Here is a 144,179-nt window from a genome sequence, read left to right on the forward strand (position 1 = left end):
TCCCCCACTCTTGACCCTGTTTCTGACTCTATCCACCGTCCTCTATCTAATAAAGGCCCAAAAATAAATCTTTAAAAAATTATATATTTGGATAAAATAATCATTTTTACAGATGGTTCAAAAGACCCAGAAACAGGACGTACAGGATCAGCAGTGTTCAGCCCAAAATATGAAATAGCCATAAAAAGAGGACATCAGATCATCTATCAGTGTATACAGCAGACACGATGAGGATAGTATTGGCTTTACAGTGGGTGGAGGACAATAGTCAACACAATGTAACAATAGCAACAGATAGTATCTCAGCACTTGCAAGTATTCAGTCAGGAAAGTCATGTAGACAAGATCTTCTCTTGGAAATATCTCATCAAGTATACAGACTACATAACAAAGGAGTGGATATTTCTTTCCTCTGGGTTCCTGCTCATGAAGGAATTGAAGGAAATGAAGGAGCAGACATATTGGCCAAACAATCATTAAAATCAAACACAATACATATTGAAATACCACTTAGCAAGGATGAAGTTAAATCTATTATTAAGAAACACATGTTCAGAATCTGGCAGGAAAATTGGGACAACAAGAACACAGGAAGACATTTATACAGCATACAACCTCAAATCAAAAATAGTGCAATACGGGGCAGGAACAGGAGGAAAGAAATTATCATAACACGACTCAGGATAGGACATACAGGACTCAATCAGATATTAAATAAAATAGGGAAACATCCGGCAGGTATTTGTTCACAATGTACACAACCAGAAACAGTTCATCATGTATTGCTGGAGTGTAGTAAGCATAGGGAGGAGCGGTTGGAGTTGATCCAAATGCTGGAGAAAGAAAAACAGGAATTATCAGTGGGGAATCTGTAAGGGAGTACATCACAAAAAGGATTAGGTGTTTTCATGAAATATTTGAAGGACACGGGTTTAGGAAATAGGATATAGTTTTTTTGTTTGTTTGTTTGTTATGTTTTTCCAATTTACTTTTTTTCTGTGCAATCTGACCATCTCATGTTCCATACTCCAGTCCAGTAGGTGGCGGTAAATGCACCTAAAAGTTGATTGCCAGTCTCCATTAAAAAGAAAGAAAGAAAGAAAGAAAGAAAGAAAGAAAGAAGCCCTGAGAATCTGTAGTGGAGCATTTAAAACATCTCCAGTGTCAGCGATGCAGGTGGAAATGGGAGAGTTGCCTCTGCGAATTAGGAGAGTAAAGCTAATGTTGGCATATTGGGTCAATCTCCAGGGTCATTGTGATAATCATCCTGCCAAGAGTGTCTTAACAGACTGCTGGGAACACAATGAAACAAATTTCAAGAGTTTTGGTTGGATTGGTGACGTGAAAGCAAGAAACATAGGATTAAGTAAATTACAGTACAGCCCTACAGTCCCAATTTCTTCCATTCCTCCCTGGTTATTCCCTTTGCCAAATGTAGACCTCAATATTCATCAAGAACTGAAGGAAAAGTCAGAAAAACCACCTGTACGGTGCATAGTCCAGAATTATTTTGATCAACATTTCTCAGATTCAGTGTTTAATTTTACAGATGGATCCAAAGATCCAGATACAGGGTGTGCAGGTGCAGCAGTATATATCCCAGTGAGATACATGTATTAAGAAAAGAGTATCAGACCATCTATCAGCATACACCACAGAGCTGCTGGCAATATTACTGGCATTACAATGGATAGAGGAGAAGGAAGTACAACACAGTTATTGCATCTGACAGTTTCTCAGCAATATCAAGCATAAGATCAGGCAAATCAGCATTCAGAATGGATATAATCAATGAAATATTCCTATTGATGTACAGAATGCAAGTCAAGGGCGGGCATCTTTACACAGTTCGTCTGGGTCCCTGCTCATGTGGGTGTGGAAGGAAATGAGCACGTGGATATTCTGGCCAAGCAAACACTCCAAATTACACAGGTAGACATACAAGTTCCACTAAGCAAAACTGAAGTTAAATCATCCATTAGGAAGTATACACAATCTACATGGCAGGAATACTGGGACATCAGCGAAACTGGAAGGCATCTGTATCAAATACAAAAGCACGTGGATGATGGGAGGAAGGTGGGCTTGAAATGTAGAGAGGAAAACATTATAACACGTCTGAGAATAGGTCATACAGGTCTCAATCACACATTACACAAAATAGGCAAGCACCCAACTGGAAACTGCACACACTGTAACCAGCCAGAAACAGTTGAGCATGTAGTACTTCACTGCAAGAAATACGACAACCAGAGGAAGAATCTTGTACAGTCACTAACGAAGGCAAAACACCACAACTTTACATTAACAGGGCTTTTGGGGAAATTAGCAGAAAAAGCAAAGTATGACATTATTAAGTTCTTGAGAGAAACTGAGCCAGATAAAAGAATCTAGTTGTTTTTTCTCTCTCTCTCTCTTTTTCTTTTCTTTACTGCCTAGCCTCTTGTTCCACACTCCAGTCCAGTTGGTGGCGGTAATGCACCGATAAGTTGGTTTGCCAACCGCCAATAAACTCCAAAGAAGAAGAAAAAGCAGAAGAAAGGAAGAAAGAAAGAAAGGGAACGCGCCAAACAGTCGTCGGAAAACACCGAGGACCTTCACAGCTGAGTAAAGGACAAAAATGTTTTCAGTCGAGAAGTTTAGAGATGTCGACGAGCGGCCAACTGCTGCAGCCGAGGAAATCTGTGACGATGCTACAAGAGCTGCCGACGAGGACGAGGCAGAGATCAACCGTCAGCGCAGAATGCTGGTTATCTTTCTGAAACCTCACATCCGCTTACACAGAATAGGTGAGAACATACGGTTTAAGATTTGTTTTGTTTTTTTTTTATCAGAGATGCTGTTATCAACCCTCTATTGAATGACTTATTTTTTTTTCGAGAAAAATATTTTACCCTTCTTTTTGGTAGCTTGGGGGTCCTTATTTGAGAGATCAACCAAAAAAAATTGCCCCCCACAACCCACACTCCAGATTTTGTTTTGCTGCCTCAGGGCAACGATGTGCAATAAGGGTACCAAAACGCCATGGTTTACAATATATACTAAACAAATAAGCAATTTATTTTAAGAAAAGAAATTATATTTTAACAAGCAGCACATAAAAAACAACTTTATAATCATATATTCTATAATCGAGGATTTATTCCATTCCATTTACTATTTTTAGTGATAAACTACCGTATACTACTCATATGATAGTAGTAGTACTGTGGTCAGCTATTTCAGTATACTACTACTGTAGGGAATAAATATTTATCATCTAACTGACCCTCTACATATGTGATGGCAATAGAAAAGACAGTCTGAACCTAACTGTAAACCTTCTTGCTTTGTGGAGCTTAAACTGCATTATCCTCATGTTCTGCACTTTCCCCTATAAAGATGGAGTCAGATCTATCACTGAAGGACAGAATGGTTCCCCCCATGAAGACTTCCTGTTCTTAACCCTGCTGTACTCCTGTATGAGACTACATCTTTTATAAGTATAGGCAAAGCCTAGTGTGAGGACACAAATGTACTTTTCTATGTCTTTGTAGGTCTGAATGCATGTTTGCATGCAGGAGTTAGTCTGCTCATGTCAGTAGAAGTGATTCTGTGAGTCTGAATAACGTGTTAGTTGAACATATTTAAGTCCCAGTGTTTCTCTGCAATATTATTTGGTGTTGAACCAAGTAAAGATGTTGCTGTGGATGCAGTGCAGTTGCAGTGGTGGATGTAAACTGACCATCTCCAATAAAAGACAGGCAGACATACAAATTTATAATATGACTTCTCCAGCCTCCCATAAAAGGACTCACAAAACACTGACACACCATAGCAAACTCATTTACATCAAAGATGATATCTAACTGGCTAATCACCAATTCAAAATACTCATTATATTACTAATCACTAATGATAGTGTTCTGAAAACTGTAACATAGTGCCTCTCAGTCCTGGTCTGGGGGGACCCTTTTTCGCTTCTTTTTGATTGATTTATTTGATCAACTGGATTTACAACAAGATGATCATTTGGTGCAGATGTAATGAAGCCGACAAGCATGCTCCACCCCCCTATAAAACATGACAACAACTGCTAACCATTTTATTATTGCTAACAATTAGTTCTTGTGATGTATCAAAAAAAGAACACCAAGAAACTATAAGGGGAAGTGTAATTATAACAATACTGATTCGTTGTTATGCAATAGTGGGCTAAGACGAAACATAGGCTAGGTCTTATATGTTAACTGATTTTTCTAGATTGAGTTGTAATGGGCTATGGTTAGCTTACATTTTCTGGTGAAAGGGAATGGAACCAACCACCAGATGCTCTAAACTGTGGTCAAGCCAGCCTCTGAAACTTTTTCTGGTGCATATGTAGAAAGACATTACGGCAAAGGACGCGAAAGAACTGAAATCAAAAAAGCCAATGGCTGGGCCCTTTCGAAAAGTCCAGAAAAATAATGTGTCACGTCCTTTCCTGTCCACTTTTCCTTAACCCTGGTGAAAAACACCACAGGGTCAAGGAAAGGTGGGAGTAAGAGGTTAGGAAAAGAGAACAGCGGTGATTATGAAATCTGACTGCACTTTCCCTAGGCGGATGTTACGGACGTGACGTGTGTTATTTGTGTAAAAACTACAATTTAATATTGATGGACTACAAAATTTGCATCTATCACTCGGTGGGTTCCCTGTGTTGTTATGAGCAGCGAATGAAACGTGATAAACCTCTGTGATAAATATGAGCTCATTAAGATTTTTATTTCCTAAAGCACTGATCATCAACTGGTGGCCCGGGGGCCAAATCAGGCCTCCCAAAGCTTCCTGTCTGGCCCCCAGAGGATCATTTAATTCAGAAAACCAGGGAAAGAAGATGTTGTGGTTTTAAGAGTATCTTTTGGCTTTAAATGCCTGCAGCTGTTAAATCCACCCCAAAAGCAATTAATATCCAAATAGTTTTAGAATGACTTCACATTTGATCTGTTTTTACAGAAATTCACTTGTCAGCCATTATTAGTAAATATTTAAAAAATGTGTTAAAACTGGCAAAAATGGCCAGATAAAGTGGTGAAAAGGGGTTAGAGAGTGGCAAAAATGGGCGATGAGATCCAAATGGGTTGTTGAGTGGAACAAAGGGACAAAAACTTGCAGGAAAAGTGGTGAGAAGAGGTTAAATGTGCCAAACCATTAGTATTAAAGGATAAAAGGAGTATATCAAAATTGGGTGAAAAGTGTCAAAAATGGTGACAAAAGCCTTCAGTGCTGCAGCTCCCACCCTCTGGAACACTCTTCCTGCAGACATCTGTAGCGCTCCATCTCTGGACATTTTCAAAAAACATCTCAAGCACCACCTGTTCACCACAGCCTACAGTCTTCACTAAACCACCCCTTACACTCATCCTACCCCTCACATAGTTTGTCCATGTCTATGTGTTCCTGTAAAGCGTCCTTGGGTTTCTTGAAAGACGCTATATAAATTCAAGATACTATTATTATTATTAAAAGTCATGAAAAGTGGCAAAAATGGAAAAAGGAGGGATAAGACAGGCAAGAAAAGTGGTTTAACCTTTTACCTACTGAGTCTAAAAATGGCAGTTTGGACATATTTTGTTTTTATGGCTGTAAAATAGTCAGGAAATGCCCTAAGTCTGAGAGCTTTGGACCCTTTTCCCAGGAGTACTTGAACTTAACTTTTCAACATCTGGTTAATGATTATTGCACATTATATAGAATTGTCAGCAGTTTAAAAGAAGAAAAACACAAAAACAGATTTGTTTTTCATGGCTTTTATGTGAAGAAATTTTGTTATTGCTCATGACGTTTTGACATTTGAAATTTGAACCTAAACATGTTAAGAACAATCACCAGTCATTTTTTGAGTCAAGGACTCTGGGTGTGCAAAACACAGTGCAAAAGATAACTAGAATGGCCGTCTGAGGTGGCAGACCCACGCCTAAGCAGCGCCACCGCTATATTGCAAAACGCTCCCATTGATTACTATGGTGTTCAAAATGTCGAAGTCCGAGAAAAACCGAACGGGTGCGTGGATCATCACCAAAATCTAATCGATTCTTCCCTGTCACTATCCCAATATTCCCTGAAAGTTTGGTGGAGATCTCACTTTCTGTTCTCGAGTTATCTTGTACAGAAACAAACAGATACGGAACCCTCTACATAACCCCCTGCCGATTTCATCGGCGTGGGTAACTATATACATAGGTGACAATTAGTGCAAATAAAGGTGGAAAATGCATTCTTAAGTAACATATTGTTATTGCACATGACAGCAACACACAAATGCCACTATCTAACGCTATTTTTTGAAAAAAAAAAAAAACACCACTCTTGCTCGCCCTCCTTTTTTACTCTCTTTCTTAACTCTCCTTTTCTCACTTGTCTTCTGCTAAAGCTGCTGTTTTCGCGGTGCTGTTCGACATTACTGTAATATATATATATACCACACATCATATATTGCCGGAAAGCACAGATTCTCAGCTCTCTGTCAGCATTGGAACTTTTTAGATTGAGCAAACTTTTGAGGTGTTACAGTGTTGAGAATCTGTGTAGCGGTTTCCTGATACTTGTGGTGTTTTGCTATGGTGTTTTGCTATGAATGCCCACATCATATGGTTGTGAGTACCGTAATGAACCATATATGTGCACACGCCCAAAATTCTCAGCTTTCCAACGCCGTTGGAATTTTTTCTGATTGGACAAACTTTGACAGAGTTATGGTAATAATACTCCGGGCACATAAAACACAGCGCTGGCTCAGTAGGTTAAGGGTTAAAGGAGTTAAAGAATGGCAAAAATTTGTGTTAAGAGCAAAAATGGTCAAAAAGTATCAAAAATGGGTCAGGTGGCAAAATGGTGCAAAAAAAGTGGCAAAATGGTGCAAAAATAGCCAATGACAAAGTAGTGAAAAGGCAGGAAAGTGGGTTAAAGAGTGATAAAATAGTGATAAAAGTGCCAAAAATTGGTTAAAAGTGTCAAAAAGGTGAAAAAATGCCAATGGCAAAGTAGTGAAACTGCAGGAAAGTGGGTTAAAGAGTTATAAAATAGCAAAAATGGGTTCAACATGGCACAAAATGTTGCAGAAATGGCAGAATGAAGCAGTGAAGTAGTGAAAAGTGTTAAACGTGATAAATCAAAATTGTTTAGAGCCAATTCTCTGGGATTTTCAGGAGCCCAGCCAATTCTGTGGGCATGCCTGTCTCCTTGTGGTCTACAGCATTAGTCTATATATTGGGATATATCTCACTGGTAATGCCTTAAAACGTCCTGCGATTTGAAAGAAAATACAAATAATAATTAAAGCTGCAAGCAGCGATGACGGGCCCTCGCAACCCGTTGCACGTCGGGATGTACAGCGACTGTGGGTGTGTGGCAACCGTCGAGCGCCAGCAACAAGGCGCGCTGCTCCCGTGGGGTTTGTGGGTTGTGCAATGCTCACAGTTTCACAGAAACAGAGGGTGATACCCCTTATTAATTTCCAGAGCTTGCCATTACTTTGGCAGTAAAACCAAAGTAGAGCATGAGGCATGAGCTCTGAAAATCTTGAATACAACTCCAAAAAAATGAACAAATCACTGGATTGTCAGCTTCAGAGCTCCACTGTCTGCTCTGCTTAGCTCAGTTGCTCACTCTCTCTTCCTGTTTTGCATGCTTGCAGCCTCACTCCCTCTTCCTCTTGTTCACGCTCGCTCCACAGGAGAAAAATGACTGAGTGGCTGAAAGCGTTAACTGTTCTCAGATTGTTGCAATCATCAGTGTGGAAGATAGAGGAGAAAATACAGAAACAGATGTGTAAAAGTTTGTTTCATCATTATCTTCAATGCTTTGACATCTCCTCTCTGTTTTTTTTCTTACCATGTATTTATGGATAAACAGACAGATACAAACAGTACTTGACTGCAAACCAAGCGCCCTCAGTGTTTTATATTTTGTGTCTGCGACACAAGCCAAGACTCCTCAGATTCCAACAGTATCCTTTTTGTCATTCTGGAATCAAAACTCAAGGAGTATACAACAGCAGACAAACAGACCAAGCAAAAATCCCATTCCCCAATCAGGACAGTAAATTTCATCCTAAGTGTAAAGGTGTTTTTTGTTGTTAAAGGTTGTCCCAGTCAAATAAAACCACTTGTAAGTGATACTACAATGTCTTCCCATCATATTGACACAGCACCAGGCACAGCTACAAAAAGTGGTCTTTGCTGCCATCTAGTGGGTTGTCTTAAGCAAGTTGCTCTAAATCATTCATTTTTTAAGATAATTTTTCTATTCTTTTAGTTACCCCCACCTTTTTTTGCATGAATTTTAATGTTTGGCCATGGCAACAGATATGTAAAATAAACAGATATAGATGCATAAAATACAGAGGTACAGATGTGTACAAGTTTGTTATTATTTTATCATTCTGTGCTTTTACATCTCATCTCAATTTGACAATTTACCTTATATTCATGGATAAATAGACAGAAGTATACTTGGTAATGTGTTGTTTGCGGTTTGGACCCTGTCCTTAATTGTGTTGCAATACTGTGCATCATGAAAAGATGGCAGAATAGCCTTAATTTCATTTCCATCAAGAGAGGACCAAGATCGGAACATTTCAACATTAGAAATGAAAAAAATAGACTTGCTTTTGATTTACAATTTGGGTCCAAGAGGCTTCTTAAAGGTCCTGAGATGACAGATATGCTGAAGCATTTTCAAATGCCCAGGTAATATGCACTGCTGGGGCTGATTTTTTTTTAAAATTGTAGGGGACACCAATGAGCGAATACTCCATGCCCACCTAAAACACAAAAGGCAGTCATCAGACCTTCCCACTGTGAATTATTGTGCCAGGTTTCAGTCCACAAGTTTTCTAAGCCCAGGATAATTCTACTTCCTTTTCATGGCAAAGAAAAATTCACCATGGCCATGCCATGCCATGCCAACTACCTGTTTGTTTTGCGGCATGGGTATAAGAGGCTTTTTTGTAGAACTTAAAATGATGTATAAGCTCAAGAATTGTAAAAATCCTAGGTTAAACAAGCTGCAGGGGCTGAATTTTCAAAAAATTGTAGGGGGCACCACTGAGCATAAAAGCCACGCCCAGCAACAATTATATTATCAATCATCTTGTGTTGCTACTGAGTGTTTTCCTGCCAAATTTCATGGCTTTACAAGTTTTGTAAGCACTAGATAGTTCTACTTCCTATTACATGGTGAAAGAAAAATTGTCACCGTCACACCATTTTAGGTAAGGACTCTTGACCTTCAAATTTGAGTAAAAACAACCTTGAGGGATGTCCCTGGGCTAATTTCAGCAGGATTTGGCCAATCTTGTAATAAATGGAAATTTTTTAGTGAGCACCAGCCACTTTTATCACATGATGAAGCACTTCAATTTGAGGGGCCGCCATGGCCACGCCTTTGGACTTATGAGAAAACCCCTAATAACTTTTGACCTAAGACATCTCTTCTTGCTCTCCACCAAAGATGAAGTAGTTTGGATGAACGCCCTTGGACAAGTTCAGTCAAATACGACTCCTAAAATATGGCTCGTTTGACCAAAAAATTCAAAATGGCTGACTTCCTGTTTGACTTACGATATGGCTCCAAGAGGTTTTTTTTTTTTGTGCGTCCTGACATGACGCATCTGCCCACACATGTTTCGAAATCCTAGGTCAAACCAGCTGGGGGGCTGCATTTTTGAAAGGTTCTAGGGAGCGCCATTGAGCCAATAGGCCACGCCCACCTAAAAACATCACTTCAATTATCTCAGCATGCTAATGAGAATGTTATTGCCAAGTTTTATTGCTCTACACATATCACAAGCCTCTGAGAATTCTACTTCCTGTTTCGTCCAATGAAGCTAGTGGACTTCCTGTTGAGATTTTGGCATGGGTCCAAATAGCTTTTTTGTAGGACTGATGATGACATATGCACACTAAAATTCCAAGGCCTGGGTTAAACCAGCTGGGGTGGCTGAATTTTTGAAAATTTGTAGGGGGTGCCATTGAGCCAATAGGCCACGCCCACCTACAAAATGAATATCAATCTTCTTAGCAATCCAGTGAGATTTTTTTTGGCCAGTTTCATTGCTCTAGGTGTCTTATAACCATTTGAAAAATCTACTTCCTCTTTCATGGCGAACAAAAAATCGCCATGGCCCCGCCCTTTAACGTAGATCTTTGACCATTGTATATGTGTATGGCCAACTCCTTGGGAACAGCCTAAGTGAATTTTCAGAATGATCTGCCCAACCATGTAGGTTCTGCAATGTTAAATTCAGGAGTAGTGACTTTCTGTTGCCAGAGGGTGGCGCTGTACAATTTTTCAAAATTTCATGGATGGATGTGTTCTGGCCTGGACTGTTGCCAAGCACATGAAATCTGTCTAAATATGATTATGTATACTAGAGTTATAACTGTTTAGATATTTTTGATGAGACAAAATGGCGACTCTTGACTTTGTTGGCCCATAGAGGCCACGCCCTCTGACGAAAAGTCAATTTTATTTTTCACAAAGCTAAATGCACTTCTTCAGTCCTTCCTGACACAAATTTGAAGTGGATATCTTAGATAGTTTTTTTTTAACTGTAGCTTGCACCATAAACCTTGACATTTCCTGTCACCATTAGGTGGCGCTTTGATCTGTATAAAGTCTGACCATATGAATGGGTGCAGGCCATGACTGTCAATATACCTGAGCAATATGAGTCCAATCGGGCAATGCACGGCTGAGTAATAAACTACTTCCTGTTTACCAGAATCTTATGCAAATTTGAGGGCTCGCCATGGCCACACCTTTCGACTAATGAGAAAAACCCGAATAACTTTTCATCAGCCATGTCTCATGTAGCTCTGTGCCGAAGTACAAGTGGATCTGATGAAATCCCTCGAACGAGTTCGTTCAGTTATGACCCCTGGAAAAGACCAAAAATAGCCCCTTTTTTGCTTATTTATTCAAAATGGCGGAATTCCTGTTGGAGATAGAGTGTCGGCCCAAGAGGCTTTTTTGTAGATCTCCTCAAGCCGCACCTGCACACAAAATTTGATGAATCTACGACAAAGTCAGAGGAGGGGGCTTTAACTTTGAAAACTGTTAGGGGGCGCTATTTTTGGAATTCTGAATTTTCATGTTTGAGACCCAAAAAATATCGACATTTTCGCAAGACCGGATGTACGTGCAGAGTTTCCTGCGAATTCATAAATGTTAAGGGCCTCAAAATGCCATGCAATGACGCAAATGCAATGTTGAATAATCGTAGCAGATACAATTAGGTCCTTGCACCACTCGGTGCTTGGGCCCTAATAATCTGAGCAATTACAATCAGGTCCTCGCACCACTCGGTGCTCGGGCCCTAATAAAATATGTTAATCAGAACAAAATATGGATTTAATTTTTCTTCATTTGGAAGTCTGCTCCCCAGAGACTTTGTCAAGAATAAATCTGGCCCTTCTGCAAATATACATGATGACCCCTGTCCTAAAGTCTCTTCAGGATGAGGATTGTGAAGATCTAGAACAGCAGAAAATTTTATCTTAATCTTAACTGTCTGCAAAGTAAATACAACTGGATGAATAATAGTCAAGTCCTTTTTTTTTTGGCAATGATATTAAACTGTTTTGCTTTAGTCCCTACCTATCCATTTTCTTTAATTCTGTCATCTCTGTTAATTTTATCAGTCTACTCTGGTTTTGTCTTTATTTCAGCTCGATATGTGAAAAGCTCTATAAACCACATCGTAATTATGATGATAAATATGATAATCACAATATGGCAAAATGTAAACTTTATCGCTTCAATTAGTTGTGATTTATGTATGGGTTAATGCCTGGTGAGGTGTCCTACCTCGAAGGGCATTAACCCGCTTATGCCATGGTCACTTGCCAACGAACAATAATTAATAAAACTACTAATTTATAATTTATAATTTCATAAAATAGAAAGTTTTACTAAAACAACAATTTCTTTCCCCTAGCAACATCTCAGGACTTGACTAATAACTGGGATAGCCATTCCAATCCCGTAACGTTCTTAGGGAATGTAAACATAGTTCAGTACTCCAGTAAACAGGGTGGGCCATAGATATGAAGTCACAATGGAACAAAAAACTAGTCAGCTCAGCACACTTTCGAAACGGATTTATCAATGAAAAGACATGAAGATGAGGGAGACTGAGAGTCATCTGTGATCAGGCTATAAACCTGTACGTTAACATGAACAGTCATCCGATAGACAGCTTAGTTTTATCAGACCATCTTTTTGAATAAACAGAATAATTCCTCTATCTGTATTACGAGGTCACAGACGTGAAATGGAGCTGTCCACGCCCTGCAGGTGCTGATTGTCCATCAGACACGCCAAGATTTATTCGATATTATCATGCCAGGTTATCAGAAGCGTTTCCTTTGGCTCTACAAAAAATAATGGCTTCTTTTCTTTTGTTATTTGAATCTTCTGACAATATTTTATAGCAGTTAGAATGGGAGGGAAGTGAGTTTTTTGTGACACTCACCTCTCAGAGTTAAGGTGAGCCTGGCAACAAAACATACATTGGATATAGAAGATAAGACCTCCTCCTGCAAGTCGTCTGAGGTCATTTTTCAGTTTTTTACACATTATGAAAGTGTAGATTCCAAGCTTTCAAATGGTGTATCATACACCTTAATCTAAGCATATTTTACAAAGATATGCTCCTTTGAATGTTAACTTCTACTTTCTGTTTGTTCTGAGAAAACCAGGCTCAAAGTTTCAGGACTTTTCCTACCTTCAGGCAGGCCAGGAAATGGCTGTGAACAATAGGGCCACATTTACACAAAATCCACCCAAACCAAGCTTCTGAATCGGACTGGTGACACTCATCAAAATATTCCCATAGGAAACCCGCCTTCATCAAACTTTCACTAACGAGTGATCCTGAAGTCGTCCCAAGTCTGTGGATAATTCTTGCTGTTTCTTCATCATCTCTTCTACTTTTCTTCACTGCAGGGTGCATCTTGAGGCTTGTTGATAAAGGTGATAACTAGAAACAGCTGTATTTATGTGCCGGGGAGGGGTGATGTTTGAGCCATGTGGTGTTTGTTATTGTCCATCTCAATGGGCGTAACTGGGAACAATGGCAGGCTGAGTGGCCAATTATCACCAAGCAGTTTTGTTTTCCCCTCCCCTCAATCTCTCGCAGCAACTCCGATAACAGGGTATTTTAAAACACAAAATTGACACTTTTAGATATCACATTTGTGTTACTTTTTTCATCGAATGAGTAGTTTGGACTTGCACAAAATGAGGAAAAAAAAAAAAAAGATCATTTTGCAGAAAACGACTTTGTATCCATTTTTCTCAACCAGCGGAATGCCAACTTGCAGGAACTTTATCTGGCTTCGGTCACATATCGTATCGTGGGGCCACAAGTGATTCCCACCCCTAGTATTCACCAAGGCCATTGTGTTAATACCTTTATCATATTTACTTCAATATTTCAAAATAGAGAAACAAATGCAGTTTAATATACTGACTGATTGGTTTACTATTTTGATAAAAATGGAAATGAAAAAAAATGAAATCGTCATTAATGGTGGAATGATATAGTTTTCATGTCTGTAATATTTCTCTGTTCATCCCTATTTCCTTCCATTTATCACATGAATTCTAAGTTTGACAATAAATTTTACTGTTTAAATCAGGGTTAGTAAAGTTAGTGTCAGTATCAGTATCAGTGTTTGGTGTCAGTGTGGGATCACAAACACCTGCATGAAGAGAAACCTGCAGTATATTAAAAATTAGAAAAGCACTTTGAGAGCGAAGACCTCCCAATAGTAACGAATCCTTTAAAAAATTCCTGGATCCAGATGGTGATCCGAATCACTCCCAAAATCTAATCAGTTCTTCCTTATGCCATTACTGACATCGCCTGAAAATTTAATCAAAATCCATCCATAACTTTTTGAATAATGTTGCTAACAAATTAACAAACTAACTAACTAACAAACCCTGCCGATCACATAACCTCCCTGGAGGAGGTAACAACATGCAGAGTCCTTCTACCAGCAGATGCTTTATTATGAAATAATTTATTAGCTTAATTATTCAGTGCTGCTGCTCATCCTGTTTCACTCTTTGATATTTATTTTATTATATTTATCATCAATATTTCACTTTAAATACTTATTTCAAACACTTTTAAATCCCAGCCCATCAGTTATTGAGTCTTTTAAAACTGCTAGAGTTTATATTCTGTTTAGAGACCATTTGTCGTCCATTATAAACTCTGTTTCTCTTCTATTATTTATCTCTGCTGGTGTTGTGAAGTTGCGTTGACAACTGTGCAGCAGCGTCCAATCAGAGAGTGACATCCAGTAAGAGGGTGTGTCGTTAAAAAGAGTTCCGGGAAGCCTGCTCTCATGTCTCTCTGCTTATTGGTCTTCAAATCTCATTCTTCGGTCTTCAGACCAGCTAAGAGTCTTTGGAACAGTCTTTAAGATGGTGGAACAGAAACTGCTTCCAGTTCGATCGAGGACTGATAAATAACTGACATGGGATACGGCTAAAATAGACAATGTCATAGATATCGATACATAGATGCTGCCTGGACTGTTGGCCTTTATTGGGGAGGTTGCGCCATGCAACCACCTTATGCAAGAAGGGGAGTCACAGCTGATGATGAATGTAAGTCAATGATGGCAGGAGGTCTATTGTACCTCACAGAAGAATTAATCCATTTTCAAGCATTTTATTTGATGATCCAAGATAACTGATCCAATGAAAAACCCAGGTTCTCATACCAAATTCTTGACCTAATATAAGGTTGCAGTGATTCTCTATGGAACAAACAGCAACATGTGTACTCACATTTTAACTTTGTCATATTTTCATGATCAGTCTTTAAAATAACAAAGAATGTGTCATTGATATCATGTGGTATTGAGTAAGTATAAAACATTTTGGCTGAACTAACAGTTGTATACTGGCACTACTGACATGTTTCCTCCCCCTGACTTTGTTTTGTTTTTGTATCTCCAGACGTCACACAGCATCATGTGTGTAAGGAGGAGGAGGCAGAGCAGGAGCTCTGTCACCAGGAGAGGAAGTCCAGTCTGGACCAGGAGGAACCAGAGCCTCCACAGATTAAAGAGGAGCAGGAGGGAGAACAGCTCAAACAGGAGGAAACTGACATGTTGATAATGACTCCTACTAAGGAGGAAAGTGAAAACAGAGAAACAGATGGACAACATGAACACCAGATCCTTTCTCACAACTCTCATGTTTCTAAGAATCAAGATCCCAAAGAGAACGAGCAAAAAGACTCAGAGATAACTGTAAAACCAAAACAAAGACAAAAGAGAGACAGAGAACACACAGGTGAGAAGCCTTACTCCTGCAGCACCTGTGGAAAAAGATTTGGTCAGAAGTCACATTTGAATCTGCACATTCTTGTTCACACAGATACAAAGCCATACACCTGTGGTGACTGTGAGAAATCATTCAAACATAAATTTAGTTTGGACCAGCACTTAAAAATCCATACAGGTGAAAAACCACACACCTGCACAATGTGCAGCAAATCTTTTAGACTAAAACATGAGTTGACAGTCCACATGAGAAGACACACAGATGAAAGGCCTTACTCCTGCACCATCTGTGGAAAAAGATTTGGTCAGAAATCACATTTGAATCTGCACATTCTTATTCACACAGGTACAAAGCCGTACACCTGTGGTGACTGTGAGAAATCATTCAAACATAAATTTAGTTTGGACCGGCACTTAATAATCCATACAGGTGACAAACCACACACCTGCACAATGTGCAACAAATCTTTTAGACTAAAACATGATTTGACAGTCCACATGAGAAGACATACAGATGAAAGGCCTTACTCCTGCAGCACCTGTGGAAAAAGATTCTGTGAGAAATCAAATTTTAATAATCACATTCGCACTCACAGAGTTAAAAAGCCATACACCTGTGGTACCTGTGAGAAATCCTTCTCACAAAAATCTACTTTAGACCAGCATTTAAAAATCCACTCAGGTGAAAAACCACACACCTGTACAAAATGTAACACATCTTTTAGACAAAAATGTGAGTTGACAGACCACATGAGAACACACATAGGTGAGAAGACTCACTCCTGCAGCACCTGTGGAAAAAGATTCTTTACGAAATCACATTTGAATCAGCACATTCATACTCACACAGGTACAAAGTCGTACACCTGTAGTACCTGTGGAAGATCATTCACAACTAAATTTACTTTAGCCCAGCATTTAAAAATCCATACAGGTGAAAAACCACACACCTGTACAATGTGCAACAAATCTTTTAGACTAAAAAATGATTTGACAGTCCACATGAGAACACACACAGGTGAGAAGCCTTACTCCTGCAGCACCTGTGGAAGAAGATTCAGTAAGAAATCACATTTGAATAAGCACATTCTTACACACACAAATACAAATCTCTACACCTGTGGTGACTGTGGAAGATCATTCACAAAAAAAAATAACTTTAAAAGCCACATTAAAATCCATACAGATGAAAAACCACAATGTGCAGCAAATCTTTCAGAAATAAAAGTCATTTGACATTCCACATGAGAACACACAGGTGAGAAGCCTTACTCCTGCAGCACCTGTGGAAAAAGATTTGGTGAGAAATCAAATTTCGATAAGCACATTTGTTCTCACACTGGTATAAAGCCGTACACCTGTGGTACCTGTGGAAGATCATTCACACAGAAATGTTTTCTAGTGATCCACGTAAAGATCCATTCAGACAATAATGGTTAAACTTCATTAACATGTGACAGATCTCTCAGAATTGGTGCTGGCTGATGGTTGATGAGAGAAGAACTGACACTGCTGAGAAGCTGTAGCTTTGATATCTGAGATCTGTTAAAAAAGCGACTTTGACTCCTCTACTTTTTCATGACTAATGCTAGGTCACGTTACTGTTTAAGTTACCTGTTACTTGTATTGACGTCCCCCATCACAAACAGCTCTCTACTATCATTACCAACATCTTTGCACATAGCACCCCTGTCGGCCACCTTCTACTCTTACAATCTCAAGCATCTTCAGCTGAATTCCTCACTGCCCCGCTGTGCCATCAAGAGACAACAAGGAAAGCATAATCCCACTGTGTCCTCTCCCAGACACGAGGGCTGAAAGATATATTGTTATCATATCTATATCAGGATATAAACATTCAAGATTTTAATATCGCAAAAAAAATTAATGATATCGGGATATATTTTCCCTGCTCGCCCATATCGTTCAACCCTACCGGACACCCACCCGTCCTGCCATGATTCCAGTCAGAATCAGTGACAGGAGGATTGTGAAATCTAGATGGGCTGTGAGCAATCTTGGTAATCATGTTAAATATCAAATTCAAATGAAAACTGCAGCAAATCAGACTCCACCACCCCCACCTGCTGCTTGGAATTGGCCGTCCTTGATGTTAGATCCTTGGTTATCAGCATTTCTGCTTAATGACATCATTCATGAAAATAATGCGGACTGCATCATTCTTACAGAAACATGGCTTCATGCAACAGATAACAACGAGCTGATTGAACCACCACCTACTGACTTTAAATAGGGGGGTAACTTTGCTTGAATTGTTGATTGTGTAGTGTAATCAAGGCCTAAATCTGCTGCTGCCCTACAACCCTGTCTTAATGTCAGCAGGGTTTCTAAAAGGGGGAAGGACTTTTCACCCATGTCTACCAACTACTAGGGGTGTGACGAGACACTTATCTCATGAGACCAGACAAGATTTTGCCCCACGAGACGAGACTAAATTTTACACTTTTTTTTTATTTTGGAAAAAAAAAATACATGGGTGGATAATATGTCCTTTATACAACTGAAAGTCATAATTGCAACGCATTCAGGTCTATTAAAAAATGTTTGAATTAAGTACTGAATAGGCTATTAATGCTTCCACAGAGTATGTTTTGTCTAAATTTGACTTAAACTACATTTTAATGCTCTTCAAATCAAACCTTTCATTTTAACAGTCACCAAAAGCTTTAATTTACTACACTATGCTCTCAGCGCTACAATTACAATAACTATTTTTTAATATTATACTTAATTATGTATAATATATGCATTTAGATTATTTTTAAAGTACTTTATGCAATGTTAACAAAAGAAATATAAGGAGCTGCATCAGTAAAATCAAACTATTTTTCATCCTCTTTAAGGACATCCATATTTTAAACACTCAAAATAAATCTTTAAGTCAATAACACGTAATTTAAAGAAATAGAATATTGTGTCATTTTGTGGTATTTGTTCTCATATGAGCTGTAACAGTGTTGAACATGATGCACAGATGAGCGTGTGTGTTAATGTGTGTACGTTGGTGAGTGAGTGTGTGTCTCTGTCTGCTGTCATACAACAAACAGGGCATGTTTACCGCTGCAGTATGCAGACCCGTTGCGCTACATATGTTAAGCTTCTGACTGATCATACGCACAGCCAACAGCTGATGGTGGTGTGACTGACAGACGGTGAGGTGGGTAGGAGAAATGACAAAGCCACGACTCAAAGTTACAAAGTCACAAATAGCGGCATTACAAGCGAGTCTGTGCACATACACAAACTAAATAAATGCTGTATTCTCCTCATGGAGATTGCACAGGCTATCAGTTCACACCGTTAATGATGATGCATAGGCAGATCATGTGCAGCCCAAGTAGCGCACGCGAAGGGGTGGTTGGAGCAGTCATCTTAATGGATACTGGATTTCCTCGTTTGCTCTCTCACCAAGTTTCATAGTGTCCAGGGCATGTTTGTGATCTTTTATAACGTCCAGTTCGGTAGTTTTCTGTAAGGAGAGCTGCTGCTCCAAGTGTAGGCGCAATATTGATCTTGCGAGATTGATTTTTCCACGACGAGAAATCTCGTGGCATTTTGATCTCGCGCCACGAGATCTCGTCACACCCCTACCAACTACCCATCCTTGTTTATGAACCTTTCACACCTAAAAAGCTTCTTAGACAGGAAGACGCTGGACCTGACACTTTGAATAAATGACAGATCCCCAAGAGAGATCAACACCATTGAGTTGGAGATATCTGATTGGATGGCTGAATCAAAGCCATCTCACCTAGGTCTGTGTCTTAGCAGAGCCATAAAACTTTGACCTTCTTGAACTGACGAATCGTAAAACGAAACTTTTGTACTTCTAAACAATAAAACCAGATGATGATTGTAACTTACTCTTGTTTTCTCTGCAAGACTCAAACTGTGTGAGCTGGAAGTCCCATAACTACTGTAAACATATTTTTCAACAAGAAATATTTATATTCATTTGAAGTAATTTAGTTTAGTTAGTTTATTCAACTATGACACAACACCAAACATTTGCACAGTATTGACATTTCAAACAAAATCAATAGTCATGTGTTGAATAATGACTGAAAAGGCATAGGCAGAAGCAAACTGCTTATAAAAGCTTATCCTACATTTTCAACTATTTTAGCTACCAACTTCCAGAAAAGCAAAGAAACAACAACAGATAATCAGTAACACTTATGAAAGCTTCAAAAATAGCTTTACAAACCATTTTCTTGAAAACCAAAAGACAATGACATATTTTTGAATTTATATTGGCATCATTCCAGAATTTAACTCCAACTATGGAAACACATCTCCTTTTCATACCTTTTTTAGCTTTTTGTACAATAAATTTACAAACACCTCTGAGATTATACGGACTCTCCTGAATTGAAAAGAACCTCTGTACTGAGTCAGGGAGCATTTTTGACTTGGCTCTGAACATATTTTGCATTATTTTATAATAAATCATAAAATTTCACAACATGAGAATTTAGAAAAAGTGGATCCCTGTGAGCATAATAGTCGGCCTTATTCATGATACGTATGGCTCGTTTCTGCAGTTTGATTATTAAATTTATGGTAGTTTTAAAGGTGGATCCCACAATTCCACACAATAAGATATATAGAGAACAATTAATGAGCAGTAGATTAAATGCAAGGCCTTAGAATTTAATACATTTTTGGTTTTATACAGGATTGCAAGTGACTTTGAAATTTTCCCTTTAATGTATTCAGTATGTTGTTTCCATGTTAACTTTTGGTCGATGACAACCCCAAGGAATTTGGTCTCAAAAACTCTTTCAATGTCAACATTACAGATTTTTAATTTAATATTACAATCACTTTCCTTTAAATTCACGAAAAACCATAAATTTCGTTTTCTTAATATTTAAAGATAATTTATTGACGTCAGACCAAGTTTTGAGATTCTCCAGCTCCCTTTTTACACCACACAAAAGGTCTTTTAAATTCTTACCAGAGCAAAACGAATATGTATAACCTGCAAATATTACGTATCTAAAAAAATCAGTCACATTGCAAATGTCATTGATATAAAGAATAAACAGTATTTGACCAATCACCGATCCTTGTGGTACACCACAGGCAATCTTTCTAAATGCTGACACAGGGTCATTAATTTGTACACACTGGTGTCTATTATCTAAATAACTTTCCAGCCAAGAATGAACAACCCCCTCGTATCCCATACATCTTTAATTTTTTTAATAACTGTCTGTGATCTATGGTATCAAAAGCCTTCTGCAGATCAATATACAGACCAATAGAACACTCATCATTTTCATATGCATTTGCTATTTCTTCAACCATTTACATTACTGCAAAAGCAGTAGTTCTGCTTTCTCTGAATCCGTACTGATTTTCACTTAATTTATTTTTACAAATAAACAAATTTAGTTGTGTCACAAACAATTTCTCTAGAATTTTAGAAAATTGTGGCAGAAGTGATATTGGTCTGTAATTTCCAAATGGTATTTATCTCCTTTTTTTAAATTGGGATCACCTTTGCTAACTTCATCTTGTTAGGAAAGATTCCTTTTTGGAAAGACAGATTACATACATAGGTCAAAAGTCTGACAATATAATCAATAACATCTTTAATAATTACTGTATCAATAGAATGTATGTTGACTGATCTCTTATTTTTCAATTTTCTTACAATTTCAATAATATCAGTTTCATGTACCCCACTTAGAAACAGAGAACCAACATTAGTGTTTATCAAATTATTAAACATATTTTTGTTGTCATCAGATACAGTAATCTGTCTCGCCAAAGAAGCTCCAACATCTACAAAGTAGTCGATTAGCTCGTCAACAATATTTTTCAAATCGTCCACTCTATTATTAGTTTTATTTGTAAAATAATCTGGAAGTTATGATGTATTACTTTTATTCTGAATAATATGATTGATTACCTTCCAAGTTTTTTGTATGTTATTTTTACTGTCCTCCAGTATTTTACTGTAGTATTCCTTTTTTTTGAGTCCTCATAATGGTAGTTAGTTTGTTCTTATAGTAGCTTACATGGAACACCACAATATGTTGCATATTCCTCTAGCATGTAATATGACAGAGAAATTCATTTGTGATTTTAATTCAGATGTCTTCCATGGACCAACAGTGCCATCTACTGTCCAGAATCGGTCACACATACATCAACACGTGACAAATTCCCTTTGTGTCTTCACACTTAAATGTTGCATAGCTGGCCAGCTATGTTGTTTCATGTTTAACTGTGTGACAGTTTAATTGATGATTCATTGATGCTTAATAGATGAATTTTATAACCATTTATGCTATTCCTACATGATCTTATTGAATTACTAATTTGTTGACGAGTGGGTCACAAGGTGACATTTGATCTCCCAGAGGAGGGAAAACCCAGTTGGAGTTTGCCCCAATTTTTTAGACTTCTCTGATCCAACTCATTTGGGTTGACAGTGTCTCCAATAGTTCCATTAAAACAATTAATTAGTTCAGATCTTTTTTTTTTTTTTTTTTTTTTAAAATTTACATCCCAAATTCTGGGCTGTTAATTATTTTTGCTTTATTTTCAAATCATCCACTCTCCATCAAACTAGAGTAGCATCATTCCTTTATTATCACATTTAGTCATTTTCTGTTTATTCACTCATGTGGCTAATATTCATATTGGCCACATGATATACATGCATTGTGCTCTGTGATTAAATAATAAATCTTCAGAACATCAATTGTTGTCCAAAAATCATTATTAAGTTGGGAAGTGGAGTCACTGTTAAGATGAGTTATTACTTAAAATATGAGATTGATTAATAATTAATAATTAATTAATTAAAATTTGTATTGGTAATTATAATTTTTAATTGGTTTTGAAATAACCAATCCACATAAGTGGTGGTGCCCTGTTATTATTGATAGTATTCTAGGTTTACTGATAATATTTATTATCACTTTGTATCGCTACAATTGCTTTTGTTTGTTTTTTAATCTTCTGTAAAGCACATTGAGTTTCCACAACTCTATGTAATGTGCTTTACAAATAAAGTTGAATTGAAGTTATGTTACCAGAGTACTGCCATTTAGGGATGGGCAATATGGACTAAAAAATGTATCATGATATTTTGCTGTATTTATTGCGATAACGATATAAATCCCAATAAAAAGATAGCACCATTCAACACAACCTTTTTGACTGAATGCAGCTTAATGCAGCCTTGACGTTACAATTATTTTAAGCAGAACAAAGGTACATGAGTGAGACCTCGAACTAGAGCTGGGCGATTATGGCAAAAATCAAAATCATGATTATTTGAACTTTTTACCTCGATTATCATTAATGAATGATTATTTCAACCCCAACCTCTGACTCTGTTTGTTCTGCAAATATTTGTATAATTTTAAAACAAACAACTGAAAGGAACAGGCACAGATGAACAATTTTATGTGTATTTATTGAAACATTTGAAATCAAAACACATCAGCTAAAATGACAGTATTTTTCATACAAAGTCAAAGTTTTCAAAGAAAAAGGGAAACAATTGAAAAATTGACATGGCAGATTTTCATTGGTTAGAGGCTCTAAATGTTGGTTTTGATTACTTTTTTTTATTAATTGCCAAGCTCTACCCCGAACCTCTCTGATCGTAGGCTTTCATACCTCTCAGTCCACGTGTGCACGTAATATGTGTCTGTGCATCTAACTAAACACTTTTGAATGTTCACCATCTATTTGTGAAGTGCACCAGTCCCTCCTGCAGTAAAACATCCCCACAACATGATGCTACCACCCCTGTACATCACAGCTGGGCTGGTGTTGTCGGGCTTGCAAGCCCCCCCAAATGTAAATGATGGTCATTATGGACAGACAGTTTAATTCTAGTTTCATCAGACCATAGCACACTTCTCCAAAAGTTAAGCTCTTGGTCCCTGTGTGCATTTGCAAACTGTTATCTGGCTTTTTTGGTTGCTTTTGGAGTAATGGCTTCTTCCTCACTGAGTGGCCTTTTAGCCCATGTTTGTACAGGACTCCAGTGGTGTTTATACTTGCATATTAATTTGGAACAGGATTGTCTGTGGCATAAAGGATGATCAAGTGAGAGCAAGGCTATTGAGAGAGGTGGATCTTTGCTTGGAAAATCAATTAATTGCAGCCGTGCCAGTGAGATCACATCAAGTCAAGTAAAAGTGCTCAATGAAGAAATTAAATAAGATAGAGACTGTAAAACCTACTAAAAAAGAAAGATGAAAAACACAAAACAAAGCAATTTCCACAGAGGGATCAAATGGAAGTTGACTGTAACAGATGTGGTTACAATCACGCCCAAAGAAAATGTCCAGCCTTTGGCCAAATGTGCAAAATATGCCAGAAAACAAATCATTTTGCAAAGATTTACGAAAAGAAAAGTGCACCCTGTGGAACAGAGTGAAGGTCACAATGCTGTTTATTGGCACGGTTGAAATGCAACAAGAAAAGTACATGCAAATGTTATTTCTGCAGAAACAGATGATGAAGATCACTGGACTTAAGATCTGTCAGTAATCAAAAGGCGTGTGACATTTAAACTAGACACTGGTTCCAGATGCATCGTCATGTCAGTGGAAACATTCAAGACAGGACATCAGAAGAAAACAACAGAAACCCACCTGCAACTTGTTGCCTATTTGGGCCACAAGATGGCGCCATGGGGCAAAAAGTCACTCACCTGTGTGCACAAAAGGCAGTACTTAAAAACTCTCATTATTCTGGCATTTAGCAAACACAGATAATTTTGGTATTTCTAACCAACCCAAAACATGGAAAGTTTAGTCTGATTTAATGTCAGACAGTGAGAAAAAAGGTCATGATTTTTTATATAAAGTCTATGTAAAATTCTGTTTTCAACTTGTGACAGCCTTCTGCCGAGTGCATGGATTTGTTGTATTGGATTATTACCGCCTGGGATATGTCATTGATTAGCAGCAACAATGATTTTCATGTACTATTATGGAATTTTCCGTGCAGTGAAAAATATACTGAGGACATTAAGCTCACAATATGCGCTCCTAATATTGTAGCTATAAAAAAGTATTATACATTTTAATACTTTCATGGAGCTCCATTTTTCAGCTAATTTCAATATTCTTTAATAACTTTAAAGTTGAATTTGAAATTGAACTTTAAACGTATGCACTAAAAACACATGAAACAGTATGAATGAAAAACAGTGCCACCTGAAAGCCTTTGCTCATAATGTGGAATAAAAATATAAATGCACAATATTTTTAATAGCGACAATGTGAGGAGTGCATATTATGCGCATAAGGTCCCAAGTGTAACACTTTCCTTTTATGTTAAGTAGTTTTTTAATCAGGATTTGTCAGCAGTTGTTGGAATAATGTGCGGCGTAATTTGTTATTGACGCGCCAAGATTGTGTACCATAAATCCTAGTGTAGAGGCGCGTCATTTTTAAGTGGCGGCTGGCTTGACTGCTGTTTTTGGGGATGACAACCCACTTGACTGCAGTCCAGTACTGGGGCAACACACACACAACCATAACAGCAGGCCCTAAAAACAGAATGCCGTCACAAGGTGACAACACAATTTTACATAAACTGTATTGTCAGAGTAGATGGGTACTCCACATGTTCTTCCTGGTGTTGTTTACATTCTTGTTTAAAATAAAGTTACATATGAAGTCATGTAATAGTGGAAATTTTTCTGTCAGATTTCATCCATACTTATAATACCACAGTTATGGCAGCATCTCAACTCAATGATCTTGCACAACTTCCCTAAATTTTTTTGGTAAATATATATACAGTTATAATATAGAACTTACAGCACTAGGTAGAATAGTCCCTGGTCAGATTTACATTCCCAAGTTTTAAAATGTGCTCACTATTTCAATTCTCATGCCTGTTTTTTTTTTTTTTATGAAAGCTCCTAAATAAATTCATTAAATTTCAGTTTTACATGATGTATTGACATTTGTTTATCTCCCAGTCATTTGAAACTAGCCCTCGTCTTCCTTTGAGAAACCTCCTTAGAACATCTGGAGACCAATGGACCGATGATCTTGTGTTATTTGCTTGTTAAAAAAGGGCCAACAATTTTAAAGCATTGAGAAATGTGTTGCAGTTGAATATACATGTGAAATGGTTAGAGCAATGCCCCCTATTTCAAACTCAAATGGTTAATACACACTCTAAATGGTCAAAGCATAATTGGCTTGGCAAGCAGCACATAACTCCAATTGGTAACAACACTTTAATCCTCAACCCTGAACCTATTTCATTGCACATGGGAGTGTCCACTGATCTACTTTTGGGAAAAGTTATTTGATCTGTGGAGTGCACCTTTCTGGAGTGCACTCTCACGCTAAAATTATATTCTTAATATCTATCCAATTTCTATTTAATTTCAAACAAAGTAAATTCTTTGCTGTTTCCGGGAGACTGACTAATGCATGAACCGTTTGGGCGGTAGTAAAAAAGTATTTCAGGTGAACATTTCATCCTGCTCTGGGCAAATGCTTTCCCATGACATGAGAGCTTGTTTGGTGCAGCACTGATAGGCATCCAAAATTACAGAGAGAGATGGCACAGTTCATGACACATTAAGGAATGCCAGAGAGATTCATATAGTATAGAGACACGCAGAGGAATGACTGCAGGGGCTCATACAGGTTCAAAAGTCGGGGTTTCATCCAAAAGGAGAAGTGTTTGGAACTCTGATCAGGCTCCAGATTAAAGGCGGCCGGTGGTCGTTTTTGGTCAAATTTCGACTCGTCTCAAAAACCCCCAACGAGATAAGCAGTATAGAAAATGGATGGATGGAAAATTAGTTACTTTCCATCCCTGGTCAAAATAAATGATAGATGTAATAGTTTCAAATAAAGGTATTCAGCAATGAAAAACAGGCATTTACTTGCATGAAATACAGCATGAATGTTATACAATAGGAGTGAAACCAAGTCAAAAAATCAGCTGTACCAGCTATCTGCTGATCTGATAATGAACCTTTAGGGGTATTGAGGTAAGTTCTTGCATTTAATTGATTTTCTAATTATAACAGGAGGCCTGATACTAAAAAGTGAGCATAGTTGGAGTAAAATTCCTACCCATGTATCAGCTATTGGTAAAACTGCAGGTCAAATGAAGCCCAGCTGGTACTCGAAGAGCCGTTCGGGAGCCGAAAGAGTCGGTTGTTCTCCTGTGGAGGGCAGCAGTGAGCCTTGGTGGCGTCTAGTCTGCAGGAAATTTAAAGGAAGAGGCAGGGAAAACACCGAGGAACTTTACAGCTGAATGAACAACACAAATGTTTTCAGTGGAGAAGTTTAGAGATGTCAACAAGCGGCCAACTGTTGCAGCTTAGGAAATCTGTGACGATGCTACAAGAGCTGCCGACGAGGACGAGGCAGAGATCAACCGTCAGCGCAGAATGCTGGGTATCCTTCTGAAACCTCACATCTTACACAGAATAGGTGAGAACATACGGTTTTAGATTTGTATTAGTGATCACAGATGCTGTTATGAAGACGAAACATAAGTCTCAAATGTTAAATAAACACAGATTTTTTTTAGATTGAGTTGTAATGGGCTAAGGTTAGCTTACATCACTGATCACCAAATCTTCCTGTTTGACCCCCAGATGATCATTAAAGAAGAAGATGTTGTGGTTTTAAGAGTATCTTTTGGCTTTAAATGTCTGCAGCTGTTAAATCCACCCCAAAAGGAAAAGGGGTTAGAGAGTGGCAAAAATGATCGATAAGATCCAAATGGGTTGTGGAGTGGGAGAAAGGGACAAAAACTTGCAGGAAAAGTGGTGAGAAGAGGTTAAAATGTGGCAAACCATTAGTATTAAATGATAAAAGGTGCAAAAAGTAAATGAAAATGGGTGAAAAGTGGCAAAATAGTGAAAAAAAGTAATAAAAAGTGGCAAAAATAGACAAAAAATGGCAATAATAGAAAAAGGAGGGATAAGACAGGTAAGAGAAATGGTTTAAAGGAGTTAAAGAATGGAAAATAGTTGGGTTGAAAGGCAAAAATTGTGAAAATGTATCAGAAATTAGTTAAAAGTGTCAAAAAGGTGAAAAAATAGCCAATGGCAATGTAGTGAAACTGCAGAAAAGTGTGTCAAAGAGTGATTAAACATCAAAAATGGGTATATGGAAGAAAATGTTGCAGAAATGGCAGAATGAAGCAGTGAAGTAGTGAAAAGTGTTAAACATGAGTTCATATTGGTGCTAAATCATAAATGTTTGGGACCAATTCTCTGGTATTTTCAGGAGCCCAGCCTGTCTCCTTGTGTGCTACTGCATTATTGGGATATATCTCACTGGTAATGCCTAAAAATGTCCAGCGTTTTGAAAGAAAATACAAATACTAATAAAGTAATATGTCACTCAGAACAAAACATAGATTAAAATTTTCATTATTTGGAAGTCTGGCCCCCAGAGACTCTGTCAAGACTAAATTTGGCCCGTGTGCAAATGTACTTGATGGCCCCTGTCCAAAGTCTCTTCAGGATGAGGATCTGTGACTGTGAACACCTAGAACAGCAGAAACCTTTTCGGTGAAAAGCTTAAACAGCGTCACAATTATGATAATAAATATAATTATCAGAATATGGCAAAATGTAAACTTTATTGCTTCAACTGGTTGTGATTTATGTAAGGGTTAATGCCTGGTGAGGTGTCCTACCTCAAAGGGCATTATGGGTCATGTAACATAGTTCAGTACTCCAGTAAACAGGGCGGGCCATAGATACAAAGTCACAACAGAACAAAAAACTTTCTGTACGGATTTATCAATGAAAAGACATGAGGACGAGTGAGACTGAGAGTCCTCTGTGATCAGACTAGGAATGGGAATTGATAAGATTTTATCGATATCAATGCCGTTATCGATTCTACTTATCAGTTCAATTCTTTATCGATTTTCTTATTGATTCCTGCCTGTGAATTTTCTTTTGGGATTGCTTTAAATGTTAAACATCAAGTGACTGGGAGGAGAACATCCTAAAATATACAAAAAAATCTCTTTTTTGTTGGATATGTCTCAGTTCAAACAAACTGCTCTCTGGATCTTTAATCTGTGAACCTGAATTAGAAAACAATACTACTGCTCTTTTTCTCTGAAAGACAAAACCTTAAAATAAATATAAAACTAGTCTCTGGATCCTAGATCTCAGGAGGTATCAAAATAAATTGAATCTGTGCAAAATTAACAGTTATTGGACAAAAAGATGCATGTCATGCATTAGACATCACTGTTTGACAGACATTGCCCTGTGTGTGTCATTTTTGGAGAAATGAAGCCACACTTTTGACCACTTCAGTCTGTTTTTGTGACAGTTCACTAGAAATGTATGGTAGTACAGTAATACTGTATCCTGGGACATTGAAAATAGCTACTGTGTTGCTTTAACATAATGAAGACGGTGCTGTGGGATTAGAGCACATTAATAATAAACTCCTCGAGAATTTATGTATTTTTCCACCCCCTTAGCACAACTGCTTGTGTGTGACGATGCTTTAAAAGTGAAGACTGAACTCCTGTTAATCATGTCGGGACAGCTTTGCAAAGGACGAACACTGGCATACCAGCGCACAGACACTCGCGCACCATGGCACAGACACAGCGTGGGCACGGTTCTGGCACCGCAGTAGTCTTCTGTAAAGTCAAACTGTTAAACGTGCTCTGCTAGCTCCAATGTGATCTAAGACAGCATGAGTTTTGAAACGGTCTAATTCTTCTTTCTGGCTGTACATCAGTGATGAGAAATCATTACACATACCTGCTGCAGCCATGCCATGTACAATCAAAACCATTGAGGGTTTTTAAGAACATTTGAACTTATCTGTACCTATTTAATGTGAAATATAGATGAAACTAATCAGTGCTTTTTGTTTTTTTTATGTGCTAAAGTATTCTGTAACTTTATAAGATCATTGTAAAGTGAACTCTCGGCAGGACGGAGTTCACCATTGAAGCACAACGCGGACATAAATAATATTAAATTCCATTCTTTTTCTGTTCAAAATCCCACAGAACATTACTTCACATTCACATAAAAATGTGTTTTTTAAACACCTTGTAGCCACACTGTAGAGCCCGGTAAATGTTTCTTTTCTCAGCTTCTCTGTTCAGCTGACTGTCACATGCCAGGCCTGCTTTTTATGGCACTCGGGAGTAAGGCATCGATAAGAGAATCGTTAAGATTAAATGTTAATGATGTCGATGGATCGAGCCGATTGGAACCGGTTCTCAACGGGAACTGGTTCTCAATTCCCATCCTTAGATCAGACTCTAAACCCAGGGCTGTATGTTTACTTTTTTGCCCATAGCACTGGGGCTACAGAGGTCGACAGTTTTGTAGCACAGAACCTGTAGCACATCATATAAAATGTTTGTTACTAGGGTTGTCCCAATCAGCATTTTTGGCCTCCGATCCCGATACGATTTTTTAATATTGAATATCTGCTGATACTGAGTCCTGATCGGATACTCATAATTACCTAGATTAAAGTTTCAATTGTTACTACTAGATATCTCAAACTTATTCCTTTTAACTCAGTACAGCCAATATTCCTGTTTAAAATGTAAAATCACATTTCTGCTCAGAATGGTGTAATAGCTCTGTTTTGCTTTAATTGTCTGTCAAAAAATAAATTTACATATTAACTCAGTGCAGTGTTTAGTATTCAATCAGACAATCAAAATCCACTTAAAGTAATCAGCTGATTGACCTGAGCAGTCAAAAAAGTGAACTCAAATAACCTCAGTTTCACGTAGAGGTGGTGTTACAGAGTCAAGAGTCACAATAACAAATGAATTCAATAAATTAATTTTAAATATTATGATTCCACTTAAAAGTTAACTTGACTCTATTAGTCACAACAAATGAATGAATTCAAAACATCCCAACTCCACTTTAAAGTGGTGTAAAAAGTTTAATTTTAATAGGATCCAAAACATATGAATCATACAGATTCAAAACAGCAATCCTTATTAAGATGTGACAGCTTAATCTGAGACATGAACTAAAACATTAATAGTGCAACAAAACCCAAATATCAAATACAAGCACTCTTATTTCAGTGCAATTTCTAAAGTGCAATTAGAGCTGCTACATCACTTTTTCCCCTCTCGCTTGTATTTCTTTACCCACTCTTACTTTAAAATGAAACTGGTATGCATGTAATATTGCGTGCTTTAACTCGAAGGTGGAGGACTCAGTCCAGTGTGCAGTCAGACTCAGCAGTGACATGGGGCAAACATCTGAGCTCCAAATCTGAGCTAACGGCAGTGAAGTTACTTTTTTAAATCCTCTAGTATGCTGTCATGTACTTTGTCATACAGCTCTGGTAACGCAGTGTCAGTAATGTAATGTTGAGACGGCAGGGCATAGCGTGGGTCTAAGAGCTCAAGAAGACGATAAAAACCCAAATTCTCCACCACGGAGATGGGCTGGTTGTCCAGCGCGATGAATTTGACCACCTTTTCTGTTATCTTCTTGCCTTATCGCTCTCTCGAGGCTACTTGTCTTTCCTCTGAAAGTCCAGTGTGTGTTGCTTTGGTGAAGCTCCCTGTTGCTGTAGTGAAGTCACCATATTCTGCTGCATGTTTAATTCGGAGACGACAGATCTAATTTGTAGAATTCAATGCAGTTCTGCTGCTACCACCTCGCGAAATGGTCGTGTTACAGATGCTGCTAGTGGCCGTTGGACTGTTTTCGCTCTCGCATTTTAAGTATTTCTAGACCGCTGACATTTTAACACACAGAAGCTAATGTTGCTACTGCTGTTTGTTGTTACTGGCGCGTTTACGGCCTGTCATAAATTGTGCTCCATTTAAGGCAACTGACGTAAATGATCGGCTGGGCTGAATGGATCAAACTGCCAATTGCTGATCAATTAAAAGCTTAGTATCAGCCCCAATCCAATACATGTGATTGTGTTTAGGACATCCCTTGTTGTTACTGATCAAGAAATATTTCATAAATACTCCAAAAACTGAGGTGAGAGAAAGACACGAGAGATGAGATGACTTAAGCTGTACTGTTTACTAGTCTTGGCCAAGGAGAAACAGTGACATCAACACAGTGAAAGGTTGAAGCCAGATTTCTAACAAAGCTCAAAGTAGTTCACACTCTTATGCCTTTTGGTAAACCTTGATCTTGATCATAACTGAAAATATGATCCACAGACTCTGCCGTACTGGAGCCAGACTGTCTCTGTCTAAGGTTCACAGACACACAAGCTGTGAGGAAACGATCCTTGACTGTAGGAACAAACTGCATGTTATCTTACCCAAGAATGTGAGTTAAGACTGTCAACCTAGAAGAAGAGTAGAGACGCCTAAAGTCTCCGCTCCTGACTGTACAGTGTGACCTGGACCTTGGATTAGCTTAACAGAACGTTTAAAGCATTAGAAATATACGGAATACAGGAAATTAGTAGTGAATGTATTTGAAAAACATAACCAAAAACAGCCGAAATTACAGCTCTTAATTGATGTCTAGGAAAAGCTAACAGCCAATCATTGTTAATAATTTTAGAGTTCATTGCCACATTCAGACACAGAACAAGCAAACTGCAGGAAGCTGAATAACTTTATAGAAGTTTTGGTGATTGAAGGTGATTGGAGCAGTCTGATTTGGAAACCAGACCTTGGGATCAGACAGAGGAGAAAATGAGCTCCATTCATGCTGCTATTTGCTGCTTTAATCCTTTTATCATTCTTTTTTTTTTTTTTTACTTTAGGCAGGACTGACAGCTGAAGTCTTTTTCTGTGTTCATCCTATTTACTTAAACTTTAATGTGTTCTAGACATTGAAGTATGTTTCTTTGTTCATCCTAAAACTGTGTTTCAAGGACTGATGTGTTTTGTCTAAACTACATTTATATATTGGTATTGATATTGGCTAAATTTAATTTGTAAATATCGCCATATTGAATAAACTCCAATATTGTGCATCCCAAGTAAAATTAAGAAACTGAGTACAGTTTAATGCTCTTATGTGGGCCTTTTTAATGGATTTCTTGCAGGCCAAATCAAAAGGACCAAGGGCCACAGTTGGCCCACAGTCCATAGTTTGGACACTCCTTATATATGTACTCATACTCAGAGTAATAGAAAATATTTGTAACAATATAAGAAATTCATTTAACATGGTTAGAGTACTATTGTACTATCACACTAGGATCTTAAGTTTACAGAGCTAATGTAAATGAATAAATCCCTCTTTTCTCTCCAACAGTGTAATGATAACAGCAGTACAATTGGAGTTAAATGGTAAATAAAAGTAAAAATCTGTCACCAAATTGTGTCTTTACCCTAACTGTGCACATAAAGTTTATGCAGAGTTGGATATATTAATCTACTCCTCCTGTCTCTCTATCTCTCCGTCAGACACTGCTGCCTGTCTGTCCGTGTCATACCAAACCTGTATGCTACATTCAGACATGTATTAGCTTGTTAACAAACAACAGCAGGTACGATAGTGAAGGGAAAATGCATCATTTTTATACATTAACCTTTAATCAGAAGTTAGCGCGGACTGTGAGCGCTCTGTCCTCTCACTGACAGTTCACTCACTAGCCGTTTTTACACTGAGATTCCGCAATAAAGGCTAAAGGGAATGTCCGTCTCTGTTCCGCAACGAGCAAGTCACACAAAGGTGTAACAAAGCCGCGCACACCTGAGCCTACACACACACACACCCCGGCACCCCGTAATAAGAGGGCAGCCGCTGTCCGAGCTGCTGCTTTCAATGAAACTCGAAACTCTGGATTTCTCGGTTCAGAACTTTGTATTTTCTAAATGAATACGGGGAAAATAACACGAACATTCATTTTGATCGATTAGATCCAATAGACTTTTTTTCCTCCCTTTCTGAGTTGGAGGTCCGACTTTAAGCAGTGTCACAGCACACGTATTTACGTCGGAGGTCGGAAACTTAGTACCGAGCTCACTTGAACACATTATGGAACTTATCAGACGCTGCTGTGAGCTGAGCTGTATCTGCTCTCTCCTCTCCTGTACAGAGTGTGATCAGCCCTCTGACCATGCAGTCTCTCCAGTTAATCCATATTATTCTTTGTTTTATCCCGCTGTTGTTTTCCCTGATGAAATGCTGCTCGAGTAAACTGTGCTGGTTTTTAAATCTCCCATTTATGGAGACAACAACGCACACTTACAGTTACGGAATGCTGTGACGTCCTTTCACACTTATTGCAGAAAAGTTTTTTACAGCTCTGATACTACCTCTTCATCCGGCTCAGAGGTGGGGCGAGATTGACCCCCCATTGGGGAACAGTCGCTTTCATACAGAACGGTGTTGCAGAACGAAGGCGTAACGGACACGGAAAAGAGAGGCAGTGTGAAAGTAACTACTGCGATCAAGCGTGCGTAATTGGAGAGAATGAGGAGAAGGAGACGTAAGATAACTGATACTCATTTTTAACATCGTCTAGTCTACCTGCCTCAATAAAAATCTTGGGATTGAAGCAGCGCTCCTCATAAACATGACGACCACCTGTAATGCATATTCCCAGAGCCTGCCCCGTTTGAGCTGCGGCAGGTCACTCTTTCACCATCCTATCAGCTGCGGAGCGTGGCCACTCACACTCCAGACTAGGGATGGACTGATTATCGGCTGGGTCGATTATTGGCGCCAATATTCAGCATTTTGACGCATATTGGCCTTGGCCTTTTTTTTTTTTTTTTTTTTTTTTTTTTTTTTAAATCCGACAGCCGAAAAGAGATGAACTGAGTAAACTGGGTTATTTTGGCTGTGATGCAGCCGCGCCTCTCTGTCTGGAGTCGCTACTCTCTCCAGCACAGTATGTGTCCCATCCGCAGCACCATCTGATTGGTTACATGCAGAACCACTGCACAGGTAACAGCCAATCAGCAGTTGAAGCTGTGCACACGCATAGTACGTGGTGCTTAGACACAGCGGAGCGCCGGAGAACTGTTATATGTTTCGAGGGTAAGTTAAGGCAGCAGACACTCCTGAAATTGTAATAAACATCCCAGTCCTCTGCTGCTCACAACTACTATTAACGTTACTGTGAGCCCAATAACATTATATAAACATAAGCGGCAGCTCTGCTCGCTCGCAGTCCCTCCAGACGTGTCTGTTAATCACTGGAATCAAGGTTGCTGATAATATCGATATGGAAATAGTCCATGATAGTAGAAGTATGGATGTGTGTGTGGGTGTGAGTGAGAGAGAGTAAGAACCTAATGAGCTCAATTCAGTCCAGTTTTATTGCAGGAAAGCACGTTCAGGTGAAGACTGATTAGCTTTCATTAGCTGACGTTAGCCCACCGGCTAGCCCACCGGTCTTCTTTCTCCTCCTCTGGCTCTAGACGCTCAGCAGACTGTTGCTATGGGGAGAATGTCTGCTATGGTAGAGAATAGTGTGTGTTTGTGTGGAAGCTACATGAGAAACTCTACAACTCACGACGACTAACTTTACTGTGAGGCCCATTACGTTAGCAGTAGCTGTCTGTTCCTTCTTCAGTTTTACAGCGTTTGGCATCTATCACTTTGGTGCATTACCGCCCCCTGTCTGTTCCTCTGATAAACACTGATTATTAAAGTGAAGATGCTGTAGGTTATTTAGTGTTTTTAATGGTTTAATCACTTGAAACAAGGTTGCTGATAATATTGATAGGGAAATTATCAGTGATAATAGTAAGACATGTGTTTGTGTGAGAGGGCAATAATGGCTGTTTAACTACCAAGCTATTTTACTTCACATTTTTCTGTGTTGATTGAGAGATCCCAAGCAGCAGAAATTGACATATTGTTAGATGAAGTGTGCCCTGAAGCTCTTTGATAGTTTCTTGTAGAGAGAAGCATGATATTTCTGTTCAAGACTTAAGACATAATGTAACTGCATCATAAAGCCTACATAAACTGCATAGTGTTCAGGAATGAATAGTCTCTTCTGTTGCTATTGTACTATTTTTTCAGCTAAAGTAACATTAACTGATAGTAATGTAGCAGCCTGGTTTTGACAAAGTTAGGTGTTGGAGTTTGTATTGTTCAAAATTTTGACGCCAGTATTTTCACTTTTACTGCAAATGACTATTGGCTCCAAATATTGGTTATCGGCCTCCTTGACAACTAATAATCAGTGTCGGCCCTGAAGAAAACATATCAGTCTATCTCTACTCCAGACGCGCAGGATTGCGCATGACTAGAGGAAATTACATTCCGCTTGAATTTAAATTGTGTGAGAAGTATAAGATAAATGGGCTGGGCATGAATCTCAAATCAAAGTTGAGTGAAGTTAAGTTCTCAAGGCAATAAGTAGCTAAATCCTATCCAATCGGTGTGTCTGGCATGCACACACCTCTCTCTCCTTGTCATCGCACCTGTGCGATGAGGAGTGACAAACTTGTAGCACAGACCATTTTTCTTGTAGCATTTGCGACACATAGGTCGCACTGTACAGCCCTGAAACCTGTATGTTAACGGTCATCTGATTGAAAGCTAAGTTTTATCAGACCAGCTGCTTGAATAAACAGAATTATTTCCTCTTTCTGCATTGCAAGGTCACAGATGGGAAACAGAGCTGTCCACGCCCTGCAGGTGCTGATTGTCCATCAGACACGTCAGTATTTATCAGATATTATCATGCCGGGTTATCAGAAGTATTTCCTTTGGCTCTACGAAGAAATAATGGCTTCTTGTCTTTTGTTTGTGTTATTTGAATCTTCTGACAGTAGTTTATAGAAGTTAGAATGGGAGGGAAGGGAGTTTTTTGCGACACCTCTCAGAGTTAAGGTGAGGCTGGAAACAAAACGTACATCGGATATAGAAGATAAGACTGTCTTACGTTTCTGGTCTTAAACCTGGAGTTGATGCCGGTCTGCAGGCTCCTTAGGCTGGCAGCGCTGTACTCCCTGCTGAGAAAATATGAGTGCCTCAGGTTGCTATGTTTACTCCTAACGGAGTAACGGCTAATGGTTACTGCGCATTAATTTGGAACAGTGTAATGACTTTTTGACCGGAACTACTTGTGAAGTTCGATCAGTTTCCATATATCAGAAGTTAATGGACACCAGTGGAATTTCCAGAGCCAATCAGAATCAAGTATTATTCACCAAAACCATGGTATTAATACCTTTATCATATTTACTTCAATATTTCAAAATAGAGAAACAAATGCAGTTTAATATACTGACTGATTGGTTTACTGTTTGGATAAAAATGGAAATGAAAAAAAATGAAATTGTCATTATATGTTGAATGATATCGTTTCATATCTGTAATATTCCTCTGTTCATCCCTATTTCCTTCCATTTATAACATGATTTATAAGTTTGACAATAACTTTTGCTGTTTAAATCAGGGTTAGTAAAGTGACAGTCAAATTGATCGCTTGTTTTGATGAGCACAAAAATCCACATTTACAGTGTTTGGTCTCAGTGTGGGATCACAAACACCTGCATGTAGAGAAACCTGCAGTATATTTAAAACAACATGCACAGTCTTTCTACCAGCAGATGCTTTATTATGAAATAATTTATTAGCATAATTATTAAATGTGAAGGCTGATGATTAAACCTGATGCTCACTAACGATCAGACTGATAACCTGTATTGACCCCATGATGGATTTACAGTGTTTCTTACTGACAGTCAGACTGCTGCTGTATTAATTCTCCTCATAATCTAATAAACCGAAATAACTGACTACTTGAGTAAAAGTTTATATCTGATTCTTTTTATTTTATGAACTTTTAACATCTTTCTTGTTTGATGGTGAATCAGGATATAAATGAAATTTTGAGCTCCATCCTATTTCACTCTTTGATATTTATTTTAAGAAATTTATTCTCAGAGGGCGTGTCTTCTTGAAAGCCTGCTCTCATGTCTCTCTGCTCATTGGTCTTCAAATCTAATTCTTCAGTCTTCAGACCAGCTTAGAGTCTTTGGAGTGGTCCTTAAGATTGTGGAACAGAAACTGCTTCACATTCAACTGAGGACTGATAAATAACCGATATGGGATACGGCTAAAATAGACAATGTCATAGATATCGATACATAGATGCTGCCTGGACTGCTGGCTTTTATTGGGGAGGTTACGCCATGTGACCACCATATGCAAGAGGAAGAGTCACAGCTGATGATGAATGTCAGTAAATGATGGCAGGAGGTCTATTGTACCTCACAGAAGAATGAATTCATTCACATTGAAAAAGAGAGTGATACGGATCATAAATCGTGCAGAATATTTTGATCATACTAACCCTCTTTTCCTAAAATCTAAAGAACTTAAATTTATGGATTTAATTAAGTTTAAAACTGCTCGGATTATGCAAAACGCAAAAAACAGAGTACTGCCAAAGAACTTACTGAGACTTTTCTCAAGCAGACAAGGGGAGTATAATTTGAGGGGGGAGTTGAAATTTAAACAAACTGCAGTCCAGACAACTCAAAAAAGCATGTGCATCAGGGTTTGTGGGGTAATGCTTTGTAACAGGCTTGATATTAAACTTAAAGTGTGAAATAACACAAAACATTTCAAGTCCTGTTATAAGCAGGTATTAATAGATCAGTATAGAGTTCAAGAATCTCATAGTTTGGTGGAAATGTGTGGATGAAAATGTTTATGAAAATGTTTATGTTCGTAGGTATTTAGGTAAGTTTTGTTTAAATGTGTATAAATTGTTATGTGTATACACATATAACTACTCAGGTGTTAGAATCTCTTAAAATGAAGTAATGTGAACGACATTTATACATGTGTGTTCATGTAAGCATGGTATATGTACACGTATTTACTCAGGTATCAAACTCTCTTAAAATGAATAGAGTAGGTATTTAAGATGTATGGGTATGTTTACACTGGTTTGTGCATGTATAAATGCATTTACTTAGGCATTAAAATCTCTTAAAATTTAGTTATATAGTAGGTATTAATGCATGCTTATATATTATGTTTAGATACTTTTGTACTCAGATTGTAAAATCTTTCATAATGAAGTAATATGGAAGGTAGGGGCAGGTTTAGATACGCATTTATGCTTCCACCTGTTCCTTCTCAAACATTGCTGGATCTCACTTTTCTTTTTTTTGTCCTTTTGTTTGGTATGACAAGTGATATGATTGTCATTAGGCAATGAATTGTTGTATTTCTGTTGATTTTTTATGTTTGAGATGAATAAAGATCAATTCAAATCAAAGCAGTTTGCTTGACGATCCAGGATAACTGATCCTATGAAAAACCCAGGTTCTCATACCAAAATCTTGACCTAATATAAGGTTGCAGTGATTCTCTATGGAACAAACAGCAACATGTGTACTCACATGTAAACTTTGTCATATTTTCATGATCAGTCTTTAAAATAAAGAATGTGTCATTGATATCATGTGGTATTTTGTAAGTATAAAACATTTTGGTTGAACAAACAGTTGTATACTGGCACTAATGACATGTTTCCTCCTCCTGACTTTGTTTTTGTATCTCCAGATGTCCCACAGCAACATGTGTGTAAGGAGGAGGAGGCTGAGCAGCAGCTCTGTCACCAGGAGAGGAAGTCCAGTCTGGACCAGGAGGAACCAGAGCCTCCACAGATTAAAGAGGAGCAGGAGGAAGAGCAGCTCAAACAGGAGGAGACTGACATGTTGTTAATGACTCCTACTAAGGAGGAAAGTGAGAACAGAGAAGCAGGTAGCCAACATGAACACCAGATCCTTTCTCACAGCTCTCATGTTGATGAGAATCAAAATTCCAACAAGCAGAAAGACTCAGAGATAACTGTAAAATCAAAACAAAGACAAAAGAGAGACAGAGAACACACAGGTGAGAAGCCTTACTCCTGCAGCATCTGTGGAAGAAGATTCAGTCAGAAATCACATTTGAGTCAGCACATTCTAATTCACACAGGTAGAAAGCTGTACCCCTGTGGTGACTGTGAGAAATCATTCACAAATAAATCTAAGTTTGACCAGCACTTAAAAATCCATACAGGTAAAAAACCACATACCTGCACAATGTGCAACAAATCTTTTAGACTAAAAGATCATTTGACTGACCACATGAGAAGAAAGACAGGTGAGAAGTCTTACTCCTGCAGCACCTGTGGAAGAAGATTCTACACAAAATCGCTTATGAATAAGCACATTCGCACTCACACAGGTACAAAGCCGTACACCTGTGGTACCTGTGAGAAATCGTTCATAAATAGATTTAATTTGGAACACTACATAAAGATCCATACAGGTGAAAAACCACACACCTGCACAATGTGCAACAAATCTTTCAGGTGTAAAAATAATTTGACAGTCCACATGAGAACACACACAAGTGAGAAGCCTTTCTCCTGCAGCACCTGTGGAAAAAAATTCAGGGAGAAATCACATTTGAATCAGCACATTCGTACTCACACTGGTATAAAGCCGTACACCTGTGGTACCTGTGGAAGATCATTTACCAAGAAATGTTTTCTGAACAACCACCTGAATATCCATTCAGACAATAATGGTTAACCTTAATTAACATGTAGCAGGTCTCCCAGAATTGTTGCTGACTTGATGGTTGATGGTTGATGGTTGAGAAGAACCGACACTGCTGAGAAGCTTTAGCTTTGATATTTGAGATCTGCTAGAAAAGAGACTTTGCCTAGTTTTTCATTTCTCATGTAAGAGCTGTTGTGTTTGTTTGGTTATTTTTCTAGTTTTAAAGACACTGTTCTGTTGAATGAAAAATAAAAAAATGCAATAAAAACAATGAAAAAAAGAATAGAGACTTTGACTCCTCTACTTTTTCATGACTAGTGCAAGGTCACTTTACTGTTTAAGTTACCTGTTACTTGGATTGACGTCATCACAAACAGCTCTCTATTATCATTACCAACATCTGTGCACATAGCCCCCCATCAGCCACCTTCTGCTCTTACAAACTCAAGCATCTTCAGCAGAATTCCTCACTGCCCCGCTGTGCCATCAAGAGACACCGAGGAAAGTAAAACTCCCACTGTGTCCTCTCCCAGACATCCACCCGTCCTGCCATGATTCCAGTCAGAATCAGTGACAGGAGGATTGTGAAATCTAGACAGGCTGTGAGCAATCTTGGCATTCATGTTAAGAATCAAACTGCAGCAAATCAGACTCCACCACCCCCACCTGCTGCTTGGAATCGGCCCTCCTTGATGTTAAATCCTTGGTTAACAGCGTTTCTGCTTAATGACATCATTCATGAAAATAAACCGGACTGCATTATTCTTACAGAAACATGGCTTGATGCAACAGATAACAAAGAGCTGATTGAAACACCAACTACTGACTTTAAAAAGGGGGGTAAACTTGCTCGAGTTGATTGTGTAGCAGTATCAAGGCCTAAATCTGCTGCTGCCCTACAACCCTGTCTGCAGGATTTCTAAAAGCAGGGTGGACTTTTCACCCCTCTCTACCTACTACCCATCCTTGTTTATGAACCTTTTGAGCCTAAAAATCTTCTCAGACAGGAAGACACTGGACCTGACACTTTGAATAAATGACAGATCCCCATGAGAGATCAACACCTTGAGTTGGAGATATCTGATTGGATGGCCAGAATCAAAGCCATCTCACCGACTAATTCTGTGTCTTACCAAAGCCATAAAATGTTCACCTTCTTGAACTGTTTTTAAAACAAAACCTTCCTACTTCTAATCAACAAAACCAGATGGGGATCATAAATAACTCTGGTTCTCTCTGCAAGACTCAAACTGTATGAGCTGGAAGTCCCATAACTACTGTAAACATCATACGTTTCAACAGGAACTGTTTATATTCATTTGAGGTAGCTCACATGAAACACTACGATATGTTTCATATTCCTCCAGCATGTAATATGGCTGAGAAATTGAGTTGTGATTTTAATTCAGATGTCTTCCATGGACCAACAGTGCCATCTACTGTCCAGTATCAGTCACACACCCATCTACATGTGACAAATTCCCTTTGTGTCTTCATACTTCAATGTTGCATGGCTGGCTAGCTATGTTGTTTCATTTTTAACTGTATGACAGTTTAACTGTTGTTGAATTGATGCTTAATTGATGAATTTTATAACCATTTATGCTATTCCTACATGATCTTATTGAATTACTAATTTGGTTCACAAGGTGACATTTAATCTCCCAGAGGAGGGAAAATTCAGATGGAGTTGGCCCTCCTTCTTTTCTCTTTAAGTGGGTGTCAGAACTCACAGTCTCCAGGCTAGAGTTTTTCTACTTCTACAAGTCATTTGTCTTTCCTTTTATCTTCATAAGTTATCAAAGTACTTTTTTTTTTTTAAACTTCTCCGTTAAACACTTTCCTTCTTTGTTTCTTTCAAGTCTGAGCCAGGTTCACTAATGTAATCAAACCTCGACCTTTATTTTGATCCAGCACAAATTCTTTAAAGTTTTATAGCCTTTGCGCTCTTTTTTTGCAGCAGAGTTGTTTTCTTTTCCTTGCAAGTCCAGACTTCATCACTGTGATCCAATAATCAAAGTGATGTCGACCATCCTGAGACATTAATTTGATATTGTTTCACATATGTGTTTTGTTGATTTTTCCAGCCACTTCAGATGTCGTCTTCGGTTTGTAGGTAAACTACGCCTGTATCATCAGCTTGTCTGCTAGTTAAGTGGTAACATAGACGTCTATCATTCAAGAGACAGGGGATTATGTCCCCGCTATTTTTTCATCACTGATCCAATAATCAAAGTGATGTTGACTGTCCTGAGACATTCATTTTGATATTAATTGGATGAATTAAGAACTGTTTTCTTGGAAAGAGAAGTGTCCACCAGAACCCTTGGGAGAGACCCATCTTCCCATGTTTGTCAGACTGTCTTCTCTGAGAGATTTACCTTTGCGCTGTTGCAGAACAAATCGGCTCAACGATCAAAGATCTGACTGAGCTGATACAAACGGTAGCCCAGGCTCTTCTGAACCTTCCTAGACAGTTCATCTCCTCATCCTTCTTCTGTGGCAAACAGTAGGATTCTGATCCAACTCATCAAGGTTGACCGTGTCTCCAATGGTTCCATTACAACAATTAATTAAAAATTTTTTTTTCAATTTTCATCCTAAATTCTAGGCCGTTAATGATCTTTTTCTTTATTTTCAAATCATCCACTCTCCATCAAACTAGAGTAGCATCATTCCTTTATTATCACATTTAGTCATTTTCTGTTTATTCACTCACATTATACTCATATTAGCCCCATAATATACATGCATTGTGCTCTTTGATTAAATAAATCTTCAGAACATTGAGTTTACAGCTATGAATTGTGCTTTATAAATAAAGTTGAATTGTTATGTTACCAGATTACTGCCATTTAGGGATGGGCTAAAAAATGTGTCACGATATTTTGCTCTATTTATTGCGATAATGATATAACATTTTTGGCTGAATGCAGCTTAATGCAGCCTTGACGTTACATTTATTTTAAGCAGAACAAAGGTACATGAGTGAGACCTCGAACTAGAGCTGGGGGATTATGGCAAAAATTCAAATCATGATTATTTGAACTTTTTACCTTAATTATGATTAATGAACGATTATTCCAACCCCAACCTCTGACTCTGTTTGTTTTGTAAATATCTGAATAATTTTTAAACAAACAACTGAAAGGAACAGGCACAGATTAATAATTTATGAGTGTTAACTGAAATTTGAAATCAAAACACAAGTTTTCCAAGGGGGGGGGATAATTGATATGGCAGGTTTTTGTTGGTTAGAGGCTCTAAATGTCTGTTTCAGTTATTTTTCAAATAATATTCCAGCTCTGCCCCAAACCTCTCTGATCATAGGCTTTCATACCCGTGTCTTCATGCGTCTAACTAAACACTTTTGAATGTTCACCACCAGGGCTGTCACTAGGATTGAAAGACAGGGTGGGCTTAGCCCCAAGGGTTGCAGGTAATGCTTTCCACACCTTAAAATGCTTAATTAACTAATTAATTATTAGTTCTAGAGCATTCATCAGGACCTATAATCCGGCTCACTCTCTTTTCATTGGAAGACTGTCCTTTCCTGAACCCTGAGGAGGTCTTCCTTTTTTCTAATATCAGCCTGAGTGAGTTTATGAGTTGGTATTTAAAGGTCTATATGCTGGAGTGAGTTTATGGAAAAAAAGCTGGAAAATATCCATTAATGCATTTAGTTAAATATAAATATGGTACATAATATCTAAAAATATAGTTTCATAACTCCTCTCTTTCTTCTTTCAGGCTGTTCATGCTTTCCAAATAAAACTAGTTTATTTTTGCCAGGCACTGATATTTCTCCGTGTCTGAAGACAATCTATACCATTGGAACTCAACCTTATTCTACCTGAGAGCAATATTGTCTTAAAATACTTAAGCAAGACTCCAAAACTGGGGATGTAACGAAGATCCATAGATCATCTGATCCATAGTTGAAATAAAATGAAATAGTGAATTGTTGGATTATTGTGTAGTTAAATAGGATGCAATAGGCCACATAAAAATGTCTATAGTGTTTAGAGGAAATGATATGTTACAGATAATGAGCATATACTGTATATATTTTTATTATTAATGCAATTCCACCTGGTCTAATGACATGTTAGAATATTAGTTTGAGCTCGGGGATGCTTTTCAAAGAGCTGATAAATTATGCTTGGCTATTTAGGAATTTATATCTCACATTGGGGCATTTACAGTAGTTCTGTGGCTTTATTAACATAAAAGAGATGCTTTCTAATTTTTCCCACTCATTATTGATACTTTTAGCTAAAGGGGGAAGGGCCTCATATTGGTCTTTGCCCTGGGCCTCGAAATGACTAAAACCGGACCTGCCTTACACCTGCAGCTCTCTTAGACACATCGTTCCACACTGCCTCATTCTATAGCTTTGGTTTCCTGTTTCTGCTCTATTGACAGTTTTTATTATCAGCAGTACATTACAAATCAAGTAAAACACCCACGTTTGGACAAGTTTCACTAGATATTATGTTAAATCAACCTGTGATCCTGTGTGTGTGGGTCACTGATGACCAACGACACGTATCACAATGATCATCATAAAATACCAGTGTGGAAGAACATGGGCAGAAAGTGACTGAAGTTGGGTTCAGTTTAAACACAAGACATCACACCCCTCAAAAACGGCCTAACGACATCCCTGCTAAGAACCAAACAAAACTATTCTGAAGTGGCCTTCTATGATGCCTGATGTAAATCCTATTGAACATCTGTGGAAGGAGCTGAAACATGCAGTCTGGAGAAGAAACCCTTGACATCTGAGACAGCTGTAGCTGTTTACTCATGAGAAGTGGGCCAAAATACCTGGGACAGGTGCAGAAGTCACTTGATTGCAATGGTTGCCTCATAAGGTTGTGCAACAAAAATGATTCTGTTGAGCCATAATTCAAAACCAATATCTGATTTTTACAGGTTAATTTCCAGTACATTTTTTTTATTATTACTTCAATGGGTATTTCAATGACCATTGTGGGTTTTTCTTTCTTTAACTGAAGGGTGCCAACAATTTTTCTCTATATGTGTATTTACTGATATTCATACTTATTCCACTTGTCTAAAATATTTCTTACCAGAAGACATAACCAGGGTGAAAAGGGAATAGTAACATGGAAGCACTGACATGTCAGTTTGATAACAGAGGTCCAAAATGCTAAGAGAAAGTCACATGACCAATACATATGAAAGAGAGTATTCCATGTTTCTTACACACCAACAGAGAAACTTGGACACATTTGATTTTGGGTTTGTTTACCACCATGTGTAAAAATGGGAACTAACAGAATCCATTCATGAATGACAAACCTCTGTCAGATGTCTCCTCTGTAAAAATAGCCCATGATTCATTGTCACACATTGCTTTTGTTGTAAATGGATCCACGGTATTTTGGAATCTTGATTCACTCACTGAGGTCAGATATTTATTCTGAAACCCTGGAAAAGCTTGGTGTAGAATCATTGCATGTTTGTATTGATGACTACCAGTTTGTTGCTTTTCTGCTTTTGCTTAATTAGCTACGGGCATGAGGCCATGAATGAATTATGTATAAATATGACACTATTAGTTTGAGGATGCTAACATGATTAGGTATTATGACAGAATATTAGTTGTTCTGATCAGGGAAGATAAGAGCTCACTTGCTCAGATGCTTTTCGCAAACAGGAATTCATGAGGGTGAGCCCTCTCAGCTGGCAGCTGTCTGTTAACCGAGGCATTTCTGCAGCTGTTCAGCAGAACACATGATGATGCATAAAAACAGTGCAGTGACTACTCTGAAAATTTGAGGTTTATGCCATTAGCTTACAGGAGAAGGAATAGTTTATTTTCCATTATGGGAAATATGACACTTATAAGAAAAGCATGCATAGACTAAGATTTTTTTTTTTATCAGTGAAACATTTCAAATCTATGTTGATTTTTGGCAGCAGTGTGCCATTTTTCTTCTCTTCTGGATGGGGGGGGCTCCTCTTTACTTAACACAGCTATAGGGCATAAAGACAAGATGAATACAGATAAAAGAAAAATAGGATAAAATAAACAACGTTGATGTTAAATCTTATCTAAATGTTTTGTAGGTATGATGATATTATTCTCTCAGTGTTTGAATAACAATCAGAAAGATTGATTACGTTAGATTTATCTTGAGGAAAAGACCCCGATAAAACAGATTGCTAATAAATTGTGATTAATATTATTTTTTAAATTAAAAAAGAGATGAAATTAAAATCTAATTATTGCAACAAGGAATATCAGCATTAAAAACATTCATCATTTTTGTGGGTTTTTTTAGATAATAGTTTTGCTGAAAGACACAGGTCTTTGGTAGTATTTGGTATGTTATCCTTTCTTTCTTTCTTTCTTTCTTTTTAATTTATTACAAGGGAAAATGCACATTAATGAACATGTACATGTACTGTAAATGTGCCAGATTGTAGCCATAGGCTAATTTCTATTTGTAGGTTGACGGTATCTACCACAAAGAGTACATTAAAGATCTACATAAAAATCAGACAACAGACCAGACAACATAGACAGTACAATAAAATACAAAGACCCAAATATAACGATACAGTCGGTTGCTGTATGACCTTAGCTTAAGATGGACCAGGAATAAAGTGACCATTGCAGTTAAAGTGCATAAGGCAGATGGTAAAGTGCTGTAGTGCTAAAGTGCAAGTGTGCTGATATATTGTACATGATTATGAATGTGCTTAAAGAAGAGATTGCACATCACCCATGGCCTTGTTAGTACAAGTGCTAATATTATTGCACATAGCCCTATTGCACACAGTTTGCATTTACAGATGTGTTTATGCATGTGTTATTGCACTGCATACATAAGAGTATCTATGTATGATTCACCTACGGGGGCCTTGTGTGGTCGGAAGAAAAAACCCTCCTGCAATGGATTTACATCCACAACAATTCCACAAAAACCAGGAAAAATTTAAATCCTCAAAAGCATGTAAGGTTAATCCAGAAGTTTTGTTGACAAAATCCAACCAAGAACTAAAACCGGGGTTTAAAAACCTTTTTATTTTGACAAAGCTTTAGCAAAAATATGTACCAAAAAACACTCAAGAAATTCAAAAATAAATCCTGAGTTGATTAGACTCAGCAAATTTCAATGAGTACAGGCATCAACAGCAAAGAAAAAATGGATTTTATGAAAATTTAAATGATTACATGAATGTAAAAAGATTTAAAAGTCAATTTTAAAGCAAAAACAAAACATATTGGTTCAACATAAGAATATAGGCACCAAAAATTCAAAATGGATAAAAACTCATGAGTTGAAACCATGATAGATAGCTTTTGGTTAAATTTAGTTCTCCAACACTGGACCATAGAAACTGTGTTCTCTGATCGGCTGACGCTACCTTCGGTGAGCAAAATACCAGCATGGGTCTCCCTGACTTTTAATAGCTGTTGTGTAGTTCCTGCTAGCTTCCAGTTTTACCTTTTTGTTGTAGATAAGTTTCCTTTCAGCTTACATGTAGAAACGACCCTTAACTGGTTTGTTCACTGATAGGAGTTATCACCGATCACCCACAGAAGGTCTCAGGACTGAAGAACAGGTACAAGCCAATCGGAACCTATGGTTGGACTCTGTGTGAGAGCCCAGAGAGGAAATTTAAGGCCTTTTTATAAGGTACGCTAGGTCCCCACCCTTACTGTGGCTTAAAAACCCAACTTTAGGGGAAAACCCTATGTTGAATCTAAGTTTAGAATTCAGATGGTCACAATAGTTTACCAGTTTACCAGTCTACTTGTCTCCATTATATAATACCATGTTTACAAAAAAGTGCTCGCATTGACAAGAAGCTCTTCACACATTCTGCGAGTCGCAATGTTTTTTTTTTCTTTTTGTTTTGTTTTTTTTTTTTTTTTTAGCGGATAACCTTTGTACATCCTTCTGTTGCCATGGAACAATAGAGAGAGAAGAGAAAGAAAAAAAAAAAAACAACTTAAAACCACATACGAAAATAAACCCCCCTGTTGCTAGGGCAGATTTAAGACATGTCTTACTCTGATAAATGTTTAACAAGCCTCAATAAAGGAGCATTCAGCCATGATACTGTTCTTTCAGCTTCAGGACAGTAATTTAATAACACCAGAATGTCAATTCTCTTAAAAGGACACATTCAATGTTCACATTATTTACCGTGTACAAGGTGACATCAAGATGGTCAATGGTCTGCCTTGAGAAAATCCTATATTTGGACTTATGGGGTTTAGCATTAACCTTGCAAAGCAGATGGATATGCCCGTTTCCTTGTTTCTCACTGGTGAATCCATCTTGCAAAGCTCCCATCTGAACCGTTTGTGACATGACCGATCAGAGTTGAGGGGCAGTACTTTCAGGCGCAGCAGAGTCATGACATAAACAAGCAGCAGCAAGAGCTGGTGCAGTTATGGAGGAAGAGATTAGCTAGGATACTGCTAAAGCGCCAGTTTTATCTGAACTTGATGACAGTTCTTCGTTAAAAGAAGAACAAAGAACAGCAGTGAGTTGTTTTTTTTCAAAAACGACAAAAGTCGAGTACTTACATGTCTATAGTCGCCATGTTTCGCGTTATTCCTCAGTAGAGGCACATGCGTAGCTCGATAGCGGCTACGTCACATGTATTGTTGCTCTGATTGGCCCGTAGAGATGTGACAGACAGAGCGTTCACCCAATCATACTCCGAGTTTTTTTTTAAAACCTCTGCCTTTTCTCAAACGTTTCCTATTGAAGCTTTCCTAGATGGATGTGTGAAACAAATCCATCTGGCGTGTCAGTTAGTTCAGCATTAGTTCATGATCAATGGGCTCTATGCACACATCACTACCACATTTGGCATAAGGCAGCTCCCAAACTTCCAGTCGGGAATGCAGAAGAGAACGGCGTATAATGGCAGATTCTTTTCTGTTTGCATGAGTTACCCAAGCTGACTGTCAATGATGAGTTAAATTTAGCTGAAGACAGCATACAGCAATGATGTCCAGAAGTGCAACTAACCTGTTTTTGAAACATGCCATTATGATAAAGGGTAAACGCAATCAACAATTCAAACAAAAAACCTGACGAATAAGCACAGTATAGGACAGTTTAGATTTCGTTTTGGCTAAGCATTTATCGTTGGTCGGAAGTTGTAAAGCAGCCTTATTTTCCACTGGAAATACATCACATCCTGCCATGAATAGAGCCTATTAGCATTTGTGGGAATACTTTGAAACCAGACTGTAACTGGGACAAAGCTTGGCTGTGTGAGGGTGCTGAGGTATACACTATTGTATCATCTGCATAAAGATGAACCTTACAGTACTTTAATTTTTCTGCAGTGTCATTGATATATAATGTAAATAGAAGTGGACCCAAAATTGATCCCTGGGGGACTCCTTTGTTGATCACTTAGAAGGTAGACCTTACATTGTCTGCAACAATTGCTTTAGTCCTATTTGTTCAATAGTTTTGAAACCAGGTGCATGCAGTCTCATCAACACAAACTTTAGAAAGCTTGCATAACAGTATTGAATGGTCAACTGTGTCAAAGGCTTTTGACAGATGAATAAACATGGCAAAACATTTCTGACCATTGTCAATTGAAATGATAATGGAATTTATGACAAGAGATGCTGCTATACTGTGACATGATCTGAACCCTGACTGCTGGATGTTTCACACATCCACCTGGAAACCTCCCATAGACGGTCTTTGGGAGAGGGCAGACCCTTCGAAAAAAACTCAGAGGGTGATTGGATAAACATTCTGTCACATCTTTATGGGTCAATCAGAGCATCAAAACGTGACGATTAGTCTCCTGCCAAATCACGAGAAGGGCAAAACCATAGTTTCAGCAAAAAAAAGAACTCAATGTGGTCTTTGTTCTTCTTTTGACTAAAAAAATGTTGGCAAAATCTGATAAAAATGACGCTTTAGCAGCATCCGCGCTTCTCTTCCTCTTACTCTTGATTGTTCCTGTCACTTTCTTACAGGACCCAATCTGTTCAGATAGGAGCTTTGCAAGATGGATTCGCCAGTGAGCAACACAGAAACGGGCGAATCCATCTGCTTTGCCAGGTTAGAAACCTGTCATATTAGCTCTCAAATATCTGACAGAGATATCTGATTTGGCCTCATTTATCAACTAATCTATAGAAGAAATTTGTTCTTAAACCCCCTGACACAGCTTTGAAGAAGATTCTGACATTCCTCAAAGTTTTGGAGCAAGTTTCTGAGTAAGTACAGTTGGTGAATGAGGTCAAATCACTGCTCTGCAACAAACATTAATAGAAATCAAACTAAAGGATTCAAACACAAAAATCTACCCATTTTTCCTTTAAATGATTTCTGTCTCGTTCAGCTTACAGATCTCAGCAGTGGATTCATAACCATAAATCCAAAGTCCAGCATGTAGAGGCTGAGTGAATGTGGTGTGGACTGTGTGGAGGAAAGTCCTGGTTCCAGAGATGCTATAGAAGGACAGAATGCCTGCTCCGTGATCCAGGTACACCCCAACTCTGGAGGACCGAGGACCGGAGATGGGAGTGCTGACGTTGTTGTATCGAAAGATATAACCACTGTTTTCGCAGTACAACGCCCACGATTTGTCATTGTATCCAAACCTGCATTCATTCACACTCCCTGTTCTGCTGATGTTCTTGTATGCAACTGCTACATCAGCACTTCCGCTCCACTCCACCTCCCAGTAACAACGTCCAGTCAGACTCTCACGACTCAGGACCTGAAACCATTCTTTAAATCTGTCTGGGTGACTAGGATAAGACTGTTGCTGAAGCATCAGTGTTGCTTTTCTGTTCCCATCAGATAATAGCAGCAGTGGGTGAGCTGAGTCTATATCCAGTGTGATGTCACATGAATATCTGGTCTTGGGCTCTGATAGTAAGACATCCACATTGACCACTCTGTGTGAGATGTTTGTCCATGTCTCTGTCAGAACGTCCTGTATTTTATTACTGACTGCTGACATAGCTGCTGCCACGTATTCAAAGTACCTCAGAGGACGGATATGGATGCTGGGTGAGCGCGGACGTTGGCTGAGTGCTGACAGTGAGGGGTAGTCATGTAGAAATTGGTTGTGATCCTGTGTTTGTGACAGCATCTGTAGCTCGCTGTCTTTCCGCTTCAGCTCAGCAATCTCCCGCTTCAGCTTCTCCTCCAGCTCTTTGACTCGACTCGTTTCACTTTCCTGCTGGTATCTGACCTGCTGGGTCACATCGGAGCGTTGTTTCTCCATGAGACGGATCAGCTGGGTGAAGATCTTCTGGCTGTCCTCCACTGCTTTATCAGCGGAGCGATCAATGGCCTCTGCTTCCTGTTGAAGCAGCTTCACATCTTTCTCTCTGTCCTGGATTCTCTGCCAGATGTTTTGCCGACTCACCTCCAGCTCTCTCTGCTTCTTGGCCCTCTCTGCTGCAGCTGAGACCGTGTCGTGACCTTTATGTTCGTTTGATAAACAGGTCGTACAGATAGACTGCTGATCAGTGCGACAGAACATCTTCATCACCTCATCATGACGAGAGCAGACATTCTCCTGGAGCTTCTTGGACGGCTCCACCAGCTTGTGATTTTTAAATGTAGGTGATTCAAAATGGTCCTGAAGGTGATGATGACAGTAAGAGGCCAGACATTGCAGACAGGACTTCCTGGCTTTCAGCTTCCTCCCAGTGCAGAAATCACAGGCCACATCTTCAGCTCCAGCGTAGCTGTGATCAGCAGGAGCAGCTTGGAGTCCACTCTTCTTCAGCTCCTCCACTAAAACTGCTAACATGGTGTTTTTCAGCAGGACAGGCCTATGTGTGAAGGTCTGCCTGCACTGAGGGCAGCTGTAGAGTTTCTTCTCATCCTCTGTATCCCAATAGGTTTGAAGACACTTCATGCAGTAGCTGTGTCCACAGGAAACAGTCACTGGATCCTTCAGTAGATCCAGACAGATCGAACAAGAGAAGGTTTCCTGCTCCAGCTGAACTCCTTTCTGCGCCATTTCACCTCTCAGAGACAAGTCTGTTTGACTTCCTAAGAAATGAAACTAGTTTGAGCTCTGATCTGCACAGCATGTGGCTGTGCTGTGAGTGTCAGCTCCCGTTGGTCACACCCATCTTCAAAACTGTAGATCTGATTGAGAGAGAATGAGGAAATGTTGGGTCAGAGTGAGGCTGGCTGCGTTCCAGGGAGACAGGTTTATCCAGCTCTGCTTCCATCTAAGAGACGGGGCTCCCATTTCCATTAAGGATAGTAATCTATTGCCGTGGTTCTCAACCTTTTCAGCCCCCAAAATAAAAGTGCGAGGGACCGGGGACCCCCGCTGTCCCTGAAGTTGGTTGAATGCAGTCGTGCACAACTGAGAATAGTCATGTGCAGACAAGGCCACCCATATAGGGGGGAAACGGGGAGAGCTTTCTGGGACCCAGCCAAACTGGGTGCCCGTGAGGTCAGAAAAATCATGGGCCATTGTAAAGATAAGCCGTGATATCCATATTTTATTCAAACCTGAATAATAACAACTGTTACCAAAGCAACAAATATCATCTTTTATTCATTTGTGCTGTAGTAGGTAGCCATATTAAAAATGTTTTCTCAAACACAGAAGTGAATGGGTAAAAAATCGCTAGAAAGGATTAAAATGGCAAAAATTACATAAAAGTGGCATAAAATAGGAAAAAAGGTGGCAAGAATAGGTGAAAGTGTCAAAAACTAGCATGTAAGTGTTTAAAAGGGGATTAAAAAGGGCAGAAATGTTTTTAAGGTGGCAAAAATTGGAGGAAAATTTGGTGAAATGGGATTTAAAAGTGGGGACAATTGGTTTAAATAGCAAAATGGGTTAACTGAGGCAGAAATTGGTAGAAATGGGTTAAACTGGCAACAATGGGCATGACAAAGTGAAATGTGGGTAAAATGTGCATTTAAAGAGGTTAATAGTGGCAATAATAGGCAGAAATTGGAGAAAATTGGTTTAGAGTTGGCAAAATGGGCAGAAAATGTGGTGGAAAGTGTTTAAAAGTGACAAAAATGTCTTAAAAGCGGCAGAAATGGGCAAAAATCTGTTAAAAGTGTCAACAATGGTGGGACAAGTATTTAAAAGAGGTTTCTCTGTTTCTGTGTTTGTGTTACATTCTTTTGAATGAAAAGTGCTGACCTCAGTCAAAACTGATGAAAATTGGAAAATAAGTCAGTATGTCAAAACAAAAAACAATGAAACATAATGTTTTGTTGCCTCAAAGATACATGCCCCCAAATAATGTTAGTAATATTTAATAAAGTTTAAATTTAATAAAGTTAGAGTTTCTCTGTAAGAGTTTTGATAGGTTATTTCCTGAATAGTATGTGTAAAATAAAGTGCTTTCTACACAAAATGATTTGGCTTAAAAATGATCCTCCTTTTCTATATTTAAAATTAGCATTCTGCATTTAGACATTTTTTTCAGTACTATTGAAAAATTAAATCCGAAGAACCCAAAATTTATAAAAACAATCAGATAATTAAAACAATTTCAAAATTGTGCTAAGTCTTGGCAGACCCTGAAGTTTTATTTATTTTGTTTGTTGCTTGTACAGTGCTTAACAAATTTATTAGACCACCCTAACCCTAACCAAAGTAAGGTTTATGCCACAGCTGCCCTAAATTAACAGCATTGGTAATTACCAAAATCATTTTTTATGTTTCTGCAATGGTTAATACACCATTATGTAGAAGCTCTTTAACCCAAATGATATTTTTAATGCTAAAATATCATTATTATTGTTATCCATGAATTTTCAAATTTACTGATTTACAAAAAACCTGAAAATAGTAAAGCAGATTATTATTTCTTGATTAATATGTGAAATTATAGTTATTTACTTGCATTCCTGAACAGAAAAATGAGTTTTAGTGGTTGAATGTTATGCTTGACTAATTTCTGACTTCTCAGAGAAGCCCAGTGAGCCGGCTCAAATTTGGGTGAATTCAGTTTGAAATTCCTCATTCCTGTTCAAAATGGTAAAACGTGGAGAGCTCACTGAAAATGAAAGAGTCCGCATTAAAGCACTTCATGATGCTGGATGGTCTTTGAGACAAATATGACAGGTGGTCTAAAAAATTTGTTAAGCACTGTATGTCTATAGTAATGTTAATTTATACTTTGTTTGATGTACTAACTGTAAGTTCTATTTCTGTGTCTGTTTAAAGCACGTTTTGTTTTCTAAATTGAGAAGCGCTGCAGGGTGACAGGGAGAGCTCTGAAGATCCTTGTTGGATCTCCAATGCCCGGGAGGAAGCTTTGATGACAGCCTCATATTGGTCTAAATCCAGTTGAAGGGTCTTCTGTCCCTTGAAGCAGGTGGGTGACTTCCATTTCTCACAATTCTGAGTCTTTCTCAGAATTCTGACTTTTCTTGTCAGAATATTTGCACAGATCAGCCACATTGCAACAAGCATCCAAACCAGGGGTGTCAAACTCATTTTGCCTGGACTGTTTTTTAGCGACATCAAAGACTGATAAATTGGCTGATGGAATATTTATGAATATATATGCTTCAGTATTAGATGCTTTTACCATTCGGTGAGTGTTGTATGTTTACACACAAAATTGTTAATAAGCTACTATAGACAGAGGGTTCACCTGCAAAAAACTTGAACAATTCAGGGAAATAACATGCGATATTATAAATTTGTCTTTTTTTTTCAGATTTTAACATTTTTATTTTCCACTGATGTTGAATTTACAAGACTGGAATATTCATTATTAATGTACATTCAGTATGACTGTTAGGCTTTGGAAATTATTTCACCTGACATGGTATCAATGCACGGAGATATGGAGATTTATCTCCCACTGGTGCACTACCGGGCTTGAAAACTTAACTTTTAAGCAAATGTCTAAACTCTATGTTGTTCTTCAACATGTCCCTTTTATCTGAATCTCCCTGACATCCCTGCATGTGTCATTATCTGGGGCTTGTTTGCATGTAATTTTGGATGCCTTTTAGCACTGCTCCAAGACCACTCGTGTCTTTGTGTCCAGATTATGAAGAACTGTCCAGTTCTAAAGATTTATTTACCGTTACTAGAATTTTCATCATTTGATGAGACTTTAGGGTAAATATGCCACAGGATTTATAAGCGATGTCCCATTCAAATGTAGGCAAGACCACAATATCACTCATTGTTGACCAGGGGTGTAGCTAGGAATTTTGGGCCCCCAGAAAGAATATCACACAGGCCCCTCCTTAACCGGCTAGCCGAGCAGCAAATATTGCATTATTTTTTACAAATATATATGAATTTTAATGTATTTTTGAAACATAATTTCCACATTTATGAGAAATAATTTTACTATGGTTAAACTGAATTTACTTGCATTATTTTGCAGTGCTGGACTATACCATTTGGACATTTTTAAGGGAGGAGCAGAGGCCCCCAGTATTTATTTACTCTATTTGTTACAAATTTTAGTCTGTTGACCGATTCATTTCATCACTTTTGATTCATTGATGACACCAGTTATGAAGAAAAAAATAAATAAAAACACACTTTTCATTGAAGGCCCCTCAAGGGCCCCTCCCCACTGTGGTCCCAGGTAATCAGTACCCTTTTCCCCCCTGTGCTACACCCCTGTCGTTGACATAGTGCTGACAGTATAAGAACAGTCAAAAGGAAACATAGGTGGTGACACTGATAAATTCCACTTGCAAAAAGTGGCTGGTTAGAGTCACTCTTGTGCCTGCCACACATTTGGCTAGTTTCCAGGTATAAATGTCAAGCCCTGCATAAAGGCAATCCATTTAAGGATTGGGGGTGGCCGATCAGATTTCAGGGGGCTCTGGTCAGCCCTGGCGACCACTGGCTCTGCCCCTGGAACTCTACTGGTACTGGTATTTCCTGCAGTAATCCATCAGGGTTCTAAATCAAGATATCATTATTTTGGTTGGCAATATGTCACAATGTTGTCTCTATTTGTTTATGAAAAAACACATCAACAGTCTTCTTGTTAGTATGTTTGTTTACAGAATTAAAATTGTAACACCGCCTTGTGCTGAAAAAACTAAGAACTATAACACAGTCAAACACAGGTTTATAGTCCAATGTGGGACAAATTTAACTCCATTTAAAGAATTTGCTGCTGGCTTGCTAAAAATAGACAGCAGGGGCATTGTAGTTCCAGCCGAATGACTTGACTGTAATAGATGGCATCACTTGTTGAATGAGTTTCCTGCCTCTACGTTATTTTATCCAATCAAAGTGCTTGAAATTGTATAAGTCCCGCCCCTCAGGCATGTAACTCACGCGCTCTTCCTGTGGGTTCTGGGCGGGCGCTGCTCCGTCTTCCAAACTGTTGCAGTTTGTGTGAAGCGTCTGATTTTCAGCGTTAATGAACAGCAGAAGTGGATGTGAAGTTACTTTTGACGCTTTTTTCTTCGCAGGACGACGTGTCTGCTTCACTTTTTCAGGACTTAATTTCAGTTGGTGAAGTATTATGTGGTCTCAGTACCAGAGCTATGAATGTGAGTCCAACTTAGGTTAACGTCTGTATTTTATTTTTATTCTTTTGGTGAGTTGGGTCGGCGTCTTGAGAAAAAGTGGGGATTGCAAACAGCCTCCGTTAGTCAGCTGATCTAAATGGCCTCTTTGAAACCTTTGATCCTTATAATACTTCACTTTAAGTTATGACAAAAATAGTAAAATAATTAGCTCAAATTTGTAGCGTCTTGACTGTGAAAAGCTCGACAACCCCCTTGTTTTTAGCAAGTAGCTAGCTCGAAAAGTTAGCTGACCTAGCGTGTGCCGTTAGTTTGTTTTTTATTTCACAGAAGACAATGTTACGTGAAAGTATGCGGCCGCGAAAGGGATAGCATGAGATATTTTATAGCGCATGTAGTCCTATTTTTAACGGTCACCGTAACGCTGTTAGTATGATTTCCATAAAGCCAAATTCACGTCTTCTCAAAGCTGAATCTGTCATCTCTCTGTGTATTCTTTCTCAGACATTACAGGGGGTCTTCACTTGAGCTAAAGCCAAGCCTTATTGGCTGTCACCCTCATCTTCATTCAACAACATGGCAGAGAGTTTTTACAGACTGGAAGATGAAGCCTTCCCCAGTTTTCTCTGCAAGTCTCTGGACAGCACCAGTGGCCGCGCCACACTGGGGAATGTAACATTGGGTTCAGGTCCAGGACTTCCAGTGGCTGCCTCTACAGTCGCTAAAATTAGACCAGGATCTGACAACAGGTGGGAGTATGCTTCTGCTTTCAGCAGATGTGTCTTGTTGTGGACACATATGCATTGCCAGAAATGTGGATGTTATAAATCTTTCCATTTCATGTTTCTTGGAAGCTCTGGGTTAACAGTATTTGTAGCATTTGAATTTCACTGGAAACAGGAAGTCTTGGAATGCAGGTAATATATAGCTGTACATGTCCAAACCAAAACATGGACCAGAACACATCTCAAAATGTTTAATGAATGATGAGGAAAAATGATATAACCCTCTATCTTTTCTGTGAATGCAAAGAAAACAAAGTCTGTTCTAAGTTAACACTTATCAGTTAACAGCCAGCTGTATGATGCTAACAGTGCCGTGAACCCCCCCCCCACCACACACACACATTATTTTCACATTTGTAGCACTTAAATGTTTCAGATCATCAAACTAATGGGCAGTTAATCAAAATTTAGATTGAATCACAATATGGCCTCTTGCAATTTTAAAAATTGCAAAAGAGTATTTCCATAGTATTTCTTTGAAATGAAAAATGTTTTAAAATACCAGTTTAATAAATATTTTCACGCAGCAGAGATATATTCCACCCATCATGGAAACGTCAAAGTGTCACATTTTTTTTTAGAATAGTTTGCAAAAATCCTACTTTCATTACTCTTCAAGATTTTCTAAATCAAAATGAGAATGACATGAAAAATGAGAATTCCTTTCAAAACAACAGTTCACACTATATGAGTCAAAATAATTGCAAATAAAGATTTTTTTTCAAATTATTCAGCCATACTTTAATCTATTTCATGTTGTGGTGGTTAAAATATAGAATTATTTACTGCCCATGTTCATTGAAAGTACATAAGATGTGAAACTTTAGAAATAATCACATGTTAATTCGCCATTGCAATATCGGGAAAAAAATCGCAATCAAATTATTTTACCAAAACGTTCTGCCCTAATTTTAATGACCCAAAGATAACTCAAGTAAACACAGATTACAGTTTTGATTATTTAATTTTTAAGAAAAAATACCATTAAAACCTACTCCCTCGTACTCCCCCTTTAAATCATGATTTAACTGTGATTAACCACATTTATTGGAAAGCTGAGGTCAAGTTCATTAGCCACATTTAGGCCTGATTAATGCCAGATCTCTTGAATCAAGAAATCCCTTAAATGGAATCTGTCTGACAAGGTGAAGTAGTCCAAGAGAGCTTAATAAGCAACACATCATGGCACGATCTAAAGAAATTAAAAAAACAGTTGAGAAACACAGCCATTGGCATCTTCGAATTTGGTAAGGATAACAAAGCCATTTCTAAGGCTTTGGGATTCTGGTGAACCATGGTAAAAGCCATTATCCACAAATGGAAAAAACTTGGAGCAGAGGCAAACCTTTCCAGGAGTGGTGGTGGTAGTGTGATGGTCTGGGGCTGCTTTGCTGCTTCATGACCTGGATCGCTTGCCATAATTGATAAAACCTTGAATCTGCTGGCAGAAAATACTAAAGGAGAAAATCTGGCCATCAGCTTGTGACCTCCAGCTCAAGTGCACTTGGGTTAGGCAGCAGGGCAATGATCTGACACACACCAAATCTTCATTTTAGAAGAAGGAAGGTCTTGGAGCGGGCTATTCAAAGTCCGGTTTTAATCCAATTGAGATGCAGTAGCATGACCTTAAACAGGCTGCTTGACAACCCTACTGTGTGGCTGAATTTTAAAACATCTGCGAAGAAGAGTGGGCCAAAAGTCATCCACAGTGATGTGAAAGCCTCATTGCCAATTCATCACAATTACTGGCTTGCAGGTGTTGCCATTTAGGGTGGCATAACCAGTTATTAGGTTTAGGTGGCATGGGTTTTTCCATGTAGAGCCAAGCAGGTTTGAATGTCTTTTTTTCTCTTTATAAATGAAATCATCATTTTAAAACTGCATCATGAAGAGGGCAGATACTTTTTCACAGCACTGTACATGAAAATGATGTGAAAATTGCATACCTGTTTGCAGGGAAAATGCTCCTTAAATGAAAGAAAAACAACTGAAACAGTTTCCTATTTAGAAAAATATTTTGTAAATGTTGAGGTCAATTAGCAAATTCCTATCCCTGGTTCTTGGTGTTAATTTTATTTTTTTCTGAGCATTAAGCTAGGCAAGAATTCTTGAATCAACATGAAATATAACAAAATTGTCTTACCCTTTTATTTGAAAATATCTGTGTTGATATACTGCACAGCCTCAGTTTAACAAAAAAAAAAATAACAATGAGTTCATATGGCAACGTGTGTGAGCTGTAAGTTGTTTTTTTGAAAACAGTGCTTTATGATTTTGTTTTACAGAGAAGATTCTGTTGATGCATCTTATCTGGAGGGCAGAGCACAGGCCAACTCACAGTCATCTGTCGGAGAACAGCCAAAGTTTGCCCTCAGCTTTAAAGATGATTTGTGAGTAAATGCACATATGTCAACCCTTGAACTGAACGTTTTTCGGTTGTCTTTTAAGTCTTTTGATTTCTATCAGGCCCTGAAGTTGTTTTGTTGTTGAAGTTGTTAAACTGTAACTGCAGTTCTTGTTGAGCTTTGTTTTAAATTATTCAGTGTTATTCAGACAAATGGCAGCTACGTGCATGAGCCATGCTATAAAATTTATGTAAATTCATCCTTGAGTTAGTCTACCTTAAAACATTTTTACTTATCTCTCCACTTCTTGTTTAATGTAACACCAGTGTCGTCCTTTTTATTAAACTCACCTTCTGCATTACAGGGACAATGCAGATGACTTCATTGCAGCCCACCGTCTTTCAGAGATGCTTGTTAAAATTAATTTGGATGAGAGTGCTTCCATGGGTCCCATCTTGGATAAAGGGTCTATGGCGGGGCTTCCTTCCATTCAGACAGGTTTTGTTCAAGGACGGCCAACAGAACTTGGGACAGGTTCAAATTTTAGCTCCTCCTTAGCTTTATTATTACAACATGTCAACGTTTGTTATCCTGAGACAAATTAAGCCCAGTACATTTTCTTGGAAACATATTTGTGTGTCCTGATAAGTTGATTTTAAAGGATACTAATGAACTTTACCTCCTGTCTTTGACAGATCTGTCTACAGGACTTTTGACATTTGCTCATTTTGGACCTAAAGATTGTACAGATGCAAAGGTAATGACTTGTAACAGCTCTTATGTACAGGTTCACTACTATGTCTTACAAAAATTTTCGCTTGCATAAATTACAATGTCTTCGCCACAATATTTTTTTCATGACATAAATTGTGCTTGATATTGATATACATCAGGAGAATGTTGCTTATTTCATTGATATGCTGATAACAACAAAAGGATTCTTTAGCCCTTTCCTTTCTTTTACACTTTTCTGGGCCACAGTAGTACTGAATTTAAAATAATTAAGCACTCAAAATGCACACAATAAGGAAGATTTATGGCATAAATCACTGACTCGTCAATGCCTCTCACCAAAATCAAAATGTTCGGTGAAGCTTTAAGAACTGAGCTGCTTCTCTCAGTGCAAGCTCAGTGTTAGGCCAGAATACCCCAAGTTTTCATTGTTAATACAGTCATTAAAATAAAGAGAATTAACCAAAGAGGTCTTTAATTTAATTCAGAGACTATGCATTGTAAGGAGTTCTTTGTGAATAGTCAGCGCCCGTCAGGTGCTCTTCACAAGGGACGTTAGGACTTAGCCTGGTTGCTTTTAACAATAGCTCTGCTGGTTTCAACAATATATCCTGATATCCTGTGAACAAAATCTATCATCCTTTATAATCATGCTTGTTTTTTTATTGTGCCAATCCATACAGCCTCAACCATTTCCAACTACAGCCGAGGAAGACAATACCCATAGTGAGGTAGTGGACAGTGATCATTTCAGTGGCAGTAACTCAAGTTTCCTGGCAAACGAAAAGCTCATGTCTGTAGACAGCATTAACAGTGATATCACAGGTATGAATTTCATCCTTTCGCTCTCTTTTCATTTATATTCCAGTGTAAGATTAAATGTTTACCACAGGTTTGAGTCTTAATCCATCCTGGAAGTAAGCATGTTGGAAACTAAACTAGAATGCTGTTCAGGGTTCCTGCAGATCCTTGAAAAGTCTCAAAATTTGGACTACTGAAATTTAAGGCCATAAAAAGTCTTCAAAAGTCTTATTTTTACATGCGAGAGGTCTTAGATTATAGAAGGCACTTTGACTAAGACTTGGGTTTATCCAGTCTTTGTTTTCTGGCTATATTTATTCGATTTTAATTGTTCTTTTTTTGCTTTGTTTTTTTTTGTTTGTTTTTAGAATCAGTTTATTAAACCTGCTAGATTGTTATATGAAAATTATCACTATACAGTATATTGATTAAATAGGCATTAAATGTGCCATAAATCTTAAAGTGTGGGGGGAGATAACAAAAAATCTCTTTTCCTAAACCATTTGATATTTTATAAACTGTGTATTAAATTTGCCATTCAGCCCTGGTCAGGTGTACTAAAAAACCTTGCAAGCCTTTCATTTTAGAACATTTTCTGCAAGAAGTGGTAATTTTCTCACTTCAGGTCTTGAAAAGTTTGAAACTACACTTTTTAAAGCGTGTAGGAACCCTGTCTGTAGATTCCATTCATTTTTTTTTTTCCATGTTTGATTTTCAGACGATGACATTGATTCGAACGACCTGCCTGATGATGAGCTGGAGCTTTATTTTAATAAGCTAGTGCCTCCTGCTATGCAGAGAGGTAGAGTGGAGGGCCAGGAGATTCCTGCATCAGTGAGACGCTTTCCTCTTAGATGTTATTTCACTTTTTCTTTTTCAACCCACACCAAATAAAATTATGTATTTCCTTGCTTGTAGGGGCTGCCAAGTGCTGCTGATGACCTTTCATCAAGTTCTACAGAACCAGAACAGTATAGGCACCACTTCCTCGATGACTACAGTCAGGTGAGCACACTAATCACTCATACCCAGGATTTTTCCTGGCTCAAAAAGAGGTGGTCTTGGTTTCTTACTGAGTGCATGTGTGGTGTGTGGAACAAATCACTTTAACAAGGAATGCAAAGAATTCTAATATTTGTGTAATTAAGTTATGAAAGGGAAATTCTCACATTAAATCCTGTTTCATTGTAAAAGAAGTTACATGATCAAAATTAGTTATGCAATATAAGATATCCGTTCACACGGTCAAAAGGGAAGTTGATTTATTGACTTTGGTTCAGAGGTTCAAATGTTTTAGTCTGTTTCTTGTATAGTGGTGGATTTTTGAGCACCAATAGGTCAAAAAGGGTTGGTGATGGGAGAGAAACCCTGTCACTGTTACTTTTTATGTGATATATATTTATTGAGTTTTAGATTTTCAAGACAAAAAAAATAACATTTTAAACAAGCAAACAATCAATTGGCCCACACATTTAAATTCACACAGACAGGGGGCTCAGAATTCACATCATATATAAAAAAATATGTGTCATTATGTAAATGTAGTCTTTACATAAAGGGTACAAAAAATAAGCTAAAATGACCAAAAATAGCAATACAGAGTATATCAACTGTAACTTAGCCTTTTTAAGGCACAGCTGTGAGGATAGCGGCTATTTGCTGGGTTTTGGTAATCTAAGGAAATGTATAAAGTAACCTTCGTTTAAATTACTGTTTAGTTACATAAATATCACTTGCAAAACTGGCATAAGACTGCAGAACTAAAGTGGCCTTCTTTATATTTCTGTGAAACAACAGTTACTTGTGTTCCATGTTGAACTTTTGTTAAATATCCTTTTTCGTAATGACTGATATCCTCTACTTTGTGTGACTTCTGTTCAGGAGGACTTTCAGATGCCGGATGTGCGCCTGGCTGCCACAGGTATGGACTCTTGTCCTGCCAGTGATGAGGACACTGAAGATGAGCTTGAGTCTGCCAGGAGAAACAGTAATGCTGCCAGAACGAGGCTGCTTCCAAGCACCTCCAGACAACTGGTAAGAAATTGAGAAAAAAGTAGTCCTATGTGTACTGCAGAATTCTGCTTGTTGGCATTTATGTTTATTTGTATGTAAACATCTATATGCTGGTACAGGTTGGAGAGAGTAATCGCCCCAGTTTCAGGCCAGGCTTAGAAGGAGGCAGTTCTGATGATGAAGCCTCCAGTGGTCGGGGTGGCCAGTCTCTGTCTGGGATTGAGCACAGACGATCAGCTGAGGGACAAGTCATCAACCCCCCTGTCACAGGTACAATATGCTGCATAAGTGCCTGCAACTGTTGTCACTAGTTTGTGTCCCTGAGAACAGCTCTGTAAAGTATCAAAGTGTTAGTCCACTGCATCTGTAGACAGCCATCATTTGATGCATTTGGTGTGCCGGAAGAGTTAAAGGCTGTTACAGTTAGGACTTTATGGTTCCAGCCTTTGTTTGGATTGCTTTGCACTGATTTTATGATGCCGTTGGGTGCAGTTGCAGAGGGTGTTATTGAAGAGTATACATTTTTACAGTGTTGGATATTGCAACATTTTTCTGAATGAATTGAATAAATTTTCTTAAAATCTCGTGTCAAACATATGTGAAAGTAGAATATCAGACACTGTCGCTTTGTGTAACTTGGCAGGACAGTCATGCACCATAAGGTCATCTCTGGCATCAGTGGGTCAGTAACATTACCACTTCAGCATGCACACCTGATGCCAAACTCTCAGAAAAAGCTGCAGTTATTCCTGGCTGAAGTTGTTTGTTTTGTAAGAGGACTAATGTTTGCTTGCTGAGGATGCCTGACAGATAACATAACATTTCAAGTTCCCTTGTCAACAATGTCTTGCACAAGCTGATTACTTAAATGTGTGGACTCAAAGAATTCTGTATCCATAAGTGGTGTTGTGTGTATGTACCAGGAACAAGTTTTTAGTGTTAACTCAAACATAAATCTATTTTTTTAACATGAAGGGTCTTTCTTAAGATTTTAAACCTGGTGTATTGTATTTATAGTATTATCAGGAATAAAAGGATAATGCCCCTGAATTCTTCAAGACTGGATTAAGCAGACCCTTTTCCTTTTTTTAATGGGCCAGACTTGGTTCACATACCTGCCTATATCTCTGAGCCATGTTATCCATTAAACAAGGAGCAGCTCCCTGGTAGTTTTGAGACAAATATTCTTGCCAGCTGCTCTGTCTGCTGAGTTCACACAGAGATAAAATGTTTGTATCATTGTGCATCTTTAGGAGATGGAGGAGGTGGGGATGGGAGCAGCGGGAGTGAAGAAAGTGGAAATGATGGGGGAGTTTCGACCATCCCTCTCCCAGCAAGTAACGTCCAGACCACTTATGATGTCCTTCGTGGATTGGGGATTGTGGGTAGCAGTGCTGTTGGTGAAGACGAGGATGGAGATCTGAATAATCTGCTAGGGCATGGAAGGAACAGCGTTTCAAGACACACTGAGGTAAGAAGTATAACTTATCATATTGATAGAGGCTGCATTTAAAGTACAACAAGGGTGGTTGGGCCATCAAGAAAAGCTGTATCATTTAAGCAACAATATGTAACTTTTCACCTGAAAAAGTTAGTTACACGGTCTATGTAATATTACACAATCTCTGAATGTGGGTAATGTTGTCGATCTCATTTTCACAGAGCACTCTTGTCACCTACTTATGTGTAAAATTGGCTGTAGGTAGTGGTTCTCTAAAACAAAATAGATATGGCTTTACAGCACTAGTTTACACACCAACCTTCAGCTAAGAAGAAGCCAGTAAGTTTGTTGTAGTGCTGTTTAATAAGATGGTAAAGGCTCAGAGACAGAGGAGGATGTTGACAGATAAATCTAGGAGGAAAAAAAGAGGGTAGCCAAACATGACTGACAAAAAGGAGTAGTCCGTAAGCAGAGTGTACATCCCTACAGATATACATAGCAGCCTGACACAGAACCTCAGACTGTATCATTAGTCTGTGTCATCGTTTTTCTCGTGTTAAGCAGCTTTGTTGGATGCAGAAGTCACATAGTCCAAGTTATTTCTCAGGTTTGCATGCAATCCATCTAATGTCAAAAGTCGTCTCTTTTCATTCTGGGCTTCAAGTCAGCTTTTTAAGTTCAGAATCTCAGGAGTAGCAGTTCACAGAGGTCATGGTGCAGTGTTAATTTTGGCATCCATTATTAATTTTAGTCTCAGTCTTAATCTTTAGACAAAAATGTCTTTTAGTTTTAGTCACATTTTAGTCATTTCTGCCCTTTGTAATTGACGAAAACTCAAAAACATTTTAGTCTAGTTTTAGTCCATAAAAGATGCTCATGTTTAAGTCTTTACTTTTAGTCCAAGCATTTATTTTCTTGCCTAAATCTGGTACCAGATCATGGTAGTATGTTCTATGCAACCTGTCAAACCTGGGGTCTCTTCTTTCTACAGCTGAGAGGCAAAACAGCGACAGCTGCATTGTTTTTTGACTGATTTTCCCACCGTGGAGAAATATCACAGATTTTGAATGTCTGACAAAAACTAGATAACATTTTAGCCTAGTTATAGTCATCCTGATGAAAACTAAACTGACTTTTTGTCAGTTTTAGTCTTAATAGATCTATTTTTGTTAGTTTTAGTCTAGTTTCGTCATGGAAAAAAAGGCTGTCAACAAACGTTTTTAGTCATGTTTTAGTCGACGAAATTAACACTGCTGGGTTTTTGGTTCAGTATGGGTTTGGTTCATCTGTATGAAAGCAACATGAAGTGGTTTATTTACTTAAATTGAAAATCGTGCAGCTTAAACTTTGTTCCATCTAGTGTTAGTTAGACCTACATGTGATTGAAATGGATAGCCTAATGTATTTTTAAGGTGCTCAAATAAAAACACATAAATGCAGAATAGAATATATGCATTCTTGAGCAGTGCATCATATTTATGAAGAGTACTCTGACTTCACACAGTAAATAACCAGTGCATTGTTTACTTCTGCAAAAATCAGCAAATGCATGTTATGTGTGTGAGGGAGGTAACAGCACTGTGTTGCTTTATCGGTTGCTGTCATGCTTAAAAACGTATCGTGGGCACCAAAAGCTCACCAAACAGAGTTTCTGTGTAATGAAACTATAATTGTAACAAACATATCTGCTGGTTGACTTTTAATCCTTCATTCTCACAGTTTTAAGATTGAATTAACTTCCATGACATTTCGCAGATGGGTGATCGTGTAGGCCCTGTAGGTACAGGAGAGGCCAGCTCCTCTTCAAGAGCATCAGGGGGAGTTCAGAAACTTTCTCCTGTCAACTGGAGCATGGTCCTAGATCGACAGGAGGCACTGGTGAGGACAAAGAAGTGATAAGTCAGTCATTGAAATGTTGAAAAAATCTAGTGGTGGATATTTTATTCATTGAACATTTTTATGTGGAGAATTAAAGGACTTCCTATTAATGTTTTGAGCCAGAAACAACATTAGTTCACTGAATTATCATTGTCAATGAAAAAAAGATGTATGTTCAGATCTGTTTTAGTTTCATTATATTAAAAGTTGTACTACAGTTGCTTTGATGAAAAAATCAATGTTTGTTTATATAGATGTGGCTAGGGAAAAAATGCATAACATAAGGCTAAGATTAAATGCCTTTTTTTGGTTTGTGACTAATGCACACATGCAAATATGGGACACCCTACACTGAGAACATGGGGTTATGTTTGAAGCTGCAGAGAGTACTGAGTATTATTACTATGATAGTCCTTTAATGTTCTGTTTTGAATGCCAGGATGCCATGGAGAGTACAGATTCTGGGCCTACTGTTGACAGACTGCTAGACTCTGTTTACCTGAGAAGCGGCCCTGGACTCAAGAGACCTCAGGACTCTGCAAACTTAACTTTCTCTCATCTTCAAGGCACCCAAGGAAGCTTCCACCTCTCCCAGGTATCTCCATGACCTAGAAAATCTGTCTCTAATGGCGTAAGGCTGTTAAGAATTTTGTCAGCTCAACTCTATTCTGTTCAAATTAAAGCTGCACATATTTGTTCCTTTATCTTAAAGGTCACATATTATGCAAAATACACTTTTTCAGGAATTTATCTAAGATGGTTTAATCATAGACTTTTTGTTGGGAGCTCTAGACCTAATTATCAGCTGTTGACATGATATGAAACATGCATATGAAAGGGAACATCATGGTATTACTCATCAAAATATTAGCTTAACTTTCTTTCTATTTAGCCTCTAAGGATAAAAGTGAACCCAAAATCTCTTCACAATGTTTATTTGAACACATGTTTTCGTCACAAATGGATGTTTTTATTTTTATGCTGCTGACAGTCCTTGTCATAAATCCCCTAGGTTGTTCCCCCAGAGTGTGATGAGGAGGAAGATGATGATGGGGTAGATGAGGCTGATGGTGCAAGGTCTTCCTTGGGTTTAAGAAACGGACCCTGTGGGGATGTGACTGGTGCAGAGGTTTCAGCAGGTACCAGTGAGGATGATGAAAATCCCCTATCCACCTCACTTGAACCCAAATATTTCTCCCAGAGCTTCCATCAGGACCAAGAAGATTCAGATGATGGGTGGAACCACTGCCCAGATAACATGGAGCTGGAGTTCCAACAAGGTTGGCTTTATTTTGGATGTTTATATCAGACCTTTTATGAGACAGTGAGAAGTGCATAAAATGGTTTAGTTATTCATGTTTTATGTTAAATGTACTTCTTGTATTTTAGGTGGTAATGCCCCTCATGGTGTAGTGTACCAGAATGAAGAAGGGCAGTGGGTGACAGACCTTGCATATTACTCCTCCTTTGAGAAAGAGGTTGATGGGAAGGCCTCAGACAATGCTGAACAGTTTCAGACTGAGGAGTTTGTTTCTTCCAGTATGTAACAGACTACAGTTCTATTGAGATACTCTGAACTTTTGCTGCAATATCATAAAAGTTTTGCTCCACATAGGGATGTAACTGATTACCATGTTTTCACATTTACAGACGATGCTATGGAAAAGATAGTTAAGGATCAAGAGGAATTTGAGAAAGAGCATCAATTCATGCAGGTAAACACAAGTCCCTATCTTTTATCATATTTGAATTGCCTTTGTTGAAGTGCAGATTTTTTGTGAAAATGAATTGCTAATTTTATGCAGTCAGTGGACACACTGTGAGGAGACTCAAAAAGGGGTGTAGCATGCTGTTGTGTGGGAAAGAGAGGAGAGGTGTGTGTGCAGATTTTTTAAAGATTTAAACAGTTACTTAACAGCCATGTTTTTAAAATTTTGAGTAGAAAAGTTAATTTCCATCAAAGAAAAATTACCAGAAAATGTTGATTTTTTTTTGCCCTGCCAATTTTAGTTCTTTGCAGATGGGAAATCTATATCAGCCAAATAATTTGCAACTGGTGCATTTGTGGTTTCGTAATAAAATGAGTATCTTTTTCAGGTCATGCATTTTATGTTCTATAATGGAAAATCTCATTAGCAGATTTATTTAGTTTTTTTTTCATTTACTGCTGATTAAGAAACTGTGATTGCTTGTGTGGGAATGTATGACTGAAGAAAAGCAGGCTGACTACACATTTTGTGAATAAACACTAAGATAACACAGAGAACAAAGCAAAAAAATAGAAGGTGTGATTCTACTAACACTATAAATAACCAAGATATCTTTAGACTATGCTGTTGGCTGTGATCAGCCGTGGCAATCAAAAAAAGAATGAGTACTTAAGTGAAGAAGATTAACTCACTTTAATTTAAGGGATGTTAACACTTCTCTCAGCTACACCTAAGTACTTTACCATGTGACTTATTTAAATCACTGTCGTTCTCACAGGAAGAGAAGATAGAACCAGCAAGCATCAACAGTACCTTTCAAAGTGACTCATCGTGGAAGGTTCCCACCAGCAGCCACATCCTGATGAGGGCTTCCCAGGTCTCCTCAGATTTTCAGCAGGCAGACCAAAGCTACCTGCGCCTCTCTCTTGGGCAATTCTTTGGACAACGCTCTGAAGCCTTGGGCTGTCTGGGAAACACTGATGATGTGGATGCAGTTAAACGGGTCAGTGAGTCAAAGCTTAAAGAAAACACTCTTCATTATTCGTGTAAAGATTTTATGTGCCATTTTTATTTTCCTGATACTGATGTCAGTACCTGAACAGCTGATCACTGTTGTTCAAGTGTACATCTTATACATGTCATACAGTAAAAAGCTGTGTGAAATAAACCATGTATAGGTATGACTTTTTTGACTTTATTGTTTAGTGGTCTGGCTCTGTTTAACATGTTTTAATAAAATATTATGTTAAACTGATACATAAACATGGGTACTCAAAGAGAGCCTATCCCGTCTTTTAGGATATATTGAATATATTTGCAAAACTGATATTAATATGATGCAATCTTGTGTTAAGCGTGCATTTATTTATGATTTATTCTTTGAACTCCTGAGATAAAACTTTATTTAAAAGCTCTTTTTATTTTTTATATTTCTCCAGCCCTCCTTTGGCTACATTATTACCTCTCCAGAGAAGAGGGAGCCGTTCCCCTTAATTCATCCTGCAGAGTTCACAGCTGCAGCAAGCTCTCATCAAAATGAAACCATGGAGCTCAGTGAAGGAGATAAAACACTCAACCCAGGTGTGCTACCTGTACTGCTGAGACAGAAGATTTATTTTGTACCTTCATACAACAATGATGTATTTTGGAGTCACTTAATTTAAAATGATCTACTCTGTACTTTTCTAACTATTACCCATGATCACGTTGCTTTGCAGAAGACCTGGACAAAACTCTGGAGGCACCAGGGGAAAGAATGTCACCTAAAGGGGATACTGACTCAGAACCGTGTGCACAGGAGGTATTACATTGTTTTGTGTGTATGTATTTGCAACAATTACTGCTCACTTTTATGATAACTAACCATATCATTACCTCTCCTCTTAGAAACCTGCTAATAGATCTGCACAGTCTGACCTCACAGAGGGCTCTGCCACTGAGTCAAGCTCCAGTAATCAGAGCTGCGTGTCCCCCGACACCAACAGTAGCCATCTAATGCTCAGCATCAGCACAATTGCTTCAGCCATTGCTGATGCATCCATCAGCACGGATCCATCGCAGCTGGCTGCCATGATCCTGGAGCTGTCCAAGAAGAGTAGGGGGAGGTCTCGAGCTGAGGCCGCAGCTCCTGGTGGACCTGCCGTCAACTGCAAAGAGAGACCACAGTCTGCCGAACCTGTGAGTCTTTGCATTTTTAGAACTGTTTATCTTATGTTAAATTGGTTTTGAGATAAACATTAACAACTTAACTGTTGAGAATCTAAAATGCCTGTTTGACAGTTGAGGATCAGTGGGAGGTTGGTTGCCTTTTAACTGGAAGGTTGGCAGTTTAATCCCAGCTCCTGCAGTCCACGTGTTCAGATGTCCCTTAAGCAAGACACAGAAACAGAAATTGCTTCTAGTGGTATTAACTGTGTTTTGCAGATGTATTTGGGATGTCTCGGTATTTTTATTCATCCTGATCCATCACAGTCCAATACATATGCATCTGAATTCTCTCTGCTTTCCCTGGTGTGAATGAAAAAAAACTCCCAGCAATGTCAGATGACAGTATTACCCACTAATGTAGGTGGCATTAAAGCTTGTAACTGTTAGCTAAACAGTTTTAAACAACCAACGATGAAGAGGAAGAAGCAGGCGGACAACACAGAAAGATGAAAAATTAGCTACGATTGCGGTTGCAGAAAGACAACAAGACCTGCTGGCCTCTTTCTCTCTCCAACGTCTCTGTGTTGTTTTTAGAAATCCTCTGGATGCAAAATCAGAGGGTTGAGGACATTAGCGACTCTAATACATTTTAAAGTCTATACCAGGATATGCAGAAGAGTAGAACAGCAGCTACAGGTGTGTATTTAGCTGCTCTGTTTCGACTCCCCTCCAGTATCTCATGCTGTTTACATGAACTATTCTGTGGTCCTTCACTGACGATCATGAGTCATGATTTTGCACAAGTAATACACACTTTAACTGATGTTCTCTGCCTCTGCATATCCCTGTATAGCCTTTAGTATGTTCACAACTATGTGATAATATCACGGCACACTACATAACTTGTATATATGATAGCTTAACAAAGCTCTAAAATACATATAATTTACATTCATCATTATGTTGTATCATTTTTATAATTCTCAGGAAATATGAGATTATTTCTGTGTTGCTTTTTATTTAACTTTTTAAAAAATATTTTTTCTCTTTTTTCATGTTTAATACAACACAGGCTGTACTAACTACCACAGGTGGTTTTCACGAGCGCTTGAAGGATCAAACTCTAAGCTACACTACTGTTAGCTGAAAAGTAGCATATGAGGGAAACTGAGAATTAGTCCTATAAATTTTGACTACATGTTCCTTTTTTACCAGTGAACCAAACCTGTACCAAACCATGACCCAAAAACTTGGGTACGAATCGAACTGTGCCCTCTGTGAACTGTTGCTCTGCTAATGTGTATGAATTCAAACTGTTAATTCCAAAAGACACTCAGAACTGGTCCTTTTAGTTATCACTCGCTGAAAGTTTAATGTGAATTTATCACCAATCTTAGAAATGCCACAGTGGATGATGTCTGGTTTTAACTGTTTAAATATAATATAATGCCAAACCAATTTGAAAAACCTGAAAATTATATTTTTATAGAATTTCACGAAATAAGAGTGTACTCACCCTAGTCAGTCTGTACTATGCCCAAACACAGTTCACTCTCAAAGTTCAGTTTATTTGTCCAGAGTGAGTGCTAAGTATCAAGCTTAAGTATGATTAAGTTACTTGGTCATGGCACAGATGGAAAAGGTGGGCTTAGAACAGCACAGTTGTTAATGCATGCACATGAGAATGGGTCTATAATGCGACCACTTAAAATAAGCCACTAAGTGAGTAAAGTTTAAGTTTTGTTGTCTCCATTGTGCTGACCCTAAGACTTGGGTTGTTCAGATTTCGATACCAGTATCGTAAATATGTCCGATACTGCTTAAAATGCAGGCATTGGTATCGACGAGAACATAAGTTTATGCACCGATACGATACTGTTTGGTTTAGCTTAATTTTTTGCTTTGCTTAGACATGCTAAATTTTAGCGCTATAAACTGGAAATCTATTCTTCTTTGCTGCCGGAAAGCACTGCATACACGGGCTAACGTTTTAGAGCAGTGAAGAAGAACCAAAGGACCCACTGCAGCAGCAGGTGGCTATGTGACAGTTTGTCTCTGAATGTGATCGTTAAATTGCCTTCAAGACTGGCGCTGTCGTGCCAACAAGAAGTGACACAGTTTATCAAAGTTAAATAACTTTTGAACCATAAATCAATGCCTCTTACTTGTTTTTCCTCTTGAAGCTAGCCACTGTGCCATCCCATTTACGCTATTGATGCCTATGAATCCCTTGTCCCTAGCTCTAGCGCTAACTTGAATGCTAACCGTCATATTGTTTACCCACTGAGAGAGCCTGTGATGCAGCCCCCTGTATTATTGTTGTTTTAATATTTAGCAGTAAAACACAATAATCAGCAGAAAAAACAACTTTAGGGTCACAGAGATGCTGTATATTATGATTCTATTTGTTGAGCCATGTTCTGAGTCAAATATAGGTCTAAAATAATTTGCTAGTCTGCACAGTCAGACCATAAAACTCACACTGGTATCTGGTCAGTACTTGGTATTGGCCTATACCCAACACCTTGGTATCTGAAATGTATCGGGAAGGAAAAATGTTATCTGATTATTCCTACCTAAGATCATGTTTCTTACAAACAAAGCTACACATGGTATACTATGACTTTATGATGTATGTATAGGAGGTAACTATGCTCACTTGGCCCTGGATTAATGTGAGTGCGTGCCAATGGAGGACTGGGTAGGGGGGACAATTTTGCATTGGCACGGTATGTGGATGTGGGCCCTAGTGTGTGTACACCCTTAATGTACCATTTTGGGGTGATGTAGGAAATTGTTGCAAACAGTAGCTTGTCAGCAGGTGGTTATTGGCTCTCATCACTGATTTGAGTTTTACTTTTCATGTAACAGAGCAGTCAGATTATATGACATTGTCTTGCCTTTTTTATAGATCATTGATGGACCGGATCACGAAGCCATGATCGACACACTCCAGAGAAGCACTTGTGTTGGAGAGCAGAGTGCCTTCGACATAGAGAAATATCTAAAGAAGATGGATGTGTCATGCAGCAGTGATACTTCTTTGGCACACACTACCTTCAACCTGACTAGCTGGGCTGAAAACTTGAACTGCTCTCAAAGGAACCTCCAAGCTGGATGTCCTAAGGAGCAGGAGAGTTCAGCTCAGAGAGGGGATAGTAAGACTCAACAGAAACATACAAGTGCAAAAACTGGAGAGAAAGACGGAGAGAGAGAGGCAGCACCAAACACAAGCTCGCCTTCTCCCTCCTTTTCCAATACATCATCTCAGAACTTTAAAGTTGATGGTAAAAGAAGCTCTGTTCCTCGATCAAGTGCATCTTTTAGCTCTGGCAGAAGATCTGTAGGCTCAGGACAGTCTTCCAATTTAAAGCCCCCTGTAGATAAAATGGCAACACATGATAATTCTGCTTCTTCTGCCACTAAGATTTCTGGCTCCTCAGGTCGGATACTCAAAGAAAATGTATCCAAGACAGCAGAACTAAATCCACATGCATCAAACAATACAAGGTCGAGCTTGGAGACGTCGCAATCTGGCTTGTCCAGAACCTCTTCAGGATGGAAGAAAGGAGAGTCAGGCCTTCCCCTTCTTAAAGGGTCCTCTCCTCCACCACAGAGGATGAGGAGTTCAGGCCAGCAGCAGCACAATAGACTAGGGGAATCTCCTGAGAAACCGCTAAGGAACATAAAGACTGCTCCACTTTCTGATCCTTCTGTAGGGAAACACATGGGAGTCGCTTTCCAGAACACCCAGCTTCCACTGGACACTGCATCAGGTGAGTTAAAACTAGGAATATAACCTTTACTTCAAAATAAATTAAAACATGAAAGCAGCTGTCACACTGGCTACAACATGACCTCTGTGAGACTGTTAAGATGACATAAATGTGTTTGATAAAAATTATTATCTTTGTCATTTTTTAGATTTGCAGAGAGGTTTTTCTGAACCCTGCATAGAGGAAACGCAGTGCAACTTCAGGCCATCCACCTCTCCACTCACTCACTCCTCTCCAAGTCAAACCTCCATTCCCAGTGCAGATGGGTAATCTGTTTTTTTTTTTTTTTGTAATTTTATCAGGGCTTTCAATGTTAATTACCTCTGCCAAGGAGGTTATGTGATCGGGTGGGTTTGTTCGTTTGTGCGTTTGTTCGTTTGTCAGCAACATAACTCAAAAAGTTGTGGACAGATTTTGATGAAATTTTTAGGAAATGTCAAGAATGGCAAAAGGAAGAACTGATTAGATTTTGGGACTGATCCGAATCACCGTCTGGATCCAGGATTTTTTTGAAGGATTCTGTACTATTGGGAGATAGGGCTAATGGCGGAGGTCTGCGCTGTTACCACTTTACACCAGGAAATGTTGGACATGAGTAACTTCAATCCCAGCAGCATGTTTTTGGTGTGTTTCTATTCAAAGTTCTGGAGTTTATAGAGTTTGAAAGATGCATGCCCGGTCGAGGAGAAGAGTCGGAGCATAACAGAGAGAAAGACAGCGAATTGTAGCGAGAATACTCACAATGTTGGGAGGAATAGAGGAATATTCACCCTCTGAGACCATGGGTGAGACTGTCAGTGCGTTTGTTGGCACCAGCAGGATCCGCTTCCACCATGACAGTCCACACATAGCGAAGCCAATGCTTTGCCTCACTGCGTTTCCACCCCACTGGGGAGGGAGTAATTGGCGAATGCCATGGTGGGGGCACATGGGGATGGAGCCAGGAATTTTTATAAGGGATTCTTCACTATTGGGAGCTAGGGCTAATAGCGGAGGTCTGCGCTCTCTGAGTGCTTTTCTAGTTTGTTAATTATAATGCAATAAAAGTCTGAAATGAATGCTGGATACTTCTCAGGTTAGCATCGTTTTGCTCTTACAGTAATGAAAAATAATGACACAGCCAGCTAAAAAAGAATACAATCCTAAACTGGATATTACAAAGAACACAAAAATGTTCCTTACACTTCAAAATTGTTGGCATGGCAGCTTGTAAATAAATGGGCCATCTGTTGTGTTGTAATTTATGTTTCTGTTGCCCAGCAGATGCACAGTATTGCTAACCATGGCGGGACAGTCTTATTTTGGCATATTGAATTTATTTATGCCCATTTGTTTTTTCTTATAGTTTGGGTTCCCCTGCATCGTCCAGTGGAGGTCTTGTAGACCGACGTCCAGTTTTAGACCTCTCCCCTCAGTCTACCTGCTCCAGCCCTGGCATGAGTAGGCTCACATACATCTCAGTGAATGACGGCACTGTCATACCCACACCTGAAAGGCAAAAGGTACAGTGCAACGAAATCAAGTATTACTATCTGTATATACTGAAAAAATAAAAGATGTAGATTTGCAAACATAAAGCTGTATTTAGGCTGTGAAAGTAGGTGCTGAACTTAAAAATATGTGGCACATCCAGTCTTCGAACAGGTCACATAGATTCAGGATTTGGTAACTTCCCTTTTCAGCTTGGTAATCGTATATCTAATCATATGACTTGGCTTCAACCAGTGCATATAGGCATGTATACAAGCTAGGGCTGGGAAATTAATCGCAATATGGCCTGCTGCAATTTTCAAATCGCAGACAGTGCAATTTTTCTTTACCCTGAAATCTGTAAAAATACCAGTTTAATGTAATTTAGTTTTGCAGCAGCAGCAGAGATTTTATGTTCTTCACATTGTGCAGACATTCAAGTTTCTTGTTTAAAATTTTGGCAAAAGTCCTTCTTTTCTTCTTTATGTAATTTTTTTCCTTAATCATAATGAGAATAACATAAAATCCCCTTCAATTTATTTATTGTTTATATTTATTTGATTAGGACAGTGCACATCAATCAACATTTTCACAATACACGTCAATGTAAATATGCCAGAATTAGCACAATAGCTAAATTTCATTCGTTGTCCTATGGCAGGTAGTTATAAAAGAGCAAAAAACAGATTAAAATAACAGCATGATTCACAAGACAGTACACAGAGAACACACAGTTTTAACAAACAAGATGGACGCAATTTGTACACAACAACTCACCAAAAGAAAGCCATCTAAAAGCAGGATACATCAAAGCCCTCAGCAGCAAGCAGTGGAAAGGGAGATGTGCATTATGAATGATTACATTACTGGTTTGTTTTCAACTAATGTTTAAGTTTCTTTTTAAATGTTAAATAATTGTCACTATCTCTGATCTGTGCTGGTAATCTGTTCCATGAATGTGCGCCTCTAATAGACGCCACCTTCTGGCTGAACTCTGTTCTACGCCTCGGTATGTTGCAGTCTCCTCTAGCTTGTGCTCTGGTATTCATTCTGGTGTTCTTTTTCTGAATGAACTCATTTAATGGTGGGGGGCAATTGGGGGCCAATATGGCAATTGATATCAAATTTGCAATGGGGTCATAAAAGCAATAAGGGTTCTTTTTGTTTATCCCCTTTTTTATCTAATAAAATGCAGGTTATAATAATGAATTGTTGCTTGTGTTTGCTGAACAACACATAAGATGAGGAACCTAAAAATAACTGCCCTAAGCCCTAATATGAGCTCAGTACAGTCTGCTAGAGTTGAAACTGCTCAATGAGTAGTTTAACATGCTACCTAGATGTTAACCAACAACATCCAAAGTTTCTGCTTATTCAGAGAACACTCAGCTGCTGTGTCATCCAGCTGAAATGTCTGAAACCAGTAATGTTACATGAGTTTTGAGGAATAAGTTCTTTTGAGACACTGTAGGTTCTTTTTGATCAAAAGTACCTCAAAACTTTTAGTCCCAGGAACTTCCCTTGAAAGAGCTAAATGATTCCTGTGACCCACTGTTGTGTGTGTTTCCACTGGGGTCTAAAATCTCAGGGACATGATGCAAATCAGACAACTTGACACAGCAGGTTTTAAGGATTACATAGTAAATCTAAACTATGTGTGATCTGATTTTTTTACCAATAAGGATTTAGAAGCCAATGATCTCATTTTTAACAAATCAAATTTAAATGCCTGTATTTTTTCTTGTTTTGCCAAAAATATATTTCTGATAATATTATTGTATATTGCTTACTGAAAATTTAGAACCTGGTATGTTTTTTATTTTAAAAAATAGTAGCATCAAGTGTTTCCATTGATTGACACTGCACTTCCTGCCATGTGCTTCTTGCAATATGGAAAAAAGCCAAAGCAAAGCTTGATCAAAACATTGTCCATCCCTGATGTATACCTGACTTTGGCTGCGGAAGTATTGAAACCTCCATTTTTGTTGCAAGGCACATTAAAGTCCGTTCATGATCTCCTGAATGTTGCATGCAATGTCAGATTGTTAACATACAGACAAATTATTAAAAATCTCTTTTAAAGTTATTTTTCAAGTGATCTAGAATTTTAGTAATTTTGATAATACTGCAGACCCTTTAGTATGTTTTTAATAATGCCTCCCCTTGAAACCTGAGTGTTTGCATTTATTTTAAAGTGTTAACGACGAGGAGTACATTGTTGTGGTTCTGCATGTATCATACCTGTACTAAACGTTGTTTTCCCTTCACAGAATAACTGTACCATGGCACTCAGCACCACTATCATCAGGTTCAGTCCGACTCCACCAGTTGAACAAGATACACAAGCTAACCTGGAAATTCCTAGGCAGTCCACAAGCTTGGACCAGATGCAACCCCTGCATTCTAAAAGTCTTGACCCGCTACCAGCTCAACAGTGCAGAAGCCCGGAGGCTCCTCGCAGCGGTTCTGCTCTCACTTGCAGTCGCAGCCAGAGTGAATGTAACTACCACTGCCCTGGGGATAGGACTGGTGATAGGACTGGTGATCTCTCAGGAGTTTACAGGAACCAAGTCCCTCACTCCGGGTCCAATGTAAGACAACTCACTAAAGTGGACTCGGGCTATTGCAGTAATCTGAACATTCAGCAAACTACCAGCACTGCAGCTCCTCAGAGCTCCCAGCAGTGGGGAGCTTCCAGCTCAGTGTCGTCATCTGTGTATGGTGGTGGCCTTGGCATGCCTCCGTCATACGCGGCAGAGGGACTTAACTATGTGCCAATCCCTAGCTTTAAGCCCCAGTGTGCTGGACTTGTTGACCTTCCTCACCAAAGAGATATGCAGCCCCTCCCTGCTGGACACCCTCTCCTCAACTCTCAGCTGACTCGGCAGTATATGGGACCTGAGGCTTCATTGTATCCTGGTTTTTATAATATCGGGGCAACAGGAGCTGGTCACTTAAGTATGTTTTTTCTCTCCTCTTTCAGTAATGAAGATTGTAACTTATGTTTGGTGGTAAAAAGAGCAAATCAAACCTGGGAGAAAGCAGCATGATGGTAAAAGCATAATGTGAAGGACGTCTGTAGGCTTACACATAAATAACCTGTTATAATCATCACCTATGATCTACTTAAAGACGTCTGTATGTAGAGAGATTTCTCTCTTTGACTGGAATATCTTTTTTTTTCTTTTTTTTTTTTTTTTTGTGTAGCCTTAAGCCAACATCAGTAAAAACCATGTCACACTTCTATTGTCTAGACCAGTGATTCTCAACTTCAGGGTCGTGACCCCATTTGGGATCGTGAGACGCTGAGAGGAGACTTCCAGTTGCGTTAAAAAAATAAGAATATTTTTTCTCACACATTTGCCACTTTATACCAATTTTACCATATTTAACCCATTTTCATCAATTTTCCCACTAATTTTAACACATTTTTGCCACTTAGAACTCTTATTTTGTCAGTTTAAAACCCTTTCCAACACTTTTTTTCTACCAAGATCTGTCAGTTCAAAGCCAATGCTTTCCATTTTCCACCTTTTGTTTCCCCGTTGACCTATTATTGACACTGTTTACAATTTTTACACCCATTTTTACCCATTTAAACCACATTTCAATATTTTCTATGCCAGTTTTTGCCAGTTTAACCCATTTTGCCTAATTTTCTGCCTCAGTAAACCAATTTTTGCCAGTTTTAACCAATTTTTACCATTTCACCAAATTTTCTTGCCATTTTCCTCTGGCTACTTTTAATCCACTTTTACCATTTTTTATGCCTGTTTTTGCCATTATTTGCTTATTTTGTGCCACTTTTATCTAATTTTTGCCATTTCTGCTACTTTCAAAATCCCATTTCGACATCTCTTTCACCAATGTTTGCCATTTTTTATGCCAATTTAAGTGTTTTTAAGAAAGAGATTTACATTTTTACCGCATAAAGGAATAGTAAAAAACATACCCTTTTTTATAAGATTGGTAATTATTTAGGTTAAATATAAAATATGGATATCACTGCTTTACTTTACAATCGACCATGATTTTCCTGACCTCCATGGGCCCCCAGTTTGGCTGGGCACCAGAAAGCTCAGGTACAGTCCGGTGTCTGGCACCTTTATTTTGGGGATTGCTGGCTGAAAAGGTTGAGAACCCCTGGTTTAGACTAGCCCTCTTATTCATTAATTACATCCTAAACCACAACTACTCTTATTCCTGCTTGTCAGGCAAAGGAGGAAGGCAGACTTTGAAAGATATGTTTACGAACAATAACCGACAAATACTGTTCACCCTGCCTACAAATCTCTAAAAGATTACTATTAAATGGATTAAACTTCCTTGTTTTTTTATGTTCTCCCCTCAGGTATACCTAACAGTAATGTCATACGACACCCCCAACAAGCATCAGGTCCTCTGGGGTTATCTGGAGCTTCTGGGGCCCATAACTTCCCTAGAACCCATCACTGCCAACAGGACATGGGAATGATGGGAAAACCCTACAGTCATTTTGGTGGTGAGCCCCTAGTAGCAGGTGGTCTTGAGGAACTGAAAGGTAGTTTTCCTCTTGGTATGTTTTTAAATGAACTGTCCTTTCACCTTTTCATTAGAATATACACATCCTGGAAGAAAGCCTTTTAGCTGTTGTGAGGTTAACAATACAGATTCATTCCTTTGTTTATTTTCTTTATAATATAAGTTATTTCTGTATAAAGTAAGTAAGTATGACCTGTAAGGCATCAGTTCCCAACCTGGGGTCCAGGTCCCCTCAGGGGGCATCAAATAACTCAGATGCCCCCCTGAGATGCTTGACAGTGGGGCACTATCTGCTTTAAAGTTGTTAAGTTAGACTTGCAAATATTTTAGAATCATGATTAGACATACAATGCATGATTTATATGTCTTTTGATAGCTTTTGGTCAAAAGAAGTGTGTGTAGGCCTCTGGTATTGGGAGTTTATTCATTAAAGCTATCACACTTTATGTTTAATTGTGTGTGGCACCTTGGGGGGGATGGCTTGTCTTAGATATGAGAAAAAGGAAGGAGAAGGTTTGGAACCACTGTTTTATGGTGCACTAGTTTAACTACCAAAGAGGAATGGGTGGTTTTCACTTTTATAAGGTATTACCACCAGGTGTTTTAAAAACCACATTATATGAGGTCTTCCCGGAGAGCAGAGCGTGCACCTTGACAGGCGCCTCATTCATACCTTAAGCAAAATGCTAGGTGTCTTAAAAAACGATGTTTATGAGGCGACGTGTACAGGATGGAAGTGATTTAAAGTTGAAGTGTATGTCTTTTCAGTTTTAAATCTTGCAGACAGCTCAGAAGACGAGTCAAAAGTAACGTGCACCTTGTAATATCAAACAGCTCACATTTTTAATCATTTTGCTGAGCTGTTATCATTTATTTTTCTATCCATAGAAAATCCCCTTTCTGTGGTGAAGCTATTGTTGTTACTTTCGATCTACCAGAAATGTTTTTTTTTTCTGAAATTAAAGCAGAAGTTAATAATAATAATAATAATAGCTTTATTTGTATAGCACCTTTTAAAACAGAGGTTTACAAAGTGCTTTGACCATAAACAGAATCACAATTAAGACCGAGTATCATAACACAAGCAAAGAACACAACAGGAAGGACAAAACCCCAACAGAAGAACCCATGAAAACATTACCCCAACATCATAATCATCCTGATAGACAAAGTTCAAAAACATGTCAAGTTACGAAGACATCATAATACCCAGGTATTTAAAATTCCAGAATAAAGGTAATGACCAAGAATAAAAGAATAAAAACCCAGAATAACCTAGACCAATCCAGGCAACACAGGAACCCAGCTACATAAAAGAAACCTAAGCACCAGAGATGTAAGAGCATCTAAAATATTAGGAAGCGACAGAAAAGAATAAAACTCAGGGCAGTATGAATAGAATTAAACAACTAAAATGCGTAGATTAGGTAGTCATAAAACAGAAATTAGAAAGCTAGAAACTATGAAATATCAGTCATAATAATAATAAAAATCATAATTATGATGATGAGGTAGAATGGACACAGCAGCAAAAAGAGTTAAACGATAAGAGCAGAGGGAGAGAAGTTATGTGCTCTTAGTTTTAGACAGTAAAACCGGAAAGTAAATGGATTACAAAATAGCTTTTTATTGGACAAAATGTCTTGTTTAAATGGATAACCTTTACTGCGTTACTTAGAAAAAGCAACTGAGGAGCTCCTGAAAAATCTAAAGGTTAATTGGGGGTCACTGGATTTCAATTAGTCATTTTGTGCATGCGCTCTTGCATATTTCTCGGTTTGTAACAGTGATAAACACTGTTTTTCTATCCCAGTGTTCTGTTGTCATTTGTGAATAATCTACCACTTCTACTGTACCACAGTGCAACATTTCCATATATCACGTTCTTATTTCACTGTCATCCTCAGGTCAAGTAATGGTTCCAGAAGAGCTACGGTTTCCTCACTCCTGCTGTGTAGGCATTGCTTCACAGACCTCACTCAGCCTCTTCAACCCCTCTGAGAGATGGCAGCAAGTGTCAATCAATGTCACCAGCCTGGCCATTGATGGAGAGAAGGTGATTAGAGAAAAATGGACCCAAAGTTTTATCAAACTATGTCCAGAAACCTTTAACAGTCCCACACTTGCTCATGTTTTTTATATATATTCTCCCATTCTCATTTAATTTCCTTCCAGGTTGATGGCTTGCCATACCAATGGCTGATAGTCAAAAACAAGACCATTATCGGCCCTAAGAGCACAGAGGAGCAGAAGGTTTTGTTCATCCCTCCTCAAGCCGGTGTCTATCAGTGTGTCCTCAGTGTTTGCTCATGGCCTGCTTCTGCTGAGTCAGAGATTGCTGCCAGTGCAAATATCTTTGCTAAAAGAGTGGTGCTGGTTGCCATAGCAGAGAATCCTGCTCTAGAGGTATGGTCCTTCAGTTTGAAGGATGAAACATTACCTAAAGTTATCTGCTTCATAAGAAACGGGACAAAGTAGAAAGCAAAGTTATAAGTCAAACTTTTTTTTTCTTCAGGTTGAAGTAAGTAAGTCAGGCTGTCTAGATTTTGGAGATCTACCTGGAGGCAGTGTCCAGTCGCTTCCTGTCAAGCTGTTCAACCGGACTCATGCTACAGTGCCCATCCGTGTGGTCATCAGTGCCGTATGTCAACATGTGCAATTTACGTATTTGTTACCAGGCAGGACACATGCATACAGAGCATGCTGAATATATACAGTAATACACTGCCATCTAGTGGTAGTGTGTTGTTTCTACATGATAGAGCTGTGCAACCCTTGAACACAGGCAAATGTTTTATTACAGTCTTTTTTACTGAGAAGAGGGCCAGGTATTGTTTTCTTTCCCTGAGACAACCTGTACTTTATCGATATAGAAGACATTGTCTTGCCCAATGTCTTGTTTGATAATATTTAATTATGTATCTTCAAAAATTCACTTATTATCCATATACCATATACATTGTCATAAAGTTCAGGCAATAAAAGAGTAAAGCTGATTATGTTGTTAATATTTTGAAAATCTGAAGATATAAAGATGAATATTAATACCTATTAAGACCTCTTAAAAGATGGATAGCTATTCCACAGTCATTAAGTGCTAAATATAGCGCATTGGCAAGGAAATTATGTCTTAAATCTTTATTAACTTTTATTTGAAAAAAAAAATAACATTCTTGAAATCTATCTGTTTGTAAAGAATGCCAAAGTTACAATGATGTCTTTCAGAAATAGAAAGAAAAGATATTTGTGAAATTTAGATGTTGTGAATTCCTCTTTTCCCCAAAAACCAGGAAATCACAGCAGTTAGTGGAATGAGAGTATCTGAGTGGTTCACATGTTTTCTCTTTCTACAGAATGCCACAGCCTGGGGATGCTTCTCCTTCTCCAAGCATCCTGTTACATCATTTGAAGCATTGCAGCATGATGGGCACATGAGCACTATGTCTTCTCCCTCTGTGATGAACCATGTGATGCATGCCAGCCGAGGCGAGGTCAGTATGGCCTCAATTTTTTTATATATCACAAATAAGCTGGGATTTTATTTAATATTTCTTTTAAACATGCTGAGGTTGTTGTGCCCACCTCCTCTTTTCCCCTCAGGATCCACAAGGATTTACAGTCTGGGTTCACTTCAGAGCTCCCCATAAGTACATAGCCTCATCAGGTAATTCTGAAGGATGAACCTGTGTGCATCTCAACCTGTTATCTATTACTCATTGGCATTTTTTTTATTCACAGTTAGATTTTATTGGCCAGTACATTCACAGACATGCTTGTGATTGTTCTTGTCAGATGAGCTTGGTCCAGCAGATGAGTACAGTGCTCGGGTGGACATTGAAGTGGACTCTCCTGGTCCCAATCATGTCATTAGGAGTATACCTCTCAGGGCAAGGTCTGGAACTGCAAGAGTCCATGCTCCGAAGGACCTGCAGGTAGTCAAACTCTTGTATGGTCTTTTTTTTTTTTTTTTTTTTTTTTTTAAAGATTTATTTTTGGCCTTTTTTGGATAGGACAGTGGATAGAGTCAGAAACAGGGAAGAGAGCGGGGAGAGACATGCAGGAAATAGTGCCACGGGCCGGATTCGAACCCGGGTCGCCCGCGTACATGGCGCACGCCTTAACCACTTGATTACCGGCGCGACCCTCTTGTATGGCCTTTTAAGACTGATAATGTGGCACTGCAGCATTAACCAGTGCTGTGTGTTGCATCACTTTAAATGATAAAAAACAAAAATCAAAGATTAGCCCTAGCTAAAAGTATACTGTTTTATTTTGTAGAAAAATGAGTAGCAAGTAGATATGAAAAGTTGAAGTTCACAAATGACCTCTTCTGAATTTATTCAAAGCATCACAGGGACAAATGCATTCCCTAAAATTCAATGAAAATTACAGAAATATCCAAACAAATTCCCTGAAATGTCCATGAAAATTCCTGAAAATTTGAAAGGACAAATCCCACCCCCAGCCCAATTCTCAATCTAATTACCAAAAATTTACAAATAAAATTCCTAGATTTACTTTGAAAATGTTCTTAAATTCCCCCCCCAAAATACCCTCCAAAATTAAAAGAAATTCCTATTTAAAAGCAAAAAAAAAAAAAAACCCATCCAAAGCAGTTTTCCCAAAATCTTCCAATGGAACTCTAAAAATATTCTGACATATCCCCTAAATTTTCATTAAATACTTTAGAATTTCCAAGCACAATCGTCGAAATAAACCAACTGCAAATTCGCTCAACATTTCAAGCAAAGTACTTTAACATCAATGGACATTCTGAACAATTATTTTAAAAATTGCGGAAGTTACTGTTATGTTGTCAGAAAGTAACGATGTAATGTCCTCATTCCCATCCCCATATATAAATGCAGGGTTTTAGGAGGTAAAGCCCACTTGGCTTGAATCTGTATTGTAGGAGGTTTTGAAATGTAAAGGTTGATTGGATGTAGAAATGATATCCTCTCTGCTCATCAGGTTTCGTTCTTTACTGAAGATTTCATAGCCTTATTTTGAGTTGGCATTGAATTCCTTTTTTCACTTCTTTTGTCTAGACTGTCAGCCTGTCTGCTCCACTGGGTAAATCAAGTCAACAGATGCTGCCATTAAAGAATGCAGGAAACATTGATGTGCAGCTGAAACTCAAGGTAATCCTGACCTTTACTTTTCTTATTAGATCTGGGATTTGGGTGAGCTTCTGTGACATTTTGAGTTAAGACTGTGGCACATACATTAGGGATTTTTGAATATTTTGGCCAAGTTTTTATTTTCTTGATTCTTCTGTTCTTGCCTCACCCACTGTATTTCCTCGATTCCACCCCTTCTCTCACATATATTATTTCCATCTTTTCTGGATTGTCATTGTCCCTTTTATTATTTATGTATTTCTCATTGTCCTTTGTATAGCTCAGTGATGCTGAGGACACTTTCTCTGTGACTCCTGATGAACTGTCTCTTAGAGTGGGAGATGAGCAAGGCATCATGGTCTCTTACAAAGCACAGGGCGGCAGGAAATGTCGAGACAGGTAAACAATGTAATGGAAAAGTTTCAAGATTTTGGTGTGGATATACACTAGATATATCTATCCTATGATCAGAATTCTGCTTGTGAAACTTAAGCTTTGTTAATCCTAAAGTTTATGTTGTATCTTTGTACCAAAGCTCCAAATGAAACAGATTTTTATAAAAGCAATGTTCATTATTTATGTGTTGCAAAGTTTATTTTTTAAATTGTAAATAAATCAATTATTTGCTTTTTTTGTGAAACTTAATGGGTACATAAAGGGGAGACTGTTTAAATGTCCTCTCTTTCTGTTAGTAGTTTTGTTGACATCACAGCAGTACTATAAACTGAAGAAGGTCACATTGCCCATAGTTTTGTAAAAAAAAAAAAATTAAAGACTCATGTGCATGTGCCAAAAACTCCATCACAAGAAAAAAAAAATTAAACACTCTGATTGGGTATCCAATTAGTCTAGCAGTAAATATAGTTATATGTATTACTTTATTAGTGCCCATGTCAATGTTTAGCTTCTGTTTATAATGTGCATTAATTTAACCTGGCTCGTGCCTAGTTTCAGCTTAATTACATTAATGATTTGATTATCCTTTTCCCTGATAAAATTATGGTCCAGTAAAACAGTGGACAGACTGCTCTAAAAATGTTCATGTATTTTTTAAAATTATTTATTGAATTGTTAAAGAGATTTCTGGAGATGACTAGAAGACAGTTTGCCTAAGTACACAAAGCCTGACTATCAATACCTGTTTTGTGTTGCTGTAATACAAGTAGATTAGGTGCATGTGTGTTTATATTAGTGCTAAGCAATTTGCCACTGTGGAATTGCAATTGTACTGGACAACAGTTCAATTTGTGATTGCAATATGATAAATAAATAGCATCATGAGTCTACTTGCTTGGCTATCAAAGGAAAGACAGAGAATAGCCTGACACTGTAATTGTGTTTTGATTCATTTTGCAGCACTTAAAGAGTATATATCCCCCACCTTTTTAAATAGTTTTGATGGTAACAATTATCATCTATGCATTTATAATTGTTGGTTTGGAAGAGGGTTTCACTGTATTTGGGGCTGCCAAAAAAAATGGGAGAAATGTCATAGAATCTACATCTGATATTATTTCCAATAGACTTTCTTTCAGCTCCAGTGTAAATTTTGGCAGCTATTTTTAATTTTAGTCTTAGTCTTTAGATGAAATGTCTTTTAGTTTTAGTCACATTTTAGTCATTTCTACCCTTTTTAGTGTTAGTCAACAAAAACTCAAAACATTTTAGTCTAGTTTTAGTCCATAAAAAGTCCTCACATTTTAGTGTTTACTTTTAGTCCAAGCATTTATTTCCTTGCCTAAATCTGGTAACAAATCATGGCAGTGTGTTCTATGCACTCTGCTCAACCTGGGGTCCCTGCTTTCTACAGCTAAGAGGCAGAACAGCTATAGATACATAGTTTTTGACAGTTTTACCCACAGTGAATGAATATCATTGATTTTGAGTGTCCAACGAAAACTACATTACATTTTAGTCTAGTTATAGTCATCTTGACAAAAACTAAACTTACTTTTTGTCGGTTTTAGTCATCACAGATCTATTTTTGTTAGTTTTAGTCTAGTTTTTGTCATCCACAAAAAGGCTGTCGACGAATAGTTTTAGTCGTAGTTTTAGTCGACGAGATGAACACTGATCAGCTCTTAGACATTCATTCTTGGACTTTTCCCACCTGAAGTCTTTTGGATACAGAACAAACAATTGTTACTTTTTGCAACAGCTTAAATATTGACATGCCTACAGTCAGACAGTAGTTTAAGAGTCTCTCCAATTGTTTAGCCATGGAGAAACTGATTTATTCTGTTAATGGGAAAATACACGGTTTCTTAGGGATATGGGGACAATAAATTGGATTTCTTTAAATTAACGCTCCCAAGATATTTGGACATTTTGTGGCCTGTAAATAAGCACTACAAGTAGTCAGGTGACTACAATACAATCTCAAAGTTCATTTGCCATTTACAGTGTCCCATTCTAAGTCCTGATTTATTGTGTTTCTTATTTTGCAGCCTTCTGACCATTCTGGTGCTGCCATCAGGTCCTCAGTATGAAGTAACCCTAAAAGGAGAAGTCATCCCAGAGGAATGTGGGAAAGCCGCCATCTCCTCAGCTGCTGTTTTTGGTCCCGGTGTGGCCACTGCTGTTCCACCAATTCTTTCAAATAAACAGTTTGTTGCCTGGGGAGGGGTCACGCTGGGACGGGCTGTGTAAGCAACTTTCCAGATTTTCATTAATTTTACTACTACGTAAAAACAGAAGAAAACACTCGCTATCAATTATTCATTGAAATGTAATCAATAGGAAGGTAAGGCCCATTGGTCACCTTTTTCCATTAAGGCTTGTGTAATGTTATTCATGAAGAGGGATAGTGTTTGTCCTCGGGGAGTGTTATTCCTCAGAAGCTATTTCAACATAATGCACAATTTATTTACTCTCATCAAAGGGAGGCAAAGCAGAAACAGCTGTAAGAAAGCTAAATCTTCATGAGATGGATCTATATTTTAGAGCTTTAACTGGACCGTGATATGACTTTAGCTTTTAGTTTATTAGTACTTATTAAAATATTTAGATAATGACTTAGAGTTTAGCAAAGCTTTAACAGTCAACAACTTTTATATTAAATATGATCAACGGCTGCTATTTTATTCAGCCAACAGAAGCTGGTCCTCAGGAACAACTCGAACAATGTCACACAGCAGCTACGGTTGCTAATACGTGGTCAAGACCAAGACTGCTTTCAGGTACGTACAATCATTTTTATACTGAAATGGAATAAATCACAAGTTTTTAAAACTCTGAATGGAATTAACCTGTAATTTTTATTTGATCCTCTGTAATCAACTGAATAATTTTGTGTCCATAGTTGGTTTATTTTCCACCGATTAGAGCAGACATCTTGACAAGAACCAAACATACTCCGTCCACCCAATTGTTTTGCATAATCAGATTTTTCCACTATTTTCGCTGCCTGTGCTCCATATCATATGTATATTCTGCAGTTTTATATTTAAAGACATTACATTGTGAACAAAATTAGTTTGACTGCCTAAGTAATATCTACACTATTTGATCTCTGAAGTTTCTAAACTTTTACTCCTCAGCTTCAGAGTATGTTCAGTCCTGAAGAGCGCCTGACCCGGCATGGGGAGCTGTCCATTCGACCTAGAGAGGATGTGACTGTTCACTTGCTATTTGCTCCCACCCGAGTGGCCTCCATGTTGGCAAAATTGGAAATCAAACAGTCTGGGATCCGCCCCTCACAGCCTGGAGTAAAATTCACTGTGAGGATCAATTTGCTTGTGCTGGACATCCTTTCATTTGCATACCTCTCTCCTGTCATATATCCTTGTTTCCTTTTTCTTTTTGTGCCCCGTTTTCTGCAGAAAGACCTTCACAGTTTAATTGTGTTTCTTTCACATCGTTAGATTCCACTATCAGGCTATGGTGGGACCAGTAACATCATCCTAGAGGACCAGAGGAAACAGGCGGATGGTTATATGGCAGCACTAAACGACATTGCTGTTGGTCGTGTCAGCAAAGTGTGTCTCTGTGTTAGGAACACAGGCTCTAGAGCAGCATTCATCAAAGCTGTGGCCTTCTCTGACATGCAGACACGAACAGCCATGGAACCTTCTGTGATCAGCCTGGCCCCATCACAGTTTGTACTGAAGGAAAGGACACAAGAGGTAGGGCTGCCAACTAAATGCAATTAGCATTTTCGACACATGATCATTTTGGAACAACACTTTGCAAAATTTCAATATTGCATAAAAAAAGAATGTTTTATGCAACCAGCACTGCTTTCTGAAAAACATGCATTTATTTTTTCCTGTTGGGTGAGGCTTGTTTATAATAGCCATTTGAATACATTTAGATGACGCTCTAGCTATTAATCTGCTAGTCTCAGATTAATTGGGGACAATCCAGTTGTAAAAAACACAAAGCTTCTGGATTCAGAAAGGACAATTTTCACACCTAGATATTGTGTAAAACAATGAACAGAAGGGAAATATCAAGCTGTTATTACTGATCAGGTTTTTTTTAAACTTTTGACTTACACTTCTCATTATCCCATCATTTAATAATGTAATCACATATATTGTGCCTTATATTGGGTAAGAGAATACACTTTAGAAGTAATCAATAGATTTTTTCTAATTTTGTAATCAGGGTAAAAACATAACACCTGCCAAGCACCAAATGCAGAGATGTTTGCACCAAGTTAGACATGAACCTCTCCTAACAATGCTGAGTTCTGCACGTTATAACTTCATTTTTGTGGGAGTGCGCGGACACACCAACATGCACTGCTGCGCACAGACACACACACACACACACACACACACACAAAAAAGCATCAGCTACTATGTGTCACTGCTTGTGCAGAGAGCGAAATGAAGGCAACGATGGTGAGTGTAGACACCATAGAGAACTGCTGAACACAAACTGGTCAGCTTTCACAAAGAAATTGACCAATAAAGTGCAACAACAATCACTAACTTTCATAACATCATTCCACAACCCACTGCAGTCTGTAAAGCTTTAACCTTATCCATCAGACTTTGTAAGCAGCACTATAATTAATGTAAAAACTGAATATATAGTCTCTAATCATGCTTCAGACAGACATGGCTCTGGTTCTGGCTTTTGCACTGTTCTGCATTCCCAGAACCTTGGTGCTTTCTGGCGAACCAGTTTAAGCAAAACCAAAGTGAGAGGACATGATGGACATGTATCACCATGCCCAGCTCCAAGTCTTGTCTGCTGTCCTGGGATTCCTTCTTCAGTTTCTTGAGTTTGTTAAATATTTGGTCTGGCGTTTGGGTGAATCCAGCCTTCACCATCTCTTCTGCAAGTTCAGCATATAACTTGCTCTTCCTTCCTGTAGTCTCCAGCATCACCTGGAATTCTGTCGATGCCCAGATCAAAACCAAACATTTTGTCTCCTCAGCAGAACACTTTTTCTGATAGATAGTGCAATTAAACATATTTATTTTATTATATTTATTCACAAAAATAGAGGAAGAAGTAACTGGCTATGAAAAAATTGAAATAAAAATCATATGGATATTTGCAACAGGGCCGATTGAAGCACCTCTGCTGAGTTAATCCTGCGTCTCCTAGGAGTGTGTTGGTTCTAAACATTACCCTTTTTTGTACTATTGCTTGTTTGGATTTTTTAAAGATACATTTTTGGGCTTTTTTATGCCTTTCTTGTGGATAGAGTTGGAGACAGGGGGGAAAGAGTAAGAGAGAGACATGTGGGAAAGGAACCACGAGTTGGACTTGACCTTGACTTGCATACATGGGGTGTGACCTAACCCCTGGGCCATCTTTGCCTTTTTTTTTTTATTATTAATCTTCTAGTTTGGAACAGTGAAGACCCCAGGGTATAATTAGGCAACACTTAAAACTCATGATAAACAAGCGATTAGTGTCCTAATCCCAATTCAAACACCAAGAAGCAAACTAAGCTGACATTGGCACCAGTATAGCCTGTTGCTCATGCTCACATCCACATCTTGTGTCCTTTAATCATGTGAAGCTGCTTTTTTTCAGTGTATGTTGAAATCTCTTCAACTATTTTTTTTTGCTACGATTTTTGATACTCTTTACTAAAACAAACAACAAAAACCTAAAAAATAAAAAGGATGTGTTTCCTTATCCTTAGTTCTGCATTTATGTATTTGTTAATATTGGACTGTGTGATTTGTTCATGTTTTTAGGTAATCACTGTGCTGATGAAGTCCACTCAAAGAGAGAAGACCCTGTGCCAGTCAGGCCGTGCTCTTCTAGCTTCTGTCTGCCTGTTTTGTGGAGATGAGGTCTCCAGGCAACAGTACAGGAGGTGAGATCTTCACTCTTCCTATCTTTCCTTCATTTCTGTGTCAGTAAAGTACCTATTTTAGCTGGTTAGAAAGATATGTTGTCAAAGATTATAAAAAAGTAATTGCTGTTAAATAATTAAGAAATTTAATTCAGTTAGTTCCCACCCATCCTGAGAGCTTGTTGGGCTCACCACTGCGGGTGCACATGTGTCAATTACACAAAACTATGGATGGAAACAAAGAACCACATAGAAATCTACATATGTTCATTGCACAATTTTAGCCAGATGTTTTTAAACAGCTCCCCAACTTGAGCACATAAACCTCAGTTTAGTCTTTCATCAGTGCCTGAGATTCAAGACAATGATTGGCTCTTCTAGTGAAACAGAAGGAGTCTCTTTTCCTGGCTAGCATAGCTATTCATTATCTCAAGTGACCGTGTTGAAGTTAGATTGCCCCACTATAGTGCATAAACTACACATCCACACTAGTAGTAGAAGTAGTAGTAGTTTTTATTGAAGCATCACACAAAGTCCGAACATTTTACACAGTGTAGACAATTTTAACAAAGTCAATAGTCATGTATTAAGTAGTGACTGAAAAGTTAAATGCAGAAGCAAACTGCTTTTATAAACGTATCCTAGATTAGTGTCAAATGAAGCTACTAACTTCCAGAAATGAAAATAAACAACGGAAAAATCAACACTTTTTTAAGCTTCAAAAATATCAAATTATTTTCTTCACAACCTAAAGTTAATTACATATTTTTCGAATTAATGTTGGCATCGTTCCAGAGTTTGACTCTAACAGTAAAACACACCTTTTCATACCTTATTTCTTTCTTTATTTATTCATTTATTTAAGTACATTAAACTTGCAAACCCCTTTCAAATTATATCGGCTCTCCTGAATTGAAAAGAACTTCTGTGTCGAGTCTGTGAGTGTGATGGAATTGGTCCTGAACATTATATACATTGTTTTGTATAGTATCAGGAATTTCAGAACACTGAAATTAAGAAAAAGGGACCTGTGTGAGCAAACTAATCAGACTAGCTCACATTTGCAGTTTTATTATTGAATTTATTGCCATTGGTACTCACCATTTCACACTGTAAGATATTTAAGGAACAATCGCTGAGTGATAGAACAAATGTAAAGCCTTAAAATTTAATAAACTTATGGATTTATACAGAATTTCTACTGACTTTGGAGTTCTCGATTCAATGTATACAGTTTGTTGTTTCATGTTAAGGAAGAGGATTAGGGCCTCTGAGATTAAAGTCAGAATTCTGACTTTAATCTTAGAATTCTGACACTTTTCTCACAAGTAAAAAAAACATTGCATCTCCAAATTGTTTTTCCAGTGGTCCTAATCCTCTTTGGTACCATGTTAACTTATGGTAAATCACACCATTAGTTTCCATTATTCTGTTAATGACCTGACTGAAAGATGTGACCTGCAAGTTTATGTTAGGGATCTGTGTGTCAGTCATTTTGATCTTTTTTCTGTTGTTCTCTGTGAAAAGAGACACCAGGCCTCTTATTTGACTGATAATCCACAAAGCTGTATGGGAGCATGAGGCTTAATGATCAAACAAAGATTTAAACCATGTCGGCTGTTCAGTCTGTTATGCCCTCCTCGGTTGCTCTCTGTTGCTCAGTAACATGAGCACATGTCTGTCCCTGCTTTGAGTCTGCTTCTCAACTTGCTGTCATCATTTAATGCCTATTAAAGGCCAGTTTGGCTCAATATGAAGCTATATATAATATGGACAAGTCATGAAACTTGCTTTGAAAAAAGTATTGCATTAACTGCATTATTCACTGCATTTATTTTTTTTTTCAACCTCGAAATTCGTAAAGCAAATCTAATGAGTCTTTAGAAGTTTTCCCAAAAAGCTCCAATGTGGTAAATGTGGTATTCTGTTTGAAAAAAATATTGTGTATGCCTTTGAGGTAAAATGATTGGAGCAATAGTGCTTTGTTTCATCATGAAATTACACCTGTAAACTGTTTTTACAAATGCATGAAGTATTGTGTTCAATAACCATGCAAAAGAATGGAAACTGGGCTTTATCAGACCATCAATTCCTTTATTCCTCTGATAAGATCCAAAAAACATATTGTCTCTGGCTTACTTTATTATCAAAGCAATGTTGTTGTGATGCTGCTAGCAACAACTAATTTATATTCTGGACTCATTTTTAGATAAACATACATCATTTCTAAATCATTCTCAATGCTGAGAGAGTTTATAGATCCAATTCCAGATGGCTCTGCTTTTGCTTGAAAGCGGATTTGTTTGCTGTACGATGAGTTTATGTTTTGTTCTTTTCAGATTGCTTCAGAGTAAACCAGAGGCTGCGGGAAAGGCTCTGTCTGAGAACAGTCTGCTAAGAAACATCAGCTTTAATGAGAAGTTCCTGGGAGAGGAAAACATCGATGAGAGTAAGATGTTTTGGTTTATACTCATAGGATTACGAAATCAGTTTTAAAGAAGTTAATAACATGTCGAATATGTTACTGCCTTTAAGTATTTATGATTTATCTCTGCAGCCTGTGACCTTCCTCAAAGACCCAATGAAGCTCACATCTTTTATGGAAACATGAGTAAAATAATGGTTTCACTGATGGGAAGTACAACAAGTACTGAATATGAGCTGAGCAACCCCACTGAGCTGCTGCCACCTATTGTGAATCACAACTCAGAGACGGACAGGTACCATGAGGAATATTTAAACAAGATGACATATACATGGTACAAGCCCATCTAAAGTCGAGATATACTGGCTTTAGACTGTATATATAAATGTACCAGTACTGCATGTCACTATTTTAATGCATTTCACTTTTTCATAAATCCATATATTAATAAAATATAAAGAGAAGCAGACAATTAAACCCTGTTTTTTACTTAAGGCTGCACTTTAAGTTGGCAGTGCCAACTGTAACACCATAGGTCTGGTCGTTTAAAAGGTTAAATGACATACATTGTGCTGCTTTAGTTTTTCAACTTCTGCTTTTCAGTATTTCAGCATTGTTTTCTAAAATTTTCCAGTGGTTTGCCAAATGGTAACGTGTCCCTAGATGTGCTACCAGTGAAAGGTCCCCAGGGACCAGCACTGAAAGTTACCGAGTCATCGTTACAGGTACTACAAGCCCTGAGTTACTGATGACTATTTTGGTTCCTTTTTAAATTTTTAAAAGGTTCAATTGCATTTGAGCATTGAGCTGAACGTTCTGTTTTTTTCTCTCCTCAGGCCTCAGAGACCTGGAACATACATCCAGAACAGCTTGTCCTTGCTGCTCCTACCATCAGTGAGTAGAATCTAGTCCTAAAAGTATGACTTTAGAACTTTTTTCACCGGAGTTTGGCCTTTTATCACATTTTAACATAAAATGAATTAAAAGACCTCTTCAAAAGTCAAACTAACACACAATACCATGGCATGTGACATTGTAACCAGCCAGCAGTAATGGCTTTTGTCATCATTTTTAGGTGGTGCAGCACCAACCAGCCAGGTTCAGATCCATAACAACACATCCAGAGAACTGAGCTTTGACTTATCCTGGCCTGCTCACTGCCTTACCATTACCCCACAGCATGGAACCATTGAGCCTAAGTAAGAAATAAATTTCTTGTTAAATCTCTCAAGAACCTGCATGCACATATGAGGACATTATATTGTGGCTGTCCTGTCCAACAACATAGCAATATTTTCTGCCACAGGAATTTTGAGATAATTGCTCAGAATGTCCATTGATTAAATACTTTGCTTGAAATGTTGAGGGAATTTGCTGGAAAATTTGGGGATTTCTTTATTATTTTAGAGTTTCACTGGAAGATTTAGGGAAAATTGCTTTGGATTTATTTTATTTATTTATTTATTTATTTATTTATTTTGCATTTTAATGGGAATTTGGGAAATTTGTTTGGATTTTGTGGGAAAATGTTTTTGGAAATTTAGGGACATTTTCAAAGGGGATCTGGGAAATATGTAAATTTTTGGGAATTAGATTGATGATTTTTGAGGGTATTCATCTTTTCAAATTTTCAGGAATTTTCATTGACATTTCAGGGAGATTGTTTGGATGTTCCTGTCATTTTCATGGAATTTTAGGGAATGTATTTGTCAAATATATATACATATATATTTAATTTTGGGCATTTTTGTGCCTTTATTTGATAGATGAGGACAGTGGATAGAGTCGGAAACAGGGACGAGAGCAGGGTAGAGACATGCAGTAAAGGGCCTCAGGCCAGATTTGAACCCAGGCCACCCGCTTACATGGGGCGCGCCTTTAACCACTAGGCCACCTGCGCCCCAGCATTTGTCAAGTTTTGAGAATTTGCTAAGAAATTTAGGTGGAGATTTGCTTTGAAATTTGGGAAATTTGCTTAAAATTTTCAGGAATTTACGTGGGAGTTTTGGGCAACATTTTATTGTAATGTTTAGGCTTAACAATAAAGTTTCACTAAAAGATTTGAGGATTGTTTGAAGACATTTTTGGATACTTTTTATGAGAAACTTTAAAATACACTTAAAAATTTTTCTCAGAAAAATTTTGGTAATTTCTTGGAAATTGAAGCAATTTGTTTGGCTTTTTGGAAAGGAAAATTTCCAAGAACTTCCTGTTCAAAGACAAGGCTGATGTTTTAACTTTTCAGGCCGTACTTATCCCAAATACAGTCATGGACGAAAGTATTGGCACCCCTGGAATTTTTCCAGAAAATACACCATTTCTCCCAGAAGTTGTTGCAATTACAATTTTTTTTGGTATCCACATGTTTATTTCCTTTTTGTGCATTGGAACAACACAAAAAATCTGAGGAAAAAGACAAAATTGACATAATTTTACACAAAACTCCAAAAACGGGCTGGACAAAATTATTGGCACCCTTTTAAAACTGTGGGTAAATCATTTTATTTCAATCATGTGATGCTCATTTAAACTCACCTGTGGCAGTAACAGGTGCTGGCAATATAAAAATCACACCTGAAGCCAATTAGAATATGTAAAAGTTGACTCAACCTTTGTGTTGTGTGCCTGTGTGTGTCACACCAAACATGGAGAAGAGAAAGAAGAGTTGAGAATTGTCTGAGGACTTAAGAAGCAACATTGTAGAAAAAACATGAACAATCTCAAGGTTACAAGACCATCTCAAGATCTTGAAATTCCTCTGTCCACTGTGTGTAATATAATCAAGAAGTTTATAACCCATGGAACTGTGGCTAATCTCCCTGGACGTGGACGGAAGAGAAAAATTGACAAAAGAATGCAACGCAGGATAGTTGGAATGGTGGATAAACTTCCTCAGTCAACTTCCACACAAATTCAGGCTGTCCTGCTCGGACCATACGTGGTCATCTGAATGAGATGAAGCGCTATGGCAGGAGACTGAGGAGAACCCCACTGCTGACAAAGAGATGTACCTGAGTAATTGTATGTAAAAGTAATGTACCTGAGTAAGCCTCAATCCTTCTAGGAGAACATTTTGTGGACAGATGAGACTAAGGTAGAGCTTTATGGAAAAGCACATCATTCTACTGTTTACAGAAAACGGAATGGGGCCTACAAGGAAAAGAACACAGTATCTACAGTCAAACATGGTGGAGGTTCAAGGATGTTTTGGGGTTATTTTGCTGCCTCTGGCACTGGGTGCCTTGACTGTCTGCAAGGAATCATAAACCTGGAGACTATCAAAAATTTTTGGGCCGCAATGTAGGGCCTAGTGTCAGAAAGCTGGGTCTGCGTCAGAGGTCATGGGTGTTCCAGCAGGACAATGACTTGAAACAAACCTCAAAAAACACCAAGAAATGGCTGGAGACAAAACGCTAGAGCGTTCTGAAGTGACCAGCAATGAGTCCAGATCTAAATCCCATATGAAGAGATCTCAAAACTGCTGTTGCAAGAAGCACCCTTCAAATCTGAGAGACCTGGAGCAGTTTGCAAAAGAAGAGTGGTCCAAAATTCCAGTTGAGAGGTGTAAGAAGCTTGTTGATGGTTATAGGAAGCAATTGGTTTCAGTTATGTTTTCCCAAAGGTGTGCAACCAAATATTAAGTTGAGGGTGCCAACAATTTTGTCTGGCCCATTTTTTGAGTTTTGAGTTTTGTGTAAAATTATGTCAATTTTTTCTTTTTTCTTCAGACTTCTTGTGTTGTTCCAATGCACATAAAGGCAATAAACACATGTATACCATTTCTCTGGGAGAAATGGTGTGTTTTCTGGAAAAATTCCAAGGGTGCCAATACTTTCTTCTATGACTGTAGGAGGGAGAAGCTGAAAATACATTCAAAACAAAAGCTCAGGTCTAAGGAATTTAATTAGAAATCTTGGTTGAGTTGAAATGAAGGTTTCATGGTAAGAATAAGGCCCAGTGATGTATGCTGGATGATTTTATGTTTAACGTTGTTGTATGTTTTTTTTTTCTTTCATTTTTTGGTTTTATATCAGTTGAAAGCTGCTTTTGTGAAGTGCTTTTTAGCAGTGCTTTCTTGCTCTTAGTGTGAGAAAACATACATTGCCAAACAAGTCTCTGTTTTAGCTGCACGTCTGTTTTAGATGCTAGAATAAATGAGATGTGCAACTTCTTTCATTTGCCATAGACTTAAAATTAATTTTAAAGCTGTTGGTATTTGCTTGATTGGGTGCTGCAAAGCAGAGAGTTGCTGCTATGTTGACATTTTACATGGTATTTGATGAAGAAATTTTGCATCAATTTGAATTATGGAAGCCTAAAGTCCAGAAAACCCCAACACCATCTGTTGCATGTCTAAATGATCTGCCTAATTATTTTATATGAAGAAACCCACACTGGTTTTGGCTTTATTTTTACAGTGTCCTGCCTGATAGGTAAAGTGTTTACCTGAGAGAACAGCTGTTTTATACATCTCGGCTACCCAGTAGCAGCTCTGTTTGTAGAATAAGAGTTGTCCCAAACCGGGCTCTCTCCCCCACTGGCCTTGGGCTGTTATGTAATTACTCCATGATACTGTAATTTAATAAGAATTACAGAAGAATTGGCCAAACATAATCCATCCATCTATACGTACCATTAGTGAATTCTGTTGTAAAATCCTGTGTTTTTGTAAACTTAGGTGCAGCCTTCAGATTTTGATAAGTCCCAACCCCTCCCTCGCAACAAAATCTTCCCTGCTGCCATGGAGTGGACAGATTTATGTCCAGTGTGATGGCCAACAAAAGGTATACAACAAATACATATACAACCTTTTTAAGCCTCAAGACAAGTGCATCCTGAATTTTTCTGGTATTATCAGAATTTAACACACTGCAATGTGACCATGTTTCAGTTTATAAAGGTCCAGATACGTCGAGACCTTGCTCTGGATGTGTCTGCAGCACCAGCAGACACTACTCTGTCAGCCCTGCCTCCTCAGGCTGCTACTCCAGTGCTGCCAGTGAGCAAGCTCCCCACCAGTTCCTTACTACCTCAACAGACACCTCAAGCCCTGGTGGAAATCAGCAACAAGACCATCATCTTCCCCACTACTCCCTCAGGGGAAACATCAGGTATGGATGTGATTGACCAGAGCACAAAAGTTTCTCAGTTTATTTAAGTCTGGGCTGTAAAAAAAAAATCTTTAAAGCTTAAAAATGGTGTTTGGATGCACTGACTCCACGTGGATTAAACTTCATAGTACAACTGAAATTGGAACAATTCTAATCCATGTGGAACACCCTTCATCTTCTAGGTATGGGATGGGAATCTTTGGTTACCAAGAGGGCCGCACTAATCTTATGGGCAAAACCAAAGTTGCTACAGATATATATTCTTAATTTAGTCCCTTTAATGATTATTAATAATTCAGTGAAAGAAAGAATATGTTTCTTATGTTCTGTGACTTCTTGTGTGGGGGGGAATCTTCACTTTGAGGTCGTTGGCAGGTCAGCAGGTGTGTGGTCTCAGTTGGTCTGACCGTCTGGCTGAGTCTTCTAGTTCAGGGGTTCTCAACCTTGGATTTAGGACTCCATTGGGGGTTGCAAGAGACTGAGAGAGGGTCTCCAGATGCCTTACAAAACTAAGCACATTTTTGAATTACACTGTTGCCACTTTACACCAATTTTGCCAAATTTTAACCAGTTATCATCACTTTTTCCCACCCGTTTTGCAAATTTTCACACTTCTTTTGCAAGTTGAAACCCATTTGGTCCATTTTAAATCCTTTCCACCACTTTTTTTCTGCCTGTTTTTGACACTTCTAAACCATATCTTGCAACTCTCTGCCTATTATTGTCTCTCTTGACACATTATTGACACTATTAACCCCTTTTAACACTTTTTAAGCCACATTTCACAATATGATATGCCCACTTTTGCCAATTTTTGACTATTTCTGCCTCAACTGACCCTTTTTTGCCAGTTTATATCAATCTTCATCCAATTTCACCAAATTTCCACCTATTTTTGCCACTTTAAAGCCATTTCAGCCACTTTTGAATCCCCATTTAATATCATTTTAACTCATTTTTGCCATATCTTGGTAATTTTTTTTGTCACTTTTATCTAATTGTTGTAGGGCTGTAGTCAACCAAAGAAAAACTTGGTCGGCCAAAATGGCACCCAGACCAACCAATTGATTGGTCGGTCAGGTAAAAAAAATATAAATAAAAAATAATAATAAAAGAAAATTACCTCATTGGGGACCAGTTTAATCCACACAGGTTCCTTACTGCACCTGTTGGGTAGTCTAAATGATCCTAAATTGAACACAATAAGCCTTTTGAAGTATTAATACATTTTTTTAGGCTCACCACGTCGTACTTAAAAAAATAATTGATTGAGAGACGATCAGTGTGCGCCTGACTCTGATCACAAGATCTCTGTGATCCCGGCGCGGTAACTCTTTAAACTCATACAGCCTACAAAATAACCTCAGATCATTGTTTTCATTCATTTATAACAGTAATTAATATCAGGATCACTTGATCCAGCCCGTGCCATGTCATTTATGAGCATAAAGCAGCAGAGACAGCATGAGACAGCATGCAGCGTTTATTTACGGAGGTGAGAGGGAAAAAATTCGCTAGTCGGGACTTAATGACCAGCAGACATCGTCTTTTATCTCCTTTGCTTTCTGTCTGTCTGTAACTGAAGCTAACGCTAACGTGAACACTTTAAGGGGATTATAAAAGGAGATGATACTATGCAGCCTATTTTCCGACAGGTGAATTAAACTGACCGCGGGAGTTGATGCTGTGAGGGGGGGCAGAGCAGAGACACTCAGCAGCGCCACTTCAATACAAACAGCCTGCAACCTTGTGACGAGTTGAAGATGCGTTGTTTCTGAGCATTACTGCTGTAAAAATACCAGAAAATATCCCACTTTGTGTGCTTCTCTACCTGTAATTCCTAGAGCTGCATTGCTCCTCTTTCCCCAGCAGCACATCTCTCCATATCAGTCAGCCGTGCACTAGTGCTTCTGCACCCTGGTCAGCGCGTTGGGGGACAGAGGGGGAATGAAGGGAAGGGGGGTTGACTCGCTTTTTGACCAAACCCTCGACCAATCGAATGGAAGCTGTCAGCCCTAAATTTTTGGCATTTCTAACCGATTTCTGCTACTTTTAAAAGCTAATTTCACCACCTTTCCCACCATTTTTTTTTTGCCATTTTAGCTATTTTTAACATACTTTAATTTTGGATTGGAAAGGATTTACATTTTTAAGAGGGCTACTTACTACACAAATGAATTAAAATTTCTTTCTCTGATAAGAGTGGTTATTTGTCAGGTTAAGGATAAAATGCCACAGCTTAACTTTACAATGGACCATGATTTTGTTGGCCCCCAGTTTGTCTTAGCCCCAGAAAGCTCTTCCATTTTCCCCCCTCTATGGGCAGCCTTGTCTGCACATGACTATTCTTGAATATGCATGGCTGTGTTTGACCACCTTCAGATACAGTCCCTGGTCACTGGCACCTTTATTTTGTGGGTCATGGGCTGAAAAGGTTGAGAACCCCTGGTCTAGTTTGTGCTCAGAGCATCATAAGATGAAAAATGATTTTAAAAGTCTCTGGTCTCCAGTGTTTTAAAAATTGTTTAAGATTTGAAAATCCTGTAGTGTGGGGCCAGCCTTTCTCTTGCTACGTTACACCAGTCATATGCCTTCAAATGAATTTGTTTCAACACAATTTGTCTACATTGGTGGGTAGATGCAGCCAAAGACTACAACTCAAGAACAGCAAAGAGGAAATAAATGCAACAGAATTTTAAAATTAATCTGCCGGCCTTTGCACATTAGTTTCCATTGAATAAAATTGTATCAGTTATAAAATGTACCCACAGTGTGCACAGGATTACAACTGGCAGCGCCACTGTCTGGAAGCTTTCAGAAGTTAGAAAGAGATTTTTGGGGGTTTGAGTCATTGTCTGTAGGCAGCTGTGTGTTTTCCTGTAGGAGATCAAACTCTCTGTTGCTCCTCTACTTCAGACGCCCAGCTGGAGGTGCAGAACGGAGAAGTAGAAGTGCGGTGGTACCTGTCGTCGTTTGCTCCACCATATGTCAAGGTGCTTTTTCTTCAGAATTTTATTTTCTGTCAAGTCTTTCATCCCTATTTGCTGTTTTTCTGTTTCTACTTTGTATTGTCCCTCCCTGAGGAAGACATGCTTGTTTAATTTAGCCTGTGAAAATCTGTGAGTAGTTCCATACCTTTCTTTAGTCTTCTGCACCTTGTTATGGTAATAATTGTATTTTATAAATTCTGCTGTCTGATATGATCTGTTATTGATCGTTTTGATTGTACCTTGATATTGAGCGATAGCAGTCAGTCAGATCAAGCTGAGGTCTTTTCTCTTTCCTCAGGGAGTTGATAACTCTGGAGATGTTTACCGAGCCACTTACACTGCTTTTAGATGCTCAAGGGTCTCTGGCACTCTGGGAGCCCATGAGAAGATGCAGGTAAATTCTCACATTCAGTTAACAATATTTAGAGGAAGTTATTTAAAGGAAAGGGACTGAACAGCACATGGTCAATGTGATTTGAATGACAAGCATTAAACAGTTAAATGTATTCTAGTTATTTCTACCAATTATTTCTTTTCTTGCCCTCCAAGGTGCCCATTACTTTCCTTCCTAGGGATAGAGGGGACTATGCTCAGTTCTGGGACTTGGAGTGCCACCCTGTGACTGAGCCACAACAAAAAGCCAGAATTCGCTTCCAACTCTGTGGAACTGTAAGAACAAATTTATTTTAAAGAAGATTTAGTTTTGTATTGTTGGGCTTTACCACCATAAAAGTCTGAGGGCCCATCTGCAGGCAGAGAGAATTTTTCTTTTTTGTTGTAATTATACAGTTATTTACAAAATGTAATTATAACATCTTATACACCACCCAAAAGCTCAGATTCTCAGGATTCTGAACATTTAAACCATATCAGGATAAAACCACCACAGCAGCCACAATTAATGCATTTGTGAGACAACAAACAAACAATGATAAAAGAGACACAGCTCACCATTATTAGCTCAGTTTTTGTCCAAAAACAGGATTACATTAATATCCATGAACCGGTTTTGCATAATCTTAAAATTCATGTCGTTCTCAGTAGTTCACAAATGTCTGCCAACCTCAATCCTTTTTTGGAGTCTCCAGTTTGACACAGCTGGACTTTTTCTTATAAACAGGTGTAAAATCCTCATTTTCTGTTCTTTTGCTATCAGCTTTGAGCCAGAAACTAGCTAAGGCTTCTTGCTTTGGTCCAGTATAGTTTTCCAGCTATCTCCCATCTGCAATCATCTGCAGGCTTCTGTTTCACTATACAAATTCAGGGTGAAAGATATATATTCTGTTTTTTTCTTTTATTTGTCAATACTAGTAGCAGCTACAGCAAGTCTGAGAGTTTGGGGAGAAACTTCAGAGTGTTCCCTTTTTAAAGACATGTGGTTGTTCCTGTACTCCAAATGGTTCAAACACAGTATTCATATTAGTTTGGGTCTGCCTGGGTAGGAGTTTTTGAATAATTTCACACAGACTTTCAATTGGTTAAAGGTCAAAGATGTTGTAACAGATTTTTAGAAGCAATTTAAAAATAAAAATAATACAGATTTATCTGACTGCTTACACTCTTACTGGAACTGGAAACATTTGTGTACCCTACAATAATGAAGTTTAGGGTAATGCATGATTGAGATGCGCTTACTGTCCTGCACAATTATAGTCTTTTTTGAGTGAGGAGCTGAAAAGTTATATTGCCAGGATTCTTTATTGATATCTATTTTCCTATACAAAATCTGTGATTTTAACGATGACACATGTGCACTGTTGTTCTCCTGTGATTTAGCATAGGTGCCTTTATCTGTCTTGGTCTTGTAAGTTTTCAACCTAAGGGCTACTATTTCTTGAGATGTTCAGCATCCTCCACTTATCTAGACATCAGCCATTCAATCCAAGCTCTGTCTTCACATCAGTTACTTTCAAAAGATGCTGAACCACCTAAAACCAAGACTTTGAGTGTGTAAATGTTTGAGAATTGGGTAAATGGCATACAGCATGAAGTGCTTTGATAAGATCAGCCCATTTATCTCGTCTCAAATCACACTTCTCTGTTTGCTGCTCTTGTATGCATACTCACCTGGCCTTGAATAAGCACATTTTCAGTTGCTTGTTGTGTTTTACACATTTCTGCATGCAACACAGCAGAAGGAAAGTCTTACCTGCCATCAATATCAGACAAGTTTACATACAGGGATTTTTACTCACTGATTAATTTGATTTAGACCTAACCCAAATGTTTTATACACCACCACTGCTTACTGTGAAAAATACTCCCATAACAAAATATGTCGGTAACGTTGTCAGTTTAATAAAGCCAGTACAAATGGCAGAACCTCGATGGCTTTGTAGTTTTAGCGACAGAATTAACAAATGAGATAAGTGGGTCTGGGGCTGGCAAGGAGAGCCACCCTGCTGAGACAGGCCTGCAGGCTTCGTCTGAGCCGTTTTTAATGTGAAGTATTTTGACAGACTCAGTTAACCTCAGAGCACACGACGCGTGCACACACTCACACACACACACACACACCCACCACATAATCAGCTCCAACAGCCATGATGGCAGTGAATTTGTTGTTATTTCTTTCATGCAATGGTAAAGTGTATTTTGATGCTACTTTTCATCTTTTTTGCAACACTTTTATAATGAGGGATCTTTCTCTCACAAGCCATGTTTTCAGAAGTATAATCCTTTGTGTATGATGCTCTTTAAAGATCTTCTTAGTTGTTAATAAACAGCTCTTTAGCAGTGGCACAGAGATAATGTCAGTGTATTTACATGAGCTTGTTAGCTAATCTCCTGAAGTTTTGTTCATGTGTCTTCAGGGAACAAAGTATGGACCAGTGGAAGGGCCACAGGAAGGAGATTGCTCTCTGGTGAAGACTGAGGCTACAGTCAAGACCAGGAAGAGAGCTGAGGCTACCTGGGGAAAGAACAGGTGAGACCTGCTGAGCCACCATACTTACGACCCTGACAAAGATTTTGGTGAAGGAGATACAAGATAGACATTGGAATTTTTGACCACTTAAAGACAAATAATGAACTATTTATTAATTTAAATGGTAAATGGGCTTGAGCTTACATTGTGCTTTTCTAAAAGACTGACTATTCAAAGCATTTTTTACCCCACATTTCACACAGGTGATCAATCCCATGATTCCCTGCTACCCTTGAAGTCATCTTTGTTATTGTTTTGATTGAGAGCCCCTGGTGGTGGAATTTACAAACTGTACATTGACTAAAATTTGGTGTTCAAGACACTTTTGATTCCCTTTATTTCCCTCATCTATAAAGCTGGCTGTGATCTACATACTGATATACTGGTATAAAATTCTTGGTCATGTGCTGTTATTATCATAAGCTGCCACTGTTCCACAATGCACAAGTAAGTCCTGACATTAGGGATTCAGTTATACCCCGTTTTCCCAGACCAAGTACAATCACTTACATTTGGGCACTCACCAATACCGAGTACAGTTATGAGTACCTGATAATGCTGTAACCGTTCTGAAATCATTTTAGAACTTAATGTCATTTTCATCAGATGTTCTTCCTCCCTCATCTTAACAAGTTATCATTGCATACTTTCAGACTCCTCTTTGTTGTCTTCTTCATTTATGGTAAAATACCAAACTTGACTTTGACTACATGCTCACATAATGAGAGGCTAACATCATGCAATGCCAAATGATACAGAGGAGAGGATCTGCTATGTTTTGTGAGTAAAAGTATGAGTACTTAGGCTTCATATCAGCACTGGTACCCAATACTGATATCGGTATTTATGCATCCCTCCCTAACATATTTAAAATTCAAGCCATTTATTGTGTAATCCAAGCAGCTTTTACACTGCACAGAACATGCTGTAACACCTATTGATGCAGACCAGATCGATGGAGGTTGGTTCCACTTTTTATCCACTTTCACTTTGAGCGGCATGTTCATCTTTTTGAATTTAAAGAAAACTGAGAGTATACTGTTAGGTAAATAAACCTTGTTGATAGACTGAAAAACCTCCCTCCTCAGGATCACTCTATTTATATATTTTACCATTTTATTGCAAAATTGATATACAGTTTTCTTGCCGTAGAAGGCTCTGCTCAAAAGATGCTGCCTAGGCTAGTCAAGCTGCATGCTTTATCTTTCTGGGGAGCACATGACTAGAAACCCCCATATGGATAGATACTTGCAAGAATGCATATTGAATACAATAAAATTAGTTCAATAGAAATTTATCCATAGCAGCATGAATCTGAATATGAGGGTGCAGTAAGCTTTATGCTGTGAAGGAGGAGGCTGGGGGGAAGAGGTTAAGCTTTGCCAGCAGCAGCAACAGCGGGGTGCATCAGCATTAATGCTTGCAGGGACTAGTGAGAAGTACACAATTTTTAAATACACTGCTGTGTTCAAAGAAGTAGCTGTGATTGGCTGTGGAAGTTGGGAGGCGATCAGCTGGCCATCAGCTGATCATGGCTGAGCGTATGGCTACTGTGCCCTACATGAACGAACGCAAGGCTTTGTTTAAGGACAAATGACAGCCATAGGAGAGCAGTGAGTCGACTCAATCATTGCAGGCTTTGAGCCCTGTAAACGCACCATAACTGCACTCTATTCCCAACCATACAGAACTACATGTTATAAACATTATACACGTATTACTGAGTTTACAATATGGGCATAGTACACCAAAGCTTTAGCCTACATCTTTTTGGTTTGTGTGATACTTATTTATACTTTACTACTTGTCATTTTTATATTACTTCTATGTGTTTAATTTACTTATATGATAGGTAGAAGTTGCCCATGATGAAGAAAATACCCTGCAAACAACCCTTTTGTAAAAAATTATCAACACACTACCCTGGTGGCTTAAATTCATGGCTTCAGCCATGAACCACAGCGCTGGATCACTTATATGGTTATATGGTTATATGGTCTCAAACCACTTATTCCATTGACCGTCTCTCTAATTGTGTATAGCATCGAAGGCAGAGCAAGCCCATAAAGCATTAAAGAACTGTGAAATGTTTATAGAATTAAGTATAACCTGCTATTTTAAGTCCTCTTTTGGGACAAAAATCTCAGCATCCAGCACCCGCAGCATACCTTTTTAATGAGTTCAGAATATGTTTCTCATCTTCATGTAAATGTGTTATCAGTTGTTATTTCTTTCTTTCTTTTAACTGGAGAAATGTGTGTGTTCACAGCCAGGAGGACTCTGTGCGGAGAGGTGTGTATTCTCCACAGGATCTTTACACCTTCCCAGACACTCGGGTGGGTGAATCCAGCTCTCTGAAGGTCAACATCCGCAACAACTCCTCTGATACATATGAGGTGAGGCATGCCTTATACTCATTATACTCATTTTCTCACTTCAGTAGAATATAAACTACAGCACATATGGCACTCTGTGATCAGCTGAGAGATTAGCTGAAAAAAAATTAAGCTAGGAGGTATGAATAAGGACTGTTTTTGTATATAAGTAATTGTTTCTGATCTCTTTTGTTGCTTCTTAAGGTAAGACATCAAATTTTAACTTTCTTATACAAAACACTACACCTCAATATTCATATCACTGCCAGAGTGTGGGGTTTCTGTTATGTGACAGACTACTGAGGGAAACAGGAGCAGCAGATGGGAAGACATGTTTTGGGGGTATTAAGGGGAATCTTCTTTGAGAGACCTGGATTTGTCGTATATACCAACCCGCTTTTAAATGAATAAAATGCAGAATATTTAGGTGGGGGAAGCTCAAAGAAACGTCAGGATTATGATAAAGGTCCTCTACCAATACCAGTATCGAAATTGAAGTTAGTCGAGTCTGATTAGATTTATCTCGTCATCACTTCTTTTGGTGTAATACCCCCACACTGCCAACATTTACTGTCATGTTTGGCAAAGAAAACAGATCAGTTTGTCCAACACAACAAACATTGTCTATGCCTCTTTATCTACCAGGTCAATATCAGCCAGTACTGAAGCTGCCGATGCATCCTCAAATATAAAATGTGCAAACCCATTAAAAGTCTGAAGTTGGACTTTGAATTTTAAAGCATTGAAAAGTCTTAAAAAGAAGGTTATGAAATGCTACCCTAGAATTCACTGGGAAAACAGTGGCAGCAGCATGACATATGTACATCTGTCTTTATGTTTATAGGCGCTTCCTCATGTCTGTATCTTTTTCCTTGTCTCTGTGGAGCATTGTGCCTTGCTATCCTAGTATTACATTGAGTCAATATGAATGCAAACAGCAACAAGAGGCCAGCGCAGTTATGGCGAAAGACATGAGCATGAATGCTGCTAAAGCGCCAGTTTTGATGACATTTCTTCGCTAAAAGAAGAACAAAGAACAGCAGTGAGTTGTTTTCTTTTTGAAAACGACAAAAGTCATGTACTGACATGTCAACAGAAGCTATAGTTCGCATTATGCAGCTCTAATGGAGTTTACTCCTTCAATAGGGGCGCAGCTCGCTGGCAGCTACGTCACGTGTTTTTTTTTGTCTGATTGGCCCGTAAAGATGTGACAGACAGAACGTTCATCCAATCACCCTCCAAGTTTTTTTTTTTTTTTTTTTTTTTTCAAAGGCTTTGGCTTTTCCCAAACGCTGTGTATGAGTGGTTTTCCAGGTAGATGTGTGGAACAACTCTATCTGGTGTGTCAGGTTATTAAATTTGGGTATTTAAGGCCAAATTGTTTTTTACGCTAAATCATTTGGAATTTCATAAGAGGTGCATAAAATCTTGCTTGCCTTTCATTTTTGACTGTTTGCCATGCAAAAGGGGGTATAATTTTTTTAGTTCAGGTCTTAAAAAGGTTTGAAAACTCTTAAATGTGACTCTTTAAGTATGTAGGAAGCCTGATAGTTTGTATATCAGATTTAAAAGCAGTTTCAATGTCTCAAAAGTGTGATGGCTGACCAACTCTCCTTCCTCTACCTCCTGTGCTTCAGTTTCCTTGCTACCATCTCAATAGGGGTCTCATAAAAATCAAATGCAGAGAAATACACAGAGAGGGTGGTGCTTTCCTATAATATGCCCCCCCATATAAATGACTGGTTTTGCAGCTGTTCCTTTTCAGTCCTTTTTTTTTCAGGAAAAGCAATAGTTAAACATGCAAACAATGTATTCCCCACCCACACTCTGGTAATTCTAAAAGTGCATTTTTTTTCCCATCAGCTCTACTTTAAGTAATAGAGTATACATATAAACGTACCTTTTGTAGAGGTTCATTCATTATTGCTAATAGAAATTGCATGCCTGACTGGATTGCTTTGTATTGAGTGATAAATGTAATAACCACTAACAAATGTCACGGTGCTCTGCATGGATTTAATCTATGATGTGTGGCTTTTCTAATTGACTTGCAGCTGAAATTTGTAAACCCTAGGGAGCCCTTCCACATCAAGCATTCCAAATACTCCCTGAGGTGAGTCCAATGGTCATTAAACCTGACAAAAACTTTTTTCAATGTTGCTAAGTTACACATTAGGACTAAGAGGTTTTTAATTTTTAGAATAACTGCCTACTCTGTTAGTGTTTTCTCATTACCTTTTCAGTAGCCACTGTTAAATCCATTAGTTACTATCAACAGTGAGGAATGGTTAACATATCTCTGAACATGCTTGTTTAGATTACCTGAACATTGCATAATGAAGTGTTTCTATTGTGAATGCTTACTATGGGAGGTACTCTGAGGTGTTTGTGCCCAGAAGATGATGGTACGTTTTAAGGTACACACGACTAAGACCTGTGGTAGAAGTTGCCTGGCCACAGGTAACAGGCGTGCTGTGCTGTGCTTATGTGCGTCTGTGTTTTGATTTGATTTAGCACTGTTGAAATAAGAATGATAATTAAAGAATGGTACAATAAGTAAAATATTAAAGTTTAATGTCATTTTATGATATTAATGGGGTAAAAACATACATCCGTTCCAGCACAGGGAACAGACAAGCAAATCAGCATTGTGCATCAAATTAAACCAAAATGCATCACCTTCAACTTTGACTTTGAATAAAAAACCCTTTGGCTGTGCTGCAAACATGCAATCATATCACTTGCTTCAACTGCTACAGCACAGTGTCTTCATCTGCTCAGAGCAGCGCTGAAAAGTGCTCCCAGCTTTGTATTGTTAGTTAAAAATTTTAGGGTCACTCTGTAAACGAGGCAAATGTTAATAAGATGTCAAAATGTCTTCGATCACTTCTGTTAAAAATGTTATTTCATCATATTGTCTTTCCACCAAACAATAGAAGAGTATTGATTATGGTATTGATAAGGATTCAGATCATTAAGGTATCAATATCAATGAAAATGAATGATCTCTATCCCTCTTCCACATCACATATATATCATTAGACATATAGCAGCACTCACTGTTGTGAGTGCTGCTATCATAGCTCACCCTGAGCCTGACACATCCCTGCAGTATGAGTGAGACTGCTGTCTGTGGATTTCAGGCAGTCGTTCTGTTATCAGAGCTTGATGCGTCTCTTACCATGAACTCACACTGAAATATTCTAACACAACTGTCTTATACTCAAAGTTCCCCATCTTAACAGGTAAATACTTCAAGTGTTGTATTGGAATGTTTTTGGTGTGGCTGACTTGCCAACACCCCAAACTGAATATACAGCTATTTCAGGATTGGATGCATTGCTAATATCAGTATCAAAACAACCCTGATTGCTAGAGGTGTAAAAATATACGTTTTGGTACCAAACTGTTTTCGATACAGAACTTTCAGTATGGAGCAGGATGTGTACCAATCCCAATACATGTACAAAAAAATGTATCTTAAACTCTGAAACATCGCTCCCAAATGTTAAAACAAGTCCTGTTGGTTAAGAATAAAATTGGCTTAGTTAAATGAAGTTTAAGTGAAGGTCAGTAAAATGTCATCATGATTAATCCAAATATAACAAGGATAGAAAATTTAGTTTTTGAAAGAAACTTACATGAACAGTTGCTTGACTGTTTTTTTTTTTTTGTTCCAGCAAAATAACCTAAGATTAACAGATTAAATTACGACGTATTTAGGTTCTTTAGACAAGCTTCACTCCTCTTCTGTTAAAATGTATTATCTGTTATGTATCTTATCTTTCTATTGAAAAATTAAAAAGTAGGAGTAGTGATTTGGACTTGGATCATTGAAGAGTACTGAAAATGTAATCCCTGCCAATAAAAATTAACAATCCCCATTTTTAAGACCTTTTTGTAGGTATGCTGAAGAAGTATTCTATTTTTTATAATTTCAAGATATTTTACTTTTCACACACCAAAAAAACAACAAATTATTTAATGCTGTGCATTCCAACTGAAGTGTGCTGCATTCCAAAGAGGAAATGCAAATCTACTGTTTTATTCAATAACAAGGTTTATCTCACAGCCCCAAATTTAAAGAAATAGTTGTGGCAACATTAAAAAGAACAGTCCTATGATTTTGAAGTCTCATTAACCCATATTTTCTCCACAATAGAACATAGACAACATATGAGATGTTGAAACTAAGACATTTTACAATTTTATTGACAATATTAGCTCATTTTGAATTTGATGGCAGCAATACTTCTCAAATAAGTAGGGACAGGGCCATGGTTGCCATTGTGTAGCATCCACTCTTTTAACAACAGTCTGTAAATATCTGGGAAGTGAGGAGACCAGTTGCTGGAGTTTTGGGTGAGGAATGTTGTTCTGTTCTTGTTTTGCTGAAATATTCAAGGCCTTCCTTGAAAGAGACGTCTGGATGGGAGGATATGTTGCTCTTTAAACTCTATACACTTTTCAGCATTGATAGCTCCTTTCCACAGTTCCTTTTGTAAGCTGGCCACGCCATAGGTACCAATACAATCCCATACCATCAGAGATTTAGGCAGTGATCAGGGCCTACATGCAGCTTGTTTTCATGAGAACAAGCTGGATGGTTCCTCTCCTCTTTAATCTGTATGAAACTGCAGATAGAACGGCTAAGTTGACAGACAATTATTGCTGGAAGTGTTCCTGAGCTGGTGCATCGATTTCCAGTACAGAATCAAGCTTGTTTTTAATGCAAAGGTGCCTCAGGATCACAAGCATCTAATATTGATGTTTAGCTTTTTCCCTTTCACATGGATTTCTCCAGATTGTCTTGAGTCTTTTGATGATATTTTGCACTGTAGATGGTAGAATATTCAAAGTCTTGGCTATTGTTTTATTGAGGAACATTTCTCTGAAATTTTTCCACAATTTCAAACACAGTTTTTCACAGATTGGCAAACCTCTGCCCATCTTAACTTCTGAGAGACTCTGCCTCTTTAAAATGCTCCTTTTATACCCAGTCATGTGACGGACATGATGCCAGTTAACCTCATTAATTGCAAAATGCTCCTCCTGCTATTTTTCGTTAGTACCACTCTTTTTTTTTTCCAGCCTTACACTGCCCCGCCCCTACTTATTTGAGATGTGCCATCAGATTTAAAATGATGTAATAGTATTCACGAAATAGTAAAATGTCCTAGATCCAACATCTAATATGTTATGTCCTATTGCATATAAAATATGGGTTTATGAGATTTGAAAACTATTGCATTCTGTTTTTACTTGCATTTTACAAAGTGCCCCAATTTTTTTGGAATATGGGGTTGTAAACGGTAGACTTTTTCCTTCTGTGCTAGTGTCTCATTAATTAAAAAACATCCTTATTTTTAATAATTAAACAAATGCAATATGCTCCTGTAAATTCTATCAATTTTTATTTGAACATGCATGTTTGTCTTTGTTGATGCGCTCATGCATTCTTATCCTATTTAAAGTATTTACTTATAAACTCTTAACTGCCTCTCTTCTTTTCCACTCATCAGATCACAGCACTACCTGAAGCTACCCGTCCAGTTCAAGCCCAGTACTGCAGGCAGACACACAGGCTTGTTGCTCATCCAGTCAGAAACAAGTGGAAGTCTTGTTATTCAGCTGACCGGTGAGGCATTGCCTTGAACTCACCGCCCACCAACCTACACCACTGTCTCATGCTGGCTGGGTGGATGCTTCCCTCTGTGCTGTTCATCGTGGGACAGGCGAGGGTAACGGAGAGGAAAAGGCAACACTGCTAACTGAAAGAGATCAAATAAAGGTAGTCCTGGACCTAAACTCTCTCTGTCTCATCATATTTGCGAGGCAGACTGTAGCTCATTAAGTGAAGATGCCTGAGACTTGACTTTCCATACGGATCCATCTGCCTATGGATTTGGCTCGAGAGTCCTCAGTTTGCTTGTAAAAACTGATTGTGCCTGTTTGTGCCTGAAGCTGAAGGATTTGGTCAGACTGGCTCACAATTACTCTGCTCCAGTCTTGCATTTCTGGGACTTAAAGATTTTTGTCACTTGACTCTGGAGCTGGTGTTTGCCCTAAGTCATGTCACAAGGCAGCATTGTTGTTTCCATGACTCCTGCCTGACAGTACCAGCTTGGATATGTTGGGGATTACTTTGAGTCGGTCACACAGGAATGCCTTTGTCTCTTGTTTGCAAACCCACTGCTAAGGTTTTTTTGTTTTGTTGGGCTAGTTTTTGTTTGTCATTGGATAAGATAACTTTTGTCATTAACTTGTGATTGGGATGTGACAACCAGAAACGTATGAATTAATTTTGTTTACCAATACTCTGATTTTTCAAATTTGGGTTATCCAATCCAAATTTTCTGTACTGGTTTGGTTTTTAATCATAGCTAGGGCTTAACAATATGGACCAAAAAAATCACATCTTTCGATATTGTTCGCCGAATGGCAATACATGATATATGTCTTGATTTTTTTTCTGTAAAGAAGTGGTTGTCAGAATGCCAAGGTTATAAACTTTGATAGATTAAAGTAAAATCAAACCATATTGAAACATGTTTGATACCACAGCAACAAACAAACAAGTCTTAGACAACTAGTATTAAGCAATTTTTCATCTTTAATTTTAAATCTGCAGACAGACTCATTTATACTGTCAAGTTGTACAAAACAACAGACAACTTGTCCTTATGTTGTGGTTGTCTAAGTTTTCTGAAAGTTGAAATTCCATCCGTTTGAGACAGATGAATTCCCCCTTTTTTCCAATGAATGATGATGTACAATATTTCAGAAACTCTGTGATCTTTGTTTATATTATACCCAAGCTAGAGAGAATGGTCCTTAAAGGTTGCTCAAATAGATTGGCAACATTTTGGTGGAACTGGCAAGGAACAAAGTTTCTCACTTCATCCTAGTGAACCAGCTTTCCTAATTTTGCCAAAATATTTTTGCAATTAAGACACAGATTTTTAACCAGAACAGAGAAAGTGCACTGTTTAAGTTGCTCAAATTCATTGGCAACATTTGGAGAACTGGGTGGACATGGTGAGAAGCAAATGTTTCTCTCTTGTTGCCAGTTAACTAAACTTTCCTAATGTTGCCAACATATTTGTGCAATTTATAAACACTTTGTTTCATCAAAAAGAGAGGGAGAGTGCAGTGTTTAAGTTGCTAAAATTTATTGGCAACGTTTGGAGAGCTGGGTCAGGCTAATAAAGAGAAAAGGTTTCTCTCTTCTTGCTAGTTACCAACTTTCCTAATGTTGCCAACATATTTGTGCAGTTTAGAAACACTTTTTTCATCCAAAAGAGAGAGCACTATTGAAAGGTACTCAAATTCATTGGCAACATTTGAAGAACTGGTTGGAACTATAGAGGAGAAAGGGTTTTCTAGTACTTTTCAGTTAACTTACTCCTTATAGTGTTGCCAATGTATTTGTTAAATTTTGACATTGCAGGGGTTTTCTTGAAATTTTAGAAATTAAAAACAAACATATCCAATTAAAGGTCTTAAGGTTTTTGTTGCAGTGGTATCAGACAGGTATCAGTATTGTTTGATTTTTACTAATGAATCAAATATAACTTCAAAGATTGGTCCCCATTCAGACTGAACAATTTAAATTGATTATAAAGTAATAGATGAATAATGCCAGTAGTTCTGACTGAAAACTATTTTCACTGAGCATTAAGCCTGTTTATATCAAACAATATTGTCTTACCCTATATGTCTTATAAAAATATAGGGATATATCTTGAAAAGTTGATTTTTGCCCAGCTCCATACATCGCCCACCTGCACAGTGGCCTTGTCAGCACCATGCGTTGACTTCCAAGCCTACCAGATGCACTTAATTTAGTCATGAACAGGGCAGCTCGCAGCAACATTAGGCTGGTTAATGATTGTTATTACATGCTAAAAGAGTTTCCTCTGGGTTTTTTTTGTTTCTCGGCAGCTTGCCAGGCCTGCTTAGTATGGTTACCATGGCAAAATGGTGTTAATCACTGCTCCAGTCACAGAAAATTAGCTCCCCATTTCCTCTTTTGGCTCCTGGGCAAATAGCCAATATTGCTTTGGGGTAATGGAGTTACATCCATAATCGCTTTCAGAACTGGAATGGCATGGGGGGATGTAGGTAAACTTGATCAAGGATGTGTTTGAGCGGTAAGATGCTCCACACTGAGACAAAGCAGTATAAATCAAAAACACTAGTGTTCAGTATTTTTATTTTACAGCTTGTAGATATGGTTCTAATATAAATAGTACAGAGGTATCTCTCCACGTTTCCTGCCTCCTGACATACTTTGATTGTAATTTGCACATTCTTAATAACTTTATTATGTAATATATATTTGTATGTACACATTTTAAATAAAGTTTGTGGTAAATAAGTTGGATTTATGATTTTATTGGAGGAGCAGTTACAGTATAAACATATTTCTGTTTCTTTAATGTTTCCTAGTTTGGTGCCAGAATACATTTTTATGTGATTCCTCTGTAAAGTATTAAATGAAAATATGTCTTGAATTTTTACTTCCTATTTCTGATGCTGTTAACCCATTTGGACCTGATGCAACATCAGTGCCTGTTGGAAAATGTCATTGTTTTTAACATTTTAGGGGTGCCCATGACCAAATTTTTGCGTAGCCAAATCTAAGATTTTGAACTATTTGTTTTCCAGACTTTAAATATATTATTTTTTCCTTGATTGACGAGACTTGATCCATCCTTTTTCTCAAACATCAGGTGTCATCATGGTGATCTTAAAATGATGCTACACATGCCCATTTACAATGCAGAAGGCTTAGACATCTATACTGCGCACAAATATTTAGATGATCTAAGTGCTGTAAATTATCACTGGGTAAAAGCCCAAATAAGTAACCAGTTTTCATATCCCTTGGAGTATAATCTGCCAATGCCCCTATGCTAGAAATGGATGAAAATGAAGAATAAACACTATCTTTTGTTGACTTTTCATGTCCAGTGTAATGTGGGGGGCTGACTGAAAGGGACCATAGTAGAATTTCTTTGAGCAAAATCTACCAGTACTTTATAACGTTGGATTTGAAATGAAGATACGACGGGCAAAAAAATATTTTGGGAAAATAATGTTGATTAAAACCTGTTCCTTCACACAACTGCTGGTTGAGACCTCAGCCTATGCAAATATGCATGTCAAAGTCATGCAGTAAAACAAAAGTCAAGTTTGGAACATGTTTTGTCTCTTTTCTCAAGAATCAGTGATCTTTATCTTACATGTTCTGTCTTGCACACATCTGATGGAAATCTACAAACAAAAAAATAAAGGTTGACAATTCAATTTGACATTTTAAGCCTACTGTATAGGTTTGGGAAACTACTGATGTATGTGACTTGCCATGGATAATTTCTGGCATCAAACTGGTCTCTGTTTAAAGGTTATCAGTGGGATTATTTTCCAAGTAACACTTGAAAGATTCAAAAGTTGTCCCAAAAGAGCCACACGTTGCTACTGTGGTCTTTTCAATTACCAAATACTACTGCAGACAGTCCAATCCTGACCTGAGACCAACACAGTAACTTTTAGTTGGTGGGCTGCAATGCTAAAAGTGACCTGAAGGTGTCGCCAAAGGCCCGCCATCCGAGCGGCTGTCAGCAGCATGTCCTGTACAGTGGGGCAGCTGAGCTTTATTTTGCTTCCCAGACTGGAAACCACTGTAGTGCAGTTGGACTTGACGTCTAGCAACACAACATCACTGACTTTTAACAGGCAGCCGCGGCGACTTAGCACGTTAGCGACTGCATTTACAGGTAGGACGCCAGCGACATTTCCTTAGTTATATCTGTGCAGTGATGTGTTTTCATGCAGAATGCTGTGCACGTAGGCGGCTGCAGGAATGCTGTGGTTATGCTAACTGGTGTGGCTAAGTGAGGCTGCCCGGTGTGGGGTCTGACTTTGGGCCAGACGGTGGAAGTTGCTGCTCAGAGTTGGAGCTGCTTTCCAAGCTGCGCCAGACAGCAGAGCTAAGCTAACGCGGCTAAGTTAGCAGAGAGCAGGCTAACACTGGCTCCCATCCATCCAGCGGGGCCACAGCACAAGTCCGCTGTCTCTGCCTCTCCCACTGACACTGACCTCCGTGTTAACTACAGCATGTATCACACTGAGAGCTGACACAGTCACTCGAGGATTTTATTCTGTCTGCCAGGTGTGTCGTAAGCGGTTTTGCCCTGTTTGGTTTGATGAACAAGCTAGCAGTGAAGCCTGACTGCAAATGTAGAACCCTGAGCTGTCACTAATGTTTAAGGCCAGGAGCTGCCCAACTTTTTTATGCAAATGAGGCACGCGGTGCATATGATGGGAGAGGGTGTCACCAAGCAGCTGCATGCAGGATGAGATGGTGCAGACCTGTGAGTGAGTGAGAGGCTGTAGGGTGGGTCAGGGACCACAGCTGGACCTGAAAATCAACATTCATCCCCACATCTGCACAATTTTCACTAAAAAGTTCATAATAATGTATATGATCAATTTAATTCATACTTAAACTTAATACTAGTACTACTGACTGGAAGACCTGCTGACCCCAGCAGTATATTTCATCACAATCTCTTCTGATATTTTATCCCACGATAGCTTTTTAAACCTTTTCAACCCATTTCTTCATGTTTCTGAGTATGTTCCAGATATAATCAGTGCTATTAAAGCATACCAGTGTATGCATATGCTAAAAAAAGAAACATTCTGCCTAAATGCATTTTAAAGAGCAACTTGCAGGTAGGTCAGAAGTGAATAAATCTGGAAATGTATGAATTAATGCTCTACAGTGACTGTCGTTTGTATTATTAAAGGTCAACTTTTACTTCAACATTAAAAATAGACAGCCAGATGTATCATAACACAAGGGAGTCCTGCTGATTTTGATTATATGGGTTATAGTGATGTTCTTGTCAGTGAAGAAGAAGAAAGGTCACTCTTTAGTTCAGGGCAGTGGTTCCCAAAGTCAGGGTCAGGAGACTCTGAAGGGAGGTTGTGGGATGTTTTACAAAAACAAAAAGAAATTTTAGATGACTTAAAGGGGTAGATCATGTCCATTACTGTTGAAAATACTCTTAAAGTTAGTTTATTTTCAGTTATTGAGTGAAATTTTTGCTTAGATGTAAATGCTGTCAACAAAAATGCCCTAAAATGGAAGTTTGTTCATGATGCATTGTTAAACATTTTATGTTTTAACTAATTAAAGCCAATTAGATCACATTTGATACTAGGGCTGGGCAACTAATTGAAAATTAGATTAATTCACGTATGGCCTGCTGCAATTTTCGAATCGCAAAAGGTTCAATATTTCTTAGATCTAAAATTTGTGTCAAAATTGCAGATTTAAACTTTTGCAGCAGAGGTGTTATGCATGACATGTGCAATAATTCAAGTGACTTAAAAAAAATTGTCTACAAAACATCCTATCTTCATTTGTGTACTCTTTTCATATTAAATATGAGAATGACAAAAAACCCTCAATGCAGCACTTTATATCCAATTTGCAATACGAGTCAAAATCACTAGAATTAAATATTTTTAAAGAATTGTCCGGCCCTTGTTTAGGAATAAAAGAAAGTAAAGGAACAATCGCATGTGAAATTGCAATATTGGGGGGAAACATTGCAATTAGATTATTTTCCAAAATCGTTCAGCCCTATTTGATACACAGTTTCAGCAGACTTCTATCTAATTAACATGATCAATAATTTCCTTGAAACACTTTTAAAATCAATCTGACAAATGATAAATATGCTCTCCAGTGGATTATCAGTTGCCAAATTGCCTCATGTATCAAATGTGATAGAAATGTTTTTCAGAAGAAGGTTTAGTAAAAATCTCAGCTCCAAAAATGGAGAACTTCCTGGCTATTATATGAGGTATCAGGCTTTACAGGGTTAACCACCACCAGGTTAGGTGGGGATCCCCAGTCTCTTTTATTTTGAGATCATGGGCTGAAATGTTTGGGAACCACTGGTTTGGGGTTCAATTCTCACCATTAATTAGCTTATTATTAGCATGCTAATTATTAGCATACTATTTGCTTATTGATTTTTTTTTTAGTGCTTCATAGTACCTTATTCTACAAGACCAGAAACTACAGCTGTGTCTGTGTCTATGGCTGTCAATAAAGACTTTTCCTTAATAACCATCTTATTACTGCAGACTAATAGCAAACTAGAAAGTTGTTTCACATTATTATGATCTTAATATACTTTGCTTTTTATGGCCATTACATGTAGTAGTACTGTATGAATCATTCTCCCCTCATAATGTAATCTTAATAATTACAATCTATTCTCATGAAACAGAGCATTCAGTTTCTATTCTTAGTATTGTCTTCAAAAGTTTTCAAAGTGTGGGAGAGTGAGCCTCCCCTCGGAGAAAATAATTTATTCCACGAACCCCCACCACTGTAGAAATAAGATTAAAAATATGTCGCTGAAGTTATTTTTAAACATTTCTGTGTCATCTTTGAACATTTTTATTTTAAACATTTTGATATTTTGGTTTGCATATTAAACACCCATCTTACCCTGGCAATCAGTTTTAGTTTCAGTATTGAACTTGTTGCATATAATACCTGATTATTATGCTCTAATTTAATAGGAACTGTAAGTTTGCATCTTTGTAGATGATGTAGGATTGCATAAGAGCAGATCATCCTCCATCCTCAGCCTTGTTGGTGCCAAAAATCTGCTTTTGCTCAGACTGTCTTAGTGTTCACAACACTAAATGTTTGCTAAATGTTTCAGTTACCTTCAGTGACTGAAATCCCTTTTACTTCATGTCAAAAAATCCCCCTGGTTTGATCACTTGACTTGGTGCTTTTGTCTCAGTATGACCCCAGGGTTCACACAGCCTTATGCTTTCATTAGCTTATACATCTTTGTAAATCAAACACTGTGGGCGTTGAGTATCAAGAGGACCAACGCAGGAAAATCCTAGCTAGTTTGCCCCACACACAGCAGAACTTAGCAAACAAAATCTCCTTTTTTTCTTGTTTATGGTTCCACGCCTCCCCTGAAGTTTGGTGGCGCCTCCCAGGGGAGGCCCGCCTCACACTTTGAAAACCACAGGTCTAAATAGTTCTTAATAAGGCCTACACCTTTGTAACTCAGGATATGCTCACCAGACTTAAATGAGGTCCATCATTATTACTCCACTAGTAGTTTTACTCTTATCTTAACTTAAGTAGGGATTCCTCTTAGTTAACCTTTTAGCTACAAATTATGGTTTTGTAGGATAAGGTACTAAAAAGCTCTTAATATTGACTAATAAGCAGTTAGTATGCTACTAATTAGCATGCTAATAAGCAGCTAATTAATGATGAGAATTGCTCCCTAAACTAACTCTGAATAAGCGTATTCAGAACTCTCAGAAATTTTTTTTAACAAAAATGTATGTCTTTTTCTTTATGTAAAACATTTAAAATCAACAAATTCCCATTTCAACAGTGATAATCAGATGAGATTTAGTATTACTGGGGGAAATCCACCTGAATTTCGCCTCTAGAGATCAATAAAGTATTATCTTATCTTATCTAACCTGCAAGTTTCTCTTTAAATAATGAAACCATTCATGCAGTTTGTTTTTCACCTGCCCTGTCTCTCACAATATCAGCCATACTCCATCATTTCTCAGGTGACCGACACAGATGCAGCTCAAACTGACTGCCACAAGTTTTTGCATAATTTGGTTTAACCCACAACGTCCTCTGTGGTTAATTTTCAGGATCCTCAGTGGTCCCAGCTGCTAGTACGTGTGAGCTTGATGCACTGTTGAGAAGAGGGTTTTTATAAGCCATTTACCCATCGGTACTAATGTTAAATATGTTTCACAACCTGTTTGCCTTTGTTTTTGACCCTTAAGAGTTCCTTTGGTACCTTATCACATTTGTCCCTACTGACAACAAAGCTCATCTTCCCAAAAAATGGTGTAAAAATAATATATATCAATATTGTTTTTCCGCTTTAAACAAGTCAGTCTTTTAAAACTACTTCAGCCTGAAATATACATATCAAATATAAACTATATTTGGGGGATTTTAACCCTTTAAATGCCAGTATGTTTACAAAACTCCACTGTTTATAATAGGTGTGAGGGAAAAAATCAATCCAGCCTAGTATCGCGATATTTTGTGCGGCGATATATCGCATCATATCTTCTGCCGAGTTTAAATTTTTTTCAAATGAATTGCTGTTATGAACTGAAGTCTATGATACTGGATAAATAGCATCAGTTGCTCTTCTGTCCACTTGATGATGCTGTTGCTCTCTTTGTCCAGTAAGGTCAGCAGAGGTGACGGTCATACAGCAGGAGAAAGTTGGTACAACCAACATGGCAGCACCAGGGAAAGGACATTAGGAATGCAAGCAGGACACCAACAACATGGACATAACACATGGAGTTTGCAAGGAATCCATCCATCCATCCATCCATCCATCCATCCATCCATCTTCTTCCGCTTATCCAGGTCGGGGTCAGGGGGGCAGCAGTCTCAGCAGAGAAGCCCAGACACTCCTCTCCCCGGCCACTTCCACCAGCTCCTCTGGAGGGATACCGAGGCATTCCCAGGCCAGCCGAGAGATGTAATCTCTCCAACGTGCCCTGGGTCTGCCCCAGGGTCTCCTTCCAGATGGACATAATGAAACACCTTCCCAGGAGGACATCCGGGAGGCATCCTCACAAGATGCCTGAACCACCTCATCTGGCTCCTCTCAATGCGGAGGAGCAGTGGTTCTACTTTGAGTCTCTCCCAGATGTCTGAGCTCCTGACCCTATCTCTAAGGCTGAGCCCAGACACCCTGCGGAGAAAGCTCATTCAGCAGCTTGTATTCGTGATCTTGTTCTTCCGGTCAGTACCCACAGCTCATGACCATAGGTGAGGGTTGGAACATAGATTGACCGGTAATTTGAGAGCTTTGCCTTCTGGCTCAGCTCTCTCTTTACCACAACACACCGGTATAATTCCTGCATCACTGTAGATGCCAGACCGATCCGTCTGTCATTCTCCCGCTCCATCTTTCCCTCACTCGTGAACAAGACCCCGAGATACTTGAACTCCTTCACTTGGGGCAGAGACTGTCCTCCGACTGGGAGTGGGCAGGCCACCCTTTTCCAGCTGAGAGTGCAAGGAGTGCATCATGAAAATAAAATACTGCAGTAATACGATAAAAATGAAGGCAAGGCTAATGCTAAATCAGCTAAGCAGTTGAAAAAATGGTATAGATAGCCACATATAGCAATATGTGGTATTGCAGTACTCTTTATATTGCAAACTGCTTAAAATCATAATAATATTGAAACGTGGCATGAGTATCATGCTGGTGTTGTATCGAGGGGCCACAAGTGATTCCCAGCCCTAGTTTTTAATAGAACAAAATCACAAAAACTTAAAGAAACACTTTTTCAGACCATTACCCTTGCAGAAAACAGTAAAAAGTGTGAAATTTTGCAGCATGCTTCGAATTTGAATCAGTAGCCCCATCAGGTGGACAAATTAAGAAATTAAAACTTGAAAGCTAGTTGTCCAAATGAAATCTTAACATAAAGGAATGCATTTGTTTATGTTATGATAAATGTGGTATCAAAAATGGCACTTTTAATGGTTTTCAATGGGACATTATTTGTTATTAGGAACAGATGTATCAGTTTTTGTGTAGCTTAGCCACTTAGGAACCAAGGAAATGAGATGACAAAAAAAAAAAATGAATATCCTCTGGTAAATTTGAGCTGTAGTCATTCAACACAGCCAAAATGGCTTAAAAATATAAAATAAGTGGCACAAAATGTCTTTAGGATCTCTTAAAGGTTAGAAGTCTTGTGTTTTGTTGAACTTAGCCACAAATGTGTCTAAGCAAGCAAATAAACAATGGTTAAAGATAATAGTCTTTAAAAGCCTCTGTCTGTGTAGATCTTAAGTACATGCTGTATGCACGCTTGGTCCCTCGCCTTGCTAGTTTGCTCTGCACCACCCCCTCATGCTGATGCCATCAGTCGGGGACTGATTAGCAACAGTCCTCCAAGCTTTTAACGGTTTTTAAGTTTTGTTTTTCTCTCTGCTTTGCCTTCTGTGTCTCTACTGGTGAATTGAGATCACTGGCTCTGGCTCGACTCTACTTGGTTTTGGTACCAGGCTTTACATTTTGGTTATTCTTTGATTGTACCTCCTCAACAAAGGCGTGGTCATCGTAGGGTGGCTGTGGGAAACAGCTGTGACGTGCAAACACAACAGTCATGGAGGTGAAAGTGTTGCTGGTTCTTGGTCTGCGGCTTTTTTTCACAGCATGAAGACAAGTTTGGGATGCAGCGAGACAAAGCATGACCAAAAACCACAATAGAGTTTGGAAAGTTCCAGCAGTATGAAGCCAAAAATGAGAGAGGTTTGATTCCCGTGTCAGACATCCCACTTGTGACGCTCCTAGTGATAATACCAGAATATAGACTAGTCGAGCCGACACCAAAAAAAAAAAAAAAAAAAAACACAGTCTGTCACCTCCATCACTGTCTTAGCTGCCTTTCATCCTTTCTGTCTCATTCACAACCTCTGACTTTAGTGGTTCTTGCAGTGTTCAGTGCTTTGGGGAGTTTGAATGCTCGTGTCTCATTCATTGGCAGTAAATTTTTACACATTTCCTGTGTGGGGTTGCTGCTGCTGATGAGGTGAGCTGGGTGGTTACAGCTTGTTAAGCTGGGTTCAATAAAAGGACACCTGTGGATAATGATGATGATGATGCATGTTCAGGTGAAAGCTAGAGACCGATGATAATTGTCTTCAAGTCAGGGTGTCATTCTCTTTAAGTCTTATGGGAATTAAAGTATTAAGGGATAATTCTAGGGTTTGCCTTAAGTGTCAATCATCTCTATGTTGACCTTTTTCCCTACATTACTTTTGGCAGTGTTTGAACAGGCAGCACACCTGCTGTCATGTGCAGCGGGGAACACGTTAGACTTAAAATCTCCCGTAACTGTGTTATTCATTGTGAGAAAAATCTAACCATACTTTAATTTTAATAGAGCAGAGTGTTTTCAAAGAATTCTAGTCTGGTACAGTGGTTTACATGCCAGCTCTTCACATTTGATTTTAATATGGTTTTATACACCGGCTGGTGTATGCCATCACAACTATAACACTGCTTGATGCTTTCAAGTCAAAACTTCCCTCAATATCTTCACAAACCCAGAGATCACAAAAGCACTTTAATGCTTTATTCATAAAGACTTGAACCACTACAGTGTATTTGATAATGCAGGCCTCAGGCAACTGCTTCAAGAGTGTGAGTCATGCTATGCAGTCAGAAGTTAGTATGCAGCTAAGTTGTATGCAGAGCAAGAAGACTTTTCTGACTCCACTGTCACGTGGAGCCAGAATATCATTGTTGTATAAAAGAACAACGATAGAGAAAGCAGAGAGATGTTTAAAACTTAAGAACATTGTTTTAGTTTTGATTAAAGATCTGGGTTAAAAAAAAACAGAATATTTAGGATTTCATAGGACCTGAATTTTAAGCGCTTTAAGTTGTAGGATCTATACATGTGATGCATAATATTCCTTTTCCTTTGTGTTCTAGTCATAATACAGTATGGATCCAGCGCCAGAGGAAGTCTTTGACCTTGTATAAACCAGCCATAAACAGCAGTTATCAGTTATCATTAGAAATTGTCTACATAAAATCATGTGCTTAAGTTTTAGGCATGTAGGATGTAGGATGTGCCACAACTTGCAGCTGAAGATGGGGGAGGGTAGCCAGAGTTAGGCTCCACACATGTTGACACACATGTCGCCCAGCAGCCAAGGTCAAGCTTGTCAAAGCAAGTCCTATGTCCAGGCCTTCACTCCTGGTAACACACCTGGAGAACGCCAGTGGTTTCCCAGCCCTTGGAACACCCACGGCACGACATGTGACAACCCTGCTACTCACCTGACAGTACCTTTGGCTGTTCTTAATTGCCACATACACTCCTTAGTCTGCCCTAAAGGTGCGGACTTTGTTGTTTTTTCTAAACTGATTATTTTCCCATGCTCCAGGTATAATGCAAAGACATCTAGGGCACGACTGGGATTGTGTCAGTCCTCCTCTGTGCTTGATAGTGCCCTCAGGCTTACTCACCACATCTACTTTAGCCTTACTCAGCCTCAATTTTCAACCCAAACATGATTAAAGTGCTACACCAGGGTTGTGTAAACTATGGCCCAGGGGCCAAACTGTCCATTTTTGATTGGCCTGCAGCAAATTCTAGAAATAAAATGAAATATGGCCCACATGAGATGATGAAGCTTGTGCTCAACTGTATTGTACTTCTTAGTTTCAGTGCTACCATGTTGACTTTGTAAACAAACATTTTGACAGGAAGATATATTGATTAATAATGTCTTAGTAGACTCTGGAAAACACTAAAGCTCTGTACTCACTGATATAGAAGTAATATATCTGTATGCATTTATTGTAAGATTGAGTTATTGACTTATTTATTTATGGAGGGGGTGGCGGGGATGGGGGGTTTGAAGTGAGGAAAATGTGCCGGTTATTTTGTGTTGATATGTGACCCAAACCTCACTCTGATAATGAATAAAAACATTTGATCACAAAAAAAAAGTCTTCATAGAATATTGCAGCAAATAGCAGCACCAGTAGCATTTCAGAGGCAGAGCCAGTGGTAGACAGAGCCAAACAGGGCCCCCTGAAATCTGCCCCCCCCCCCCCCCCAATCCTGAAAGTGACTATTTGCCTTGTCAGCCATTAATATGCTAAAAAGGTGTATTCAATCACTAAGCATGGATTCATCATACCCTCAAGGCAAGGAATATAAAAGGGGCCCCACCAATCTTATATATTTCTGTATGCAGCCTTCAGTGGAAAAAGTTTGGGCACCCCTGTGCTACACGGTACTTTATATTGAGTACGTTCCCTACACTTGACAAAAAAACTGATTTTTTTTTTTACCACAGGTTAACTGATTGAACTGGTGTGGAGGTAATCAATACCACAAATGACTTAGGGTGTATTCACACCTGACCTGTTTGGGGCAGTTGTTCCAAAAGTCTGGTTCGTTTGGACATATGTGAACACAGCAATCGCACTTGGATGTGGGACAAAACAAGCGGGTTGAGATTACCCAAATAGGGGGCTCTCGGCTTGCTTCCATTCGAGCCCTGTAACGGTTCCTTTGCAGTGAGAACACAATCACCTCAGAAACCGGCACAACTGACTCATAACTGTAGTACACACACTGTAGTCGTGGGGGCAGTAATGCGTCCGGTTGCCAACCATTCAGTTAAAACTGGTACTTTAGCCAGATGAACGCTATTAAAAAAAAATCTAGCCACACACGCTGCTGATGCTCCATGGCTGTTGTTTTTCCCTGTGGAAAGCGGTTAAGAACCTTAATGAATGAAGAAAAGGAAACTCCCCCGCCTTCCAGGTAAGATTTCTGACCAATGAAAGACGAATTGGATCGCACGTGGCATTTGTTTACAACTTTGGACTGCAAGAGACTTTTGCTGTGTGAACACAAATGAACCAAGTGACAACTGAAACAAATGTATCGTTTTTGCCCCTGAATCGTAACAAAGCAAACGAGCCACAGGTGTGAATACACCCTTAGTCATTTAGATCTCTTGCCAGATGAAGAGAGACGAGAGCCTTTAGGAGCTGTGTTGAGCTAAGAGGCTAGTTGTACTCCTTTAACAGCTTTTTACCCTTGTTTTATCATAGACATGCTTTAACGCTGATTTACTATTAACCAAATAAACTTTGTCCAGTTTGCAACCAAGTAAGGATGTGTCCTCATGAACAAGCCTGTTCCATGAAATCACTCTTTGATAGGGATGTAATGGTATCAAAATCTCATGGTGCTATAATAGCTCTGTAACAAGATCATGGGACAGTATTTATTCCAACACCAACAAAAATCCAGGACAAAATTGAAGACTTGGGAAAAAATGATGTCTGCATTTATTAGACAACAGTTGCCCTTTGAATATTACAATATGTGCAGAAAAGTGCCATAGATGTGCATTATGCTTAAAAATATATACCTAAACCTTGGTGCCGGCATGTTTACTAACCCTCTCAAGCCTTTGTTGTCCACCACTGTAAACAGCTGTAGATTTATTGTGATATATCCACCGTTACACCTTGTGATCACCGTTGTGGGAAAGTTGGATTGTGAACGCTTTTCTCAGTCTCCTCATGTTTTTCAAATTCCTCATCAGGTGTGTCCCTGTAGTCTGGGATTGTCTGCATCCACCATTTTTGTGCTGTTAGTAACTGTGGTTCGCTTCCCTTTACTCTGCTCCACTGAAAACAGAAAACCTACGCGTTTTGCCCTGAGGACCTATCATTTGAAACTATTTCATGTCCTCGGTCCGTGATTCTGCAAAATTACTAATACCACTCCATCTCTACTCTGCTCGCTACATAAGTAACATTACTACACAAGCCAATATAGCAAAGTTAGAGATAGGCATGAGGGTTGGGTGCAACGAAGACCAGGAGGCAGGCAAGGGGTGAGGCCTGGGAGTACTGACCCTGGGCCATGTAGACTGGTTTAGTTCAAATGTGTTGTTAACGAGTGAGGGTAGAATGGATCGTAAGATTGACAGGATTGGTGCAGCATCAGCAGTTTTGCAGGTGCTGTACAATACTGTTGTGGGGAATAGGGAGCTGAGCTGAAAGGCAAAACTTTCAAATTAACCGGTCGATCTATGTCCTGCCCTCACCTACAATCATGAACTTTGCATAATGACCGATAGAATAAGGTTGTGGATACAAGCGGCCGAAATGAGCTTTCTGGGCTCAGCCTTGGAGATAGGGTAAGGAGCTCAGGCATCACGACGGATCTTGAAGTAATGACTAGAGCCCCACCGATATGGGATTTTTTGGGTCGATACTGATACCAATACTGGGGGCTAAAAAAAATCAGATACCCGATATATTGGCTGATATCCGAGATATTGGCTGATAACCAATATATCGGCCAATATATGAAATAAGAACATTGATATACACAGGATATATTCTGTACATGAACACAAATGTGGACATGTGAATTAACAGTTGCATTTATCTTTGTTAATTTCACAAAGATGCAACTTAGATGACATTAAAATGCTGTATAATAGTGGACCATATTAGACAGGAAAATAATAAATGGAAAGACATATTTACATCGTTGTGGCAAATATGCACATACAGTTGCAAGAAAAAGTATGTGAACCCTTTGGGGTTTCTTGGATTTCTGCATAAATTGGCAATGTGTTCTGACCTTCATCTAAGTCACAACAATAGACAAACATGGTCTGCTTAAACTAATACCACACAAAAAAATTATATGTTTTCATGTTTTTATTGAACAAAGGAAAACGTATGTGAACCCCTAGGCTAATTACTTCTCCAAGAGTTAACTGGATTTAGGAGTCAGCCAACCTGGAGTCCAATCAATGTGATGAGATTGGATGTGTTGGTTAAAGCTGCCCTGCCCTATAAAAAAACACACCAGTTTTGAGTTTGCTGTTCTCAAGAAGCATTGCCTGATGTGAACCATGCCTTGCACAACAGAGCTTTCAGAAGACCTACGATCAAGAATTGTTGACTTGCATGAAGCTGGAAAGGGTTACAAAAGTATCTCTAAAAGCCTTGATGCTCATGTGTCCACAGTAAGACAGACTGTCTACAAATGGAGAAAGTTCAGCACTGTTGCTCTCCCTAGGCATGGTCATCCTGTAATGATGACTGCAAGAGCACAGCGCAGAATGCTCAATGAGGTGAAGAAGAATCCTAGATTGTCAGCTAAAGACTTACAGAAATCTCTTGCACATGCTAACATTTGTGTTGACAGATCTACAATAAGTAAAACATTATGGAGTTCATGGGAGGACAGCACGGAGGAAGCCACTGCTGTCCAAAAAAAACTGCTGCATGTTTGAAGTTTGCAAAAGAGCACCTGGATGTTTCACAGCACTACTGGCAAAATATTCTGTCCATAGATGAAACCAAAATTGAGTTGTTTGGAAGGAACACACAACGCTATGTGTGGAGAAAAAAAGGCACAGCACACCAACATCAAAACCTCATCCCAACTGTGAAATATGGTGGAGGGGCCATCATGGTTTGGGGCTGCTTTGCTGCCTCAGGGCTTGGACAGATTGCTGTCATTGACGGAAAAATTAATTCCCAATTTTATCAATACATTTTACAGGAAAACTTAAGACCATCTGTCTGCCAACTGAAGCTCAACAGAGGATGGGTGATGCAACAGGACAATGACCCAAAGCATAGAAGTAAATCAACAACAGAATGGCTTCAACAGAAGAAAATACGCCTTCTGGAGTGGCCCAGTCAGAGTCCTGACCTCAACTTGATTGAGATGCTGTGGCATGACCTCAAGAGAGCGATTCACACCAGACATCCGAGGAATACTACTGCACTGAAACAGTTTTGTAAAGAGGAATGGTCCAAAACTCTTCCTGACCATTGTGCAGGTCTGATCTGCAACTACAGGAAACGGTTGATTGAGGTTATTGCTGCCAAAGGAGGGTCAACCAGTCATTAGCCTAGGGGCTCAGATACTTTTTCCACCCTGCACTGTACCTGCAGTTGCACCTGCATTAATCGGCCCACCGATCAATCGGTCGGGCTCTAGTAAAGCAGCTACTCCTTCACATCAAAAGGAGCCATTTGAGGTGGTTCAGGCATCTGATGAGGATGCTGCCTGGGTGCCTCCCTATGGAGGTCTTCCAGGCTCGTCCAACTGAAATGAGACCCCAGGGCAAACCTAGAACTTAGTGGAGGTATTATATATCCCAACTGGCCTGGGAGCTCCTTGGAATCCCTCAGGAGGAACTGGAAACTACTTTGCCTGCTGCCACCGTGACTCGACCCCGGATAAGCTTAGCAATGTTAGCTTTTACAAACAAAGCTAAAGCCGACATAGCTTGTGTAGCTGCTCTGAGAGGTTAGCTTTAACCATGTAGCTCTGTTACCTACATAGCTTATGCAGCTAACAGAGCTATGTAAGCTATGCTTGCTGTGTTTGAATGTTTTCATGGAAGATTAGCTTTTTTCCTGAAGCAGACTGTTCACTTGGCTTTATTATAAAGCTGATATTCTATATATTATATTTATTATTTATAAAGTTTAAATCTGCGATTTTGACACAAATTTCAGATAAGTTATATATTGAAAATATTGAACCTTTTGCGATTCGAAAATTGCAGCAGGCCATATTGCAATTTAATCTAATTTTTGATTAATTGCCCAGCCCTACCTGAAACAGACAACGTCTCACATAAATAGTCTGTGAGGTGTACAGTCTGCAGCCAGACCCCTCTTGTTTTCTTTCCTACATTTTTTGTTATTAAATTGACATTTAAAAAAGCCAAACTGATACCAAATGAAGGGAGCCAAATGCCTGACTCTTATTGCTGAGCTAAGCAAAATGATCCTGCAATATATTTTTAAAGCCTCATTTTAGTTTCAGTTTCACTTCAGTTCAGTTAACAACCTTGTTCCTCACATTATCTCTCTAGGGCATTGGTTTTCAAAGTGTGAGGCGGGCCTCCCCTGGGGGGCGCCACAGGACTTCAGGGGAGGCGTGGACCCATAAACCAGAAAAAGAGGTGATTTGTTTTACTAACTTTGCTGTGTGTGGGGCAAAATGGACAGATAAATAGTTACTACAAAGACTATACTAGAGTTGACTATTAAAGTTAGGATTTTCCTGCAGTGGTCCTGATGATGCTCAACATTGATGCTGTTTAATTTGCATAGATGTACAAGCTAATGACAGCAAAAGGCTGTGTAAACCCTGGGGTCATTCTGAGGCAGAGCACTAAGCCGAGGGAATTTTTTAATAGGAAGTAAAAAGGAGTTTTGGTCACTCGAGGTAACTGAGACGTTTGGCACCGTTAAACTCTAAAACAGCCTCTACAGTTGTTTGGCACCAACTATGATCAAAAGTGTGTACCAGGCAGGGCTGAATGTGATGATCTGCTCTTATGCAAACTCATGGTTCCCACTAAATCAGAGTGCAGAGCATAAAAATCAGGTGGTATTGGCAATAAGTTGGAACCAAATAACTGGTTGTCAGGGTAAGATGAATGTTTAAACATGCAAACCAAAGTATCAACACTGTTAAAATGTTAAAAATAAAAATGTTTACAGATGAAACAGATGTTTGAAAATATAGTTTTAAATGTTTTTAATCCTATTTTTTTCTTTTTTTTTAATTGGGGTGGGGGCCATGAAATAAATGATCTTCTCCTAGGGGAGGCTCACTCGCCCACACTTTGAAAACCCCTGCTGTAGGGATTCTGTCCATGCTACATGCCTCTGAAACTGATAGCTTATTTCAAGAAAATATGTTGCAAAGACACCTTTTACTCAAAACTAGTGATAACTAGATTTAAGACTCAGTAACTCAGAGATCGAGTCATCTCTCCAGTGCTGTTCGTGCCAGACTAAACCCGTATCCATAGAGATGATTTTTGCCATCTCAGGCACTGCAGAGTCTATTCCTGCATTCAACCTGAATTTGAACCAAAGAGCATGCAGAGGACAAGCTTTCCTTTTTAGTTCAGCTGTATGCTGGCTAAACTGCAGAGGTAAAGTCTGTGAATACAGAAGTGAATCTAAACTAAAGTTATAAAGACATATGTGAGAGAGAAAGTTGAGTTAAAGTTAGTGGGCAGACAGTATGGATGGTATTATTAGCTACAGTAATTCTCGTCTACCAGCTTGTGTCTATTTCACACAGCTCAGAGTACGACGCCTCTCAGAGCCAGACGTCTGCGTCCATCTGTCTCTTTGTCTGTCTGTCCGTCTCTTCTTCTAACATGTGTGTAACTGTAACTGACCGTGTGTGTGTTCTCTGACGGCACATGTGTGTTTATGCGTGTGCATGTTTCACCCTTTGCCAATTAGCAGCTTCTCACCTCCCGAGGCGAGAGGCTGACGGTGTTAGACGGAGGAGAGACTTGACGAGGCTTGTCTGCCGCTGACGGCTCAGCCTTAACCTGAACTCTCTTTTTTCTCTCCATCTCTCTCCAGTATGAGCGCTGAACTCCAGCTCTGTCTCGCTCTCTCTCACATATGCAGAACCTGAGCTGCAGCCAGTTGTTGAGAACCCAGCCTTGTCTGTCTCTTAGCCCATGTGACACACCAGAATGAAGTATTGTGTTGGTGGAGAAAAGGCGAGAGACGACAAAGACCAGTGCCAGCCTACAAGTCTGTGTTAGAGTGCGTCTTTGTCTGGGTTGTGCTCATGATGATGTTTTTCTGCTCTGTTATGATGCACCTGCAGTTTTTAGTGTGGATGGAAGGGCGATTCAACAAGTAGATTTATGATGGTGATAAAAATACTTTATTAAATAATGATAATAAACTCGGATGGTTTTTTACTCCATGAATGTCAGACATTACACCAGAAATAAACTCGACAGACAGTCAGCCCACACTTTTAGTTTTGCACGTCTGACCAAGTAAGCACAGTCAAATGTTCATTCCCTTTTGTTTCCAGTCATACAAGCCACTTTTAATGTATTTATTTTTTAAGATGAAGAATTATAGAGAGTAAACATTGAGATTTTAATTTATTAAAGAAACAAAACATAACACCACCCAAAAGAATTAGAGAGTGATAGATTTTTGGAAAATGCATACAAGTGCAATTTTGCAGGTACAAGATTAGAATAACATGTAAAAGTTCATTTTTTCCTGTGATTTACTTCTGAAAGTTACATTTTCATGTATTCTTGATTCATCTCATACAGAGTGAAATATTCCAAGACTTTTTGTTTTAATCTTGACGATTACAGCCCACAGCTCATAAAAAAACAAAAATCCACTATCCCAAAATATGATATTGTGGAGAAGTCCAGTTTCCTGAGCCTTCATTCTCTCTTTCTGGTTCTGTGCACACAACCACAATCATGGGGAAGACTGCTGACATGACAAATGTCCAGGAGACAGTCCTCTGCAAGGAGGTAAGCCTTACCTGTAATTTCCACATAGGACGACTGGGCTGTGTACTGAAGCGCCGTGGGTTCGCTCCAACAAAGGTGGACAACCTTGCCCACTGGAAGTGTGTCTAGAGCGCTGTGCTGCTGCATGCAGCCCTGACCAGCAGGCAGAGTTAATGGAAGAACTGCGAGTTCCGAAGGAATGGCATGTCAACAGCAGACTATTTTACCCTTTGGGGTTAATTTATCATCCTTTCTGATATAAATCCATGATGTTATTGCTTCTGCCATTAGATGAGTACATTAGGAAGTGAAAAGGTTAATGTTTGCTTATAGGGTCTGTGGTTTTATGCAAAATTCTTTGGCTAAATGTCCTCAAAAGTGAGATTTTCCCCGTCAATGGCGCTGTTGTAGCTCCGTGACCCACTGACCTCTCGGTGACCCTTTGTTCTCACTGCAGGATGAGACGTAATGTTGATATAGTGATGATTTGCAATCAAGAGTCTGTACATTGTGCATTTTAAAGAGCCAGATATTCTATGCTTTGACTTCCTTTGTTTTTGGAGCTTTCTGATTGACAGGTATTGATGCGGTTTGGCAGCGGCCAGCACTGAAAATAGACCTGCAGCGTATATTGAATGAAGCGGAGTGAAGTGGCGCTCCAGGCACACGCTGCTGCTGGTCTGGGGCGCCAGCTGTGGAAATGCTCTGATAGACTGGAGAGGGAGCGATGTGCTCCGCAGTACAATTTGCCTGCAGATCGTGGTGCAGTCGCTGTATGTGGAAATTGGAGGTTAGAAGATCATTGCTAAAAAGGCAGGCTATTCTCAGAGGCTGTATCAAAGCATCTTCATCGAATGTTGACTGGAAGGGAAAGGGTGGTAAGAAAGTGTGCACAATCAACAGGGATGAACTAAGTCTGCAAAGTATTGTCAAACAAAGCAGATTCAAGAGCTTAGGGGAGCTTCACAAAGACTGGACTGAGGCTGAAGTCAGTGTGAGCCTCCACACAGCTTACGGTTAAGCTAATCCTGAAGCACAGGAAATGTTATAAGTGTCTCACCTGGGCTAAGTAGAAAAAGAACTTGACTGTTTCTCAGTGGTCCAAAGACCTGTAAACTGATTTTTTTTTTTTTTTTTAATTTGGAAAACAGGTCCCCAGAGGTTGGAAGAAGATCAGGGAGGCACAGGATCCAAGGTGCTTGAAGTCCAGTGTTTTCAGTTTCCACAGTCAGGGATGGTTTAGGGTGCCATGCCATCTGCGGGTCCACTGGTCTTTATCCAGTCCAGGGTCAACGCTATCAGCCATCCACCTGGAGATTTGAGAGCCCTACTTGCTTCCAGTTGCTGAGATCTAGCCACCAGGGCTATCTTCAGGCACACTCGCTCGAGTCAAGGATTTGGTTAAAAAGCCTTTAATGTATCAGGGAATATCTAATAAAACAATCGATTATTGTTATAATCGATTATAGTGGCTTCTCCCTTTTTTACGACTATACGCATCATTCTTCAAGAGCACCTGACTTTAATCTGGAGTTTACCACACAACGAGAGCACATGGAACATCTCTCCTTTGTGCTGAGAAGCTATATGGAGATTCTGATTTCCACGGACAGATTAGCACCAATTGTAATAGGAAGTTTCTTTTAATGGAGGCTGCTATAGGTTCAACCACCCAGACTCATCTCCGTCACAGGCATGTTTTGGGGACCTCTGAGACCAATATGACCTTGTCTTTAAGGGGTAAAATGTGAGACCTATAAAGAAGCCTTCCTGGTTTCAAAAAGCAATCTGGGATCGCTCATAGCTTGAAATGGAAGGTGCACCTTTAACAGCTTTTCTCCTACATCATGTAAAATTTCTACATTAAAACAATACACCAGTGTACTGTTTAGTGAATTTATCTTATGGAATTACATTTATTGAACAGACTCATTTAAAAACAAGGAGTAAGACGTGAAGGTGGGCAGCATGTTAAGGATCATATCTGGTCTCTACACATCCTGGAGTTGCCTTGTGGGGCCACACCTTCACAGGGGTTGGAGTTCTTCTGACATCATGTCCTGCCTGGCATGTCTGACAGGAACAGTTTTGTGCAGTGATGTGCAATTGTGATCAGCCATCTTAGGAAGATTTCCAGGGCAGTCTGTCTAAAGTATTTTTTAAGATTTTAAGAGTGTATAATAAAAAGGCTACTCATATGTCTGCCTTATTGTGAAGCTTTTTACCAATGAAGAATGTAAAGAGCTGAAAACAGAGTGAAGAGCTTGAGCAGTGGCCTTGTGTGCTTAAATAAATCAGGAAAGCTTTTTCTTTGTTTTGGTGCTACAAGAAAAGTTTATATTTTGCTTTTTTGTCTGATTTTTGAGGTTTTCAGGGGATTAAAAGCTCCAACTAAAATATCTTTGACGTAATTTAGCAGCCCGTAAAAATTAGGCATATCCTTTGGGAAACAGCAACTAGGTGTTCTCATTTTAGCATAAAGAAATGAAGTGCAACATTTTTATACCAATTTCAGCCTTTTTTAGCGTATCTTCCTGGCCCGAACAAGTCATTTCACTGGGTTCTGACTGAATCCATCCAAAATGTTGTGTTAGTCAAATGGAAGATCAAAGTGCTGCGTGAAGCCTCTGAGAAAAGCTGTGCTTTTATTTTTAACCCCAGTTGGCACACCATGATAAGTTGATCAAAGAACTTATTTGCAGAAACAAGATATATTCTTCCACACTCCCCTGCAGAAATCACAGCACTGAAGTGTGTATCCTGTGTGAAAGTTAATCTCAAACATTCAGTGAACACAGAGGAGCTTGTTTTAGATTTTTCTGCTCAGGTTTTCATGACTGCAGTCTGTTTGATGCAGCCCTCCTGTTGATCTCTCCCAGGGTTAGAAAAAACAGTATTTTTTATCACTGAGATTACTGCAGCCATCATCAGAAGTTTACGATTTAAGTTAGGGATAAAGTTTCATGCTCACAGTTAGCACCTCTGTGGCCTTGCTGGGTTAATCTCAGACCCTTCAGCAGTCCTAATCCGTCAACATCTGACAGATTATATATACCTTTGGGAACAAACATGAATTTGTCCATAATTCTGGTGAAGCCAGAGGACAACAGCACAGGAATTCTGGTTAAGACTTCCTTTTAGCATTAACAACTGCTACATAAACTCTGATATTTCTGGGTCCATATGTGCTGGAGTACCGCCATTCTCCCTTTGAGCCTCAGTTCTATAGCTATGGGTCGTTCGTGAATGAGTCTGTTTAAAGAGCCGCTCTTGTGTGTGAACCGGATCCCACTTAAGAGCTGTTTTGTCCCATTATCACTATATTATTATTATTATTATTATTATTATTATTATATTTAAATATGTTGTGTGTGTCTAAGTGTTACTTGCTTGATTAGTAGGGATGATCTTTTCTTTTCACTACTCTACCACAGGCAGATGATGTATTAAGTACTCATGCTTGATGGTTTAACATTAAAGACCCTGTAAACTGATACTAAATCTTTATTTTAGGTTTGTTTTATGACAGGCCACTGTGATATGAACCCCCAGGTCAATTTTCAGTCATGAAAAACATCTCAAAGTTTATAAAATTAAGCTTCAAAATCATGAAAAATAAGGCAGTAAAATCTGCTCCGGGATAGTGTGGGCGTGTCTGTTGAATGAGCTGAAGCCACGCCCACTCAGGAGAAACACGAACCTCTCAGATTTAGAAGAAAAATATGCTACAATCTGAATGGAGAGCAACAAGGTTATTATTGTTAACTAAAACTAACTAAATAACTAAAGCTAAAATGTAAAAATCCTTTTAGTTAACTGAAACTAAATACAAAAATAAGCTAAATAAACAAAAACTTAATTCTGTGCTTTGATAACTGAACTAAACTAAACTAAAATTAAAGACAAAATCCCCTTAGTGTTAGTCTTTGACAGCAGCAGAATAACTGACATGTATGCCCAAGCCTGGAGAGAGTAAAATCCACTGATTTGATTGGAGAAGACGTCACACAATTGTAATTTTTTGGTTTTAAATTATACACAAACATCAAGATTAAACGAAGGAAATGAAAAGTGATGAGCCCTTTTGGGTCTCACCCCTGACAGGTGTCTGATATTGCTAAAAAAAACTAAAACTAACACTAAAACTAATAAAAACTAAACTAAATGCACCATTTTTGCAAAATAAAAAGTAAACTAGCAACCCAGCAGGAAAAACTAATTAAAACTAAACTGAAATGTTAAAAAAAGGCAAAAATAAAAAACAATGAAAACCCCCTAACTATTATAACCCTGGAGAGCACTCATGCCATTAGCCTCCCCTTTGACCTTATGTTGACCTTATGACCATTGGCAGCTGCCTGGCTCTGTGCCAGAGACAAAGTGCATTTTCTGTCTGTTTATGGTACTTTAAATGATCCATAGACTACTGCAGCTGATAGATTTATCAAATTTTGCCTCGCAAAGAACAAAAAACAGCATTTAACTGGCTGTTAACTTTCAGTAAAGGCAGCCACATCAGCAACAGACTGTACTGAGATGAACTGCTCTGTGATTTTTTATTGTAGTGTTCGAGGGGCAGGGTCATTCCCAACTGTGGACTAGTGACATCATGAGCCCACATATTGGCCCCGCCCACATTAAACCCAGCCAGGAAAGAGGTGAAAAACTTTCTAATCGTCTAAATTCAAAATCCAGTCACATCTAGATCTCAGTGTTTTCCTGTTTACCACATTCCAACATATCTAGTGTGTTAAGACAAAAACTTTGGATTTCACTTTACAGGGTCTTTAATGTTTAATGTCGGATGAGTCATACAGCCCAGCCAGTGAGCAGATTTCATCTGAATCACAAGGTGTTTTGGGGAGACAGCAGATTTTGAAAAATAAGTGCAGAATATTCAGTTTAAAAATGGAAGATAGTTGCAGTAAAACACCTGCCCAAATATCTATCATTTGTCATGATATTGCTAAATTTGGCAAATCAAATGAAGCCAAACTGGTACCCGAGAGCCGGCTCTTTTTGCTGAGCCGAGCCAAATGATCCGGATCACTGAAGAGAGCCTCAAGTCCCATCACTACAGCTCAACAGTAGAAAATAAGTTACACAGCGGCTCAACTTCTATGGAAAGAGCCTGGTATAAATGTGATTTACTCACAATCAAGGGAAATAAGTTTGCCTAAATAACCATGATGGAGATTTTGTCAGGTCGTTCCCTAAGAGGAGACAAATTTTCAAATGTCATGTTTTTAAGACTGTTTGGATACTTTCTGAGAGAATCTGACCATAGATTTGCTTTTGCTTCATAGTTTTTGGCAGATTTGTGGCTGAAGTTCAAATATTTTATTCATAACAGATTGTTAACTGCCCTTACTTTTACAGACAAATAAATCATCATCATTTTACTGTCAAAAGAATTCAGTTTTTATTAGTGTGGAAAACTTTTGCTTGTTTATTGTGGTAATTTTATGTGGTAATATTGTGGTCATTTATTTCCTCTTTGTGGTGCATCACATTCTTGTGCATATGTTCTTTTTCTTTCGTCTGAACAGATTTATTTTAGTGTGAAGGGTCTGCTTACTGTTCGATTACTTTAACTAAACAGTTTAGAAAAAACTTTTACACAAATAAAACCTTTTAATAAACCAAAAATCCAGGTTAAATTGAATGTTTTCTTTCATGCGTGTTGCTGAAGGCTGATGAATAGAACTTGTTGGTAATGCACAGACATTTAATCAGTTTCAGAGTAATACACTAAATAGCCTATAGGGGGAGCTACATTATCTGTTATAACGTGATTCATGGGAAGTATCTCTAAGACCAGTGATTAGGTTTTGACTAAAGCTGAGGGTATGACACAGCTCATTGTGTGCAGACTGTTCAGATGACACTGTCTGAGGCAGAGGCTGCAGACGACGGTCCAAAGGAGGCTACACCTTCAAATAATACCTGACGATAATGAGGATCTGCATCATTCACTGAAGAAAAACTATTGCTGTCTGCAGTGTTTATCATGAATAAACAGCCCCTCTCCCATCAGGAATAAGTCCTGTCGTCTCATTTATCTTTCCTTTTGCTTCTTTGGGAAGCCTCTTGACGGATCTCACAGCCCTGACGCGTTAGTGAAGAGAGACTCCCAGCATTTGGCTAATGGCTCCACAGTTCCCACACTGATTAGGAGCAGAGCACAAACTGCAGCATTAAGTCGATGATTAAGTAGAAGAAGTCCTAGAAAGAAGGGAAAAGTGCTGGAGACAGCAATTTTATATTGTTTTACTCTTTGAGGAAGTTTCACAGAGGACATTTAAACAGTTTTGTCCAACAGAGTTTTCACTTACTGACAGAGTGTTTAACTCGACTTTTCCTTGTTTGTATAGCTGCATTTAACCTCAAAGCATAAGCAGTGATTTAATAATTCATTTAAATCCCAGGATGGGAGAAAGGACTTGAGCAACACACACTCAAAAAAGGACCCCCCTCAAAAAAAAAAAAAAAAAAAAAAAAAACAAGTCAGAATTATTCAAAGACTTGAAGCCTCTCTGCAGCAGCAGAGAATTTCAATTTCACTGAAAAACTGATTTAAACATCATCTTGGTCAGAGAAGAAATCAGGCAAACACTATTTTCAATTGGTAGCTTTTAGTCATGTGACCACATGGAGGTCTGGAGGGTAACAGTGGCAGCTGGCATTAAACACATGTGGCACTGCAGCACCAGGCAGTTTCATTCTCCATTTTTTTTTTAAATTTGAAGATATTTGAATCCAAATACAGCCTCAATGACACTATTTTTTTAAACATTTATTTTTATGCCTTTTCGTGCCTTCATTAGATAGAGAAGGACAGTGGATAGACTCGGAAACAGGAAGGAGAGTAAGGGGAGACATGCGGTAAAGGGCCACAGACTGGATTTGAACCTGGGCCGTCTGTGTACATGGTGCGCACCTTAAACCACTTGACCATCTGCGCCCCCCCATGACATTATTTAAACCACCAAAATCAGATAAATCCAAGCCATTGTGTTAATGGTGATGCATCATGCTGCTGCTGGCGAAGCTTCACCTCCTCCACCCCAGCCACCTCCTTTATAGCTTAAAGCTTGTTGCTCCCTCATATTCAGATTCATGCTACTATGGATTAATTGTTTCTGAAATAGTTTATTTGTTTTCAGTACACACTGTCATAAATATATCTATCTATTTGGAGATTCCTGGCTGTGCGCTACCTGTGAAGTCAAAATGTAGACATACACTTGTTTTAGTTCAGCAAAGCAAGAATGTGTTTTAATAATTTCGCTGCTGTGTAATATCTCTGCTCTGCTGGTGTCGTCTCTAATGCAGCACCAGTGGGTGAATTTTGGGTGAGTCTTTGGTTCGAGAAGTTCCAACTCTTTATTTTTCTTATACTGTGCACAACTGGCATCTTTTAAAGATATTTGTCTAAATTATTAAAGCCTATGGATGGAGAGGACTTTTATTGACACGCCCTCGTTGGTGTTTTAATTGCTTCACGTGAGCGCTCTAAAGCATGCAGCTGGTATAGTGCAAATAGTATTTATGGTGCAGATTATTTTGATTAAGTTTGAGAGAAATCCCTCTTTTTGATGATCTAGATGGATTATTTTTTGTTGATATTCAATGTGGAGGGACGGAGAGGTCACCAATGAGAAATGGCCATGGATGAAGGAAATCGGTTTGTCTCATTAGAAACGATGTAAAATAAATGATCAGATAAGGCAGGACATTTAAAGGGAGATTTCAGGTTTTTGAAGTTGGCCTGCAGTGATTCCTGTGAAAGTGGCTATAAATGGGAATATTCTATCTGTGTAGTTTAACCAGTTTAACGTAGAGATCCAGAGTTACCTGGTGGTGGAAAATGCAAACCCGTGCTCGGGATCTCTCCTGCTCAAAACTTTCTAATGAAGTTTCTCTGCTGTCTCTTTCAGCCTGCTGACTCTTCATCTGTGTAAGTCCTTCTTCGGTGTACTCCAGTTCATATAAATATCCTTCCTATCCACAGTAAACGGCACATCATCATCACTTGAGTCGAAATCGCTCATAATATCTTTGTTTTAGCTTGGTGTGGTGTTATTATCCCTGAAGAAGCCCGCAGACCCACACAGCTGATCAGAGGATAACAGTGAATGATGGAAGGAGATAAAATGCTGAAAGCTGTATCGTAAATTAGTGCCTGACACATGTTTTTCTTTGTGTGTGTGTGTGTGTGTGTGTGTGGGGGGGGGGTGAACCGCTTTGTACTTTTTCGACACAGCGTATCTGAGCTCGAAACTGTCATAGAAATCCCTGGAGGCTAATGCCACTACGCTACGCTAGCCAAGTACCTCATATGACCCAAATTCAAAAATCCCCAAATATCCCTTTAAGCACTACCTCTCATCCTTTCTAAGTTTGTTTCTGGTATTTGTCAGTCTCAGTATGAAATGTTAAACAGTATAAAGGCAGACAGGGACACACACAGTGCCCGGCATCTGTGGCTCAGACTGATGAAGCAGAAATGAAAAGTGACTTTTACCTGGGTCAAAGGTTAGTCCCTTTCCATCTCCTCTGTTGCTGTTGTTGCTCCATCAGTGGACCTCTCTGTCCTGCAGCTGATTGTCAACATGACACAGTCATGTGTGTTCATTAGTTTCAGAGCAGGGGTGAATCTAGACTCTTTAGTTAGCGGGGCCCAGGCCCTGATTTGTGTAAGGGGGAGGAAATGAAGTTTGTGTGCCAACAAACAACAAATCATCATGTATTATGATATTAAACAGTATGGTTTAAATTTGATAAGAAACACTAAAAATAGTTCAAAGTAGGATTATCAGATAAGCAGTTGAAATCGTTCAGTGACATTTGCAACTTCTAGTAGGACTAACACATTTCAAAATAATTTAAACATTTAATATAGAGTAGAGGGTGGATTTATGTTTTTATTCATTGATAGCAAATGCCTTTGCAATTAAAAAAGTACTGATTTAGGCACTGTTTAGGTACCGATACTGTTTAAAAGTTTTGATTTAGTAACAGTATCAGAAAAAACCCAAATGATACCCAACTCTACTCAGGCTACATGTTAGCGTATCTGAACAGTTTGGCTCCGCTGTGATAAAAACATGCACCAAACTAAAGTCAAACTAATTTTTCAGCTCAGTTTTCCACTTCAACAGCTGACACAGTGATTTCGTAAACATATATTGCTGTTAGCAATATAAAGCGACATTCATGAACCTACTTAGATGACAGTGACTGAGCGGCTTCATCACTCCCCAAAAGTTTACATCTCGACCCCAAACACCAAAAATGACCTTAATATGAAAAACCTCAACTCGTGTACAGAGAGCAGAATCACTACAGATGTTTGGAACTTTATCTTGGGCTTTATTTCCTTTTCTTCCTTGTGTAAACTGTGATGTAACCATGTTAAAGCACTGTTCTCTGTGCTGAATGCTGCTCTGCTATTCTGTGGTAATTTAATAGACAGGCTCCAAAGGCTGCTAACATGAGCCACACAGATTAACCACACTCCTGATTCTGCTGGTATGATTGTAAATACTGCACGCTTATCCACTCATCTGTGTGTTTTTCTTAGAGTGCATGCATTTTTATATACATGGAAGTAAAGTGTGTTCAGGTTTCTATTTGTACATCTTTGTGTGTTAGCACTCGTGCTCTCATGGCGCTGGTCTGAGACGTCTTCAGCCTGCCTTTGTTTCCTCGCTCTGTTGTCGAGCAAACCTCTCGCTAAAGTCTGAGATGTTAGCCGGCTGTGGTGTGTGCATTATTCATGCAGACTGTGACGGGCTCCACAGGCCATAGGCTACAACTTAAAAAAAAATCACAAGGTGGAGTGAACTCGGTCTGAACTCGCAGGAAATTTAGCAGGAGACGGCAGAGACGGGGCCTTTCTGTCTGCAGTCTGACACCGAGGTTTTTTTTTAGACCAGGAGCTGAGAGACGACCTGATTCTGGTGACATTACAAGTTTACTTTTGCATTTTAATAAGTCCAGATCCCAGGGCGAGACTCAGATGATTAAAATTAGCCTATGGGCTGGAAAAGTTTAAGACAGTGTGCCTTAGATAAGACCTGAACTCCACGAACACTTTAAATATCAGGTGCAAGAAGTGCAAATTGTTCAGTTGAATGCAAGTATTAAGGAAATTTCTGAAATTAGTTGCACACAAGAAAATCTTTTAACTGTCCTCCTCTATCTAATGTCAACTTCTGCTTGGCAAATTTGAGCAAATAAAGAGTAATCGCTGAAGCACTTCTTTTAGAGAAAAGCTCAAAACAGGATTCACAATTTGTCAAAAATAAGACAAATTAAACAGAAACAAATGGCCAAACTAAAAAGCACTCATCTTTATTTTCAAACTCCCTAAACCTGACCCTTTAAGAAAACTGCTCTCATTGTTTTAGTCATAAGAAATGATTTCATTCACTTACTGGGGGTGTAAATCACCTGTTTCATCATGATACAATACAAAATTGATTTGATACAGGAGCTTACAATTGATATTAGGTGATTTTTGCTAAAATTTCATTTATAGAAAACAAAACTATGTGTTGTTGATAGGGGTGAGATGAGATCTTGTGCCATGAGATCTCGCAAGATCAATACGTCACAAGATGACTCGTCAAGGTGAAAACCATGTCGCGAGATCAATATTGCCCAGACACCAGGAGCAGCAGCTCCCCTGACAGAAAACAATACCTAACTAGGAGTTATAAAAGATCACAAAGATTCCCTGGACACTTTAAAATTGTTGGTTTGCCAGCTATTGAAGTATGCATAATACATTCATCATGACAGTGTGAAATGTTTAAAGGCTGCTGCAGGAAACCTGTGCAGGCGAGTTGGTGTATGCGTGCAGACTCGCTCATAGTGCCGGTATCTGTGACTTTGTAACTTTGATTCAGTCGCTACTTTGTCGTTTCTCCCTCCAATCTCACCGTCTGTCACACATCCATCAGCTGTTGGCTGTGCTATCATCAAGCAGAAGCTTAACATGAGTAGCACGACAGGCTGTTGTATACTGAAGCGGTATACTTGGCAAAACAAACTCAGTCTGAATGCCATAGAGTCCACTGTT

The 144,179-nt window shown here is 38.6% G+C and overlaps 4 protein-coding genes across 6 annotated transcripts; 3 read left to right on the forward strand and 1 right to left on the reverse strand.

The window, feature by feature from the left end:
- Positions 1-2,538: 2,538 nt before the first annotated feature.
- LOC121513028 (gastrula zinc finger protein XlCGF57.1-like) lies at positions 2,539-22,555 on the forward strand. Its single transcript, XM_041792499.1, has 2 exons — positions 2,539-2,789; positions 15,001-22,555. Exons 1-2 carry the CDS (start codon positions 2,621-2,623, stop codon positions 16,563-16,565), a joined length of 1,734 nt encoding a protein of 577 aa, XP_041648433.1. The 5' UTR covers positions 2,539-2,620; the 3' UTR covers positions 16,566-22,555.
- Positions 22,556-26,588: 4,033 nt separating this feature from the next.
- On the forward strand, positions 26,589-40,034 carry LOC121513897 (gastrula zinc finger protein XlCGF17.1-like). Its single transcript, XM_041793917.1, has 2 exons — positions 26,589-26,800; positions 38,815-40,034. The coding sequence occupies exons 1-2, from the start codon at positions 26,758-26,760 to the stop codon at positions 39,831-39,833; spliced, it is 1,062 nt and encodes a 353-aa protein (XP_041649851.1). The 5' UTR covers positions 26,589-26,757; the 3' UTR covers positions 39,834-40,034.
- An 8,576-nt stretch (positions 40,035-48,610) lies between these two features.
- Positions 48,611-51,815, reverse strand: LOC121513804 (tripartite motif-containing protein 16-like). Its single transcript, XM_041793778.1, has one exon. It carries the CDS (start codon positions 51,813-51,815, stop codon positions 50,151-50,153), a length of 1,665 nt encoding a protein of 554 aa, XP_041649712.1. The 3' UTR covers positions 48,611-50,150.
- Positions 51,816-56,141: 4,326 nt separating this feature from the next.
- Positions 56,142-115,501, forward strand: cep192 (centrosomal protein 192). 3 transcript variants are annotated; one of them, XM_041792995.1, is made up of 52 exons: positions 56,142-56,314; positions 56,795-57,039; positions 59,361-59,465; positions 59,785-59,954; positions 60,116-60,177; positions 60,836-60,977; positions 61,672-61,787; positions 61,872-61,958; positions 62,835-62,987; positions 63,086-63,236; positions 64,220-64,437; positions 66,163-66,285; positions 66,725-66,880; positions 67,298-67,565; positions 67,675-67,824; positions 67,936-68,000; positions 68,773-68,997; positions 69,434-69,575; positions 69,713-69,795; positions 69,882-70,172; positions 73,054-73,918; positions 74,067-74,184; positions 75,264-75,420; positions 77,659-78,346; positions 79,740-79,928; positions 81,817-81,965; positions 82,085-82,315; positions 82,425-82,550; positions 83,263-83,400; positions 83,510-83,573; positions 83,702-83,841; positions 84,958-85,050; positions 85,310-85,428; positions 87,477-87,674; positions 88,118-88,208; positions 88,569-88,748; positions 88,893-89,153; positions 91,194-91,315; positions 93,634-93,743; positions 93,852-94,014; positions 94,354-94,444; positions 94,556-94,613; positions 94,795-94,918; positions 98,398-98,503; positions 98,611-98,830; positions 101,747-101,823; positions 102,119-102,214; positions 102,370-102,489; positions 104,634-104,746; positions 107,016-107,142; positions 109,176-109,234; positions 112,644-115,501. In XM_041792995.1, exons 2-52 carry the CDS (start codon positions 56,867-56,869, stop codon positions 112,774-112,776), a joined length of 8,406 nt encoding a protein of 2,801 aa, XP_041648929.1. In that variant the 5' UTR covers positions 56,142-56,314; positions 56,795-56,866; the 3' UTR covers positions 112,777-115,501. The 3 variants fall into 3 exon arrangements, with proteins under 3 accessions (XP_041648929.1, XP_041648930.1, XP_041648931.1); XM_041792996.1 differs by having other exon boundaries at positions 79,740-79,889; XM_041792997.1 differs by lacking the exon at positions 109,176-109,234.
- Positions 115,502-144,179: the final 28,678 nt, after the last annotated feature.

The sequence above is a fragment of the Cheilinus undulatus genome, linkage group 8 (genome assembly GCF_018320785.1).
Source record: "Cheilinus undulatus linkage group 8, ASM1832078v1, whole genome shotgun sequence".
NCBI classification, from domain to species: Eukaryota; Metazoa; Chordata; class Actinopteri; order Labriformes; family Labridae; genus Cheilinus; species Cheilinus undulatus.

Bases quoted from the DNA above. Each gene is read 5' to 3' on its own strand.
- cep192 (XM_041792995.1), top strand. From the start codon at position 56,867: ATGGCAGAGAGTTTTTACAGACTGGAAGATGAAGCCTTCCCCAGTTTT. The intron at 87,675-88,117 runs GTAAGCAACTTT...TATTTTATTCAG, and splicing joins GTCACGCTGGGACGGGCTGT to CCAACAGAAGCTGGTCCTCA. The intron at 94,015-94,353 runs GTACCATGAGGA...AAAATTTTCCAG, and splicing joins CACAACTCAGAGACGGACAG to TGGTTTGCCAAATGGTAACG.
- LOC121513028 (XM_041792499.1), top strand. From the start codon at position 2,621: ATGTTTTCAGTCGAGAAGTTTAGAGATGTCGACGAGCGGCCAACTGCT. The intron at 2,790-15,000 runs GTGAGAACATAC...TTGTATCTCCAG, and splicing joins CATCCGCTTACACAGAATAG to ACGTCACACAGCATCATGTG.
- LOC121513897 (XM_041793917.1), top strand. From the start codon at position 26,758: ATGCTGGGTATCCTTCTGAAACCTCACATCTTACACAGAATAG. The intron at 26,801-38,814 runs GTGAGAACATAC...TTGTATCTCCAG, and splicing joins TCACATCTTACACAGAATAG to ATGTCCCACAGCAACATGTG.
- LOC121513804 (XM_041793778.1), bottom strand. From the start codon at position 51,815: ATGGCGCAGAAAGGAGTTCAGCTGGAGCAGGAAACCTTCTCTTGTTCG.